At 36.1% G+C, this 124112-nt stretch overlaps 21 protein-coding genes across 29 annotated transcripts; 12 read left to right on the top strand and 9 right to left on the bottom strand.

Moving 5' to 3' along the window:
- The first annotated feature begins 3884 nt into the window (after positions 1-3884).
- LOC18587998 (protein SAWADEE HOMEODOMAIN HOMOLOG 1-like) lies at positions 3885-7489 on the top strand. Of its 2 annotated transcripts, XM_018127594.2 has the most exons (10): positions 3885-4272; positions 4365-4393; positions 5065-5150; positions 5281-5326; positions 5473-5611; positions 6235-6316; positions 6494-6545; positions 6790-6933; positions 7026-7145; positions 7250-7489. In XM_018127594.2, the coding sequence occupies exons 3-10, from the start codon at positions 5074-5076 to the stop codon at positions 7301-7303; spliced, it is 714 nt and encodes a 237-aa protein (XP_017983083.2). In that variant the 5' UTR covers positions 3885-4272; positions 4365-4393; positions 5065-5073; the 3' UTR covers positions 7304-7489. The 2 variants fall into 2 exon arrangements, with proteins under 2 accessions (XP_017983083.2, XP_007012166.3); XM_007012104.3 differs by lacking the exon at positions 4365-4393.
- A 2113-nt stretch (positions 7490-9602) lies between these two features.
- Positions 9603-14651, bottom strand: LOC18587997 (Protein kinase family protein). The gene is made up of 16 exons (XM_018127593.2): positions 13944-14651; positions 13481-13594; positions 13321-13394; positions 13135-13204; positions 12985-13040; positions 12826-12897; positions 12484-12578; positions 12328-12394; positions 12036-12165; positions 11716-11934; positions 11467-11609; positions 11211-11385; positions 10933-11023; positions 10634-10791; positions 10349-10537; positions 9603-10264 (listed from the first exon to the last, which is right to left on the bottom strand). The coding sequence occupies exons 1-16, from the start codon at positions 14367-14369 to the stop codon at positions 10205-10207; spliced, it is 2139 nt and encodes a 712-aa protein (XP_017983082.2). The 5' UTR covers positions 14370-14651; the 3' UTR covers positions 9603-10204.
- Positions 14652-21140: 6489 nt separating this feature from the next.
- On the top strand, positions 21141-21815 carry LOC18587996 (uncharacterized). Its single transcript, XM_007012101.3, has one exon. It carries the CDS (start codon positions 21178-21180, stop codon positions 21670-21672), a length of 495 nt encoding a protein of 164 aa, XP_007012163.3. The 5' UTR covers positions 21141-21177; the 3' UTR covers positions 21673-21815.
- Positions 21816-25226: 3411 nt separating this feature from the next.
- Positions 25227-26189, bottom strand: LOC18587995 (Avr9/Cf-9 rapidly elicited protein). Its single transcript, XM_007012100.3, has one exon. It carries the CDS (start codon positions 26134-26136, stop codon positions 25567-25569), a length of 570 nt encoding a protein of 189 aa, XP_007012162.3. The 5' UTR covers positions 26137-26189; the 3' UTR covers positions 25227-25566.
- A 2591-nt stretch (positions 26190-28780) lies between these two features.
- On the top strand, positions 28781-29554 carry LOC18587993 (Polyketide cyclase/dehydrase and lipid transport superfamily protein). The gene has a single exon (XM_018127083.2). It carries the CDS (start codon positions 28811-28813, stop codon positions 29324-29326), a length of 516 nt encoding a protein of 171 aa, XP_017982572.2. The 5' UTR covers positions 28781-28810; the 3' UTR covers positions 29327-29554.
- Positions 29555-30322: 768 nt separating this feature from the next.
- On the top strand, positions 30323-30997 carry LOC18587994 (Polyketide cyclase/dehydrase and lipid transport superfamily protein). Its single transcript, XM_007012099.3, has one exon. The coding sequence runs from the start codon at positions 30384-30386 to the stop codon at positions 30852-30854; it is 471 nt and encodes a 156-aa protein (XP_007012161.3). The 5' UTR covers positions 30323-30383; the 3' UTR covers positions 30855-30997.
- Positions 30998-31946: 949 nt separating this feature from the next.
- LOC18587992 (alpha/beta-Hydrolases superfamily protein) lies at positions 31947-35299 on the bottom strand. Its single transcript, XM_018128447.2, has 7 exons — positions 34544-35299; positions 34026-34064; positions 33848-33918; positions 33682-33746; positions 33337-33426; positions 33163-33255; positions 31947-32552 (listed from the first exon to the last, which is right to left on the bottom strand). Exons 1-7 carry the CDS (start codon positions 34945-34947, stop codon positions 32118-32120), a joined length of 1197 nt encoding a protein of 398 aa, XP_017983936.2. The 5' UTR covers positions 34948-35299; the 3' UTR covers positions 31947-32117.
- Positions 35300-42080: 6781 nt separating this feature from the next.
- On the top strand, positions 42081-43122 carry LOC18587990 (uncharacterized). The gene has a single exon (XM_007012095.3). The coding sequence runs from the start codon at positions 42195-42197 to the stop codon at positions 42747-42749; it is 555 nt and encodes a 184-aa protein (XP_007012157.3). The 5' UTR covers positions 42081-42194; the 3' UTR covers positions 42750-43122.
- An 8843-nt stretch (positions 43123-51965) lies between these two features.
- Positions 51966-56304, top strand: LOC18587988 (Leucine-rich receptor-like protein kinase family protein). The gene is made up of 4 exons (XM_018128454.2): positions 51966-52164; positions 52388-52431; positions 52524-55160; positions 55708-56304. Exons 3-4 carry the CDS (start codon positions 52610-52612, stop codon positions 56067-56069), a joined length of 2913 nt encoding a protein of 970 aa, XP_017983943.2. The 5' UTR covers positions 51966-52164; positions 52388-52431; positions 52524-52609; the 3' UTR covers positions 56070-56304.
- Positions 56305-62053: 5749 nt separating this feature from the next.
- Positions 62054-69054, bottom strand: HB-8 (homeobox-leucine zipper protein ATHB-8). The gene is made up of 19 exons (XM_018128333.2): positions 68407-69054; positions 68069-68291; positions 67739-67898; positions 67328-67428; positions 67106-67196; positions 66387-66482; positions 66184-66297; positions 65996-66079; positions 65749-65904; positions 65585-65659; positions 65295-65401; positions 65010-65202; positions 64512-64697; positions 64336-64416; positions 64061-64195; positions 63628-63953; positions 63400-63499; positions 62883-63032; positions 62054-62370 (listed from the first exon to the last, which is right to left on the bottom strand). Exons 2-19 carry the CDS (start codon positions 68284-68286, stop codon positions 62224-62226), a joined length of 2520 nt encoding a protein of 839 aa, XP_017983822.2. The 5' UTR covers positions 68287-68291; positions 68407-69054; the 3' UTR covers positions 62054-62223.
- Positions 69055-73651: 4597 nt separating this feature from the next.
- LOC18587986 (Thioredoxin superfamily protein) lies at positions 73652-76227 on the bottom strand. Its single transcript, XM_007012088.3, has 10 exons — positions 75883-76227; positions 75750-75794; positions 75598-75654; positions 75445-75514; positions 75260-75301; positions 75079-75152; positions 74626-74696; positions 74455-74540; positions 74237-74343; positions 73652-74027 (listed from the first exon to the last, which is right to left on the bottom strand). The coding sequence occupies exons 1-10, from the start codon at positions 76039-76041 to the stop codon at positions 73965-73967; spliced, it is 774 nt and encodes a 257-aa protein (XP_007012150.2). The 5' UTR covers positions 76042-76227; the 3' UTR covers positions 73652-73964.
- A 4297-nt stretch (positions 76228-80524) lies between these two features.
- On the top strand, positions 80525-82457 carry GATA9 (GATA transcription factor 9). Its single transcript, XM_007012087.3, has 2 exons — positions 80525-81065; positions 81466-82457. Exons 1-2 carry the CDS (start codon positions 80763-80765, stop codon positions 82252-82254), a joined length of 1092 nt encoding a protein of 363 aa, XP_007012149.2. The 5' UTR covers positions 80525-80762; the 3' UTR covers positions 82255-82457.
- Positions 82458-86114: 3657 nt separating this feature from the next.
- On the bottom strand, positions 86115-88825 carry LOC18587984 (protein NONRESPONDING TO OXYLIPINS 2, mitochondrial). Of its 6 annotated transcripts, none has more exons than XR_001929583.2 (4): positions 88533-88823; positions 88209-88372; positions 87586-87643; positions 86115-86451 (listed from the first exon to the last, which is right to left on the bottom strand). XR_001929583.2 is itself a non-coding variant. In XM_088810226.1 (4 exons), the coding sequence occupies exons 1-3, from the start codon at positions 88661-88663 to the stop codon at positions 87615-87617; spliced, it is 279 nt and encodes a 92-aa protein (XP_088666352.1). In that variant the 5' UTR covers positions 88664-88825; the 3' UTR covers positions 86115-86451; positions 87586-87614. The 6 variants fall into 6 exon arrangements, 4 of the variants coding, with proteins under 4 accessions (XP_088666352.1, XP_017983697.1, XP_007012147.2 ...); XR_001929582.2 differs by having other exon boundaries at positions 88191-88372; positions 88533-88822; XM_088810226.1 differs by having other exon boundaries at positions 88254-88372; positions 88533-88825.
- Positions 88826-89113: 288 nt separating this feature from the next.
- On the bottom strand, positions 89114-91806 carry LOC18587983 (Peptidyl-tRNA hydrolase II (PTH2) family protein). Of its 3 annotated transcripts, none has more exons than XM_007012081.3 (8): positions 91646-91806; positions 91350-91556; positions 90909-90969; positions 90662-90698; positions 90432-90509; positions 90245-90317; positions 89796-89835; positions 89114-89531 (listed from the first exon to the last, which is right to left on the bottom strand). In XM_007012081.3, exons 1-8 carry the CDS (start codon positions 91682-91684, stop codon positions 89482-89484), a joined length of 585 nt encoding a protein of 194 aa, XP_007012143.3. In that variant the 5' UTR covers positions 91685-91806; the 3' UTR covers positions 89114-89481. The 3 variants fall into 3 exon arrangements, 2 of the variants coding, with proteins under 2 accessions (XP_007012143.3, XP_007012144.3); XM_007012082.3 differs by having other exon boundaries at positions 91350-91553; positions 91646-91804; XR_016028565.1 differs by having other exon boundaries at positions 89406-89531; positions 90424-90509.
- A 610-nt stretch (positions 91807-92416) lies between these two features.
- On the top strand, positions 92417-93748 carry LOC18587982 (SWIM zinc finger family protein / mitogen-activated protein kinase kinase kinase (MAPKKK)-like protein). Its single transcript, XM_007012080.3, has one exon. It carries the CDS (start codon positions 92860-92862, stop codon positions 93592-93594), a length of 735 nt encoding a protein of 244 aa, XP_007012142.3. The 5' UTR covers positions 92417-92859; the 3' UTR covers positions 93595-93748.
- A 1479-nt stretch (positions 93749-95227) lies between these two features.
- On the top strand, positions 95228-97756 carry LOC18587981 (Regulator of chromosome condensation (RCC1) family protein). The gene is made up of 5 exons (XM_007012077.3): positions 95228-95386; positions 95517-95675; positions 95833-95868; positions 95988-96112; positions 96194-97756. Exons 1-5 carry the CDS (start codon positions 95290-95292, stop codon positions 97490-97492), a joined length of 1716 nt encoding a protein of 571 aa, XP_007012139.3. The 5' UTR covers positions 95228-95289; the 3' UTR covers positions 97493-97756.
- Positions 97757-98309: 553 nt separating this feature from the next.
- On the top strand, positions 98310-103451 carry LOC18587980 (nuclear pore complex Nup85-like protein). The gene is made up of 18 exons (XM_007012074.3): positions 98310-98821; positions 98916-99018; positions 99112-99222; positions 99330-99413; positions 99572-99643; positions 99758-99814; positions 100154-100270; positions 100365-100565; positions 100657-100767; positions 100867-100904; positions 101096-101252; positions 101514-101615; positions 101732-101788; positions 101966-102112; positions 102267-102337; positions 102439-102526; positions 102793-102849; positions 102962-103451. The coding sequence occupies exons 1-18, from the start codon at positions 98445-98447 to the stop codon at positions 103154-103156; spliced, it is 2145 nt and encodes a 714-aa protein (XP_007012136.3). The 5' UTR covers positions 98310-98444; the 3' UTR covers positions 103157-103451.
- On the bottom strand, positions 103392-108791 carry LOC18587979 (elongation factor Ts (DUF810)). Its single transcript, XM_018127599.2, has 5 exons — positions 108083-108791; positions 106700-107566; positions 106013-106468; positions 104962-105151; positions 103392-104869 (listed from the first exon to the last, which is right to left on the bottom strand). Exons 1-5 carry the CDS (start codon positions 108626-108628, stop codon positions 103935-103937), a joined length of 2994 nt encoding a protein of 997 aa, XP_017983088.1. The 5' UTR covers positions 108629-108791; the 3' UTR covers positions 103392-103934.
- Positions 108792-112623: 3832 nt separating this feature from the next.
- LOC18587978 (F-box/LRR-repeat protein 4-like) lies at positions 112624-113875 on the top strand. Its single transcript, XM_088810109.1, is given in 3 exon segments — positions 112624-113169; positions 113171-113452; positions 113455-113875. Coding segments are annotated over 3 exon segments (987 nt in total). The 5' UTR covers positions 112624-112635; the 3' UTR covers positions 113626-113875.
- A 1045-nt stretch (positions 113876-114920) lies between these two features.
- LOC18587977 (YebC-like protein) lies at positions 114921-117782 on the top strand. Its single transcript, XM_007012069.3, has 6 exons — positions 114921-115244; positions 115516-115577; positions 115800-115956; positions 116099-116376; positions 117050-117170; positions 117346-117782. The coding sequence occupies exons 1-6, from the start codon at positions 114984-114986 to the stop codon at positions 117436-117438; spliced, it is 972 nt and encodes a 323-aa protein (XP_007012131.3). The 5' UTR covers positions 114921-114983; the 3' UTR covers positions 117439-117782.
- A 42-nt stretch (positions 117783-117824) lies between these two features.
- Positions 117825-121503, bottom strand: CCD8 (carotenoid cleavage dioxygenase 8). Its single transcript, XM_007012068.3, has 6 exons — positions 121152-121503; positions 119649-120392; positions 119367-119560; positions 118707-118896; positions 118482-118584; positions 117825-118345 (listed from the first exon to the last, which is right to left on the bottom strand). The coding sequence occupies exons 1-6, from the start codon at positions 121452-121454 to the stop codon at positions 118200-118202; spliced, it is 1680 nt and encodes a 559-aa protein (XP_007012130.3). The 5' UTR covers positions 121455-121503; the 3' UTR covers positions 117825-118199.
- Positions 121504-124112: the final 2609 nt, after the last annotated feature.

The following is a 124112-nucleotide window of genomic DNA, read 5'->3' as shown; positions in this document are numbered from 1 at the left end:
ATTAAACTGTTGCTTAATTTTTTTGTCCCTTTTCCTTCCACGTGAAATTATTAGCACAAACAATTGTCTGGTTATTGCGTGCCTTTTCATCTAAATTTTATTCATTAGATATTATTTCTGCGTCCAGTGTTTTTCTGTCATCAATTTATAGAAAGAACAACTGCTTTCAATTATTTCGCCGCCATTAATTACATAAGACTAGATTTGATCTATATATATATATATATATTACTACATTAATTAGTTCGCTCAAAAGGAAAAATAAATAAATGAAGAAGATCTGTTTTCCTGCTAGACAAGTTTTGTAATGTTAAACGCAGTGACAATACCTACTACGAGCTTACATGTCGATCTCATCAGGAACCCAGTTTTTTTATTGCTAATGTCAAATTAATTTTCTTTCCTATCTTCCTGTTTCTTCATATTCTTTACATGGTTGAAATTTAGGGTATCTGAATTGTCATGATCTGGTGGTGTTGGTCAATGTAAAGCAGCTTCTGATGAGGCAGGTGGTGACTGGTGAAGCTGGAACTGTTTGAACAGTTATTTCCGACCTACCCTTCCTCATTTGTTGCTTTATGGTGCAACGAAGACCTGGTCTCTTTCGAGTGCAAAGACACATGAAGACTTTTGACCTGACCGAGTATTGCAAACTGTCCTCCACAAGCCCTATATTCCTCCTGCATTCACACATTTTCAAAGCTAATTTTCTTCCTGTCTCCCTCATTTTCTACTGTATTATCTTTTTTTTCTTCTTTCAGGAAAATGAATAATACTAGTAAACATCAGATATCTCTGTATCATAGAAAGGTAAATGTCACTTCGACTACGATTTTTATTACACAGAGAAATTCGAGCTTTGTAGGCGGCTGATTTGCAGTAGTAGTAGGTTGTAGTCTAGATTCAAGGCTTCAAGTTTGGATTTAAATAACCTAAAATTGGATTAAGATTTTAAATGCTTTTTAAACAGAATAATAATTTTGTAAATAGGTATAGTAACAACAACAACAAAAGAAGTGATCATCTAGTCCATCCATGGTTACTGTTCAATTTCCCTCTGTTGACGAATGACAGACCCCTAAATTGTTTGTTTTTCATATGGACAAGAAGACTTTTGAAAAACATATTTTTCCCAAAATTAAAAAAGAAAAGTCAGTAATTAAAACATTGAATTTGTGCTATCTATGTCCTTGTTCAATCCTGGAGGGATGCAAAAGGGAAGTCAAGTAAAGTACTTCCTTTGATCAAGTAAACAACTCCCATGCAAATTATATACTAGTATTTGATTCCTTTTTCCTTAATTTCAATTAACAAACCCTTTTGTATTCCCACTTTCTTTGAAGTTTTCTTCCTTTTCTTAAGTATTACTGAACAGTGGTTAATTGGCTGACTAATTAATTGTCCATGTCTTTCAAGAATTTTCAGCTATTAATTAAAATCTTTCAACATGCAAAATTCCAGCGTTCAAAAGTTTGTAGCTACGTGTGAAAGAAATCTTGATGAGCTGATGAGTCAATACGATAATATTAGTTAATAAATAACAAAAGAAACCCTTTGAAATCGTCCTTTCCTGGCAACCTCACCGCACCAGAGATTGTCTACTATTCGGAAAATGCGTGCATTTTCACCTAACAATGTCCTTTCAATGTAAGTCTAGGCGGCGTATCTTCATTATACATTGAATTGAATTTTCTTTTTATATGATCTGAAGTCAGTCTTCAAGGCAAACTTAAGGATCCTGATAATTTAAATTAATCTATTTAAATATGTATTAACAATAAAATTATTTAATTAATCATGATTTCCTGTTCATTTGATATATTTTTGGAAGGGTGGGGAGGGCTGGGGGGGAGGAAGCAGACCTGCAGTAAGTTTCATGCCTGCAATAATTATATGTTATGTATTTCATGTCTAACTATCTATGACTAAGATAATTTAATGAGACAAATTAAACTGAATCCCTAGGTATAATGTTATTAAATTTTTAATTTAATTACTTGATTATGGAAATGATGAAGCATGGGTGCCTAATTAATTAACCAAAGAAACAGCATTCCATGCACGTTTTGCTTGCATTGGCCAGGCTCGGCATCTTCCAGCTGTGCCAAAACTCAAGCCATAAAACCCAAATGTCCCGTCACCTTGATCCAAACATCTGTGTTTGCTCCCTTTTTTTATATATTTCTTCCTATACTAAATTAAAAATTCATGCATTGTATCGAATGTAAGCAAGCAAGCAATTTGTTCCTTTAGAAGATTTATTTGCAAAAAGGACAGACAGCTAGTTATAGGAAGCAAGAAAAGGAACAAATTAAAAATTGATATAGCAATTTTTACAAAAATAAAAACTAAAATTGAAATTGAAATGTGAAGCTTATGCAACACATATTGTAGTATTTTATTAGGCCAATTGGGAGTAGTTTAATTAGGTCTATTTTCAACAATAATAGACACTTGTCAAGCAATTACACCCCAATCATAATCCCCATAAAACCCGACTTTAAAAGTAAGTAAAGTGATTTATCATACAAATAAATATATAAACTCATTACATCATCATATAAAAATAAAATGATAATAAAAATATTATTAATTTTAATTGTTACGTTATAATCAATTAACATCAATTATATATTTTTATTTTTTATCGTCACGAAATCTAATACATAATATTGAAGTAAGCACTACATATGATTTTATCAGTGGTATATATTCAAATATTTTAAATATATTATCTAATCATATATTTATTTTATTTTATTTATTTAAGTGCATATTTTAATGTCATATTTTTTATTTTTTAATTTAATAATGTGAATATTTTTTAAAGTTATTCATATATTTTGATGTCAGCCAATAATATTAAACTTGGTTTTTGGGCTTATGCCACTTTCCATGTACGAAAACAAGGTGAATTTACAGTGGTAGATGCCAACCATTCCATGCATCTGTTAGGTATGGACGTGTGATCTTCCCCCGACTTGTTAGGCTACGGTAATTATGCATTTAGTACTACTTCTTTGTGGTGCTTTTTCCCCTACAACGGACATCGAAATGTGAAATAAATGAGATAAAAACTGTGCCTTAAGCTTGTAATAATGCAATGAAAGTTACCATCACCAACCAAAAAGGAACCTTTCCTACCTAAAAATATAATGCCACACCTTCTCGCCCATGGTAATTTTCCAAAGCCATTGGGCAAACTCCAATGTCCAATCCTCTAAGCTAAGTATTCATCCCCCATCATCATCATCTAGTGATAGAAAATAAAATCAATTACTCTCCCATTTATTAGATTTATGAACAAGGTGCTTTAATTGTTGTTTTTTTTTTCTATGTCACGGGTCTGTATTTTTAATTCAAAAAATATCTATTAAGTAGAAAAAGATCCTTATTTATAAACTCAAAACTCGATATAAAATTCATAATATTCTACACTATTTAATTGTGTAATGACCTTGTTGTATTGATTCTTTCATCTATAAAAAAAGAAAAATCTATTTTGATTCGAATTTATCTCAACTCTGATACCTCTCTCAATGAAAAATTAAGTAAACTTTGATACTATTTGTCGTAAGTTCGTATTTTTAATTTAAAATATATATTTATTAAATAAAAATTTTATTTATAAACTGAAAATTTATTTTATATTTTATTAACATAATATCTGTGACACATGATAAGGATGCATAAAAGGTAAGAGCATTTTCATTTACAACAGGTAAAGTTCATATAAAATCTATAAAACTAACTCCTAATTTGTTATACAGCGGTCCAATAAAGTTAAGTAAATAGCGGCCCAAGGCCCAAAATACGGAGAAGGGCGTAATGCATGTATACTCAAAATTTCTTGTACGGGGAGTATGAATCATTTCCGAGTTGTATATTTCGATTTGATTTTACGCTGCAAAGGAAAGCTTCTCTTCTACTGTTACACTCCAAAGGCTCCAGCCTTTTCTATAACCCAAAAGCTAGTAGTAAAAAATTGAATCAAAGACTCCCAACACTGCAAAGGCGCTTAAACTGGCATTCTCTGTACAACAGAGTCTCTGAAACTTTAAAGGCTTTAGGGTTTTCCGAATTATATTAAATGTAGAGATTCCCTAATCCCCAATCGTTTCCCAATACCCCCCACTAATTTATAGAGGGAAAACTTTCAAAGTTTCTATTTGGGGAAAAAAAAGAAAAATTCTGTTTTTGGAGTGTTTGATGGACCGTCTCCGCCCAAGACAGAGACAGAGACCTGTCTTCTCTGGATTTACAAAAGCTGAGGTAAAAAAACTCTTTCTTTCTCTTTTAAGTGGCATTTGTTTATCTGGGCATTCACCAGTTTGTCCAATTGCTGATAACTGTTTCGGTTTTAGCTGTCTTCTCTGGATTTACAAAAGCTGAGGTAAAAAAAACTCTTTCTTTTCTCTTTTAAGTCGCATTTGTTTATCTGGGTATTCTCCAGTTTGTCCAATTGCTGATAACTGTTTCGGTTTTAGCTGCTACTGTGTGTTTATTTTCATGTGTTTTATTTTAAAAAAGAATTTTGTCAGGTTGTTGTATTAATGGTTTTGCTGATAATAGTAGTTTGGTTTACGAATGAATAGTTGAGAAATTTTGCTCCAAATTGAGGGATCTTGAGCAAATGGTGTTGTAGAATTTTGACATTATTCATATATTTCAATCCCAAAAAGCTTCTTATATTTCTTAATGCATTGTCCTTTTATTCTGCTTCTGATTAGCCCAAAGACATGTTGATGTTATCTGTTATTTTTCATGAACATGTGAAGTTCGAGTTCTTGTCTTGATTCTGGTTTGTATTACGTGGTTGTTTTGTGATGTTTTGCACATGTGTATTGGAGTTAAGATCTTTCTTGGTTTGGCATTGTACTAATGTCCACTATGTTTTAATGGTGTTGATTCTATCCTTTTGCTATAAGCGAACCAATGTGATTGTTATGCTAAATTTCTGTCTTAACTGTTGAGATGCCTCATGTTTTTGGCCTCTGCAAAGCTATTATGCTGAGGGACTACAAATCATATATTCGACCCATGTTGTTACCTCCTTATGTATAGATTGAGAAGATGGAGAAATTTTTAATGGAATCAAGAGAGCTGTTGCAGAGCAAGGAGTTTTGTCAAAAAATTGCAAGAAGTTTTAAGTTAGTAGCATTTCATGTATATATCTTTTTAGTTCTCTCCCCCTCCCCATGCCCCTCCCCCTTTCTTTTCCCCCCTTTTAAACTAACCACATGAGTTATCTTGGACTTAAGATGCATGTTGTCTTTGCAGTTCATCGTCAGGTCGTGCTGGCAAACCTATTGTTAAATGGACTGAGGTCTTTTTTAACTCTACACTTTCTTTCATTTTCTGCATTACTTTTCTTATTATTTCTCCTATTTTTCTTCAATTTTGATTATGTTGTTTATATTTAACAGTTCAGGAACTCTCCTATGATCTCTAATTTCATAATTTTTTCTCCAGGTACAAAACTGGTTCATAGCTAGGCAGCAAGAAAGCACATCCAAAGTTGCTTCCTTGACAGATACATCCAAACACAAGTCCAAAATCCCTGAAACTTGCCCTCTAAACGATGGACATCAAAGTACACAGATTCTTAAAGGTGTGTCTTTTGGGAATTTGAAAAAATTGTTCAAAATTGGGAAAGTTCCTCTGATATCTGGTTGTTATAGTACTTTTTTAATCTAATTTGCTAATGACTCTCATGCAATGGCCTGTTTTGGAAATATGAAGCTCTATAAGCATCAAGGACATGGCTACATAATTTGCGTTATCCATGATGTTATATAAATTAATTGTTCACACAACCTTAAATTTTATTTTTAATTGTTCTTGCCGATGTAAACAATCATAATCACAAAATCACATCTTTATTTCTCTTTAAGCAACAATGCAGAGGAATTTCCGAAGTGGAGTGGCCTTCCATACCCTAGTCTTTTTTTTGCTTTACTTGTAAAGTAAAGCTTTTACCTGTATAGAGTAAGAGTCTCTAACTTAACATATGAGTTTTCAAGTGTTTATATTTACTCTCTCTTTCTATTCTACTGGTGCACACATCTTACATAGGTTTCTTGGTCATGTCTGCCTTTGCTTTTTGATCTAAAAACCATGAAATAAAAGTGAAATTGGAACCTTTGTTACTGAATTGAACCAGCCCTTTCTCGTGTTTGGAGAAAAGCATTTTGTTTCCCCAATGCTAATTTTTTTTCCCCTCTCTCTCTCTAGGAGTGGTTTCAAAAGTGGGAGGAAAGGTCCCAGATCTATCAGAACTAGAATTCGAGGCAAAGTCATCAAAAGATGGTGCATGGTAAGCCCATGAATCTGCACTAATTCGATAGCGATCGTGTAGGCTTCCTATTATTATGATTTTTCTCAACATATAGAAAACAACAATGTAAATTAACATGCATTTATTCTTTCATGTCATATGAAATCTAGTAATTTAAACCTGCTCATGCTGGAGTAACTTTATTTTGATGTGCAGGTATGATGTTGATAACTTTCTCACTCACCGATTTCTTGGTTCTGGTGAAGCGGTGAGTATCTAAATAATACTATTGCATTCACTTTCTAGACTGACGCTCATCGTGAGCTAATTTTAAAATGGTCATAGTTGTTGTCAAACATCTTGTGGCATGACAGAGTCCAATTGATATGTAGGAGTAAGCAATAATAGGGTGATTTTTAGGTTGAAACAGTGGAAACTTCTTAAAAACAGTTTGTTGTATTATAAGTATTTATTTTAATAAGTCATTTGATAAAATATATTGTTTGTTAAAGGAAGTTCGTGTTAGATTTGTTGGATTTGGGGCTGAGGAGGATGAATGGGTTAATGTAAAGAAGGCAGTACGTGAGCGATCCATTCCGTTTGAACATACGGAATGTGACAAGGTGAAAGTTGGAGATCTTGTATTATGCTTGCAGGTGACCTTAGATGCACTCATTGTATTTGAAATTTCTCCGGTAATATTCCAACTCTTTGCTACTTAAATTAGTTTTCCCGGCTTTCATTTTAGGAGAGAAGAGACCAAGCAATCTACTATGATGCTCACATCATAGAGATTGAAAGGAAAATGCATGACATAAGAGGTTGCAGGTGTCTCTTTTTTATTCGATATGAACATGATGGCTCTGAGGTAAACATTGTACCTTTCTGTTTCCACCGTGAGTACAAGAAAATTGTTTCCTTTGAAGCTGCCAGTACTGATGTTTCAAGTGTTTTTCTTTTTCCTTCTGCTAGGAGAGAGTTCGCTTGAGGAGACTGTGTTATATTCCGGGCCAACAAATCAGATAGTTTGTACAAGGATTCTGACTTATCTTCTATCTGTCAATCACAATTTTGCATTTTTTATCTGGGTGGGGTAGATTTATTACTGATGGTTTATTGAACAAGAAAATTACAAATATGTAAATCTGTCAGTCTGACAGCATCCTACAAACATTGAAAAATATTACATAAATCGAGCCGATTTCAAAGGAATCAACGCCCCCAAGTGCCTAACCGGCTAATGCAAGTACACTATTCTTGTAAGAGTTTTTCAAAAGGATGATTTGAACTTTCACTCGTACACTAATTAATGATACAGTAAAATGACAACATTAATCTCAAACGTGTAAGCAGCAAGAAATACCACTGTTAACATGGCATATAACATGTTCAGATAGGCACTGAACAATGTCAAATTTCATTGCTGGCATTTGGTGGAGCTACTAGTGATAACATGAATACATGCCCTGCCCAGGTAAACCCTGCAGCTCTTCCATAAACTTACAGGATAGAAACAGGTGTAGCAACTTACAACCTCAAAATGACGCTATACAAAACCACCTGTTACATTATGGTCAACGACAACCTACACACGTAATAGATATAATGTCAAACAAGATAACATGTCACAAAAGTAACGTTGCTTTGGCACCAAAAGCAAGTACAGATACAACTTTTTTCTGGACAAACTGCCAAAACATTTATGCTCATTGATCTTTAGATGAGAAAATTTCCCTTCTCAATGAACTCATGTTGAAGATCTTAATATTCTGGTCTTGAAACAGCAGAGGCGTATCACACGAATGGTTCAACAATTCTCAAGTGAACTTCAGCATCTAGGTTTGCTTTGCAAGAAGAAAAGTTTCCAACTCCCGGCCTCCTAACAATTAACCTGGGAAAGGGGAAGATAGAAGAGAGGTACGATAAGGAAAAGTGATTACGCACTTAAATACTTAATTCACCATTTACCACTATAATGCGTAAATAAATCAGTTTATAAACATATGCAGTTAAACAAGTTAATTTTAAAATTTTTGGCTGTAGGTTTCTTTTCCAGCACGACAGGCATCCATATAGCATAGCATGCCGCTGAAACAGTTACCACAGAACGTTGTGACAAACACCCCATTATATTAGACGATTCACAAATGCATGGACATGCAAGTGAACAGAAACAAACTTGCACACCACATTGCCTTATTGTATGATAAGTCACTGAGCTAGAAAACAAAACTCTCCATTCCCTTAACCCTCACCCTATAAGGAGAAATTCAAATCAATATTATAGATTCTTTAACCACAATATCAATAACTTTCATCATGTTAGAAAAAGTTACTTAGTATTTTGATGCCAAATATAATAGAATGCACAGAGGTAATGAAAGTAGTGCCCCAAGCATTACCAGGAGCTGGTAAGTGCTTGTATTTCTGTATCATCAGTTCCAATCACAGAAGGCAAAATCAGACATGGACAAGAATTAATTAGGTACTCCCCAGCAAAGATGAACATATGAATTGCTTAAAAAGCCGTATGCTTACCACTTTAAAAGCAGGAGAAGTATACAGTTGGAATTTTCAAAGATCAGCCTGAAGCTATACCTGAAAAATGTGCAAAAAACATAGTAAATAAAAAGAATGGCCCATGTACACAAAAACTGCTCGGAAAGTGTACAATTAGTCACATGACCTAAAAATATGCATCAAGTTCACTTGTGAAAGTTCCTTACCAAATCAATACTGGTTGGTCTCCTGGCTGTTCCTTAGCAAAAACTTTTAGGCACATATAAAAGGCCTCTGCTGCATTTTTGCTTCTGAGATTTTGACATCTGTTAATGATACAAAAGCATCTTGTACGCTCACAATTGGAGCCTACGACAAAAAATTCACTACATAACACCACTCTAAACTCCAAAGTACAGCATTGAGATAGGGTTAAGAAACAAATTGTGAGCTAAAAATATGGCATTATTAGACTACATCAGCAAACTATTACAAATTACCACTATGGCATTCAAAAGGTAAAAGAGTATTAAAAGGTTGGTACATTGAAAGATCACAACTTCAATTATTCAGATGCTTATCCACAATGGACAGTAAAACTTGATGGGAAACAGATATATCACCTCTAGCATGCACCTAATGAAAACAACAGCATGAACTCACTCATATAAGAAAAGAAGAAATAATGGGATAAAAACATCTACCCCAAATAATTTGAAACAATGGGGAGTTTGGCAAAAGGATGAGGTATTTGTAGTTGTGATTGTGTTATTCTAACTGTCCATAAAATATTCAGATGGATCATGTGCTGCATGCACTGGATAGCTTTGAGGGAAATGAGAATACTAGCATCAACTATAGCGCAAAAGTTAATAATGATATCCCATTACATACTGTTGCTTCAAAATATACAAAATAAGTAACATTCTCTCTTCTTTAGGGTCAAATCAGACATCCCAGAAGTGAAAGGGTGAAAGACCATTATGATCTTCTAGTCCAGAAAACAAGGCTAGACATAGTACAGACCGAGTAACTCAAGGCATGTAGACTCCAGCATAAAATCATCATTGTAGATTCCTTAAACACCATCAACAATGAAAACATAACCTGTGCACTTGCCTTCAACCAAGAAATTATAATTTCAAAACTATACAAGTAAGGTAAGAACACCCACATCTAATGGGACAAAAGATCTGAAATTAGCTCATAAAGATTTGACTTGATTGAATGACAGTGCACAGGTGGTTGAATAGATGCTACATGATGGTGACGATAAAGTAGAATTTTGCATACATCAACTCCCAAATGCTGCCATCAATCAATCTGGCTAAAGAGCTTAGTTCCCTAAAAATGAAGCAGCAGAGCCGTCTTGTCATACATATGCACGATCAAATAAAATGTGTGGCATCTGAACAAAATTGTGGCAGTTCACGAAACAGTTCGACCATAGCAAACTGATGCAATATATAGATTCTTCGCCCATTTCTCCTGAGGAAAAAAGCACTATGTAAACATTTACACTTTTAGGAAGAAAGGATGAAATAAGCTAGCGAACAGAGTTGAATGCAATACCTTCACATGAGTGCTAGGAAACGCAGAAGTTCGGAGGGTCTCCTGAGTTTCATCTGCAGGTTTTCTTCTTGGAATACTAAGAACAAAAGCAGCTTGATCCCAAGTTGCAGCAGTTGATGTGATGCGGTAGCCACTATCCCACCTCCGATGAATACCTTCACTAGGATAGAGAAAATCTAATTCTACAACCTGCAAGTGGACCCAAAAAGGATATCATCAGGCCATATGCATTTTGTTTACTACAATGGAGTGCATCAACAGATATTCTTGAAATCCACTAAAAACCTGGTCAGAAAATGGAGCACCACGCGACATAACAATCGCCCATCTGCTTCCGGCAGTGGCCATGGCAGTCACATAAAAACCCTCCCTCCATTTTTTGTGGATCCACTTAAAGGGAAACGAATCGCTAACTTTGTAAGATTGCTGCAAATACTGCGTCCCTACATTCAATAAAGCAAAAAAAATAAGATATAGACCAAATAAATAAAAAAATGGTAATTTCTTGTGGAAACCTCCTATTTGCCAACGGAAATGTCAGTGTGGGAAATGCAATATCACAATTGGAGAGTGTGCAAACTAACCCTTAGACATTACAACTAATGAGCTCCCATTATTAGCTCCTGCAATTGCACTGATGTAGTGATTCTTTTCCCATTGCTCCATAATCCATTCCTTCAGAAAGTAACAAAATTGATAATTAATATTTGTGCCAAACCACAAACCAAGAGCTATTTACAATAGTGTTTGACATACATAACTAAGTGCAAATATCACATTAGCATGCAACTTAAAATGAAATATATAATGTAGCAGACTTGCAATAGATAAAGGTCTTAGAATCAAAAGGAACACAAGCAACCTTATGAAGAAAGGATGGTGAGAGCTCATAAACTTGAGCAGTGAAGCCAGTGCCAGCATCCATAATAAGAGCCCATAGGTTCGAACAAGAAGCCACACTGCTGATAAATAACCCATCTTCATTTCCTTTCTCTATGTGTTGGGGAAGCCTCACATCTGCCACATTATAATGATATCTACAACAGGAGATAGAAATTATCAGCATCTATTCTTATTCATGAACTTGTAAAGCTTGATAGTGATCTTATGATAGATACCTTTGCTTCATAGGCCTACGAGCATTGTACACACTAATCCATTGTGTTGCAGGCATTCCCATTCGAACCTTCTTCTTTGGCTGTTCATCCTCTTCCTCCTCCATCGTCAACCGTCCTCGCTTGTGACCTACTTGAAATATAAGCTTCAAGACAAAAATATATGAGTTAAATGAGTTCCAACATATGAGATACACATCTTTCTCAAAGACAAGTCGAGCAAATAATGCAGAGACAAGAAGCCAAAATTACCTTCTGAGCACCATCAGTATTTATTGGCCTAATATCTGGATTTGGACCAACAATTCCATCAAATAGAGAGACATATTTTGCATAATTCGGTTCCTCATCAAACTTCAAATTCACCACATATTCAACAAACTGTCTGAAAGGTGCAGGGCAAAAGCAACACAAAGTTTCTGGGGAAGTTGCCATCTTCTTCTTACAAACAAGAAAGCCTTTATTTTCACCCTAAAATAGCCACTTGCATCAGAAATGTAACAGATAATATATATATATATATATATACACAAATATGAACATACTGACATCTTTATTTAAGGAATCCAAACCTGATATCCCTGCCAAGGTAACCGACCACGGAGGAGAAAAATGAGTGTGTAAGCCAGAGATTCTAGATCATCTCTCCTGCTCCCAGTTCTACCAAGATGAGCATGAACACTAGCATACCGTACAGTTCCCCTGCAGTACAGGACTTATCAATAACTGATAATCATAACCTTAAAAAAGAAAAAAAGGAAAAGAACCCCCAAGCTTATAGATAGATGAACAAATCTAACTTATGCACCACCCCAGAAAGGAAAAAGAAAATCATGCAAAGGTAATATATAACTTTAATTTTACCTGAAAACATCAGGACGTTGATCATATTCAACATGTTGACCACTTGAACTATCTCGCCACCTGGTCGCTGTTAAGTCAGAATAGAAACAGAACTGTCAGGAATGATTGGGATCTGCATATAAAATATATCTTAAAAGAACAAAATTTACAGCTTACCTAATCCTAGGTCAACAAGAAAAAGTTTTTTCTCATCTGGGGTTCCCGGAGTACCAAGCAAGAAGTTCTCAGGTTTCACATCCCCATGCACGTATCTACAAATTATAGAAGCAACAGCATTATAGCTCCAATAGTTTTCTACTGACAAAGAAAAAAGAACTGATGTAACTGGAAGAATCATAATGCATTCCACCCAAAACCAATGATGGGGACCTCAATCCAGTGGACAGATTATCAACATTTATCAATTTCATCACATCAACTCTCTTAACAACAAATCCTCTTGCAGCATGCTATAAAAACAAACAAATCATAGGCAAAAAAAGAAAATAAATGTATCACCCTCTGGAGTGCATCTTCTCTAAGATCGAGATGGCCTCGATGGCAATACATGCAACCATTTCGATGGACATCCTGATATTGAAAGATAAAGCTACCATTAGTTAGCCAATTCATTAATAAATTAAGTAAAATCCACCATGCAACTTCCAATGAACCTACGTGTGCGAGTTATTATTCCAAACATCCCATAAGCTAGGTCCAAGCATATCCATAACCTGTTAAAAATATCATAACATCTCAAAGTCAAACTCTAAAACTTGATACATATATATTACAAAACTAGGAGATTGCATTAAAGAAAACACATACCATAACATAGTAGTCACCTTGCCGGCCCTTGTAATGAACTCGAGGCACACCATGGCTACCACCAAGTGCACTGCACAAAAAGAATTCGAAGCTATAGTTAAAATCTCAAATGACATACAACCCTTATAAGTGAGGCTACGGTACAAATATAACAATCATTAAACAATAAGATGATAGGAATCTCACTTGTAAACTTGCCACTCATATGGTGGCCCATAATTACATCCTTTGCTGCTTCTATGCTCAAATTTTAAAGCTACCTAAAATTCAAACATAACAGGTTTAGCACATTGCCAATGGAACTATTTGAGTACGTACTAAAACCGCCTGTAAGACAACTCCGTACCTCAAGTGCTCCTGGACCAGTAGCGCCAATTCGTCGACCAACATACACTTGTCCAAAGCCTCCTTTCCCCAGTTTCCTTTCTATTCTATACATTGGGGAACCACCTACCTGAACCTGTTGCGACAAAAACAACGAATGTTATCTGGTTTTTGTTCAGAATGTAACTTGTGGTCAATGAAGCCTAAGACAACAGTTAAACCTTATTTTTAAATACTAATGTCAAGGTAGATTGAAGTGGCAACCAATACAACAGTTAAAAGTAACCCAAAACCAAAAATGTACGGAAATAATAAGGCTACAACTTGAAGAGAAAAAGAATAAATATACATCTTCTTTCCCTCCTTCCCTTCTCCGGATTCCTTAACGATAAAATTTAAAAGGGCAAAAAAAAATTAAAATCGGAAATCCAAAAACAGAAATCTTACCAAATAAATAAAATAGAAAAATCCAGAGAACAAGATACCTTCTCGGGAAGCGGAGCTGTACTTCCTTCATCTTCAGCGCCGGGCCCTTTATCGCCGCTACGGCCACCACTATCGTATTCGTCCATCTTCTTCTCGGCAACCTCTTCTCTCAAAACCCTAAGTTCTTTAATATCCTTGTCCTGTTTCCTTCCAAACGGCGTCGTTTCTAAACCAGCACCGCTCACGATGTTATTGTGTTTGTTATCGTTGTCGTTAAGCTTGTTCTCATAAACGGCAGCGACGATCGCGTCCTTCTGTTTCCTGTTCTGTGCGGTTCTCCCCTGGCGAGTGCGTACAGTAAACTTGCTCTTCTTCTTGTTGTCGTTGGTATCGGGTTGGGGGAGAATATTATTAATCGGGTTTGGATTCTGGTTAGGGTTGATAGAGGCCCGATTTCTGCGAGCGTTGCTACGCAGCTCAGGCATCGTCGGGATTACGTTCGTCCATGAAGGAAGGTAGCTTGGCGAAGATTCATGAAGCTTCTGGAATCATCGGCGGATATCTTTCGATCACTGGCTTTGAGAGAGAAAAGGATAAAACCAAAAATAAAAAATAGACAGAGATTTTGGGGTCTTTTTATTTAATTTTTACGAAGAGGGAAGAAATTAGGGTTGGATGAGTGGGAATTTTGGAGATCTGTGGAGGGAATTGAAAAGAAGGGGATTCTCTTCCGCTATTGTACCACAAAGACAAAGAAAGAGATGTGATGTGAGAGAAGCAATGCTCTATTGATTTTTTTTCCCCTAATTGTTAATTTCGAATTTTAATTTTAACTCCTCCCGGTTAAATACTTAAATTCCTTACTACGAGTTAAAATAAAAAAATTTCTATTTGTTTTTTACTCCAAAAATAAGTCTTATTTCTATTTTATAACTGTTTTAATTCTTGTAAAATACTACTTGTTTCTTATTTTAATTGCATTATACAGTATTACATTTCCCGAATCAAATCTTGCCCGACTTACAATTTATCAGCTTCTTTTTAAATCTCCCTTGAGTTAACTTACTAACTTCATTGACTTCAATTTAAAAAATAATAATAACAATAATAATTAAATGTAATATTATAGCTCAAGAAAAATAAATTAAATACTACTCAGTAATTAATTTTGTCCAACTCTTTAATTTATTTTTTCTAAATTATAATTATTAACCTCAGTAGATAAAAAGTTTATGTCAATGAAAAATACTATTATAAAACGATTAATGTGGTTTGCAGCCAACAGTTCACAATGTTTCAATTCCCCCCCCCCCCCCCCCCCCCCCCCCTTATAGTTAGAATATGTATATCAAATCATCTTGATTGGTTAGGTAACCGTTTGAAAGATTACACTTAAACTACTTTGGTAGTTTTTTCAAAAAAAAAAAAAAAGGGTTAATAAATACTAGTACAAGGAGTTTAATGCGAAATGAAAAATTATCTTTAATTAAGGTCAAAGTTGTACTATAATCTACTCATATTAATTTAATGAATATAATAATTAAAAAATAAAAAAGAGAAAATGAATTAAAATTTATCAAATGATTTTGACAAGAAATATATAATTTTTTAAGAGAGTTTAGAATTTTATAAAGTGAAATATGTTATTATTAGATGATGATTGCAATCAACAAACACAAGCTTAGTGACTATGATTATCTGAATAATGGCTGAGGTTTTGGAGTTAAATAATGATACTACTAATAAAAGTTATGTGCATTTATATAAAAAATAGTATTAATTGAAAAAAAAACCCCAAATAATGATTGTATAACTCGATGCCACCTTAATTAACAAAGAATATATTACTTCACATTATTATATAATATCAATCTTTATTATTTATCCAAATATTTTAGCTAATATTGTATTATTAAACCAAATTTATATCCTAACATCTATGAATACAAGATTAAGAATCCAAATTCATGAAGTTGAGCAAGACGTGGCTCAACAGATTACCAGTAAATAAATATAGTAAAACTCAGCATGAAAAGTTGAGACTAGAAGAAAGCTACTCTAAGGCTAACCACGCGGCATTTGTGAACTCGAGCCTCAGGTCTCACGAGTCACGACTGAAAAAGTTTAATTACTGATATGACTCAGCAACAGGGGATCGACGGTGCCAACATTTGATAAAACCACGCAAAATAAAATCATGCTTTGCCAGGCAGATTATGATAATTACCGGAATAAGACTTTTATCTAACGTTCCACGAAACGAAATTGTGCATGTCTTTCTCAACACGTGCTTTCAAAATTACCTGTTTGTTACGATATTCTGTTTATAAAAGAAAAGAAATTCAAAAAAGTTTTTCGTTGTTGTTTGCATGGCCTTGTAATGGGCCGACATGTCACACGACGTTGAGAGATGTTCTTGTGATGAGGAGCTCGACAGATTTTCATTCCCGATTCAATTACTTTGTAATTATAAATGGGAGAATGTAGGAGAACAGTGAAGTGCTCGTTGGATGTAATGGTACTTAAAGATTTGGCGACAGATCGCAGTCAAGTAGAAATGGTGTATGAGAGCAGATGTTTGGCAGAGAAAGCCCATGAACCTGGAAGGATTTCTCAAATTCTGGCTTGATGTAAACCTTCCCAAGTTGGCTGCAAAACTGATGTTACTTTCAAAGGTACACAAAAGGCAGGTAACAGCCCAGAAATTACTATCATTTTTCCCCTCATAAATCTATCCATTTTGTGATAAGCTGTCCTGGATTGATGAAACTAAAGGAAGAAGTCTTGACCAAGAGCTGAATATTCCAGTGGGGAAGAGAGAGGGCTTTAGATTATTCTGAATCAACTCTTAATCGAATTTCAGCAACGGCTAAACTTAAACATCAAAGAGCATACTGCATCTCCACACTATGCTTATACCCGACTTCTTCAACCTTTATTCCAGGCTAGCAAAAGCCCCTTCCCTTAAGTCTCCCACAGGTCATAATTACAGCCAAAACATTGGGGTCATGCCATGCATTTTCTGTTGTGGAAATTGATTACTTCAATTAACTCCCTTATAGCAGAGTCCGGCCCATTGGGAATTTTGCTATGAGCCCCGAATTATACGAGGTTGTCAAAAGAATTCCTCGCCCACTTAAAAACACCAGACTCTGGAAACCCACTGAATGACAACATTGGGTCTTAATGAAGACTATCCCAATGTACCCCGTTTTGAAGACCATCCCATTCCTAATGTATTTTGGATAAATAATGCTAGAAAAATACTATATTTCATAAAATTTTATGATAAAAAATTTGTATTGAATTTTAATTTCACTCGAATGTAATGCATCAAGATTAATACTTTTTGAGTTATGAATCAGATCTAAAAAAAATGAAACATAAATCACAAAATAAAAGATAACGTTTAAATTAGTGAAAGAAGTGGTTAGTCCTTGAGTTCATGGAAACACAAAGAAGAATGCATGGGTGAAAAGGCAACATAAACTCAATCAGGTTGAATTTTCTAAACTCAATTTAATTTATTTGATTTGAGCCCATGTTTGATTTGACATGTCATAATAGTGCAATGAATTTTGCCTTTCAAAAAAAAATAGTGCAATGAATTTTGCATGTAGAAAATAAATTTTGAACTCCATAGCATGTTGACAAGTTTAAATTAAAGATAAATTTCAGTGAAAATTTTAACATTGGATCATATTGTATGTTTGTCGTCTTATAATCTTCTATCGATCTTACTGAATTATAAGTTGTAATGTTAAATTTTTATAATGTGACCGTATTGATTCTAATTTTAGTGACAATAAGACCTGAGAATATGGTAAAGCCTTGAATTTAAGATAAAGATTACCATTATCTTTGTCATCTTGCATATGAGATTTTTAATTTTCTTTGCTCGTTTTCTTGTTGAAACTAATGCCATTACCTAGCTCCAGCTTGCGTAGGTGAAGCATTCACTAGTTAGATATTTGAATATTCAACTTCTTCAATGATTGAGGAAAAAAAATTAACTTTTTCTTGGGTTAAAGAATGACAACCATTTTAATATTTTAAAATATTAACTTTTTCCTTTTTATCACAAGAAAAAATATAATCTGTTTAATTTAGGGCCATTATACATGTCCAGAGTAATTTTTGTGTAATACTATTAATGTAAATCTTCTAAATTATATAAGTGTGGGCTATGTGACTTTGAGGTTATGATCATTTTGGTTTCTCAAAATGAAAAAGAATTGGTGTGAAATAAGTGTAGTTTCTTGGGAAAGTGAACTAGTTTATTTTGAAGAATGAATATTTAGTTTGCTAACACATGATGGAATGATTTATTCGCACATAAAAAAAATGCAACAAGACATGGTGTATTACACAGTGAGCATTGACAGATCTTATGCCAAACTTTCAATAATAGTAATTATTTTATAATTCTTTTACATTTAGTTTCTTGTATAAGGTAAAGGAATATGATGGAGAAATGATTGTGTGTTTCTTCATTCAAGGGGATTTATTTGGGGTACCAATAATTAGATACTTGTAAATAGTTATTTTTTTAACTCAATATTTCTCTTCTGGTTGTCAACATGAAATTTTGATTTTAATTTGCATGCTTTAGTAAGTGCATGAAATGTGATTTTCAGAAATGTGCAATTGCCGAGTGGTGTTTGTTGGTCCATATGTGAATATTTGTGCTCTTTATGTGTGGATTGTGCATAGATTAAAAATATGTTTCAAATGTTATGTCCTATTATATTTATATACTTAAATACCATACTAGTATGTAATTGTATGAGAAAAAATGTCAATTTTTTTTTAAATGAGCCTTATTTGGTGAGTCATTATGATTGAAATGTACTGTTAAATATGTTGATGTTTAGCTGGAAATATGATTGTAAACATGTTTGAAATTGATAATTTGGTTATGTTTGATAATGGTGATAGGTATCTAGCAAAGTATGGCATGTAAATGGAATTGGTTGAAATTTGTGTATGATTAATTAGACAAATATGTCTATGTAAACATGGATTGTTAATTGATTTTAAGATTGTGAGTATGTGTGAAGTCAAAGGAAAATAAGATGTGACCATGTCACCTAGCTAGATAAGAATAATATGTGAATCTTGGATGGTGGAATTATAGTGCTAGTCATGTAATCCAGAAATTGAATATATGTTTATATATACCTCTAGATATGATGTGATATATGATGGATTATAGTTGTGTATGATACTGTTTTATGTTTAGTTTTTATATGAAAAATTTTGAAGAAGCCAATGATATTTTGGGTGTTAAAATCATAAGACGTGATAGTGGTCTAATATTAACATAAGAGCATTATGTTGAGAGGTAATTTAAAAAGTTTGAACATTTTAATATTACACTTGTGAATACTTTTTATAGTGTTAATAACCAATTAAAGAAAATTAGAGGTGATAATATGGCTTAGTCTAAATATGCTTAGATTAATGAGAGTCTGATGCATTTGATGAAAGTGCAGATTTCTTTCCTGTGCTCAAATATACATATTGATTAAGCCCAAGTGATATTTTGTATCTTGGTAGCTTTATTTCTTAACTTACCGTGACTCTGTCTTTTTATCATGGTAAAGAAAGAATTAGTTTTTGATTGAATCTAACTCAATCTTTTTACCAGGTCTTTTAGTATATTTTGTAACGTTCATTTTACTTGAAATTTTTCTCATGCTAAAAAAAATTAATTTTTGATTGAATTAGACTCAATCTTTTTACCAACTCTTTCAAAATATTCTGTAACGTTACTTTTACTTGAAATTTTTATCCTGGTAAAAAAAGAACTAATTTTTTATTGAATTAGACTTAATATTTTTATCAAGTCTTTCAAAATATTTTGTAACGTTCCTTTTACCCCGATCTTACAGATTATTTTATAACGTAATCTTGATTTTTTCTTGATTCAATCAATCGCTTTTCTCTATAAATACCATCCTTTTCTTTGTTTCCTTCGCTTTCTTATTTTACTACATTCTTTTTTATTATTAATTTTTTAGTTGTTCCTATTATGTCTGATAGTTTATATAAACTGATCAGGAAAGGTCTATTGAATCTTAGAAGATAAATATTTAGTTTTTTTGCACCAAGTTTCGTATGGCAAAAATTATCTTTTAAAGATAATGAAATCACGCTTTAATTTTTTTTTTTTTACTTATTTTATTATTATTTTTATTTATTTTTCAGATTTTGCAACGGATAACGAGTTACCTTTTGATTTCCGTTATGCTAACCAAATCGATCTGCCTTTCAAGTGACTCCAATTTCTACTACTAAAAGGGAACCGTTTGTTGAATTAGTAGTAATAGTAATCGGTTGGCTAGAAAATCGTAACTCAAAACTCCAACAAAATTACTTGCCGGAATCAAATTGCCCAGAGAGGCTGCTAGTTACCCTTACTTAAGTTCTGGATTCTTCATGCGCCGTATGCAGGCAGTAAAGGTATTGCTAGTCTATGAGTGACAAGACAAACCAGAGAAACTTCTACTTTTGCTGGAAAATACAAGAAGAAATTATGGATTTTTTTACCCCGAAAACCTTTACTATGGCAAGCCTTACTTTTCGTTATGAAACCTTCATGTTCCGTATACAACCTGTAAAGGTCTTCGTTAGTCAATAAGTGACAAGACAAACCAGAAAAACTTCTATTTTTGCTGTAAAATAGAACAATAAATGGTTGATTACCTTTAACATGACAAGCCTTAATCATCGTTCGTTCTTCATGTTTGGTATAGAAGCAGTGAAGGCTTGTTTGTCTATGAGTGACAAGACAACCTGAGAAACTTCTATTTTTGCTGTAAAATACAACAAGAAATGATTGATTTTTTACCCGAAACCATTAATATGACAAGCAAGAAAAGGTTCAGGGGTTCCTCTGGGTCAGGCATGAAGTGTACTTGCTCTACCAACAAAAAAACAACGTACACTTACTCTGTAAATTATGAAGCATACTAATATAAGATATCATCCCAGGCTACCTTAAGAAAAACGAGTTATTAATGTATTAAGTAAAAATATTTTTTAAAATAATAATTTAATGAATTTTAAAAAGTATTTATAACCATCAGTAAATAAGACCCAATTTTAATAATTAAAATCGAAATGACGAGGCTGATTTTGGTAATCTGGCAGACCATGCAGCTTACTGTATGAAAACTACATACCCTGATTATCTATATATACGACTGCGCTCTATGCAATCACTTCACATTCTCTCCTTTTCTCTCCATCTCTCTATTCTATCTCTCTCCCTTGGCTTTTCTCTCACAAATGGCCGAAGAAACACAACCAAAATGGGAAGGGAGGGCCACGGCGGAGCTAAAAGGCTCAACAGCAGAGCAGATATGGCCGTTCCTGGAGGATTTCTGCAACATAGACAAGTTCTATCCCAACTTGGATAAATGTTACCGAGTAGAAGGAACTCCAGGGCAGCCTGGCCTGGTCCGTCATTGCGCAACCAAGATTGGATGGGCCAACGAGAAGCTTTTGACCATTGATCGGACCAACCGCTGCCTAAATTACGAGGTCCTGGAAAATACTGCTGGGTTTAAGAACTACGTGGCCACTCTCAAAGTCTTGCCGACGGAGGGTGACGGTGAACCTGCAGGGTGCAAGATCGAGTGGTCTTTTATAGCTGGTCCGTTTGAAGGGTGGAGACTGGAAGATTTGGTTTCTCATCGTGATTATTGTCTCCAATTCATGGCAAAGAAAATGGAGGATGCTATCAAGGCTCAAATCTACATGGTTACGTGTGTTTCTCCGTAAAGAATAATTTCTAGTGATTTATTGCAATCAAGCTTGGAATAATATTTTCCAAGTCTATGTGTGGAAAAATTGTTGGATTTAATGCTCTTCGACAAACCCAACGTCAATACGATTGAAATAAAACCTGTTGAATCCTTACAACTGATCAGGTATTGTATATTGTAATATTACAGATTCTGTTAAATGTTTCAGTGGATGATTTATATTAATATCTGTTATAGTACTAGTGTATAATAATATATACTGGCAACAAGTCATCTATGATTGTCATCATATAAATTGAAATAGTTACGTGGATTGTCAGAGTTTGAGTACTGTCCTCCTGGTTGGCACTCTTTCATTGTTATCTAAGCAAGTCGTTCACTGGTTCGAGTTCCTACATTACACTAATGTGTCCCATGGAGTTCTCATAATAAGAGTAAGAATTAAACTTGACTCGAGAGACGTGTGTCCGAAGCTTATGCCTTGCTAGCTTAAATCTTTCATGTCATCTGATCTCCGGTAGATATGAAAAAAAAGAGAAGGTGTTGTCTTAAGAGTTGACAAATCATTTGGGTACTGTAAAATTCTAAATTTGATCCACAAACTAACAATTTTTTTATGGACAAAGAAGCTTCTTGCTATTTATGTATAAGTACGAAAGCAGTGAGAACCCAAGAGGTGTATTAAGAATATTATCCCATTGATCTTTCCATCTTTCTCAAGAGTCAAGACAATATTCTGAGAGAGTCTAATGAGAGATATTTGGTCATATGTACAAATACAATGTAATTTGGATGCGTCACTTTCTGTCAATTATGAAAAGTATAAGAGAGCTGGGCGGCGCACATGAAAATTGCAATTGATTCAGTCAGATGTTGAACATCAGAGTCAAGTAAGTGAAGATATTTTCAAAGCAAACCAGGGCGCCGGAGCCCCAAGGGTACATGTGGATGAGTAGTGAACTTTCTGAAGACAACTACGTTCTTTGCCTAACTTTGGGTTAAAGAAAACCCTTAATCTATCCTGCAAAGATCATTTACCAGAGACACTCAATCATTCCAGCTCCGGCACCTAATCTCTTCTCCATGCTGTCAATGATATCCTGTCCTATCTCTTCACTCTCAGGCTCAAAGAGAAGGTCGTGCAAGAAGCCCTCCCACTGTTTTTGGCTAAGACTTCATCTATCGTTCACGAAACAATTTGTGTATATCTTTCTTAACACATGCTTTCTAAATATGGACATTGATGTAATTATGACTAGTCTTGACTGCAAAATGAAAATAGAAAAAGCAAAAAAGTTTCAGATGAAAGAAGAAAGAGCTAGTTCGTACTAGAATAAAACTTGATTCGTGTAATCCGAATCTTCGCTTGCGTGGTCATGTAATGGGCCGACACGTCAAGCGACGTTGAGAGATTTTCTTGTGATAAGGTGCGCCACAGATGTTTATTCTCGATTCAAATACTTGGTAACTTTAAATGGGAGGGCGATAGGGAATATTTTCCTGGTAGATGGAAAATGTGGAATGTATTGTTGAACAATGATCTTATTTAAAAGCTAAAAGAAGATCATTAAATTTGATTATTAATTTGTAAAAATATGTCGGAAAGCAGTGAACTTTTTGTTGGATGTATATGGTACTTCAAGTATTGTGACAAACCACAGTGAAGTAGCAATGGTGCATGAGACCAGATGTTTGCCAGAGAAAATCCATGAACCTGGAAGGATTTCTCAAATTCTGGCCGATCGATAAAAACCCTCCCGAATTGTCTGCAAATTTGATGTTGCTTTCAAAGGTACAAAAGGCAGGCTACAGCCCAGATATTACTATCTTTTTCTCCCTTCATAAATCTATCCATTTGATATAACTGATAAGCTGTCCTTGGTTTATGAAACTAAAGGAAGAAGTCTTGATCAATAGCTGTATATTCCACTGGGGAGGGAAAGGGGCTTTAGATATTCTGAATCAACTCAGAATCGAATCTCAGCAACGTTTAAACTTAAACATCAAAGAGCATATTGCACCTCCACGGTATGTTTATCCCCTACTTCTTCAACCTTTATTCCAAGCTAGCAAAGCCCCTTCCCCAAGTTCCCCACAGGCCATGTATCAGCCGAAACAGTGGCGGTCATGCCTTTTTTCTTTTGGGTTCTTGAAAATGATTACTTCACGTCTTCACCAAACTCTTATACCGGAGTATGGCCCATTAGGTTTTTTTCTTGAAGCCCAGTCCCTGACCCACTTAAAACACCAGACACTGGAAACCCACCGAAGGACAGCTTTGGGTCCCATGATCTCAACTCTGGTTTTTTGAATCAAGACTTAAGCTAGACCTGGGATGCTATCCCAGCACTCCGGGAGACCACTTGTAAAATAGGTCTAAGGTCCAACCTTTACTTTTTGCAAACTTGTTTTACCTTAATTGAAGTCATAAGAAATAAAAGAGTATAAGGTAGATCATAAGATTTTTTAGATCATGTTTGTACGAAGTTTTCATCAAAAATGATTAGATGAAAATTCAAGTTTAATATTTGATTGATATTGATTCGTCATGGCCCCTAATAGGTTGGATCGGATGTGAAGCTGTGTGGGATCCATCATCACCCCTAATAGCAGATATTGATTCAAAACACTTCCTTAGTGGCTTAGGCTTAGTCAACCTACCTTCGTTGAGGAGCTACAGACTTTAAGAAACTGCCATAGATTGCAGTTTACTCTTTGATCGAACCGTCTGCTGTAAGAAGAAGGCCTTTGCTGTTGCATTAACTTCTGGGCTGGCAAGATTTAGCATAGGTTAATGCATCAGCTGCCCTTTAAGTAAGTGGCGAGAAAGAACTGCCCCCTGGCCCCTGGCTCGTCTATGATTCTGCGCCGGGCTCGTGAGGAAGACTTCCTCAAGGCCAAGTCCGAAGGGATCCAGTGCCCAACTACCGAGTACTCCTTGCGTTATCGGTGCCAAGCCAGGAATGGCCGTTTGCACGTAAGCGATCGAAGGCTCTCTCTCTCTCGCTCTGTGGTCTTGTGTAAAGCCTTTCGCACATTATTATTATTGATCTTCATTCTAAGTTAGCGAGTGCCCTTAGAGTATAAGGAAAACTCAATAAAGAAAGAAAAGGAGGCTGATCCGTAACATAAACTGCAGAGGAATGAGTTTCGAGTTGATGAACAAGAGAAAGCCGAAATACGTCTGCAACAACATTCTCCCCGGGTCCTGATTAATTAGGTTAAGCAAAAAACGAGGCGACCTCATTGCTGCTACCGCTAGAGTTAGGAAGGCAAGGAGTTAGTCTACAGCGTCGAAGTCTGAAAGCGGAAGGCTACGCTCTCTTTTTTGCTAAGCAAGTACAGTGCCTTCACCACCCTCTCCAATTGCAGTAGTCATAAAGTATAGACTTCTATAAAAAAAATAGCAGCTTCAGTTAGAAGTTCCGCTCGAGAGGAACGGTTTCCAGATCAGTGCTCTATTTCATATCGTCCCTCTGCTGGTGAATTACAAATTCCCTTCCGGAAGAAAGCAAGAGGAAGACTGAAGTACCATATATATATAAACAATTCATTTCCACTACCAAAATATTAAATCGAAAGTATGTTCATTGCTTAATAGTTTTCTATACACAATACACAGAAAAGCAGGTCTTTGTCTTGACCCCTAAGAGCCAAGAATCAAATCCGGGGACGAAAAAGAAAGAAGAAAAAAAAAAAAAAAGCCAGGCATGGAAGAGAAGAGCTCGAAAGCAGGATAACAAGTTTCTCGTAAGAGTCTCCTCTCTTTTCGAACTTGTAACAGTCCCACTGGCTCTACGACAAGATCAAGTGACCACAACACGAAGTGATGGAAGCTACAGAAATGTTAACCATCTGTTGCTTTTCCCTTAAATATCAAAGTCATCAGAAAAAAACTAGGAATGAAGGTTTAGCCATACTGATCAGCTGCTTCCAGGACAGCCAACCATTTCTGCAACCTCAGCTGCTTGTAAAAGCTCTGAATAAACTCCTCAGCCGCTTCATCCACGCGGTGGTCTTCATCGTCATCCTTTAACACGAATGGCGTCTCCCTAATCTCCACTCTCCGCCCTTTTGGTACCACTAGCGGCGACTCATAATCTCCCGCATCTCTACAGCCCATTGCTCCAAAAACCATACCGTCTCGCGTGCGAGAGCGCGTGTAAGGGTAACGGGATTTGCGCTTTCTGGCATGGAAGGGGACGTAAGGTTGATACGAGGGGCTGGTGCTGCAGCTGAACTCGTACTCCATAGGGGATACGAAGGACAGGTGCACGTCACGTGACCTGCAACTCAGCGAAGCATGATTGGCGACCACGACTTCGTTCAAGGCTTTTCCCATGATCTTCCCACGTTTCATTAAGAAGTGGAGATCGTCAAGCACGAGCTTACTCTTTGAGAAACCCTTTCGTATCATGAAGAAACTTAGACGAGCCAAGTTGCAAAGCTTCTTAGCAATGAAGGGTGGGCTTGGTTCCATGTCTTAGAGTGGGAGATTTTTTGTGTTTTTGCTTTGCTCTTGGGAAAGAGTTTAGGATATCTGGTTTATTTAAAGGAATGGAAAGTCCAAAGTTGATCACTGTTTTGTTTTGTTTTGTGCTTGTCTGTTTGGATTACTTTAGTTTGCTTGTGCTCTTTCTCTCTTCCGTTAATCATGTATCTTTGTCTTCGACCTTAAGAGCTTAGCATTACCTATTGAAAAGTGGGTTTAATCTAATTCCTCCACTTGTAAAAGGGTATTGATTTAATTTAATTGAACTGACCAGTTGGGTATAGTAGCTTTACTATCACATCATTGTCATAATTGCCAATGAGAAGGAAATGATGAAAATCTTGATTGTAAGTGTAACCAAATTATTTTACATTGATTTTTCCATTGTTGTAGTAACTAATCTTAAAGTTTTGATACAAAAGGTGAAAACAAATCAGTAAATACCAAATCACTGTCGTTATCATATACATCAAGTGTTCATTTTCACACAACTATTGCAGATTCTGTATTTATATTACATTGAGGGCTGCTGTCTGCACTTGTAGTTAGCTGTCTCTATTTTGTTCACATTTTTGTACAACAGGTTGTAGATAACTGATGCTTGCACTTGCTGGAACTAATAGGCTTCAAGGCCGACACTCACTGTAGTTTCAGTAATATTAATAAAATTTTAACATTGATTGATAAAAAAGAGAAAAAAACAACTGTTCATTTTACAAGTTGGTTGAGATTTTGGTGTGCATTTAGGATAAGTTCAAAGGAAAGAAAGATTAAAGCTAAATGCATAGACTAACTAATGTATATAGTGGAAAGTGTAAAAGGGAAAAGATATGGCGATCCGTTATGTATTATGTTAAGTTAGGTATAAGCCTTACTTTATCCCTACATTATACAATAATTTCCAATTAAAAATTGATATATTTCAAAGAAATTCTTTAGCTTTATTTAGTTTATTAAGTATTGGGTTTCCTAATGATTACAGAAGCCAGAATCTTATGTTAATTTAAGCGATTTTAGTGTCGGAAGTGGAAGAACCAGCTGTTGGGTTGGAAAAAGTAGGCAAAAATGAAAATGAAATTTCATAGTGATATGCATGCGGTTAATTTTCAATTGAACTTTTCCTTTCATTCCCATTAACTTTAAATTAAAACGTATATACCAGCTTACCAGTGTTCTTTGTTTATCTCTAGGTGTTGATGTCTAAACTGGAAGACTGGAGATTGGGCTGCATCGAGGACCTTTCCCTGGTCGAGCAAAAACCTGAAAGAAGGAAGGAGGCGCCATAAGGTTTTGGTAGGGAAATCATAACCTTTATGCAACCAATTAATAATAAGTTACTAACTCAAACTCCGACAGAAATACTTGCTGGATTCAAATTACCTTGAGAGGCTGCTTGTATACGATCAAGTTCTATAAAAATGTATATATACCAGAAGAGAGTGGTATTAGTAGTTATAATGAACCATAGGAAAGATTGTCTGAGTATTTCTCGATATAGCGCCTGCTTGTTACTTTCAAGAATTCTTCATGTTCTATATACAAGCAGTTTAGGAAGCTATACTGGCGCCTTGTGTGATAGTGCTTACAAAACTTAGAACAGTGAGAGGGACTGGCTAATGGGGTTTAGCCATCGTGTACTCATTCGGGAACATAGTGTTTTGGAGCCTGTATTAGAGATGCTTGCAGGCCGTAATCTGCTGGAACAAGTCTTTTGCCAAAAGTCTAAGCTGGAGACTTGCACCAGCACATTATAGCTCTGCTGAAATGAATAAACTACATCCTTGCTTATCAGGAAAAACACAAGCAATAAAAGTCTTGTTACTCTATGAGTGACAAGACAACCCGAAAAAACTCCCTGTAAATTCAACAAGAAATGATTTGATTTTTTGTTCGAAGCCGTTAATATGACAAGCAAGAAGAAGTTCAGAGGCTCCTGTTGGTCAGACATGAAGTGAAAGAATTGAATTGATAACAAATCTCCATGAACTAAAAAACAATGTACTTACTACGTAAATCATAAAGCATACTAAGAAAAGATGTGATCCCAGATCACTTCTCTTGAACAAAGAAAACAAGTTATCTTCCGTTATGCAATCTAAACCAATGATATTTTTCATTAGTATGGATTCTTATGCATTGAGATTTATCCATGGGAAAAAAAGTTCTCGGACTGGATGCATGTTAAGGGTATTAATAGTAACGTTTTTGGTTTGTGCTGGGTTGAGTGGGGGTTCGGTGCAGGGGTGTTTGTTGATTTGTATAGAGGCCCTGATGCTGAGTGTCTGCTGATGTTCTTGGTTTGGCTTTTGTTTGTCCTAGGAATTTTAGGCTTGTATGCCCTTCACTGGCCGGGTATAGAAGTCTAAAATCTCTTTGGTTCCTTGAGGTGAAGTAATTCATTCACTAATGAAGTCCGCTTTTCAAAAGAAAATAATAATAACGTTTTTTGGGCCTCATAATACATTTGGACAAATAAAGATAATGTTCATTTAACATTCACATAGTTGACCTTTCTCATAAAATAGTCACAATCCATGAGATTCACGCCAGGAATATGTCCAAGTATGTAAGTTGATGCCACGTTAGAAATGATGCCCCTATGCTCTATAAAAAGTTTCTTTCCTATAGAGCTTTTTTAACAATCTTTCTCACTCTAATTACAATGGAGGAGCAAAAGAATTCCCAGCCTAAATGGGAGGCCAAGGTTTCTGCAAGGGTAACGAGTGCTTCTGCAGACCAAATCTGGCCTCTTTACACAGACTTCTTCAACCTTCACAAATGGTATCCCGGTTTAACCACATGTCATGGCATCCACGGCACCAACGGTGAGCCTGGTTGCATCAGGTTCTGCTCAGGTTTCTCAGTCTCTTCCGAGGGCAGTGGCGTCGACAAAGGCTCTGAAAATTGGGCCAAGGAGAGACTAATAGCCGTTGATCATAGCGGGCGTAGCTTAAGCTATGAGATAGTGGACAGCAACATTGGGTTCAATTCGTATGTTGCAACCGTCAAGATTGTTCCTGGGGCTGATGGTGATGATCATCAAAATGGGTGCGTGATCGAGTGGTCCTTCACCGTTGATCCTGTGGAAGGATGGGAATTGGAGGACATGAAGCAAAAATTTCAGGTGGGCCTCCAGGGCCAGGCTAAGAGAATGGAGGATGCAATCTGTCAAGCTTAGAGATTTAACTAGTTAAATTAAGCGGCTCATAGTTTCATGAGTCTTTGATAATATGAACTGCGTTCACTCTGTTTCTTCTTTCTTTCTAAATTAATGTTGACCAACAAGATCTTGTCTGGTTTCCATGTGCCCCAATTACCTTGTATACCGGTTGTTCCAATGTTGTTTAAACCTTGGAATATTAGTTTAAAGAATGATAATAATAATAATAATAATAATATAAACCAACCTCACATGTCTGCCCAGGAGCTTTAAATTGAGCAATCTGTGACATCATAATCAAATGTTTTACCCTCTTGTCTTTTCTAAATTGGAAAAAAGGGATTTATCTCATTATTAATCTATTAAAAAAACAATTTATTCCATTATTACGGAATTAAAAATTTATAACTAAATTAATCAAAAAATAATTATTAACATATATATATATATATATATATGATTTGACACCCTTGATTCTAGCCCACAATTTACACCTTTTTATCCTTTCTATATCACCCCATATGGTTTTGTTGAAGTCTTGAAAAACACTGGCTCCGTAACTTTTCTTCCTTCTCAGTCGGTGGCCTTCTAGCTTTTAATTGCTAGTGGGAATGGTACTGATGCTCGTTACTCGAACTTGTCAATATTCTCTTTAATTAATTAATATTCATTCACACAAAGTCAACTAATCCTTAATTACTACTTATAGGCTTTTCCCCCATACAATGGACATTTAATGCAGTAATTATTTTATTGCATGAAAATAAATTCTTAACCAAAATTATCCAAATACATATTTTAATAAGAAATGTTAAGCGGTAGCTATTATCAATGATTAAGATTATACTTAGAAAAAGAATCTAGAATTTAATATTATCAGTTTCCCTTAATTTGATAAAATTAATTAATGCATTGAATGGAAAACATTTTTTAACTTGTTTAGGGTAATCTGGTAATCTGGCATACCATGCTATATGAAAGCTACTCACCCTGAATATATACGACTTCCCCCACTCAATCATTCAACATTCTCTCCATTACTCTCCATTTTCTTCCATCTCTCTCACAATCACAAATGGCCGAAGAAACACAAACAAAATGGGAAGGAAAGGCCACGGCGGAGCTCAAAAGCTCAACAGCAGAGCAGATATGGCCTTTCCTGGAGGAATTCTGCAACTTAGACAAGTTCTTTCCTGACGTGGATACATGTTACCGAGTAGAGGGAACTCCAGGTCAGCCTGGCCTGGTCCGTTATTGTGCAGGCAAACTTGGATGGGCCAAAGAGAAGCTTTTAACCATTGATCCGACCAACCGCTGCCTAAGCTACGAGGTCCTTGAAGGTAGTTTTGGGTTCAAGAACTACGTGGCCACTGTCAAAGTCTTGCCGATGGAGGGTGATGGTAAACCTGCAGGGTGCAAGATCGAGTGGTCGTTTATAGCTGATCCGTTTGAAGGGTGGAGATTGGAAGATTTCGGTTCTTATCTTGATAATTGTCTGCAATTCGTGGCAAACAAATTGGAGGATGCTATAAAGGCTCAAATCTAGAGGGTAAGATTTCCCGTTGAATAGTATTAAAATGTTACCTAGCTGCATGTATGTTACTCGATGGAAGTTCGGGATCTTTAAATAATCTCTGGTGCCTTATTGCAGTCAAGCTTGGAATGATATTTTTGATAATTTCCATTTTATGTGTGGAAAAAATGATGGATTTAATGCTCTTCGACTAACCCAAAGTCAATGCGATTCTGACAACTGACCAGAAACGTTTGCATTGGAGATGCTGTGTCAAATGTTTGTGTAGATGGTTTATATTAAAATATGTTACAGCATCTATGATTGTCAGCAAATAAGATGGGATAGTTAACTGGAATTGTCAGGGTTCGAGGTCCCTCATGGTTCGCACTCTTTCATTGTTATCTAAGCAACTCCTTCCTTGGTTCGACTTCTTACATTACACTAATATGTTTGGTGGTGTTATAGTAAGTTTAAGCTTAAATCTTTCATGTCTTCTGATCTTCGGTTTATATGGGAAAAAAAGAAAAAGAAAAGAAAGTCGTTTGTTTTAAGCGTGAAAGTCACTTGGGTGCTCTAAAAATTTCAATTTTGATCTACAAACTAACAATTTTTTTTATGGAGAAAGCAGATTCCTGCTATATACGAGTAATTACAAAAGCAGTGAGAGTGATATAGAAGAAATCCGTATTACCTGAAAGGTGTATTAAGATGTTATCCCATTGATCTTCCATCTTTCCCAAGAGTCGATATTGTGAGAGAAACTAGAGATATTTGGTCATATGTACAAATACGATGCAATTTGGATGCATCACTTTCTGACAATTATGAGAAAAAAAAAAAGAAAAGATAATAGAGCTGGCTCACATGAAAGGGATAATTAGTTCTGTCAGATGTAGAACGTAAGAGTAAGGTAAAGCTCACATCGTTACTTCGTCCTTACTGTTTACCAGTTACCAACGAAGTGATCCACTCTTTGGACCACACCCAATGGCAAGCCTGTAAGAGTGGAAGGGGTTGCTTACCTCATTCGTAGGGCAAGAAACAAAATAATGCATGAAACTCGAAAAATTTCCCCCACTTATACCCACGGAATGATATATAGCTACTATTACTATGAAGATATTTTCCAAACAAACCACTATAAATAACAATTGTATAATTACAATATGATTATAAACCGGGTACCAGAGCCCCAAACGCACATGTGGATGAACTGAACTTTCTAAAAACATCTACATTCTTTTGTCTAACTTTCTGTAACAGAAAACACTTAAATCTATCCTGCAGGATCATTTACCAGAGACAACCAATCTTTTCAGCTCCGGCACCTAATCTCTTCTCCATCCAGTCAATTATATCCTGCCCTATCTCTTCACGCTCAGGCTCAAAGAGAAGGTCGTGCAAGAAGCCCTCATAGAGCTTTATGTTCTTGAACCTAGAAGCTGCCTCATTATACAAATCCTGGGAGGCGAGTGGATCAGTCACTTTGTCTGCAGTTCCATGGAGAACAAAGAATGGGATTGTCACAGTCTTAAAGTTTTGCATCAAGTAAGATGAAATGCGCAATATCTCATGCCCTGTTCGGACCCTTATGGGACCAGTATAGACCAAGGGATCAGAGTACTTGGCCAACAGTGCTGCGGGGTCCCTTGAAACTGGGATGCCCCTCTTGTTAGCACCTTTAAACTGGAACTTGGGAGCAACCAGAGAAAAAAGAGGTGCAATAGCCTGCACAAAGACAACATATACAATATTTAACGTGGGTGAAAACAGTACAATTTGTCATATCCTGTTTTAATCAAATATTAAAAGGCCAACTTAAGGGATGCAGAAAGACTATGCTGGAACCACATCGAATATTATTATTTACAATATGTTACAATATTATAACTAGATACTCGCATTACTCAATAGCAAAAGAGTTGACACAAAACCAAAGCAATTCACACATCTCTATTGGAGGAAATCTATTCCTTTAACAATCTCAACCATAATAGTCAGATGTCATTATAGAGGACATAATCATGAAAGCAATATTCATACTAAAACAAAAGCAGCTACTTTCAAATGGGATTAACACCTCAAATTTATTTGCAGGCATCATTTGCTTAACAGAATTTTTTACAGACCTTTGACATTTTAAAAAAGCAGAGCCTGGTTTTTGCATAGAGGAAAGTGGCTATTACAGATGTTGTATCAGGTTATTATTAAACCATTGGCGTGGGTGATTGGTTGGTTTTAACACACTTTTAACTTTAAACATTTACTTAAAGGAATAAAACTCAGATTCAACTACAGCATGATTTACTACGATACAAACCAGGAAGCAGCAACTCACCCCAACAATTGGATGTGCTGGCTTAACACGCAAAGCTGGAGATGTCAGCACAATCCCCTCCAGCATTTCTTCAATATGAGGATATGAAGCTGCCTGCAAAGTTGCACCTTCTTAATTGAAAAGTTCTAGTGGCTTAACTCTACTGAAAACTTTAACTAATGTTAGATGCTATACCTTTAAAACCACAGCTCCACCAGTCGAGTGACCAAAAAGGAAGCAAGGTACACCAGGGTTCTCTGATTTTATCTTTTCCAAGAAAGCCCCCTGAAGAAAGAGAAGATACAAAGCTTAGTAACACCTCGTGGGCATATTTTGAATAAAGCCAAAGACTGCCAAGTTAAAGTTTTAGTTTTTTTCACAAACTGGTAGACATAATAGTCAGTAAGCTTTAAATTATTTATGATTTCAATGTTTTATTATTACAGGAAACATCATTTAAATATTAAAAGACAAAGTAATCAGTATGAATTAATCTCAAGTTGACATTAAGAAGACACAGAGAACTCAAGTAGAACTTACAGTGTCTGCAACAACATGATCAAGTGAGGGAACATATCCATGCAATCCATCACTGCCACCATGACCTATAGCAATAAAGTAAATCTCGTTACTATAACTTAAAGTCATAACTTTGAATACACCTTTGCCAAAGGAAATGCAGAAATACTAGTATCAAATTATGTACCAATCCAGTCCATCGCATATACACCAAAGTTGCAAGAGGTTAATTGCTTGGCAAATTGAGCATATCTTCCACTGTAAATGAACACCAGCGAAAACAGAGTACGAAAAATGAGATTCTTTTCCACTGGGGTGAAAAAACTAAGATACAGTTCGATGTTCAATTAACAAACTAATGTTACCTGTGCTCGTTCAGGCCATGTATAATGATCAAAATGCCCCTAAAATCACAGACAAAAAGCACTTATGAGATGACAGAGTAAAGCAAAAGAGCAACAGAATAAAGGCAACTATAAGACAAGAAAAGAACAAAAAGTACATGCTACAGATTTGTATGATACTATAGACACAAGATAACAGTTAAGCACTATTTCCACATCAACCCAGAAGGATTCAATTGCTGAAGAAAGCAAAGCATCATTCCCTCCAGTTATACAAAAATACAAAAAGTTAGATCATCTCAGTTTCTAGTTCTCAAAATAGGAAACTGAAAATTAAGTTCATCTGAGCAACGGTTATAGTTCCTCTCGAGTCATAAGCATTTCAAAAATTACAAACTTTAATTCATCTTTGAACAGAGAAAATCTAAACGACAAATAAGCACTTTATCTTAAATTTGATAGTACCCATTTTCATTTCATTTCTTTCCCTCAATTCTCTAAGAAAAATATAGTCAATAAAGCAAAAAAAAAAGTCTTACTTCAATTCACCAGTAGCCGGAAACCAGGACCGGCAAAACAAGGCATTTCTTCGAACCCCAAAGAACAGAGACGTGCTCCAGCGGCACCGAATCTCTCCGTCCCCGGTTTCAAACCCCATGTCCAAACCCTCCGCCAAGGCTCTCCTTCTCAAAGTGTCCTCCTCTTCTCGCCTCCATACCAACCTCCGCCTCGCGGTTTTAGCCGGCGATTGAGGCGCAGCAGCAGCAGCCTCAACCCCCAAGACCGCTGTCTGAGAGCGGCGGCGCCGAGGGAAGAGGAGGAGGAGGAGGTACAAGATTACTGATTGAATGAATATGATGGGAATTCTTAGGGTTCTTAGGATCGGGATTATCCGATTGCTCGCTCCCGACGTCAACTGCTCCATCTCCCCCACCGTTGACATGGCAGAGATGGCAAAAAAATAAAACTAAAATTTAGAAAAAATGAAAGTGAAAAAAAAAAATCTATAGGTATAAGATGGAGCTAAAGGAAGGAAAATAACGATTACAGACAAAAAGCGAGAGAATTCCGGGCAGTCCAATTGGGGTATTTATAGCGCGCGAGGGAGATTTCATACACGGAAACTAGAAAAATGGAAACGAAATTAACTGCGGTCGCTGACGTGGATTTGTTTGATTGAGTCCAGGATATGATTTCGGTTTCGTAAGCAAGATAAACGACGATGATTCAGTGAAAACGTAACGCAAGTTGTTGATTACGGGTGTAGGAGAACGGGTTTCCTCGATACAAATCTCGTTTAATTAATTAAAAAATGAAGGAGGGAAGCGATGGGAGAAAGTACAGTGAGGCTCACGCAACAGTTCGTGAAAGATACTCTTGGCTTGCCAGCCTGACAGCTCGGCTCCGGGCCGACCGAGTTTCCGAGTTTGGACGGTTTGTCGTTTACGCGAAAAATTAGAAGGGAAACTGGTTAGCCACCTCCGCTTAATAACTTTCGTTTTTTTTTTTCTTTGCAGGTGGATTACACAGTGAAAAATACTAACCTTATAATAGAATATAAAATTAAAAAAATTATACTATGATCTCTTTTAATTTGTAATTGGATAAGACTTTAAAAAATAAAAATATATTATAATATTTTATATGTATATATCAATATCTTGTTTATCTTTTCTCATTAGATTTATAAATCTTATTAATTTATGACATATGTGTTTGTATGAAAGAACAAACATTAAATAGTGAAAATTTTTAAGGAAATAACTCATAGAAACACATATTAAAAATATTAAAAATATTGATAAAATCATAGAAACATTAATTTATGTATATACAACGTATATTGATTATTGATGTTTTTTATATGGGTTTTGAATCAAATATATGGTTATACGATTTAGGTTGACATAATGTTCAAATAAGTTTCTAAATTATTTAAAAGAATTCAAATACATTCTTAATCTTTTATTAGTATAATCAAATTCTTATATTTTTATTTTGAGTCAAATAAAATTTTATAATTAATAATTGACTAAACTTAATGTAAATATTGAAAAATATCATATAATTATGTTATCATACCAAATGAACATGTCACATCATTTTTAATTATTATATATCATTATATCACATCATCATTAATTATGATATATTAGAATGTCATGAGGCAAAGAACAATAAATGACATTTTAACTCTTAAAAACTTATTTGATTCAAAATAAAAATATAACGATTTGATTAAATATAATAAAAGTATAAATTAAATTTTTTAATTAGTTTAAATTTTGTTATATAATATTATTTATGTTTTATTACGTTTTGATACGATAAACTATCTTTATAAAATCAAGTATAATATAAATTGTTATATATTTAAATTAAATAAATTAAATAAAATATAGTATTGATAATAGAACATATATTAATGGTCATTAAAGACTAAACACATAGCTAATTAGTTGGCATCACTTTAATACTATTTTTTAAATACTATTGAGATTTGCGAGTAATGTGGATCAATTCTAAATATAAGTGGTATATAAGTTATTAAAAATTCACTCTCATGAATTGCATTGTATTAGTTAATTGCAAAATGTTAGTGTTTCTAAATTAATAATATTTTATTTTTTAAATAAATTATAGACTGGAAAGCAAGGTATCCTTTTTATTTTTAATTCCTAATTTTCAGTCGTAACAATCGGCGGGTCGATCCACCGAAAATTTAACCACCCTTTAAATTAAAATTTATAGTTTGAAATTTGAACAGCGGAAAAGGAGGAGCCAGCCGGTTGACTTCAGCCGCTCTGTGGCTGAGGCTTCGTTCGAAACTGAGTATCAAGGAAGCTTCGATGAAATCGTACCACAAAACGACGGCTATTTCTAGCCTCTAAAATTCTCTCGATTATCGACACTGGGATTCGTCCACGTGTCATCCCTGAACCCCGAAGTTCTGTTCAAAATATAATATTACAGTTCCCTCCTCTCTCTCTCTCTCTCTCTCTTTTCTATGGCTAATTAACCAGCCAAGCAAGCGGACTAAGCCATGGACATGAAAATTGACAACTTATTAGCGGATCGTCACGTCCTTTTCTGTCACCACAACGCACGTAAACATCACTGCGACCTATGGTCTCTTGCCCTAAATCTTTTTATTTTTTAAATTTTCATTTAAGAAGTGCTTTTTTTTAGTATAATATTGACATTATTTAAGAGTTTTAAGTAGTTTAGATAAGGGAAAGTTTTTGATTTGAACGAAGGTGATTTTTGTCTTTTTAAAACATATATACCAGATAATTAAGAATAAGGATATAGGGTTTAGGGTCTTAAATGGCCTATAAGTATAGGGATATATAGGTTATGCTTTTTCAACGTATTACAGAATAAACAAATCTTGCATGCAATGTAGACAAAATTAAGATTGATGATTAAGTGCATTAAATGAAAATGAAAGGGTAATCAAAGGATTTAATTTACTAAGAAAGTGGTGGAAGAACTGATGCATGCAAGTATGGGAAATCATCTTTGCCTATATTTCCTTTGCTTCTTACCTACGTTATATTACAGCATCAATGTATCAGTTTACATAACTTATGAATATTATAATCATACCTTTGATTTAGGTAATAACTAACATGGATCAACATATATGATAGCATAACGAGATGGGATATTTAAGCTAGGGAAATATTTGACAGCTCTTCGCATCTTTTACTCAAGACAAGGAAGATGCGTTAAAGGGGGGGTGCATGATTGAGAAAGTTGGTGAAGTCCTGCACTCCAACTTAATGCTTTTGCAGTTTATTGGCTGTCTTTTGCCAAAGGGGATAAGCAGCTAGTAACATTGGAAACCGACTATCAGATGGGTTTTCAATGAGTGTCAGCTGACTGATGGATGGTCCTTGAATTTTCCATCAGTGTGGGCAGCTAGCTAGCTTGTCGGATGAATGCTCTTCGTATTTGTTCCGAGTCGAGTGGATTTCTCTTTGATTTGTTCGTATTTGCTGAGGCGGAGGAGGGGAGGGGGCCTACTGGGGCTCCCAACAATTTTAAAAATTTTATAATTTCTCTTTAATTTATAAAGATTTTAAGAAATTTTAATATATTTTATTTTTGAAAATGTTATAAATTTATCTCTATAATAATTTTTTATTTTGTAAGATGCTTTACAATAATCAATCAATAATTATTTTTAATAAATATAAAATAAAATCTATTATAATAGAATTATTCTCAAACTCTATTTTTTAAAAATTTAATAATCACCATCTCTTGTTTTCTTTTTTTTTTACCAAATATCATAGAAACAAAAATAAATTTTTTACGCATTTTTGCTTGCCAGTTTTTTTTATTTCATGTCATGATAATTAGTAAGTTTGGCTTATTTACTTATTTTATTTTTAATAATTTTAATTTTAATTTTTTATTTAATAATTTTTACTTTGTATTTTAATTTAGGATTTATCATCTTAGTCATTTTTTGTTGAAAGCAACAAAACAATGATTTAATTAAACATCTAAAATTAGTTATTACTTATTTATTTAAGGATTGCTTGATTACTTTCCTATAATTTTTTTGTGTTTTTTTACTTATATTCTTGTGAACAATTAAGTTTTTTTATTCAAGATTATTTCTTCATTAAATTATTTATTGATATTGTATTTAATTTTTGTAATTAATTTTAGGGAATTGCTTTCTCATTGAATTGTTTATTAATAGTCTTTAATATTTTTTAGAGAATTGCTTCCTATTGAGATTTTAATTATTATACTTGTTAATTTTTTATTTGTTGTTAAATTTATTTAAAAATTAAAATTATTGTCATTATTAAATTATTCATGATTATACTAGTTAATTTTTTAAGTAAATTATTAAGATTGATTTCATTGAATATTTTTTAGATTTATTTATATAGTTTTTATATGAACTTTTTTCACTTAATTTTTTTAAAATTTTTATTAAATATTTAATTTTTAATATAATTATTTTATAGACATCATTTTCGACTCTTCACACCTAAACATGAAATCTTAGTTCTGCCATTGTTTGTTTAAGAGTCTAGTTGCAATCTATGGGCTAAAAGGACTGTAGGTTTGATAGATCATCATTATTCCAGGGAGCAGAAGGAAGAAAAAATGGGGAAAGTTGGAACAATTTTGAATGCATCATATATCACCAATAAGCATCATATTTTTAACCTTCAGACATAATTATTAAAGTTAATTCCACTTCTCTCTTTTGGAAAAGGCAATAGTACAAATTTAAATGGATGGTCCAAAATGAAAAGTTGGCGTCCAATAATGGTGACAAGAACATCCTTTTCCCCTGTGGCCAAACTTTATAGCGACATCCTTGGGAGTGTAAAAAGCAGGCAAGATAATTGTCTTCAGTTTGTTTATCTTTACGGCTTGTATTCTAATGGACCAGATCCATATATATCCATGCGCCTATTGAAAATCGAATTAAATTTCAAAGGTTGGGAACGATCCTTTGACAAAATAAAGAAAAGAAGTGGAAGGCAGGTTGGGTTCTTCGCATGCATGTGCACATCATGGAGAAATATGAACTCTTGTCGCTTATCGAGAAAGCGATGGTGCATGTAATTTTCCAGATGGGGACATTTTTTTTAATCACAATGGAGGAGGAGAAAGCAAGAAAAAGAACAGCAAGAATGATTTCATGGTGACTCTGAGATAAGATTGGTAGCGTATTCAGTGGATAAAAAGCAAGAAATGTGTATTCAAACGATTAAAGGGAGAGAAGGATATCTAAACTGGAGCTATACTGAACTTTATTATAAATTATTATTAGAGGACAAACTCCAGTAGAAAAAGCTAATAATCTCCATGAAATAAGGCAAGTGATTGATGATTTAATGAATATGATAGATGTGTTTGAATGGGAGTTTGTTCTTTCTCTAACAAAATCAAGCAATCAACACATCTTTTTCTGTGGTATTGCCTGATAGTAGATGGAAATTGAAAAAGCTGGTAAATGGACCACAGGCTGTGGTTCTTGTGTACTTAAAGTTGGGATTAGGTACCAAAAAACAGACTTTGCTATTATAGGAAACATCGTAGGACTGCAAGTTTTAACTACTGATCATGGGATTCAAAAAGTTTGAATCAAGACAGACGAAAATTATAGCCTCCAACCTCTGTATGTGTATGTCAGCTTGATAACTTGCATTGGCATTTTATATAACCTGTGGTCCTAAACAAAGAAAATGATATGGTGAAGGCTGTGCCTACTAAATGGAAATGAAATACTTGGTAGGAAAAAGGAGAAGCCAAACGAAAGAGAGAAAAAAGATATATTTTCACTTTTTTTTTATTCATATTGGGCAGTCTAGCCTAACTCAGGTGGACCAAACCCTTTTGCCCCAAATGGGCTCAGTATTTTACCCAAGGACTAACTTGGGTCAGAAAGACACATACCAATAGTATAGGCCAGGCCACTTAAACAATAAAGTCTGCCATGTTCATGTCACAAATTCGGAGGGACTTGAAAGTTAAAAGATGCATTTGGCTTGGACGGATGCCCAAATGCGCAGTCCATATTAAACTGGCGCAGATGATCTACCGTGGCGTCTCAGAAATTTACGGCATACCATTCATTTTTCTTAAATTCTGCCCGATGTCGGTCAAAGGTGATTCTTCTTGCAAGGCCTAGAAGTCTGCATTGCCTGCTCCAGGAGCTCTAAAGCAAAATGAAGAATTCTTTGTCTATGAACAAATGTTGTTAATCTCATTGGTTACCCTCAACTTTTCGAGCTCAGCCCTGCAGATGAACGACTAATGACAGAAACACTAGCAAAGTTAACGTTACAATTGAAGCAAGATTTGAATGAACTGATAATCTTGTCAACTTCCAGTCATTCAAAGAGAAGCGAGTTTCTAACTCTAGCAAGGTCACCTATCACCTGTAATCATAATCAGATTGGCAAGAAATCTTGTAATTCAGTATTACTTTCTCGTCAATATAGTGGATCATCAAATTCTGCTGCCTAAACCGAGAAAAACCGCTGTATGCTTTAATGGCTGCTCTGCTCTCTTTAACAATGCAATAAATAGCCAGCCAGCAAGAAGTTGTCTTTCCACCTAGGATTTCTCAGAGTTGTGTGGGCTTAAACCAGAGCAATTAAAGCAAAACAGGCAATTGGCTAAATGGGCTTCATGCAATTCATCACAAGAGAAAAACGGAAATGGAAAAGGATTGTTGCCCAGCACAGTATCCTTCTATATACCTGAAAGGGCCAACAGAATTCATTTAACTTAAAACCATCAGTCACCTTTACCGTATAAAGTTCAAAATCCTTCTTGCTTTATCCCGTATAAATAACTGATCAGGAAAACAAAAACCACACAATCAAAGCCTTTATATTTAACTTTTTCAAGCGAAGAGGAAGCCAAAAACTACTTTTCGTCCTTTTTCTGCAGGACCCCTGTGAATGCAAACCCCCCCTCCGTATGACAACGCCATCTCTCCTCTTTCACTTTCCCTGATCACATGCTTTGATGTGTTTTCTCGTGATATTGGAGTTCTTTAGATTAATTGGCTCTGTTGTTCATAGTTTACACCATCTTTAAAACAATAATAAAAGAAAATCATATTCCATTAATTTCGATTACTTTTTCCTGATATCAGGTACGCTTGGAACTCGTATGGTTGGAGTAGACCATCTCGTGAATAACCATAATGTTTAATTTTTCCTCATGGGAAAGAAAAAGCGTCTCAGCAGCAAATTCCTCAATGCATCAGGGTTTCTTGTCTTCCTCTAACTAGCTAGCTAGTTGTTCACTTGAGCTGACCCCTCAACAAAACCACTCTTGCTAGTTCCTCAGTATAGTTATAGACAGAGTTAGGAGCCGCCCAACACCAGCCACACGATTCTTTAGTGTTTAAATCTAAAATAGTACTATACGTAATTCCAATATAATCGTGAAAAATCTAGCTTTTTCAGGTCCTCTCTGTCTCTCTCTCATTGATTGCAGGCATAAATAATTTCTGCTGTCCACATACATTTTACCTAGGGATCCTAGAGAAATTACAACATCTATATAAATCAAATCATGGGGGTCCTCCCATTTGTTCCATATACGAAACTTGTTGGTCTCAGCTAAGAAACCAAACATACACCGAAAAGCTAGAAACTCGTTTTTCCCATTTCTGTTTTTCATACACCCACTGCCATGGCACCGAATAGGGAAAAAAATATCGTTAGTTCTTACTCTCAGAGCCACGGTGTCAACAAGCCTCGGCTTTCAATGGAGAGTCTCCAAAGAACAATATCTGATATATCGTTTGAACTAGGCAAAGAAGCCATTGACGCAACGCTTCCGCCCATATCCGAAGTCGAGGATGCCAAGTGCGAGTGCTGTGGCATGTCCGAGGAGTGCACTGCTGAGTACATTAGTAAAGTTCGTGACAAGTTTGCGGGGAAATTGGTTTGCGGACTTTGTGCCGAAGCTATCAATGAAGAGATGGAGAAGAACGGAGGGAAAAGAGAAGAAGCCTTGAATGAGCACATGAGTGCTTGTGTCAGGTTCAACAGGTTGGGTCGGACTCACCCTGTGCTGTACCAAGCTGAGGCAATGAGAGAAATCCTGAAGAAGAGTTCAAGGGTCAGGGCTAAGTCTCTGAGTCCTAGGGACAAGGGTGGTCCGCAGAAGGGTCGTATCTCAAGGAGCTCGAGTTGTATGCCGGTAATCGCCAAGGAGATTGGTGACCGGACCAAGGTGAATTGACACACCCGATTAATGGCATTCAAGGCAGAATACCTTCTAACTAAGGGAACTTCAAACTAGATGGCTATAGCTCAAATACTCAAATTTTTGCTTTTGTTTTTTACACTTGAAAACCTACTAAGTCTTGAGTTATGTACATAATTAGGAAATTGAGTTTTTCCATCTTCTAAATCCCACCAGGATTTAAACTCGATACCTTTTAATGAACAAGTCCTCTTGGACATCAATTCTAGGGTTCTCTTGTGGCTATGTAGTAGTAAGTTCTTCCTTTTCCCTAGCTATTGTACTTATCAGTTGCCCTTCAAAGAACTGATTTTATCTTGTAGCAGAATATTTCGAGTAATTAGCAATCATATTTTAGAATTTTTGTGAATATTTTTTATGTACTTAACGTCATATATTATATTTTAGAGTTGTTATTTTTAAAATTTAAGTTTTTTGTGTGATTGAACTATTTGAGGAGATAAATGTTTTATATTATATATAAGACGCTCATATGTAAAATACTTATATTCCCAAGAAATATTTATTGATTACAATTTTTTTTTAAACTTAATTATTGATTACAATTTAAAACATTTAATTTAACTATCTTATATTTAAAATATGAGGTAAAATTTTTTATGCCCCTTGAACAGAACTAAGGCAAAATTGCTTCGTTTATACAAATTACTACCCAGATTTCTATGACCTTTAATTTTGCAATCTATAACTGTACATAAGAAAGAAGGGAAAGCATTAAAATGAGTATCAGCTCAACTGCAAGCTTGAGGATGAAACTTTTTTATTTAGGTTGTCTTGAGACCAACGATAATTGTTTTTCATCTTTTTTTTTTTTTTTTATATATAATTAGAAGAGGAAGGATTTAAACCTTACTCTTGAGGTAGGGAGATTTTGCACCAACCAATAAGTCAAATGCTAGAGTGTTTTTTTTTTCATCTTTCTTGTTAAGGTGGAAATCAATTTATGTTAGTAATTAATTTAGCCAAAATTGTGCAAGTGCATGTAAGGAAATCAAAACATAATTGAATTCCAATATATTCCTGGATTTCCACAGGGAAGGAGATTCATTCTCATTCTCATAGCATTGGATCACGTCTTCTCCTCTTCTCGTAAAAATTCAATTAAAATTGGTCAGTTTAATGGATACAAGCACAACTCTAACCCTTGCTATATTACTTGGGAATTCCATCACCCCCATCAATGCCGAGTTATATGCAAAGTCTTCTACTGAAATGGTATCAACGAGGTCTTGATGTATTGGTAATCAAGGCACTCTGAGAGTTTGTGATTCGATGGATGAGTTCAACAATTTACTTGCACTAGGATGATCTCATTGTTTCAACTAGAAATTTGTCATGAAAACTTTCTATTGGAAAAAATTAAATGCCAAAAAATTTGTAAAAGGAACAATGGACCAATTCTATCGGCAGTTGATCTAAATTTTATGCTGTCTTCTGATTTCTTGGGCTTGTAACAATGGGCTAGTTTGAAGGCAGGCCTAGTTCAGTAGAAGACTAGAATCTGGTTCCGATGAGGGAGATGGAGTAGGATTGCTCCCTGCTTGGCCCAAATGTGATTGAATAATCTTAATCTTGGCCCAATAAGAAAAAGGGAACAAGGAAAAAAAAAAGAGAGGAATCAACAAAAAAATCGGCTTAAAAACTTATTAATTACTGGAAAAACACTTAAAATTGAGATTTCTAAATGAAATTATTGAGTAAAAAATATAAATAAAAATGGGTATTTAAAGTATTAATACTCAGGCTAAACTTCATCAATCAGCTTTATACCTTGAAACATAAGAAAAAGAAATATCAGTAAAAGAACCTATAACTATGATTAAACTTGTCAATTCTGAATATAGGCATGAAATGCATAGACGATATAATTAGAAACTTATTGACATAGCTTCAAATATCTTGATGACATGGCTGGAGCCATGCATAGAAACATTGTGAGGCATGCATGTCGGCGGCCATTAATATATATACAAACTGATAATAAAACCATGTATCACTGAGGACATCATCAGCACGAGAAAGAAGATGGGTTTCTTTTTAAATGTCCTTGTTCTTCTTCTGCTTTGCGATTTTACGGTCCTAGATATAGCTATAGGATGGTGGACCATAATATACTATTAATAGGTTTTCTCTTCTCATGATTTGCATGCAAATCTCTTTTTCACACACTCTCGGATGGCCACTTTTTTCTATTTTTGCACTAGTATTTAATTTCTTTCTGATCTCCATAATCTATCCCTTATCCATGCAGTTGGGATATGAACAAATCTGCCAGCTGCAACTATATCAACTACATGACAACATGTTAGGTATAATTAATGGAGTAAATATTAATAATCTAAACAAGGGAATTCAAATCCAAATCTTCCTTGTTTGATATTCCTGGATTTTGACTATAGTTTCCAATACAGCTATATATATATATATATATGCATTGAATTATACCCCTAATAATGACTTTGATTTATAATTCTAGGATGACTATAAAATTGATAGATAGAGATGCTTCCACGCCTATATATATATAAATTTTGCAAACATTGAATCCGAATGCCAACATATAAATTACAGTGAAACGGGGGCTCGTGAATCTTCACGAGTGTGCATGCATGGTCATGCACGAGAATTCGAAATTCCATACCTTCGGCAAAAACACATGGATAAAGGGCATCTTTAGATTTTAATAATCCCCCTGCCTGCATGTAGTCTTTCCCCGTAACATCTCGCATCGCTATCTGCTCCTCCAAATAGCAGCACAACATGTCCCTGCAAGTGGTACCATTTGGTAGTGTTTTATGGCATGAAAAGTGATTCATCACATCAATAGATAAAGAGAACACTGATATTTCTGCCTGTAAAGTGTAAAAGATTAACGGTATTGAACAGCTAGACCTTCTCATGATCAGACGTATGTACCTCCCTCAATCTAGTACGGTTGATTGATTTCTTCTCTCTCTTTATATATATATATCTTAATTTGAAACCCTAATACGCATAAATAAATTTGCTTCCTTCAAGCCAAGATTTGTAACCAATTAAAGAATCATCCCAAACTCTTTTCAGTCATGGTATTCATTTTTTTAGCGTTTGTTACAATATTATTGCTTCTTTTTCTTCTTAACTATTCGTTTTTTACGTTGGTTCGAATTCATAATTCTCTGTCTTCCTACAGAGTGAGCAAAGGCTTCTTCGGAAGGCGGTGTCTGATGTTTCTTCGGAAATCGAAAAGTATACAGCGTTAGAATCTTCTACAGTTGATGATCAACTGCTGAAGCAAGCAGAATGCGAATGCTGTGGACTCAAAGAGGATTGCACCACGGATTACATCACAAGAGTCAGGGGTTGCCATTGTGGCATATGGGTCTGCGGCCTTTGCTCTGAGGTTGTAAAAGAAAGGTTACGTCGAGCTCCGGAGACAGCCATGCAAGATGCAGTGAGGTTTCATAGGGAATTTTGTCAGAAATACAATAGTACTACGAGACTCAACCCCAAGCTCTCATTGACTTGTGCAATGAGGGATATAGCAAAAAGAAGCAACGAGAATCGAAGTTTCAAGAACTGGTCAGCTCCCAAGATTGCTAGGAGCAGTAGCTGTGTCCCAAAGATCGATTTCAAACACTAATTGGTTTAATCCATTTGATGCTTTTCCTCCATAGGATGACGAATTGATTCGTACAAGTTGGCAATTTCTCTTGTTGTTGTAAACGTATATTGGGAACTTCAATGTAATAGGATATAGTTGTAACTAAGGTGAACAACTCTACAATATCCATTACTTTTCTTTCCTCTATATCACATTAAACAGCTAGCTTCATTTTTGTCTGCGGGGTGAAATCAATCGCTCCTGTCCCTATTTCTTCCTTGAAAGCCTGAGGTCATCATGAATGGATGCCAAAAAATATAGGTGGCATGACTGTCATATACATTTGGAAACTTCAGCTACACTTGAAAGTTGCCATCATCAAGAAACTTCAAGCTCAACAGCTAAAACGATTTGCACCATAGAATTTGAATCAGTGATAGTTGCATTATCCTCGTTCTTTCCTGTTAAAAGAGTAAGCCGGAATCCATTTCTCCTTGGGCTATAGACTGAACAGAAATGGGCTTAACCTTGTGGCCAACTCAGGCTTTGAACTGAATGGTAATGGGCTTAAATTGAGCTTGACAGATTCGAAAGCTGTGCCCCATCCAAACGATACTTATACCAGTAGGACCTCAGTCTAAAATAAGAGGTTCATTCGTATTCATAATTCGAGTGTCATTATTGCTTGACGGCCCCAATTCTCGAATCCCCAAATTATTGTGCAAAATTAAGCAAAGAAAGCCCTAGTTGGTGCAAAATCTCATATAGAACGTGAATAGCCCACACGTGTGATAGACTCAAACTTTAGGGTTTAAAAGCGTGAATGATGGACCGACCTTTCTAAAAACAGTTGAATATTTTAGTCATTTGATTGGACTACTCTTCTAAATATTCAAATAAGAGTGTCCACCATGAAAATGACACTGAGCTAATTAGACTCAAGAAGGCAACTAGGCTTACTAATTCTCTTTTTCCATAAATTAAACCTAAAATTAAGTTTTTAACTATACTCTACATCATGGTTTCTCGCAGTATAATAAATTAAATATTATTGAACTACCATGAAACAAAAAATTTCAAAATCCATCTCTTTTGTACACTATAAACTCTTCAACCCAAAGATAGATTAAAGTTTATTTATGTATGTATATAGGTTTTTTGTCTTTTAAATCAAATTTGAACTTTGTTGTATCAAGAAAAGATAAAAATTAACATAGAAAACTATTAGAAAGGAAAGCTAGATAATTTAGCCGGCAACTAAAAAGGATGGTCGGTTAAACTTTTCTTAATGTCAAATTGGGGAACGTGACATGATTAGCTAGTAGAATATGTAGAAGGATCGCAAAAAGACTTTGAACCCCAGATTCCTGTCCAGCAAAGTAATATACTTTGTATATAAATTCATATAGTGGTCCGAAAGAGATTCCTTTCAGTTCAACCACAAAAAGACAGTTAATCCAATTAAAGTTTTTTCAAACTCGGAACTGTTCATTCCCCCGAGTGCTACGTAAAGAAATAGAACTAGAGCTGATAAAGCAAAGACCCCAAACCAATTTCAATCGTGCAGGCATGCACGCAGTCCCCTGATGAAAAGCTAGCTAGGTAGCTAGTTTCTGTTGTCATTCCCACTTTCAACTTAAATCATCAAATGGGAAAGGTTCCTTGATGGGTTTCATGTGCACAGCGAAAGAGATTGAGAGGTTGTCTACAATTATCAGTATCTTTCTTGTTTATTTGGATGAAGAACATCAATTTTGAGGGTGTGTGACACTGGTTTCAGGCTGCCATGTGACCTTTCAATTTGACTCACTAACCTAATAATCCACGTTATAATCTGAGTGGACCCTTACGCCCGACATTTGTTGATCACAATGCATAGAAAATTTATTCTTTGCGGAAAGAAAGTGGATATCCAAGTTCCTGCTAATAGTCATTTTAGCCAAAGTAATGTTAAAGTTTCAAACCTTATCGATCACTTTGGACCACTAACTAAGAACACGAAACCCTACAACCATTTCAAAAGAGGGTCGAGACCCTTATTCAAGGGATATGGGTCGGTTCCACGTCATGCATGCCTCATTAGATCGTTTGGATGAAAAGAAAAAAAAAAGATTTTAAGTAAAAATAAAATATGTAGGATCAAAAGAAAAGTATAAGATCAAAAGTGAGTGAGACATTAATTAGTACAAGGACAAATGAAAGCACTAAAACCTATTCTTGGATTTATAGTTCTTAATGCCCTTTACAGCATATTGGTGTAAATCAACTTTATAATATTGTCTTACAAAGAGAATATTGAACTGAATCAGGCATTTGAGATCAGCCCACCTTCTTATATTAAAAATATACCATAAGACATGAAAATAATCTATTTTAGTACAATATGTAAGACAATTGGTTTGCACATACCGTATATGATCATCAGTCGATGACAGGAGTTCCACTAAGATTAAGAATAATTGATGAATTCGACTTCTCTCGTAGTTTAAAAGAGTATTATTAGGATTCATTAATTGATTAAGATATGCATGACATTTTCATCTTTTGAATAAAAAATCTCTAACTTTTATCTACTTTTTTTAAATTAATTTTGATAGCACATTTAGAATGAATTGTAATTTCGCATAGAGTCTACAGCCATAGTAATAGACTTAGTCAACATTTGTGTAATTCTTTCCAAATTTTCATACATGAAATTTGCTTTTAAAGAAAAAACTTTGACTGCATGTATCTACCATAATTAAAAGGAACATAACGCCGAGAAGTATCTTACTAAATCTAAGGCTTCTAAAGCTGTCTTTCAGATGATTGCTGGAGATACTAGAGCTAGATTTAATTCTGTTTTTAGCTCCTTTAGAACTGTGTGTGAGAACTGGTGCATTAAAGCTTAGCTATTACAGCAGATGTCCTCCTTTTCCTTCTTACCAAGCACAATTCCCGCCCCAAGTTTATGCCCAAAACAAGCCGGTAATTGCCCCTCAATTCAGACAACCAAAACTAGAGTCATGGACTCCTCGTGCCCCTCAATTCCATTCACGTAGTGGGATTATATTCATCGCACTTACGTATAAAATTAACAAACCAAATGAATATGCTCTCTTTGATTATGTACTACATGTAATATCATATAGTATATAAATCTCAAAAAGTGGGGTTTCTTGGGAATTTAATTCAAAATTAAGGAAGAGCTGTACAATATTCTTCTACCCCATTTTAAGGGGGAAGTCATGAAGTGGGATAGCAATAAATCACACGTAAAGACACAAATACAGATATCCATAATCCTTTACTTGTACAACATACATATATATTTTGTTAACATGCATCAATTATTTGATAGGAAAAGGGAACTTAATCAGGGGTTTTAATTTAATTGCCCAAGAGGGGGAGGGAATAGGCCAAAGGGGCAAGGCTAACAAAGGCTAATAAGGAGAGAAAGGTTGTTGTAAAACCCTAGAAAATGGAGAACGAAGAAAGCATGCCGGGTGTGACAAAGACCACACACTGTATATTCCTTCGAGAAAGAGATGGTGGGGTCCTTTAAAGCCCCAGAGAAAGAGCGAGAGAGAGAGCGCACGAGCATTTAGTGTAACGTAAAGACACCTAACTTTTCTTTTCATTCCTCTGCTTTTCCTTCGCTTTACCATATGCCCTCTTCTCTATCTATTGGCCTACGTGACTAATTCCTCTCTTTCTTTGCTTTTATTCAACTTTTTACATTCAACCCCACTACGTTCTTATTCCTGTTTGCCTTGCTCGCTCTCACTTAATCGTAACTCCTTCTGTTTGCTTGTACTCTCTGTCTAAAAGGGTGATGGCTTTCTCTTTCTTTTCCCCCCTTTTTTTCTTTGCTGAGAGGGGGGAGAATCCAAGATAATTATATAAAGAGTCCAAACAAAAGGGGTTGAAGAGTTCTGCTTTTACGTACCCCAGTGAAGGCTCATTTGATTCATTCCCTTTTCTCTCCTGCCAAGTAGACCCTCAGTTCTGCAGTAGAATTACAATCCAAAACCCATTTGTTTCTTTCCTTTTTTTTCTTTTACCATGATCAGTTAAAGATATATTGATGACAAAAGCAAGTGAAGGAGAGAATAATATCTGAATTAATAATTTGTCATAATTTCTTCTGACAAAGTCTTATAAATAACCAATGACAACACATCAGCAGAATGCTTTAATGATTAGAGAATTCCCAACCAAGACTTGTCGTAAATGATGATAGGGAAACGTTAATGCCCCCCTTTTGTTTACCCAAAGACAGTCTATATATTTCTCATTCCATGTTACCCCTTGTCGACCCTAAAACTTACCAAATATATGTAACCACTTCTCATTTTCCAGAAATGATTTCATTTAGGTTGTTCATGTCTAGTTAATCAGTATTAGCTTTTAATTTCAATTAATACATCTCCCTCCTTGTTTAATTCCCTCTTAAAATCCACTACATAAACCTAAATATCAATTATAAGAGTTATATTTGATATACTATTAATATATAATATCTATACACTATCATTTAATCTTATAAAAATATACTTTCAAATGGATTTTGGCTATGCTATATTTTTTCTTGTAAGACAGTGTTTCAGAGCCTGGATTAGGGATGCTTGCGGTCTGTAATTAATTTACTGTAACAAGTCTTTTGCCATTTTGCTAGTCTAGAGACTTGCATGAGCACCTGTAGCTCCGGTATAATGAATATATTAACTTTTACTTTTTTAAAAAAATTAATAAAAAATATTAGTAAAAAATAAATAAAATGATAACATTTAGTTTATTAATAGTGTATAGAATTTATATGCCGGAAGTGTATCAACTATAAACCCATATAAAACAATCCTTTTACGTATATTATCTTAAACCCTAATTTTTTATTTAACCGAGATTCTAATTAAAATTTAATTTTAAATACATCCATACAATTATTTATGTAAAAAATAATATTATTAGTACTAATTAGGTTAATGGACACTTCATTCCAAATATCAATCCCACTACTAATAATATTCATTGCCCGCGTTAACATCCAGAACCAGCACATGGCATGAATAGCTGCTAACACTGGCTATAACATTACTACATTAATCTCACTCCTTTGTCCCTTGTACTAGTACAAGTATTATCATTCCTCTTGGTCTGTGACCAGCATCCTGCTGCCCCAAGAATTTCGTCTAAAAGTTAATTTTGACCAGGAAAAAAACCATTGATCATTGCCAATAATTACCCACTTAACATGACTCAAAAGAATGTGGTTTTACATTCAGTAAACATCATTTTTACTCCAACTGCTATGATATAATACTAAATAAATGAAGTTTCTATCTGTACAAAAAGGCAAGCAAAGCATGTGTCAGTCACATTCTAGTAAATAAGTACAACATCAAAGGCCACAAATGAATCAAAACGAAAGCTCTGATCAAGCTTTTCAACGGTTACAGAAATCCTTGTCACTATCCCAATTCAGTCAAAAGAGCATTTTGGTAATATCCGACAAAATCAGAGGCTTTTCCAACATGTGTCCCTGTTTTCCCTTTCAAACCGTTCGTGTTTCAGGACATCATTCAAAGGCAAGTCAAGTTGCAATGTCGTAAATATCTCTTAATTCAATGCCCACTTCCCATGCCCTTCCGACCACCAATCTATTTATACACTCTATAATTCTCTAAGTCTCTCTCACCCTACCATCCGAGAAAAAAAAAAAAGAAAAAAACAAACTATATTCTCCTTTCTCATCTACCTAATTTCTTCTCTGTGACAAAAATCCCATTAATCCCTGGAAATTTACTGTAATCTAATGATTACATTTAGGTACGTTACTGGACGTTTCACCAATATTTTTATGGCCGTTTTGGGATTTAAATTCTGCTTAGCATAAAGATTTCATGTGATGCATGTTCCTTAATTAATCAGTCTCTCCTTGGATTGACAATCATGTCATTAATTCCAGTTGTAAATATGTCTTTCTTCTTTATATTAATGGCTTCTGTCACTTCACTCCACTTGACGTTGTGCTTGGTGTAATTTGGTGCAGGATCTAGAGACTGCTTTATTTGAGTACAGGTTCATGCACATATTGTAAGTTAATTACTTGAATAATTAATATGCTGAAGTAGAAGGTTTTGTTAATGTATTGTATTCTTTTTTCTTTTCTTGCCTTTTCAAAACAGCTCGGGATCCGTGGAATTGCATCCAAGATCATCTCTGGTGGAGGCAGAGTCGAGACTCTGAAATAGTTTCGTAGATGTTATAGGAGATGGCAAAGAAAGGAGCTAAAGCATGTCCGCCAGTGCTTTTGTTCGTGCTCATGTTCTTGTTCTTCAATTTTCGGGCGTCCCATGGTCAAGAACTTGAGCTTCTTTTGTCTTTCAAGTCTTCAATCCATGATCCTTCTGGCTTCCTGTCCAAATGGGATTCCTCTGCCACCTTTTGCCAGTGGCTCGGTATCACTTGCAATAATTTGTCGCATGTCGACACGGTTGATCTTTCAGCTAAAAACTTATCCGGGAAATTAGTTTCCCCATCAATTTTCCAGTTGCCTTATATTCAAACTTTGAATCTCTCCAGCAATCAGCTCGACGGTGAAATTCCTCTGGATATTTTTTCCTCCTCTTCACTTCGATTTCTCAACCTTAGTAACAATAATTTCACCGGTCAAATACCAAGTGGTTCCATTTCCCGCCTTGAGATGTTGGATCTTTCAAACAATATGCTTTCAGGGAGAATCCCACAAGAAATCGGATCGTTCTATAGTCTAAAGTTTCTTGATCTTGGTGGGAATGTTTTAGTGGGGAAGATTCCAATCTCGATATCAAACATCACCACTTTGCAGTTCTTAACTTTGGCTTCAAACCAATTAGTTGGCCCAATTCCCCGTGAAGTAGGGAAAATGAAGAGCTTGAAGTGGATATACTTGGGCTATAACAATCTTTCCGGTGAAATTCCAAAAGAAATCGGTATGTTAACTTCCTTGAATCATCTTGATCTTGTCTACAACAACCTCACAGGTGAAATCCCATCCTCCCTGGGAAACCTCGGTGATCTTCAGTATCTCTTCCTTTACCAAAATAAGCTCACCGGTTCGATTCCAAAGTCCATTTTTGGTCTCAAAAAGCTGGTTTCTCTTGATCTTAGTGATAATTCATTATCTGGTGAGGTCCCAGAACTCATTATTCAGTTGCAAAACCTGGAGATTCTTCATCTTTTCTCCAACCGCTTTACGGGTAAAATTCCAAATGCTTTAACTTCTTTGCCTCGTCTTCAAGTCCTTCAACTTTGGTCCAACAGTTTGTCAGGTGAGATTCCAACAAGTCTTGGAAGACATAATAATCTCACGGTTCTCGACCTTTCCGGCAATAATCTCACGGGACGAATACCAGATGGACTTTGCAGCTCGGGTCGTCTTTTTAAGCTCATTCTTTTCTCAAATTCGCTTGAAGGTGTCATTCCGAAGAATTTGAGCACTTGCACAAGTTTGCAGCGAGTAAGGCTTCAAAGCAATCGTCTGTCTGGCGAATTATCCTCAGAGTTCACAAAGCTGCCTCTCGTATACTACTTGGATATCTCCAACAACAATCTCTCTGGCAACATCGGAGAGCGAAAATGGGACATGCCGTCACTTGAAATGCTGAATTTGGCAAGAAACAGATTTTCCGGGAAATTGCCTCACTCATTTGGTAGACAAAAGATTGAGAACCTGGACTTGTCCGGAAACGAGCTTTCAGGTTCTATTCCACGTAGTTTTGGGAGCTTAACAGAACTAATGCAATTAAGCCTATGTGGAAACAAGCTGACTGGTGAAATCCCCGAGGAATTATCTTCATGCAAGAAGCTTGTGAGTCTAGACTTCAGCCATAACCAACTGAGTGGCCATATTCCATCTGGTTTCTCGGAAATGCCAGTTCTTGGTCAGCTTGATTTATCGGAGAATCAGTTATCTGGTGAAGTACCACCAAAGTTGGGGAAATTGGAATCGCTGGTCCAAGTAAATATTTCTTACAACCATTTACATGGTAGTTTACCATCTACAGGGGCCTTTCTTGCTATAAACGCGAGTGCAGTTGCCGGTAATGATCTTTGTGGAGGAGATGACACGAGCGGTTTATCACCATGCAAAAAGGTTAAGAATCCAACTTGGCGGTTTTTTGTTGCTTGCTCTCTTGCCGCTTTAGTGTTGCTTTCTCTTGCTGCTTTTGGCCTAGTATTCATTCGAGGAAGAAACAATTTGGAGCTGAAAAGAGTGGAAAATGAAGATGGAATATGGGAATTGCAATTCTTTGATTCCAAGGTTTCGAAGTCAGTTACAATTGATGACATTATACTATCTGCCAAGGAAGTAAACGTTATCTCTAGAGGCCAGAAATTAGGCACGCCATTCAAAGGGAAGTCGGTTGTAAATGATTTGCAATTTGTCGTGAAAGAAATGACCGATGTGAGCTCAATTCCACCAAGTTTTTGGTCTGAAATCGCACAAATTGGCAAGCTTCACCATCCGAATATTGTTAAATTAATCGGGATATGTCGGTCGAACAAGGGTGCATATTTGGTTTACAAGTACATAGAAGGGAAAATTTTAGGTGAAATCCTTCACAACTTAAGCTGGGAGAGGCGGCGGACAATTGCTATCGGCATCGCGAAAGCTCTACGGTTTTTGCACTCTTATTGTTCGCCGGGTATACTCGTCGGAAACATGTCACCGGAGCGAGTTATCATCGATGGAAAAGATGAGCCTAGGCTAACGTTGGGCCTGCCTGGGCTGGGTTGCGTAGAAAACAAGCGCTTCATTGCCTCGGCGTACGTTGCCCCAGGTACATGAATAATACTACTTCCTTTTTTAGGGTGGTTGTTTGAAAATTTCCCGTGGGAAGTAATAATGCACCAGCTTAATTATGCAATTCTGTCGCATATGAAAATTTTTCTAGGCAAAATATTCATCAGTCAAACCTTGTATTATGAGATATTATTATGTCTGGCTCTTAGATACTTCAAACAATAACTTTTAAGCCCTTCTGAGTAGTTTCATCAAGCTCCTGTTTATTCTATTTGGTGCATGCCATGTTACCATAAAATCACATTGAAAATATTTATGATGTCCAAATTCAAGAACCCATAATTCTTCGGCATCAGAAATGAAATAATTAGTAGAAAATTTTAGAAATATACATCATTGGGGATTGGGAAAATCTTTTGGTTGCGAACTTTACTCAAAGGAACTTTTCTTTGAGCAAGCAAAGATATTGCGGTAAAGCTTGGGCTGCAATGATAGTAATAATATTACTATATATATTATTCTACAAATCCATGCACGTGCACGTTTTGCTAATGTTTGGTTTTCCATATTTTCCTGTGTTGCAGAAGCCAGGGAAAGCAAAGATATCACTGAAAAGAGTGATATCTATGGATTCGGCCTCATTCTGATTGAACTTTTGACGGGGAAAAGTCCTGCGGATGCTGAATTCGGAGTGCAGCGTAGCATGGTGGAGTGGGCCCGCTACTGCTACTCGGATTGTCATCTTGACGTGTGGGTTGATCCCATTATCAGGGCTCACGCATCCAACAACCAGAACCAGATCGTTGTCACCATGAATCTAGCTCTCCATTGCACGGCCGGTGACCCCACTGCTCGGCCATGCGCAAGCGACGTATCGAAAACCCTAGAGTCCGCTTTCAGAATAAGTTCTTGTGTCCCCGGCCTAAAATTTTCATCACCTGTTTAGGCTTTCATAATAATAGTAGCATGATTTTTGCTCAGAATTTTTACTTTTTGGGTTAATTTTCCTTCTTTTTTGCCCCCCCTTGGTTTCTAGTATAAGGTTTATAAATTAAGGTCTTAAATGATTGTCACTCAAATGTTTTGTTTGAAGGTATGTTGAATACATACTACTGAGTGTAACAAATGTAGATAAACTAAATGCCATTATATGAATTACAGTTTACTTTTCTTCTTTCTTATCTTTCAAGATCTCTTCTTTCTTACCTAGCTCATCATGGCAATACTTTATGGCGCATGATTATGACTCGTGGTCTAAGTATAGCTCGTAAACACACAGTGAGCCACCCTTGTAAATCAAAGGGCGACAGGTGGGGTGGGTTACCCCTTTTTCTCTTTTCCCTACTTTTGGTAGAGGAGACTGCAAGGGTATTCAAATTACAAGGAGAGAACGATGTGTAGATATATAAACCTAATCTTAAAATTCGATTGTTGGTGCTAAGCATGAACTAATATCTAAAAGACTAATGCGTTGGTGGGAATCCTGGTTAAGTGGATATCCCACTGGAGGACTGACTCTTTTCTGTCATGCGGAGAAATCCTTTTGTTTTTTGGGTGAAGGAGAAGATTATACGTCTGTCTTGCTTTCCCACCTATGAATGGCTAATGCACAGCGCATTGTTTTCTTTTATCATCTTTTACAGCTTGGTTTTAAACATGGAAATGGCACATGGGAGTAGAGTTCACATGGATTTGGACTCAACATCATGGCCTACCTTTCGATCCTCTCCACTTTTCTTTTTGTCTTCCGTTATTCTTGTAGGAATTTTGTCCCTTTTCTTTACACTTTTGTCTGTAATGTTAGGCTCAAACCAATTCCTCTCCTCTGCCAACTAACTCTCTCTTCTTCTTCCTTTTTTTTTCTTTTCACCTATATTCTGTTTGTTTCCATCATGATGGGCTCAAAAATTTTCCACCTTACAATCTTGTTGGCATGGGAAGGCAGCAATGGTTACAACAAACTACTGAGTTAAACATATTCACTTTCACATTTGTAATTATCATATTGTTGACTAGTTAAATCCTTAAGTGGACATTGATTTCCTAGCAAAAGGACATTCTCTGCTATTATCCAAAGGGCCATATCCAAAGGGTCACGCCTTGTTTGTTGTTTCTTCCCATAAAATTGTTCAACACTAGCTCATGCTTACACCAAAAGTCAAAAGTTATTTTCACAATTCACAAAGCGAATTTGGGTGGGCATGGGCAAGTTAGATGTAGATACAGTTTTGAAATTTGTGGTATGGAAAAATCCTGTGAGGTACAGAAAGTGCTGAGAAAATGCTGTATAGTTGAGATATAGTATAAGAGTATATATATATGTTTGACCCCTTTTAAGAGTTTGGTTGCATCAGATTATAATGTCTTTGGCTTGCATGTGAAAGTTTGCTTTCAACAGCAGTGGAAGGCTTGGTTCACGCCCAGCGGCCATCTGTTTTCCCTACTACACCACTCAATTTGAGAAGAGACCATAGCAGGTGAAAGGTCCTGATCAGCTGGTTAGGTCAAAGAGCTAGAAAACAGGAACATTACTCATGCTAAAAGGGGACCACTGTACTGTAATCCTGATGGTTTGATGATATTGTTTGTCCCATTGTCGGAACACTCGCTTTTGGAATGGGAGAAATGGCCAACTGGTACTAGTTTACAATCAATTTGACATTGCTGCATGTAAAAAGCTAGCTGAGGCATTGAAGCAGGCAGCTGCTGAAAACGTTGCCTTTAATCCTTTTAACCTCGCATTCCAAGAGTCCTGCAGCCTTTTTCCTTCACAGAAAATGGTCAAAGGATTTTTAATATTTCATTGCATAATATAATCAAGATTTCATATCTGCCTTTATGATGGAATAAATTAACTTAATTAGCTACAACTTTATAATCATATCACATGCAGTGAATCATAAGCAACAGGAGCTAATCCTAGGTTCCTTTTGATAAGAAATGCCCCGTAATTTCAAAAATAAATTTCAAGTGTTTGAAACTTGAACTAGCTAGAGCCCTGAAGAACTGTTCAGAACAGTTTCATAATTAGGAGTGTTCAAAGGGATCATTTGAATTCTTTCTTATAAAAGTTTGAACCCTTCATGTCTTCAAATTAAGAAATCAAAGTGTCCTTTTTGGTATACTAAATCATTTTCAATGATTGTTGATCTTTACATATCAGTATATGCATTCAAAACTGAATTATAAGCTGTTTCTTAATCCTTTTAACTTCAATGAAATCAGACAAAATAAAAAAGGTATATATATATCAAGCAAAAATCATAAAAAAGTAAAAAAAAAATTAAAAAGAATAAAGCTAATACTATTTGCTAATAATAGAACTATACATAACTAAATATATACATACACTCCACTAGGGTCAAAAGAAGAAGGCAATTTAGATGGGGCTCTTTTCTTTCCAACCAGGGCGTGTCCACAAACCTTTCTTGTGACCAACTTTTGCCTTCAATGTGGCAATGATGATGTTTAGGGTTTTCCTTTTGTTCTTTTTCACTTCCATTTCTCTCCAAGCAATGATGGTATTGACAAGAACCCTTTTTTTCTCTTTTGTTGATCAATCAGAACTCATGGGGAGAGAGCTGCTCACATTGTTAGAAGATTCCACCACTAAAGATCAGTCTAAGCATAAAAATATAAAACTAGCTGACATTACAAGGAGCAAACCAGCTCAGTTTTGCTGGCAGAGATATGATTTTTGAAATGTTGTTATCTTAAAAGCCTCAAGATATCAATTATGGTTTCTTGGAGACCATGCAAAAGGCCCTTAGGCTGCTTTCTTCTATTCAAAAAGCTCCCCTTTTTTTTCTTCCCTACAAATATTTCTTTTGATTCAATGGCGCAAAGGTGCTGATGATCTCTTTGAACCTTCCCCTCCCTCTTTTCTCCTTCAAAAGTCATCTTTTGCACATCACAAAAACAGAACATTTTTCATACTTGTTTCTTTGTTCTAAGACAGCTGTTTCTTTGTTCTCGAGCTTTAATGCAGAACAATAATTGGATACACGTGCGTCCCATTGGATATCGCAGCAACAACCCACTTAACACAATCTATGGAGTTTGATGAGGAGAAATCAAAAGTGGGGTGATTGTGCTATTTCAGTTTGACCAATCTGTTCCCATTATTAATTTGTTATCTTATGCTTAACCAGGCCAGCATCCATGAATTTGAGCATTATTGATAAGGGAATGGAAGCTTCACTCATAGCCAATGAGGGCTAAACTACCCAAAGAGTCGGTAATGAAACCGGAAAATCATTGTTTCATACCATTTTACCATTGAAATAAGTCTTCAGTCGTGTGAAACTTGTCGACCATAATGTCAAAATTATTCATCAAAAAAGTAAATAATGCGTTTTTAGCCTGTCTCAAACTTTACTCCACAAGCCTTTGTTCCCCATAGATTGATTACAGGGCAAGGGTCAACGAATATCAAATCAGCCAACACCCCTAGCTCCCCGAGACACCTTAAAACAACTTTTCCATCGATTGACGTTCCCATTTATAGACTATAAGCCAGTTGATAAGGATTTGGTCCTTTAGGGTTACCTTTTAATTCACTTGCTATTAAACTACATGTCTTTAACATTTTTCCCTCTTCCTTTTAAACTAGATGTCAACTTACATCCGGCCACTTACTCTATAATCCAACCTTTTATCATATCAAGTCAATACATTGATATCTTCACTTTTAGTTTCATCTATATTCATAACAATGAAAAACAACACTTGTCAAGTGAGATTTATCGAGACCAAGATCCGTTTTTCCATTCATTTTAAGTTTATGTTACTATCTTATCTGATACTAGTCAAAAAAATTGTTGGCAACTTGCAGGTTGCAGGTGTGCAACAAGCTCTGCTGTGTTTCGATTTCTGAGGTTTGGTACATGGGTTGGTTGCACCTTGTTTTTGGTGTACACCAGATGGCTGTGTATGAACCTAGTACTGTGTATTACTGCCAACCATGTGTTTAGAGTGTAGGAGGGGGGGCAAACTGCAAAGGTGGTTAGCCTGCAATGCTCCTCTCTGAGTTTCAAGTTTCATGCTAATACTAGTCGAAGTTTGCAGGCTGCAACTTGCTGGAATTAGTTAGGGACCATAGAGTATAAATTAACAATTAATTTGATGTTTCTTTTTCTTCATAAGTGAAATGTTAAGCATTTGGGTTGTCTACTAACTTTGGGTTCATAATGGATTTGCAATTTCTGCACCAAGACAGAAGGTACGTCAGGGGCCATGTGTGGGGGAAACAGTCAAATGCTGGGCCACATAACTCCATAATTTAGAATGGCCGGGTTGGTCACCAACTTTTCCCATAGCTCTAAAGGACAATTCCAGCATTGAGTATCCATGTCATTGTTAACCAATTATTGAAGCTATAACATAAAACAAGTGAACATAGTGTAATATCAATGCAAGAAATGACGGGATTTTCCTGATATTAAGAAAATTGGCTTTGATTGGTTTTGAAAGATGGGTATTTAATGGAGTAGGTAAGAGAGGTACTTCATAGATGTAAGGTTTAAATTTTGTTCAAAGAACGGAATAATCCTGAAATCATTAGTGGATGAAGATGAGAGTGATAACTGACAACTTCCCAATTCATTAATTCACTAACAGTTTACAAGGATTGACATTGACTGAAGATGTGAAGGAAATTTAGACCAATGATTCAAACATAAAGGGGAAGAATATACAGATGATAAGACTGCATCATTCTTCAGTCTTTAAATAGGCTAATTCTTTGTGGAAAGGATCAAAAGAAAGTGAATTGGTCAATAAGCATGGATAAAATATCTCTAATGATCAAGTGTACTTGGACCACTTGCTAGGTTCGTTTTTGGAAACAAGTCTAAGGAATGGAAGGATATGGAACATTTGATAATCATATTATTTTAGTGGAAGTCTTTAGCAAAGCACATTATGAGTTGGGACTTGGGAGATGACATGTTCTTGTCTTCCAATCCTATAACATGGTGCTGCTCCACATTGGGGAAGAGAAAGGAAAAAGGGATAAAGGGTCATGCCCAGTATTGAATCTGAAGCGAAAGGATCAAAAGAAGTTGGACAGCTTCATCATGGTGGGGTTGATGATTCCTTATCTGGTTACACATTTCAAGAAGCTTTGTTTATCAGCTATATCAGATTTGACAGACGTATTTGCCATTTAAGGTATAAAAAAATGGGTTGAGTAATATCATGGGATCCATGCCTAGATACCCATGTTAGATGCTCAACTTCTTGCTCTTTTGTAAAGCTTTTTCACAGGAGAATGACATATATGTGTCAACACTTGCATTGTCTTCATATCAGGTGAGATTCTTAATGGGGATGTGCTTAGTAGAACCTAAGAATAAACCTTAATACACTAAATCCATCACTGGCACCCGTTGGGTCTTTTCCTTATTCTTACTATCCTTTTTAACCCTTTTTCTTTCCATTAAATCAAGTTAATGAAATGTCTGAGTAAGCAAGATAGATTAATAACAGGCATTGGATTTGAGGGGAGAAAATCAAAAGGTTGAGTTAGGTCTTTTTGCATTACAAGAGTGGTAGTGTCATAGGCTCTTGACTTTTTCTGCAACAGTTCAAGAGATGTAGCAGAAGGAAGAAAAAGACCAGAAGCATTATTGAAGAGGGGTCACAGTCCATTTCTAGGGATCCGCGTTCAACCATGATTGGATGGAGAAAGCAAACCATCCAATAAAACAAAGGGCAAAATGAGACAGGAAATTCTACAATGTGAAGCTTATTAAAGGTCCCTAATCATGTATAGGCATATAGACATACAAACAGTGATGTGACATCTTAATATTAAAACGAGCAAAGAGGAGGCCATGATCAACTTTTCAGAACAAAGAAGGAAACATGGAAAAGGGAGCATAAAGAGGGGGGCAACGATACTGATCAATCAATTAAGCATGAAGCAAATACAAAAAATGGGGTAACCAAAATCGAGGCCCCAGATACCATTTGGTGCAACATCCTTGTAACAGTATCATATCACTTAAAGGTTTCTCCATACTAAAAAGACTAAAAAAGAAAAAGGAGCTTCTTCTAATCTACTTTTGATCTATATATCCTATCTTCTGTTCAAATTTTCATACAAAAGACCAGTTGATGAACATGAAGCAGATACAGTGAGCATTTTCTTCATCATTTACCACTTTCCAAGCAACTGCTCTCTCATAGGAGACTGGCCTCCCCATGCTTGACAAGCAGATACCACCTTGAAGGCACATAAAACCCTGCTCCACCAGAAACCAGAACAGAGGGGAAACAATAATCAACTATATATCTCAAATGAACAGCTATCGATTTAAAGATAAAACTTTTGAGTCGGTGACAATTCTTTTCATCCATATAATCAAATCTAGCGCAAGCAAAGTGCAAGCTGACAATTAAAATAGTTCTTTTGCAGGTAACCAATCATGCAGAATGTCTCTTGCTTATAATTCAATTTCCCATTTAACATCCCATTCCAGTGCACCTTAGCTCTAGCTGGTAATTGTGGTTGAGACTGATATAAGCTAATGGACTCACATTAGCATAATTTCCAAATACAATAGGACCTTAATGTAAGAAGTGAATCACCACTTGTGTTATATCACATATGCATTGTAGTTGTAAGACTGAATAATAAGTTAATAACCAGATGTTTCCTCATGGTGATGAAGATTTCAGATTTTCTTCATCTTTTCTATTTATCTACATATTTTTTTTTGTGCCAATATGTCATTCATTTCAAAGAATATTATACCTGCTGCATTACTTGTGGGAACTCTGCAAACAGGGCCTTTCGTCCATTCTCATCAAAAATCTTTTCCAAACTTATGTCCTGAAGTGCTACCAAGGTTGTTTCAAGCATGTCAAGTCCTGCTTGATTGGCAAATGTAAAAACTGGCAGTGCCTGCATATATTACCAAGTAGGTTATACTTTATAATGCTAGGTGTTAGCAGTAAGATGAGGAGACAATAAAGAAACAGTAAAAGAGAAGGGTAAAGAAAGCTTTTACAGGAAAGCAAACTGGCATCAACAGTCTAATTAACAATTCTTTCCAGTCATTACTAAGTATTCTTTCTGCAATTATAGCTAAGTAAAAGCACATAAGCAGCTAGGAAGAGGATGAAAACTATAATGTGTTACCAAGAAGAACAATTTCCAGAATATCTTGGGACTCGTCCCGGGATGTGGCTTATAAAGCTAACATATAACTTGATTCCAAAGGACCATGATTCGCTTAGGAGAAAAAACAATCAAACTTTTATATAAATACCTTCAAAGAGCAGCACAGAACTGCATCTGTATGATGCCAAAGCATTTTTAGAATGGATTCACTTCCTTCATTTTTTAGCAGCTCTACCCCCAGATAGCACCTGTAAAAAGATCAACAATCAAGAAATATTGGTAAACATAAATACAAAATGGCATACTCATATTAACAACTAAAAATTAGGTCCAGAGTTCTGGGGAATGGGATAAAAATGAATAAAAAAGGACACACCTATAACTGTCACAAATCCAACGACCTAGTGTCTGTGCTTCAGGAGTACCAGGAGGTGTCCGAAAATCAGCAAGAGAGCCAAAGCGGGAGGGAGATAGTGCCAATGCTACCCTTTGAACAGAGGCAATAATACTACGGACATACTGTCGAGCCATGGTTGCCACATTTTCTTGAAGGTGGATCTCATACACAAATTGGAATGCTATTGTCATCACAGATTTTGTGCTCCCACAACGACCAGAATGATCACCAGTTGCTCTGTTTCCGGCAGCTCCAACTTCAAGAGTAGAGGCAAGGTCAAGTGTACGATTTGGACTAGAGGCATCCTACATTAGATTTAAATTCAATTAGCTTCAATAAAAATTAAAACAAAGCAAAAAAAGGCCAACGAAAGATATAATCTTATATAATATCATACATGATAAACACATACCATTCCAGAATCAAGGGGGATGATGCGGAAACCAGAAGGAATTATAGGTGCATCGTCAGAGAATGAGGCATCAATGGGAGCAAAGATGAGTTCAGCACAGGTGCCAACCGCATTCTCATCAACACCACTACAAAGCTGAGAGATTCATACAACAAGAAAAAGCATAAATCAACAATAAAAAACAATTGAAGAGTTTAATGAGCAAACTAAAGATTACATCAGTTTTTTTTTTTTTTTTTGGATTTTTAGGGGATGATTGGTGAAAGCTTAAGTACCTGCAATAGGAAGATATCACCAGGCATGATCATGTCGTCACGATAGTGGCCCATATTTTCAAGCTTGATGACCTCCATGAACTATAACAAAAGAGTGATAGCAATTTTTAGGATACTTTTTAATTGAAGCTTAGGACTATAATGTAAGTGCCAAAATTCACTATCATGTTACTTACCTCTTCATGCTCAATCGTGTGAGCCAGTGGAAGAATGACCTGACCCCCAAAACTTCCGCCTCGAGACACTGGCAAGCTACAGGGACCAGCTTTGACAGCAGCAGCAGAGTAAGCATCAATACCACTGTCTGCCCACTCTGATCGATGTTCTCGCAAGAATCTAAGAAGTATTGCTGGAGGCACATTCTACAAATAGAATGAAGCAGAGGTTTAAACAATATGAAACATGTTTGACAGGATTCATAGATGAAAAGCTGAATAATCTATAAGGTCAGTTCCGAGCACTGCAAGAGTTCTATGCTCAGTGCAGCTCACCCAACAAAGATCCAAGAGCCCAAGACTACATGATTATTTTTCATCTTTCTCAAACCACTATTTTTTTGGTAAACTTCAACTATGTCTGGTTATATTCAACTTTAAAAACCCAGTTTTGCTTTGTTTCATATCCCTACATCTTCTGCTGTGATTGACATACTTGCAACACAATTAGAAACTCACCTGCAATAACATGGATGCTTTGGCACATAGAACCGCATTGCCCATTGAAGGAAATCCATTACTATAGGAAAGGTTTATGCCCATCATCTTGCCAGGAGATGAGTTCACAAGGAGGGTAACATCATCAACACCATCACTTTCCAACATTGACCATCCTTCATCAGTAAATCCATTAACAGCCTCATTAAAGCCTCTGGAGAATAGAATGTGTCAGATTGCCACCTATCAAGAATCAATCTACTATTGCACAAACAATGTGAATTGAGAAGAGTTGGATGAACATACTTGCTCAATTTCTGACTAAGTGCACGAAGAGCTGCAGGTCTTCGCCCCCAACCAGTAACATTTGGCTGAGATATTTCTTGAGATATCTGCCTCAAATGACGCAAAGCCTGCACAATATACAAGTTAATGTCTTAGTTTAGTCACCTAAATCTTATTCAATTATTCTTGGCACAACATACTAGTTGTTTTCTTCAAATTTTTGCATTTTTCATGGCAAAGAAAAAAAATAAGGTTCTCTAAAAGCAGAAAGATATACTAACTCAAAGTTAAGATGAAAAGAATAGTTTTACCGCCATTGTTGTCTTCTGAGCAAGTAAAGTTGACGACTCATAAAGGGGGCGCAACACTTCAGGAACACTCCAAGGCTACATATAAGCAATTGGAACATTAAAACTGTTGCCCAATGCAGACAAAATGTCTATGTTTCACAATGGAAGCAAGGTGATTCACATACCTCCAAATCCATGTGATCAACTATGTGAATGATGGATCCACCCCCTTCACAAGGTCTAATCAGATAACCACTAGGAAGCATTTCTGCTCTCACAAAATTTGCTGCTGGCGGTATGCTTGGACCATTCTGAGTGTTGTTAAGTGATCTTTCACATACCTAAGAAGCATATCATGATAACAATCAGACAGCTGAAACTTTCTGACAACACTAAGGCAAACAAATTGCAAAAGCTGCGTAGTAAACATACCACAAGACTACCATCCTCCAAAACAGACGTGTAGCGCAGCAACCAGAAGTCACGAGCTGGTGCCAACGTTGTTGGCGCGTAAAGCTAGAAGAAGGCAACCAAATTTTGAAACTTTAACTATGAGAAATTGCACCATTAAAATTCCAGACTTTAGTGGCAAATTAAAAGGAAGAAAAATGGGAGCCTACCTGCATATAAAGCAGTTCAATGGTCCCACCATTTCCAGTGGACAACACGTTCATAACATCCACAGCTCGGCAATCACGGAACCATGAAGGCCGATCTTTAAGGATTTCAGCGACCTGCATGAGAAATAAAAAATCATCAGCTTATTCTTCACGAAATTTAAACCAAGTAATGCGCTCTCAGCAGAAAGCAAAAACGAACTTACTCTTGTAGGATCTAGTCCCACAAGGCCGCATGCACGTGCTGCCACTCCAGTGCAACCATGAGAAATAGCAACGATTCCAATGGAATCCGGACCAGGCTGCACAGATAAGAAAGTTATTAGTATGTAATTGTAAAAACGGAAGGTATTCAGGACTACTATTCATTAAAAAAAAAAGTCTCAAAGATGTTCTTTTGTTAATTAATTTAGCTTGTTGATATTGGATTATCATTTAATTAAAGTTCTGTTGTTCCATAAAAGGAAAAACAGGAAACTATTAAGAGTTTGATAATAAGACAAAGCCATGTCTGGATGACGTTTCATAAGGGAGTACTATATTGCAATTACCCCCCTTGGTTCTGCTTTTTCATCTTTACGGTTAACTGATTAATTATTAATAAGCAAGGGATTAAGTTTTCCAGGAGAGATCTTTTGAAACTAATGGGTTGTCATGAATTTATAGGAATTGATTAAAAATTAGAAAATAGTAATGAGAAAGAGGGAAATATTATCCAATAGAGAAGGTGGGATAGTGGGGTTGTCCAAGATATTGACATAACACATATATGGTATTTGATGTTGCCAGGAAGATTAGCAAGATTTTGTACTTTATATTAGATATTCTCGAAAATGACAAGGACTAATGGAGTATAGTTTAATAGGAGCAGCAAAGAATAAAAGAATAATGACAGTAGAGAGAGAGAGAGAGAGAGAGAAGTAACCTTCATCCCAGGCATTTGGACCCACTCCACAGCAGTTCCAGTGGCCTTTGAAAGAAACTCTGTTAAAGTTTCCTCTGCAATGGACAAAAGTCTAGAAAGAATACAAAAGCACAAGGCGCATAAGCATATACAGCAAAAACCAATGGTTTAATTTTATAGAGAAACGAGGAATGAGAAAGGGACACAACAATGGGAGTGAAACAGCGAAAAATTCCCACTAACCCTGCAGGGCTGGCATCCCTTGGAGGATGCTGAGGAGTCAAATGGTGTTGACCACTCGTCACCACTGATTCGCAGCTTGTATCTGTGGTGGCTAGGGTCGCCTGCAACAACAATCAAACATTAAAAACTCCAATTTCGATAATAACACTACTTATTCAAAGCAAATCAAATATTTGACGTTGTTTCCTTTTAGACTTGAGCTATTTCAAGTACAAGGAACGGGTTCAAATTATGTTAAGGGTTGTTGTCTTATGCATTGAGGACAAAGGCTGATCAGTTTAACTTAACACAAGCTTATTAATTAGAAACTACAAAAGAAGGAAATTTTAATGTCTAAAGAATTACGATGAGCTTAATAATTTAATTTGTAGATTAATCTCTTCTACATCAAAGGGAAGATCAAGGACTTACATTTTGAGTCTGTTGGCGGAAATAGCTGTTTTCATAAACTAGCTGTGAGACTTGTTTCTGTAACCTATCATTCTCCTCCATTAACAGTTTATTCATAGCTGTCAACTTCCTGTTCACAGCTTGGAGGCGTGACGCCTCTTTCCGTTGTTTTTCTCTACATCTGTGACGAAGAAACAAATTCAAAAAATCCCAAAGTTACTACACCGCTATATTTAATAAAACCAGTAAAACTTAGTAGACGTATGCAGATATCGCTGGCCGCACTATATGTTTGAAAGATGAAAATATCAAAAGTTTCGACACAATTTAGTATGAAGGTAGGTTACTTACCTACGATTTTGGAACCAAACTTTGATCTGTTTGGGCTCGATGTTGGCGAGAATGGGGCACTCACGAATGAGCTGTTGGCGACGCATGGAGCTGGGCTTAGGACATTCATGGTAGAGGCGTTCTAAAGCGTCGACTTGCTCGGGCGTGTACCTCACATACTTGCCATTATCCATTGCTATCTTGTTCCCCTCTTTGCAGGATGAGGTCACCGCCATCATCACTTCTATCCCATCGAAACAACAACAACTTTTTAGAAACAAACAAAACAAAAAACGAATGATTCATTTCAAAAGCACGTAAAAACATGGTAGTAAAAAGAAGTAATGAAGATTGCTTACCGTTCTCTTCGGGAACTTTGGGACACGAACGGATCACCGGCGAGACCTCAAAAATCCATTCCAAATTCTCCAAGAACAAAAAAAAAAAAAAAGTCGTCTCCTTCTCTAGCAAACTCTGAATTTGCTTTGGGTTTTTAGCTTTTGTGTTTTCGCTGGGGGCGCACACTCTAGAAATGAATGAAGAGCTTCATTTGGCGAAACCTTCGGAACATGTTCAAAAACAGCTGTTGTTGCTGTTGATGATGAACACTCAAACAAGGAAAGAAGGACGAAAGAGAAGGTTTCTATTTCTCTCTCTCTCTCTCTCTCTCTGGGTGTGGTGTTATATTATGAAAGATGGTTGTTTAAGGAAAAGAAAAAAAGACAGACAAGCAGGGAGAGAGAGAAAGGAAGATTGATTTGATATTGGGATTTGGTTGCGAAAGGGGTGATGATGGGGTGGCGTTAAAAGGAAGGAGAGACCCCTTAATACCAGACAGAATATCAGACTTTGTTTTGTTTTCACATCATAATCTTACTTCTCCCCCTCTCCCTCCTCTCTTTTTTACTTTTGTAGCTTTGGCTTTGGTTTTTCCTGTTCCTTCTGCTGCGATAAGCATAAGCTGCTTTCTTTTCTTGCACTCTCCTATGCTGTCTTTGGTTTTCCTTTCCCTCTTTCAAACTTAAAAAAGCCCTCTCTTTCTCTCTCTCTCTCTCTCTCTGCATTAGAGGATGGACTTTATAGAATCCACACTCTCAGTTTCAGCGCGTGCTCTTCCCAATCTTCTTCTAAGACGGAACTGCCCTCCATCTTACCCTAATGCCATTCTTTTTTTACATCAAGTTTTACTTCAATGAAGGAATTAATTCAAACCAAATGCAATAACCATACACACTCTCCCATGCTCATAAATTAAACAACTGGTCGGCCCAAAATTTTCTTAATTTTTGAGATTATAATATCATTTCTTATACATATAAAACGAGAATATTCAAATCTAAATTTTTAATATCCAATTCATTAAGATTATAAGTAATAAGTGAAGATTTTGAAAAAAAAAAAAACATAGAGGAAAAGAAAAAAGAAGGATTGCATGGGGTGTGAGTAAAGAGGACAAAAATTATGAAGGTGTTTGCATGCGGCCTCCATTTCTGATAACATATCACCACCTTTCCTCTCTCATCATCATCATTTTAACTCCCTTACTTTGTGACATAATCAAATATATGCCTCAATCTTTTTCCTTGGATGCTAGCCAAAAGATTGCCCCCAACCTTGTTTTCAACGCTATAATTTATAGCCATATTTCATTCATCATTAATTCCCCTAGCTACTACTGGTATGCAATTATATTAGGTACCCAAAAATAAACAAGGAAAAATATAACTACTAAAAGGGTAAAATGAATGTAGTAAAATGTTTAGGCTTGGAATTCTTTCTTTCCCAAGCTTCCAACCAAGTGGCTAGTACGAGGAAAGGGCTTGGTCAAACAATAGGACAAGGAGAAATTAAGAATTCAATATAGTTTCTGTATTTCTTATTGATATGAATATGTATGTTGCTGGTCAAAAACCCCCATCAGCACCTTAAGGAATGGAATTGTATCCCGATTTGACGTGATTAATGACTTTTTTTTATGTTTGAATGTAGAAAGAACAAGTCTATTTTATTGGCTTTCAATGGCGTACCGACTCCGACTACAAGGTAAATGTGAAGTATACTTTGTTTTTTTTTTTTCTTCTTTCTTTGTCATTTCCATAGTTTCAAAAGTTTTTGTTATGTTGTTCTTTATACATTACTTACATTAATATTTGAAATAAATTAAAATCCCATCATTCAAACTTTACATTTGATATGTTAAATAGTAAAATTTTAAATCAAAATTATTATTTTATATATCAAATAATGAATATACCTTAAATTAAGAAACGATAAATCTTGATCAGTAAAAGTGAAATTATACCTAAGCAACAAAAAAAAAAGGATAGAATCGTAGACCAAATGTTTCCAATCAAACAAAAAAAGTTGGTATACTTTGCCAAGTCTCATTATAACACATCTTGAGAGCTAATCACTTAAAGACTTGGCAAGGGAATACACCTTTTTCTGTGGAACTGTCTCTCTCAAAAGAGTAAACGAGTCAATGCCACTCAAGAAAAGAGGATTTTGCCTAAGTCAATGAAAGGTCATCTCAACAATCACCATTTCAAAACTCCCCCTTATCCTTCCGCGTCTCCCCTCAAACATGAGTTATACAGCAAACCAAAGAAAAATCTAAACCTTAATTTGCTGTCACTTAAGCAATTGGTTTAAAAACCAAGCAATGGCAGACCAACCTAAGTGGTGTTTGATTTTTCGACCACCCCGCATACTTACTTAGACTTTAATCCTCTATCAAAGATAGATTAAATTACGCGTCTTTATTTTTAAAATTTTTTTGATTAATTTAATTAATCCTAAATTTTTTTATAGGTTTGTTAGTATTAGTCCTAAAAGCCTTAATGCGCCCCATTAGTGTTGTACCAAGTCTTTTTAATCTAAGGTGGAATAGGACATGGATGGCTTAACACAAAAGGTTATTTCGTGTTGTTTAGTGGTGAGTTATTTAATTGTTTAACCCATTTTGTTACAATATGTCAACGGCTGTTAAAAAAAGCAAAAAGGGGGAAGGGGAGGGGGGGCTAGTAAAAGTTCTAACAGACCCCGCCACTCGCGCTTGTTCCATAGAAAACGGTGCCACTAAGAAGATTGCGCTCAAATTTTTAAATGCTTTTTTTTTATTTTGAAATTTTGGAGCAACGAATGGGAATTCGACAGGTGTGCCACGAGTGATTGTAACGTGAGGTTGACGCCAGCTGACTATATCCGGGGCTGTGGTCCACACTTGGGGGACCCATCGTGTGTGTGGCCCCCGCACGCGTGAAGGACTCTCCCCCTTCGCTTTACAACGTGCTCCTTACCAGCCACCCAGGTGTACCATATTTTTTTTTTCTTTGCCTTTTTTTCACAACTTATTTAACCCCTTTTTTTCACCTTAAAAATATCATATGGCTTTGCCTCACGCGCTGCGAAACGAGAGCAATCCACGCTCTTGCATTGACTTTGTTGATGTTTTCACCTCAGTTTATTATCTTTCTAAAAATAGAGTTCAACTTTTAAGTAAAGAATTACAGATCCAACTTTTTAACTTTTTAAACTCCAATTTAAATAGTGTTGTATAAAGATCAAACATTAATATACATGCCATATATAGTATATAAATTTAACAAACATAAAATCTCAATTGGAAATGTGACAAATTCAACATAATTATAAAAAAGTTAATGATTAAACAGATAAGTTTATGCAAATCGATATTCAATGTCTACAAAAACTTGATATTAATATTTAGGTAATAGACGTCATATAATTTTTGTTTTTATTTGAAATTTATCAACAAAATAACTTTAAATTTTGAAAAAAAAATCATAGTACATATTTTAGAAAATATTTTTAATATGTGTTTTTTTAAAAAATTATTGAATTCAAAATATTATAGATTTGTAGCGTAACTTGTAAGAATAAAGATCATTTATCTTATGCCAATTTGTATATTGAAGTTTAATCTATTTAAGTAGTACTAACATATATCAAACTTAAATAATCATATGTATATATCTAATCTAAAATCAATCATTTTCCTCGTTAATTAAGCCAAACATTTTGAACTACTAATCAAGCTTTTTGTGCCCCCCCCACCCCAAGGCGTTAAATCACTTGTTTGGGGTAATTTTTGTTTTTTCCCCACAAGTGTAAAAAAAAAAAAAGGGGACCACTAAGCTGTATGTGCACAAGGAGAGGAGCATGGCTGAGTGGGCGGAGGAACGGGGACCACTAAAAACAGTACGCGTGTCGCCATCTTTCGGCGTGTCAGAGTTGGGCGCCTAAAAAACGAGGCATTCTCTCTCTATCGCCGGTTAGGGAAGCGTGACTTTGTGTTTCGTCAACGTAACGGACTTTGTTCACACACTTCCCTTCCCTTCTTCTTCTTTACTGTGACACCACCTCCCCATGTCTCCCTGCCCCCTGCCCTCCACCGTCTTCAAAATCTGTAACAAAGATTACAAAGAGTTACCCCCCAAATAAAATAAAACGTGACCCAGCTTAACAATGGAATGAAATGTGTCTATCTCATAAAAATAGTAAGATTTGAATTTGATAACTTTATGATTTATAATTTATAAATGATATTGTAATTAATAATGAGTATTACGTATTAATATAGGTATGTTGATAAAATAAGTGAGAAGTGAAGAAGAGGAAGCGTGTAATTAAAGTATGAGTAGATTGATAGTCCGATGCATATTGTTAATAAGAATTGATAGAGCAATGTTTTGGGTGAATAAAAAAAATGGGATTTAGAGGATGTTGGAAATCATGTGAGTCACGCACCCAAGCAGGTGGCAGCAAAATTTAGATGATTTTTTAATTTGATCTTTTGCTATTTCCATATGGGAGTAGTGTACTTAGAAGCAGCTCAGGAGTAGTATAATAAGCTTAAAACTTTGAGAAGAAGCAAAGCCCGGGGCAGAAGGGAAGGGCACGCCACGCCAAGCACAGGTAAAAATGGGGGAGGTGGGGAGGGGAGTGAGAAAAAGTGAGAGCCGAGTGGGACGGCCTGAGCGTGGGCCGACAAGGAAATGGAGGGGCCCACACAGCGGCGCGGAAATAGAGGATTTGGCCCACTCCTGGCCCAGCTGGTTGATAATGATTTGGTACTGCCATTACCTCTCTTTCATGTTTTTTTTTTTTTTAATTTTTACTATTTTTTACTCTCTTTTCTTTTTTCCATTGAAAAAGGAGAATATTCGGCGGCGGCACTTTGCGAGATGCAAATCTCCTTATTTATTTATTTATTAACTGTACCCAAGCTAGTGGGCCCAATCTGTGATTAGTGAAGTGAATTAACGCGCTAATCCGATGATTAGTGTGTACTTATACTATCAGCCTCAAACCAAAAATGTAAGAGCAAGGGCAACTGCAAAAACGATTGAAATGAGGAATCTAATATGGGCCGTGATGCTCACTTTAGAACCCATGAATAGGCCTAGAAGCCCCAGAAGTTGACATGAGTTGCTTGAATTTCTTCAGGGCCAAAAAGTTAAACATGGATGAAGAATTATCGTCAGTCCATGTAGCGGCTAATGTTAGAATTGGGGCTTCAATTTCTTCAGGGCTTATCCATTTAAAAAGAAAATGAGAAAAGAATTGCTGGAACACAGAACATTCAGCATGAAGCACGTTTTCACAGGCTTATTCCAAAGACCGAAACATGTTTTCACATTCCACTCTTGACGTTTACACTTAAAGAATGCCAATAACAAAATCCACCAATCAATTACATGAGAGGAAAAGTGGAACAAACAGGAATGTTGACCTCCATTTGGTAGTTATACAGGAAGCTCGGTTGATTCTCTACTCCCTATGTGGCTGCAATAGTTCCTGGTGCTCTTTAGCTGTAAGACCATCTCTAATCATTCAAAAAGTAGGAATCACAAGTTCAAGTCTGCAAATGATACGTGTAGCCTACATGAATCAGCTATTTTCCGTTTACATATTCAAGAAGATGCCGATCAAGCTCAAAATGGCGAGAAAGAAGCCTCTGCAACACAAATAAATCCAAATATGAACGATGCAATCAAAATCAAGATACCTTGATAAGAAACATAAGTGCAGAATAAACTGGGCCAACTGTAGCCATATGTTGGAATTTTCATATTTCATTCATTTATTCACGCATCTACCACTTGCAATAGAAAATCCAGCCAATATCTTTGGACCTTGTAACTAAGTATAGATAAAGAAGATTACCTTAGTTATAGGAGGAGTAGGCCTTGCTTCAAAATTAAACTCAGGAAAGCGTGTGACCTCCGTAGCATTCTCAAATAATATATATGTAGGAAGCTGTCCCATGCTCCCTGCAAGTACAAGATTACCACATAAATCCCTTAACCAAAAAAAATATTCAAAAATTAGTGACAATGGATCTAGAACTTAATTGGGTACTCTTCATAACTAATATAACTCACCACCAGGAGATATTCCAAATTTTTCTGCAGCATTTGGAAAAAGTCCAAGATCAACTATTCCAAATGATAGATTTTTGTTTGAATATCTGCCCAAAAGAAGCATCAAATACTAATAAGAACTTAAAAACAGCAATAACCAAGTAGAATCAATGATTTTGAAAACTAACATACGTGATTGACAGCTCAGGAAAGCACCGACTTGCACGTCTGCAACCAGATGAAAATGAAGCACGGAATTCTACCTGCCCGAAGCATGCATGGTTGTCACCCACCAAAAAAATGAAGTTTCAAGTTCATTAAATAAAATAACATTGGAAAATTGAGATGAGTATCCATATTTGGACCCTCAAAGGAAGTTCAGTCTACAAACTGACTTCTCTAAGCAGAACTTCCTTGTGTAAACAACTTCTTTAAGCATAAAAGATCAATACCAGTGCAATCTCTGTCTTCATATATAATACCAACATTCCCTTTATATTGTGCAAGAATATTATTAAATGAGTAACATAGATGATATCACTTCGATTCAATTTAAATGCTGGCTTGCAGCCAGTAAAGAAATAATCACAACTACAATTTACATGCTCTTAAATATTAAGAATCTAAGAAAAATTGCAAACCAACCAGCCAAAATCTTGACGTGTTCCCTTCAGTTAGCAAGGCTTCCAATTGCAATGGCGTTAATTTACTAGCAGTACCTAGAAAATTCAATTAGGAACAAGAGAAAAAAGCATTCCTATTAAAAAAAACAATGCAAGTCACTCTTCTAATTATAAGGAAAGCCAAACCGAAATTCTTTAGATACCTAGTTCTTGGTAAGGAGGTTGCTGTGTTAAAACATATATCACTGTAAGAAAAGAAAAACAACACACGATCACCATAAAGCTGCATTTACATCAGAATCATAAAAAGTTCTAACATTTTCTGCATATATCAAAGTATTTAAAATTGCCATTGCAGGATAAGCAACAATAAAAGTAAAAATAATACCTGAAAACACCACTATGTACCACAAAGTCAAGTGGTAGTCCATTATTAGAGTAAGGGCAACAAGAAAAATCTGGAAAGAAAGGAAAAATATAGTTGCAAACCATATATAATTAAAATGACACGTAAATATGAAAATGAAATAGGTAAGCTAACCTTTCCAAAAAACAATGTATCAGCAACAAAAGCCTCCCATGTTTCTCCTCTTACCATCTGTTTGCAAAGCAGAGAAAAACGAACAGTACATTACTTTAATGCAAGTTTTTGGGTTTTTTATAAAGTAAAGTAAAGTGAGCTCCTCCGATTACCTTGTATGCAATCAGCATAAAAAATGCCAGAATAGCTTGAATTTCCTACACAAAAAATGTCAATTTGTGAAGGTTCAGAAAAACAAAAGGTTTTGCTTGCAGGAAGAAGAGTAAGGGGAGAAAGATTAATTACCCGATAAAAGAGAAGCTGAGTGATGTGAGCAGAAAGGGCGCGAGAAGCAGAGCTACGAACGATGAAATAAGAGAAGAAAGCGAGGAAATGGGTGAGATAATACGGCTCTCCTACCATTTGATTCAACCACTCCTTTGGGTTGCTTTGTTTCTTCTCCATTCTGTTTTTTTTTCTGCTCTCGCTTTTTCTTGGGGGTGGATCTGGTTTGGGTTTAAGGGTTTCACCGGTCAATTAAATCTGCTTCCACCATTTTTGTTTCGATTTACAGTTTGAATGAAAATTTGTTTCCTCCATCGCCGTGTGCCAATTTCACGTTAAGGATCTTCAGACCCGAATAACTAACCGGAAAAGAGTCGGACTCGGACCCTTTGATCTTCCATGGGCCCCATTTCAAAGATTGGTTTCAATCCTTGGGCTAAACATTTGTAAACACAGAGAAATGGGCTTTTTAAAGTCATAACAGGCTTGAGGCTCTTGGGTCTAAATTTTTTTCACGATGACTAATGAAATTGATTGCGATATTTACATCATGTGCTAGGGCTTGACATAAGTTGTTCCCAATTTAGATATAAATACTTATTTTATATTTATTTTTAACTAATAATTTTATATAAAATACATATAATTTTAAATTGTAAAATAATTATTCATAAATAATTAAATTTTTATTTAAGGTTACACAAATTTTAAATGTTAACAAAAATTAAGCTTTCATTAAACTCAATGCCAACAAACCTATTTTAATCACGCAACATGACTTGACACACTAATCTGGTTACAAAACGATTTTTATAATCATGAAATAGATGATGCGATCAAATAAGTAAAAGCTTTTGACAACGTCAACTCACCAAGTTATATACCGTGCGAACGATAATGGTCAACTAATATTAAACTTAATGACGATTAAATTTTTTTTAGAATTAAGAGTTTATTTAGACATAAATCAAAATTTAAGAAATGGTGATCGAATAAATGATCTTAATATAGAGATTATTTTAGGGGTATGTCTAATAAAATTGTATTTAACCAAAGAAGATAGGATAAACTATTATAATAAATACGGAGTTGTACTAACTCTTTGCATTTAAAATTAAAGAAAGTTTCTCCTGTTGTGTGGCATTTCGATATACATCGACCCCTCAGTCTTCTCATTATTGACCCAAATTGATAGACTATCTTGTGTCAATTGTATGGATTATTATAGAAGTTTGTAGAAAGTGTAGAAAACATAGGGGAACAATGTTAAAGAGTGCTGCATCGTATCTGTGTGCTGGCTCGGAGAAGGGGAAAAAAAAAAAAGAAACCCTTTTAGAATCGGAACAGCGCCAAGAATATGCCATTCCTTCCTACATCTGCAAGCACCAAACTTAATTACGAAGGACGAGGGTTGCTTGGTCGGCATAGCGGTAACATGCATCCCTTTTTTTTTTTTTATTGACTCTCTGGCCCGCCTTTGCCAAAAGTTAAATGAAAGCAAATGGGCTTGTGATTGAAGTCTGTCGTGCTGAACCAGGGCCTTTTGTTTGTACCATCCGATCGAATAGATGGCTCTTTGGGTCCACCACGGGTGCACCAAAGACCTCCCTTTCTTCACTCACCATGTGCTCCGGAGCCATCGGAAGCGTTTTGAATTTGATGCATTGGAAATCGGAAAAAGTAGATAAAAACTTGACGTTGTAAACAAGTTTTCCTCCTCGACAATTCAGTCCACCACTACTGAGTTATTGCCTCCGAGATAAATAGCTTAGACATCTTGGGTTTCCTTTTGCAATTACACTGAATGGCTGCAATTTGATTAGAGGTGAAGTAGACTTTTTTGTGATCACAATTAATGAGGTAACAAATGAGAGATAGAAAATCAGGCACGTAGGTTAATTTGCTTATAATATATATAATAATATAATATTATATATATATATATATATATATATATATATATATATTTGTCAAGACAAGTAGACAACCAATAATAACTTTCTCCAGGTAAAACAAGCTAGCAAGTTCATTGAACTAGGAGGAATTGATCAATTTGACGATATGAATAGCTTATTTGAATTTATTAGGGGACGTTTTGGTCATTCACATAGAATGGGCCTAAAGGCTAGCAAACCACGACCATTCCGAAAGGCAAAAGAAGGAACGTCCTCGTCCCACGTTAGTTGTCCCAAGGAGGATGTTACGCACGTGCGTTGTGAACAACTCACGTGACCGTCCCGGCACGTGCTCTCACGTTATCGTAAAAACTATAAAAAGACCCCCCTCCCCCACCCCCATGTCTTACTCTTATCGCTTGGTCGAAGCATCCCAGAAAAGGCAAGTAGACCATGGATCCGCGACACTTGGCATTGACCACCGTCAGTTCTGGCTTTTGGCACGAGCCAAGCACTCACATGGGTCGCTGACACCACCCCCCGGCTCTATCACGTGCAAATTGGACCCCACACATTGCAATACCCAAATTTTCCGATTAAAAAATACACTATTCAATACTAGTATTTTCAAAATAAAAAAATCAAAGTGAGTGAAAAACATAAAGTCTGGTAAATGAAGACCTCCACGCCAAGCAACGACCCCGGTACCTTCTCTTTTTCAGCCTTTCCTTTTAATTCAAGCAAAAAAGCATGAAAAAAAAACAAAAGGTGGTAGGAAAATAAAACTAAGAAAATATTTTTACAGCAATAAACAAAAACAGTAAAACCTTATGAGCTCTTCGAAGTAGACTCGCATTCGGATTGGTGTCATTCAGCAGGGCCCCACTTTACTCAGTCTCTCCACTTCTCGATACTTGCCACGTGGTAACGCTGTTAGTCGCTTCATGCAGCCGCATTTCTAAAAGGAGGAAAAAAAAAGAAATCCACAAAATTATTAGAATTCATTTTTACGGGTGGTCTAATTTGGTAATGTGACAACGAAATAAATGAGAAATGCTAAGTACTTCAAAAAAAAATTAAACGCCAAATACAAGATCATTAAATTTGTATTTTTTATCAAAAAACCTTTTTTTCAAATCAATAATAAGATATCAAATTTTTTAATTATTCCTAATAAATTTGTTGTTTATTATATTTATATTATTAAGTGATATCAATGTTTATTCAAATTTTCAAGACATTGGACAAAAATCCATGTCAACAAATGACAAGTGTTCTTTCTTCTCATGTTATTCCTTTCCCTCGTGTGATGCGATGGACATCGGGCGCTAACAAAAATGCAAATATAGGATAAACGTCGCAACTCAAGCTCATTTACGCAGTAGATAGACTCGTTCATAATCCTACGTGGCTAGACGAGGTGAAAAGTGCAAACCGACTAGGCAGGTCCTTCTGTATAGGTGGGGACAAGTTTGAAAAATCTGGACCGTTCAATTCATCCGGTTGAGCTGTAATAATCGTGCTTACAAGTTGGGTTTGAATATAATACACCAATTTAGCAGAGGTATAAAAATTATACTATTCGCAAAAAAAATAAAAAATAAATTAAGAGCGAATATCAGAATGGAAATTAAAAAAGGAAAAATAAAGAGAGATGTATTTAAAAATTCATAAGCGCGACTACCGAGGGAAATTAAAGCAGAGGAATCGGGCTGTAAACTTGGACGATAATGCCATAAGCCTCAGCGACAAACCTGCTAGATCGGTTCCAAAGGGGTTGAATTTGAATACATATTAATTTTATTTCCCTAATCATTGAGTAATTAATTTGCTAATTACCTCTTTACCCAATTATTCAGTAATTAATTGTTTTAATAATTCTGATAATAAACTTTTGCTTTAATAACCATTGATGCCGATGTAAGCAAATGAAAGTAACTGATTGTGTGCGGTGCCTGGTGTGATAATTGTTGTACACTTAAGTGATCATCACCATCATCATCACGTGCACGTGTGGTTAAATTTTTTTCATCGCAACGGTGGCTCTCCGGAATTTGAAATATCATGTGGGGGCCAAGCCTTATTAGGGTCTATGTCTTTTTTATCTAACATTGCATGCTCAAATACTAACAAAACTGATTTGATTTGAACCATTTCGAACTGTATTGGATCAATTCACATGGGGGTTCCTAAATGGATTATAGTATTAAATTTTTGCTTGCTAATTTATTTAATGCAATAATGTTAATTGAATATTTACCCATGTGACCTTTTTAACTCAGTTAACACTTACTTACAAGAGTAATCCCATGAATTGGAAAATTTTAAACCTAACTTTGGGCAAAGTGTTGTGACATTAAACCACATTATGTATAGTTAAATATGGAATGGAGGAAAAGAAGTGCCTCAACTTAACATGCACTTGGTTTAGACAAATGGGGGTGATTCCTTGTAGAATTTGACTTTTCTTCACCACCTTCCATGTTTTGACTTCTTACTCTTGCCATGCATTAACTAAACTTTAATGGTAAGTTACTTTACAATATAACGTAATGACATGAAATAAGATTGTTAAGAAAATAATATTATAATGTATAGTATATATAAAAAAATATTGATGAAAAAATAATATAAAAAATCATAAAAGAAAAGGGTAATGAAGTAACTTCCCATAAGATTTTCCTTTACCCAATTAAAGGTTCTTTATTTATTTTTTTAGAATTTCCTTATTTTAACTTTTTTTTTGTGCACGTCGTCAAAATCCTCCATTTTAGCTGTCCGCCTGTCCCCTTCAAACGCAAATAAAACCTCTTCTCTCTCTCTCCTCAAAACCACAACTTCTCACACTTCTTTCTCTCTTTCTTTCTCTCTACACTCACACATTTTCCTCACTATACTCTCCCTATCCCACCCCTTCCTTAATCTCCCTTTAACGCCAACTTTGAACCCAAAAAAGGAAAAGGAAAAAAAAAAAAAAACGAGAAACGGGAAAAACTACTAAAAATTATGGAAGCGCCAGAATTCTATCAAGGAAGCAGCTACTGTTCTCAATTCGCGCCCGAAAAACCCGCTGCCGGTGACCATTTCATTGTGGAGGACTTACTCGATTTTTCCAACGAGGATGCCGTTATAACGGATGGCACATTCGACTCCTCCGTTGCTGGCGGGCACTCGACGGATTCCTCCACCGTTACGGCCGTCGACAGCTGCAATTCGTCGTCGTTATCTGGTTGCGAACCGAATTTCGCGGGTGATATGGGTTGCCGAGGTTTTACTGACGGTCAGTTCGCGGGTGACCTTTGCGTGCCGGTAATTCTGCCCCCTACATGCAATAATGTGATAGGTTAAAAAAATTTTAACAGCAACAAAAAAGAAAGTTTTGAATTTCACCTTATTTTTACTGCATATGCCGGCTAATAAAATAAAGTTTTACTTACTACAATTCTTGGACTTTTAGCTTTGGTTCAAATTTCAAAAAAAAAAAGAGCTAGTAAAAATTTAGACTTTCAAATTTTTTACGTATTTTTTGATAAATTTCCGGGCAACCAAACAAAGGATAAGGATCCATGTGCATGGCAATTTGATGAAAGCTGCGTGAATAGTGACAATAGTTTCTTTCTTAAAGTAGTTCAAATTTGATAGAAGAAAAGTGAAGATGGAGAAATTGCTAATAATAATAATATTATTATTTTTGTTATTCTTCTAACAGTACGACGATTTAGCTGAGCTCGAATGGCTGTCGAATTTCGTGGAGGAATCATTTTCAAGCGAGGACCTGCAAAAGCTCCAGCTGATATCCGGAATGAAAACCCGACCCGACGAATCATCACAGAGCGGAGGTTTCCAACCCGTTCTCACGAACCAAATGCACCACGTCATTGAAAACGGCGACACGGAACACGGTAACAATAACAACAACCCAAGTTTCCATCCGGACATGTCGGTGCCCGCCAAGGCACGAAGCAAACGATCCCGGGCTGCCCCATTGAATTGGGCCTCCCGCCTCCTCGTTCTCAGCCCAACAACTTCATCTTCCGAGCCCGACATTGTGGTCCCCGTCCAACCCCCTCCCCCGAACCACCCCGGTAAAAAGCCCGTCAAGACGAAGAAAAAAGATGGTGGCGAAGGCGGTGGCCTCGCCAATTCTGATGGACGGAAGTGCCTGCATTGCGCTACGGATAAGACGCCACAGTGGCGGACTGGCCCCATGGGCCCAAAAACATTATGCAATGCTTGTGGAGTGAGGTATAAATCGGGCCGCCTTGTGCCCGAGTACCGACCCGCTGCAAGCCCGACGTTCGTTCTGACTAAGCATTCGAACTCTCACCGTAAGGTGCTCGAGCTTAGGCGTCAGAAGGAAATGCTCAGGGCCCAACATCAACATCAGCAACAATTCATGCAGCACCATCATCATCAGAACATGGTTTTTGATGTACCCAACGGTGATGATTACTTGATCCACCAACATGTGGGCCCTGATTTCAGGCAGCTGATCTAGTGGGTGCTAGTGTAGGGAACTTTTTACTAAGGTCGAGTTCTTCAAAATTTTTTTCCCAGAGTTAATTTAGTCCAGTTCTCCTTTTTTCCTTACACTCTTAGGGGTAATTTTTGCCTAACTTTTTTTTTTGAGAATTTTCGTAGACTATTGAATGTTCTTGAAACCCAATTTTCGTAATTCAGGTAAATTAGTATTTTTTTTTTTTCATTTTGATCCTTTCTTTGACTTCCTCCATTAAAATTTGACATTCCAACTCCTATATATATTTCACAAGATACCTCTATGTACCCTAATGTTGACCAATTGATATCTATTTGAAGTACTTAGGCCAACTTTATATTATAGTACAGAATGCATTATAATTTCAATTAATAGTCACACCCCATTTCAACAATATAGTTTATTGAGAAATATCTCACATCGGTGTAAAAGTGTCACTTCAGTCAAGCACAAGTAAAGACGAACACGATTTTATCAGAACTAAAATGTTAATTTCCAGCCATCCAAGTGGTTTTGCATTGCAAGTTTGTAACATGTAGCTTTTGATGAATCCACGTTTCCGTCTTTGTCACTTTACCAAATAGTTAATGACTTGAGGCCACTTGCCATCTCTTCCATCAATTGTTAACCAGAAATTGCATGAATGCCCACAATTCACATGGGACTTTTCCCTCAATTTCCTGAAAGCACAAGAAACATATTTCAAGGTCCATCCCCATCACCGACGGGAGGTAAATGCAGACCCTTTTTTCTTTTCCTAGTTGGGATAGGGTAAGGATGTACGTAGAGATAGGCATGGATAAGGTCAAAATCTGAAAAGGAAAATGAACCCCAAATTTGATGTTTTTAAGGTAATTAAATGCATATGTTATGGGTTTCACGTATTAAAAAATAAAATGTGATTACTTTTAAATTTATAAAATAAAAATTTTATTTTATTTAATATACATATTTTTTGAATTAAAAATATAATTTCGTGATAAGTGATATAAGAGTTTATTTAATTTTTCATTTATATAAATTTGTATGAGAGATATCCAAATCGATATATATTTAAATTAAAGTAAATTGCATGTTTCTTGAGTTAAAAATATAAATCGGTCCTACATAAGTTTAAACGACACGAACTTTTACATGTAAAGAGCTTGTGTGAAAGAGAAAATTGAGTGTGTTGGAAATGATTCTTCCAGTGCATAATTATCCTTAAGACTATGGAGCCATCAACATAAATTTCAGTGAACAAGAAATGCTGATGTAGCTTTTCACATTCAGAGAATGTTATAGTAGAACTTAAATGCCGAATTCCACAACCCAATTTTAGTACAGCCCATTTTTCTGCCTTGTACGTACTTGAATCCCCCCTGGGCATCTTAACCTTTTTCTTGCACAAGTTCCCCCACCTTGGAGGACTTCGAGAATGAAATCAAAACTAGAAAAACATATAATTATATATAGTGATTAAAGCAGCATGTGAGTAAGGATTGGGATCCAGAGATTGTACTGGTAAAAGATCAGTAATCAGAGAGAGACTTTGGGCTTATATATATATATATATTCTTTGATGGGTAGATTAAAACTAGTATAGTTTTTATTCGTTGACGATGCTCCTGTCTATGCACGATCCTAGGCAAAATGGTAATCCATGGGCCTCTATATTTTAATAGCTGCAAATCTTCTCAGCTCAATCATTGTTAATTAACTATTCTTTGGCCACTTCTTCTCCAACCCCATGGCTTTCCCTTCTTCTCTTTTTCTTTTCCTTTGTCTTAGTAGTTAAAACAAACGAAACCATACATAGTTCTGGTAATAGAGTTGGATTTACAGTACATAATATAATAAATTTAATTTAATTTAGTGTAAAAAAGAAGCATAGTTTGCGGTGGTCACATGCCTTTCTTCCATTCCGCATGCAAAGAGTTAGTACTCACCACCATTGCAAACACGAAAATAGTGATTAGGGTTCAATTCTTTCTTTTTCTTTTCTTCTTCACTTTTGGTAATGGAAAAAGGATTTGCAGTTAATAATAATTATATTGAACCACTGATGTAGGTATAAAAATCTTTTACCTCACTTGATGTCTCCTTTGATATATTTTTTCATAATTTTACATCATGTGTTCAGTCATATATTATAAAAAAAAAATTTAATTTTTAAACATTAAATCACAAATTTTAAACCCTAAACCTAGCTCTAAACCCTAATATGATAAGTTCACTTAACCCGTTGTGGAAAATTATAAAAGAAATCTCAAACGAGACATTAAATGCGAACAAAGGATTTCTATTTATGCTGTAGTATATATGCAAGTTAACAAAAGTTATAGTGTAATTTATCAGGTAATTGAGATAATTAATGTTTAATTGATATAATTAACAGTAAGAGTGTATGCTTTGGTGTTATTAAAGAGATAAAGTTAGTGATACTACTTCTTATGGTGTTTTCAAAGATCAGCAATGTCTTCAATGTGAAGTTGATATTTGGGAATAAAAATGCAAGGTCCAGTCTCAAATGCCTCTAACTAAGAAAAGGGTGCCCCAAATTCATTTAATTAATAAATGGAATAATTCAGATATGGGAATAAGTAATGGTGGTGTGATACCTTTCAGGTATTCCAGAAGGTTTTTGAATATATGGGCTTCCATGCATAGTGGTAAGTACTTTCTATGTTCATTTGTAAAGAGGCTGTCTCCTTTTCACAACCACTTCTGCTGTCAATGACTTGGCAATTGGCAGCTCCCCTTTTCTTTTAAGATAATTAATAAGCATTTTCTCTGTTGCCTTTACATGGAAACCCAATGTCTCTACCATTGAAGCGAGTTCATTTCCCTTTTCAGTTTATGGCAATAGTTTCGTTTCCTGGCCTTGACAGATGGAGTTTGTTTTGTTCTAATTATTATATATGGTAGAACCCCATATCTTAACTGAAACGATTCTTGTCTTAAAGAAGCTTATCTCCAAGGCATTGAACATGATTAGGAGCCATGGAGCAAGGTTCTCAGGAGCTATGACCAAAATGAATTCAGCTGGCCTCCATTTCTTGTCGATTATATGGACCCAAGCAGGAAAGGAAAAAGGGGATAATCAGACGGGACGGTTTGACCATGCCAATCGCAAAACATTATCCCATATGTCCTCCCTGAGGCTGAGGATGGTTATTGTACTGTGGTTGAGCATGCATGGACGCACATGGTTGTTTTTTAGGAATACGTCCGAATTCTGAAATAAAAAAGAAAAGTAGAATGCCAAGGCCTTTTGAGAGATCGAAAGGGAGAGCCCCACATGCATATGTTTTGTTAGGGTGGAGACATGGGCGCCATAGCCAAGGCAACTTTTAAAACCAGGGGCAGATATGGGGACACCATCTCATCGCTCTCTACTTTCTCACGTGCACCTCCCTTGTTGCTTTGGAAGATAAAATATTGTCGTAATCATATGAACATGGCTCCCTCGACAAGGTTTATCCTGACCCAAATTCATAGTCCCGCTATGGTCGTTAGTGTCATGGTCATGGAATGGCTTGTACAACTTAAGAGGATTTACACTCACCCAGAATTGGATGCCTTAACCTTCTGGTACGATCGAAGTGCCTCCTCCAACAAGGTAAAACATCAAAGATACAATGGGCATGGGCTCTTTCCACATGATGTAATGGATTTAAGATTGGATTTGAAGGCAACCACGAAGACTTTTGCTGGTAGAATAAAATGAGAATAGAAAATGAAATCCATGCATCCTTTCGTTGTTTTTATTTCTCATTACTACAATATTATGAATAGAATTTGTATAAATAAAAAGACATGGTTAAGTAATTGGAATTCCATGATTCATTATATCCACCATGACTCTAAGCTAAGAAAAGTTGACCAAATAGCAAAGCAATTTTATTATCTAAAGTAAGAATGTTGCAGTGTTGCAACACATATCTTCTGTAAAAGGATCCTTGGAAGAAGATTGAAATCTAAAGAGAAAATTTCCAAAATCGGGAGAATCGGGAATAGGATTCTTGCAGTGTATGTTATGCCCATCATCTGGGACTTTAGAAATTTTACTTCAACTTAATAATGAAAATCACATAATTATCAAATAAAATAAATCGCCAAGTGGACATAACAAGAAGGAAAGCATTGACTCTGACCCATCATGCAGTACTTCCTTCTACTCTTTCATATGTTATCGAGGCACACTGAGACCTAGTTCTGCACAAAAAAAAAAAAAAACTTCAAAAAATTAGCATTAGCATGTGCTATAAGAAAGAAACTAATTGAACAGGTTTCCTAAGTCAATGAATCTTGAATAAAGCTACTTCACATATAACAACCACTGGGGTTCAGAAAGAAACCAATATTTACTAAAATTATTTCAATGCATGGTGACTGTTGAGAGTTAAGCACCTTATCAAATAGCAGGATGAGCAATTACATTAGACTTTGCGAAACATGAAAGTAGACCTTGTTGGCTAGGGCACTTAAAAATTACTAGGGAAAAAGTTATTGGCACATCTACAATAGGTCAGAGATAACTTGCACGAACAACCAAACAATGAACTAATACCACTGGCAACAAGACTTGAATATTGGCCTTCAATTTGAATCCTAGAATTAAAATTTTGTTCCAAATTCCATAAGAAATTGGACATTTAGCATGCAGATTCAAAGCTAGATCGTATAAAATCTGAAAATTTGAATAAAAAACAAATAGCATAATCTTTGCATTTCATAAAAATGCAGAGACAAAATAGCAGAAATTAAAACAAGTTTGAACAATTATCATGGCCCTGCAATTCCCTATAGAAGAATATTTCACATGGATCTCCTGCAATTAACAGATCAAATTCTTCTCCTTAACCACACGGATCCCCAATCCATTTATATAGTCCAAGTACATGATCTGATAGACTGATAAGTACGAAACTATATCTCACAAATTATAAGGTACATTCAATTATTCATTTAAATAGAGAACCTACTAAGTTTTGCACACATAGCTCCATTAATATTATAACTGACAATGAGGACAGAAAAAGGGCCTGAAGTTGTAGAAGAATCACACAAGCTTAGAATCATGTCAAAAAAGAAAGCCAAATATACCAGAACAAAGACCAAAATAGAGAGCTAGGACTCATTATGCATATAATATCCATATTATATAGAGAACGCAGCAGTATGGTACATTACATGCTTATTGGAAAGTAAATATTCAACATAGCTAGAGCTGAGTTTCCAATCATATTAGAGTAGCAGTATTGGCAGAATCTTCTATTTTGACTAAGAAAGCAAGAACTAACAATAATTTTCAGTGTATTGCTTAGACAATCATAAATTATACACAACCTTCTCAAGCCATGTGCAAGCTCTCCAACTCAGGTTGTGTCTTGCTTTGTATGTACCCCTGTTCCAACACACCCAACTTAGCAAATCATGATACATGTACATTTAGTCTCACTCACTAGTTACTACAATTTAATCTCCACTAAGTAGTCTAGCTCTTTTTCTTTTGGCCAAGACCTTTTTGTGCTAATCTATATTAGAATAACTGCATTCCAAACTTTCTTCTCAAATAAAAAATTCGATTTGTCAATGACAAGCCTAATTGGCTGACATTGGATGCATATGTCCTAATTCAAGCAGATGCAAACATGCAAAATTTAATTTCTACTCTTCTACACACTTCTCATTATGTTCCCTTTCCTCTAGCTTAATTCTTATCTTCCTGAATTGAAAAAACCATTTCACTTTCTTCTAGTTTAGGTTATGAACCAAAAATTAAGAACAGAAGTAAACAAAAATACAACCAACAAAGATCAGGCAAATGATATCGAATTGATAGCTTTCAACCAGAATTAATCGGATATGAACATCATGCTCATGAGAAAACACAACCTAAACAAACAACATGGCTTTATCAATTAATAATAGAGTTAAAAAAAGTTGCTTACAGAAACAAAATTACAAACATTTTGGAGATTATCAAACTCCTGGATTTGCACTGCAAAGCATACCCTGAGACAACGACCTCGAGCTCCTTGAATCGATTCCCAGACACGACGTGAGCCGAGCCGAAGACACCGCTGAGTGGAGAGGCAGCAGAGATTGAAGACAACCCAATTGAGAAACAGACCTGTAAAATCAAAGCTTGCCAATTTAGAAGCAAAACATTTGGTAATTTGACGGGAACCCAAATTCAAAAACAGACTCAACTACAAAGGGTACGGGTCCAAATTATTAAATTTGAAGAAATTGAAAGGGGCACATTAAGATAAGGTTTTTAAAGTTCTTGCCTTGAAAATGTGGGGGAAGAACGAGCAGGAAGGAGAGAAGAGGCGGGTCTGGGTTTAAGGGATGGTTTGTTAAGGGTAGATTTGAGGATAGAGAATGTTGGTTTTGAGAGAGATCTAAAACGAGACGCCATTCTGGAGAAGGCAAAGCAAAAGAGAAATGTTAGGGTTAGGATTTTGAAGAAAAAGAAAGGACTTCAAGGGTTTTTGGTGGGGTTTTAGGTTTCGTTGGGGGGAAATTACCAAGAGGTGATACAGAGGATATTAATTAATCATATTGACAGTTGAGTCTCAACTCTCAAGTAACACACCAGCATTTTAGCAAATTGACAATTTGGGCTTGTCAATCTCTATGTTTTAAACTTTAATACAGGTACTTTATGATTCGAATTTATCTCATCTTCTTTGAGGAATGTATGCTGATATAAGAGGCCTTTCAAGGATTATAAATGCCTTGCTTCCCTCCTTTTATATTGTTAGAGGGTATATTACAAAGAACAAAGGATTGATAAAAAAGTCAGTTTTTTTTTTTTTTTTTCAGTCAGACGAACGATTTGCACGTCAGTATCAGATAAAAAAGCAAGTTTACAACCTTAAATTATAAGAAGATTTTTTATTTCTTCTGGATTATAGATAGCAGGATAAGGTAGCTTTGCTGGAAACACATTAGGGTACAGAATATTTGAAACACTGTAAGAACCAAAATATAACAAATTAACATTCTGATTCCTCAATCTGTTCCAGTAACCAGGCCAAATGGTATTTCCTACAATTGGATGGTTAGAAGTTGCAGAAATTCTCATGTAGCAACTCCTCTCATTTCTTGCAGCTGTCGTTAACCATGTTTATGAGCCAATCAAAATCCATCAAAGGATATTTTTCATTTCTTGTGAAGCGATTGAGATCATGATTATCGAGACCCAATAAGGCGAGGATTTTTCCTTCAACGACATTAGAGCAAGTTCAACTTCCCTGTCACTGAATCAACTGCCACTTTTGGTCCTGCACAATCACAAAATTAGATGTCCAATAAATAAAGCAATACAGTCTGTCTTCTTTTAGTCGTTTTTACTGGCTTTCACTTTTATCACTTGCTATTTTGGTGGCTGAAAGTGAACTGCAACATCCATAAGGAAGGCAGTTGTATGTGATCATATCATATATCTTCTTTATCTACTAAGCAATGGACAGATCATGGCATGTTAAAAAGAATCTATCACACAGAAGCAACTACAACAGTTTTAGCGGAATGGAAAAGAAGCAAACCAGGTCCAATGGCAAGAACTGTCTTTGACCCAGCTGAAACCTGTAAAATAAAGTGGTCTTGAGATCTTAGCCACACATTTTTCTTTCAAATAATAAACACTATGAATTTATAACTCAAACATCAAATTCGAGAAATTAAGCAATTAGCATAACTCAAGTTGAAAGCAAACATCATACTCTATAGAAACCACTTAGAATCCTTAGTGCACTAAAGAATCTCAAACAACTAAAAATACATCTGCATTAGCACACATAAGGAAACACTAAGTTAATCGATTCCGGTATACATATTAGATAAGAACTTCTGGCTCCAACTTCCCTTCATTTTGCAAGTTTCAGAAGCCAAATTTCTCTAGTCATTTTGAATTTAATACATCCTATGCGTATGAATTGTCATTACATCCTAGTTACCTCATGATGAGTTTACATGCAGTGAAGCATACAAATACCTGTGTTCTTCCAGCATCAGCAACAACAAAAGTGGGGAGGCCAATATTCTCAGCTGCTTCCCTTAACTTATTCCTGATAAGAAAACGAAAGTGTACTTACACTACTAAGGCATGTTTTAAACACGAGAGATGAATGTTGGCATATACAGTGAGAACCTAATTGTTCCCAATGAAATCACCTGCTTACATTTCTTGTTGATTCCTGCATGTAACGACTATTTTGGGTTGTCCACAATCCTCCCATTGTCTTAAAAGGGATCGATCGCTGCAATATTATTACGTGATTTAACTTTGATAAAATGATTATAGTTATAAAAATAAAAAATGTAGACAACAGGTTCCTACGGATCTCCAACTAAAGCAAGGTCACAAATGAAAGCTTGAATTCAGAACTTGACTCATAATCACGAAACATACCTTTTCATCAATTCTGCATACATGCCGGTGGCAGCATCTGTAAATTCAGCAGGAAGCAGGAAAGGTTTAGTCAAATGATCCGAAGGTTTACATACATCAAAATGTGAGAAGACTTTTTTTTTTTTTTGGTATTATTTAGTTTGGGGGTGGGAGGGGACTGAGGAGTTGGTGCTAGAAAAACAGTACAGTCTAAAATTTGAAATCCAAAACAAAATCTCAGATATTAAGAACAGTTCAGGAATCTTACGGGCACACTGAGAGGCAATCTTCCCTGATTTCATCTTAAGGTCTTGTCTAACCACTAAAACCTGTCATAAGCAGTCCAAAACCCAATATTTCATAGTTTTTAATATCATATGGGTGATGTCAACAAACACTATAAACAAAATCAAACTGCTTAAGTTACTAAACAGAGAAATACACGTCAATGAGTTCAGCAAAGCATATCGAAACCATAACCAGAAACAATATATACAATCAGCTTAAGCATTCTGAAAAAAGCTTCTAAGCTTTATTCCATCAAATAAGTAGAGCCACCAAGTCATTCCCTTTTCTACTAACTAAAATTCGGCCGTCAAAACATCCTAAAGACACTAAAAAGTCGTCACATTTTGTTATTTGTAACAATTATACTACGAAAGAAGCAAAATTTTTTTAAAATAATAACAATTAGGAAGCAAAAACAAACCATTTTAAGGTATTGATCAGCACTAGTGGAAACAAAGTCTTCTTCTTGAAGCTTTCCAGGTAGGAAATTCTTCTTCTTGGAAGGGGTTTTAGTGGGCTTTGACAAATCCAGCAACAACCCAAATATAAAACCAAGTACGAGGCCTGGAATGAAGTTTTCTGGTCTGAAACTCACCCCTAACCGTTCTCTTTCCTGCTTCTGCAGCTGCTGATATTGCACAAAAGAAATAGTACCATCAATTTGTACAAATAACAAAGAGAAAGAGCTAGAAGCCTAGAGGAAGCGAGAAGAACTACCTTCGTAGGTTGAGAAGAGTTTCGAGTGGAAGCCCACATAATCTTCAAGAAGCGAGATTGAATTGGGTGGTCACTGGTAGTAAATGCTGAAACTGGGAATGAACAGCCAGGAAAACTTGAAAATAAAAAGCACTAGAGTTGTAGAAGAAGAGATAAAATGGCTTTGTGAGGACTCCGGGTGTCATTTCCCAATTCAGGGTTAGAGCAAAACGAAGTCGTTTCTCTTATGCTGCTGCCAGTTTTTAGGAGGTAGCATCTCTTGCCATCAAACAACAAGAAGTATTTGTATTTTTGCATTTTTAGTAAAACTTTTGAGGTATGTAATTACTCAAATATTATTTTTTGGCCAAGAAATATAGCAATCAAATAGTTAATTAAACAAGTTTTGTATATTATATATTTACAAAATAAATTGTCATATATCATGTAACAAAATTAATACACTTTTTTTACAGAAATAAGCATGGATGCAAATTATCTATGATTAGGGTATTTGTCACTAACTTACATTTTGAATTCAAAATACATACTTATTAATTAAATTAAATTTTTTTATAAACTCAAAATCCATCTCATAACATTCTTTTCAACTTAATTTTATAACGTACTTGTTCTATTGATTTTGTCGACCTTGATATCTTTAACGAAAGAGGCTCACAATGAGCTCATACATTCAATTAAAAAAAATATTTATTAATTAAAAAAAACTCTAATTATTAATTTAAAATTTATTTCATCATTTATTGATATGAAATTCATCACACTAGCATTTTATGCAAACATCTTCAAACATATGACCAACAATTTAGCGTTAGAATTGCTCAAAGTCGCCCACAAATGACCTCCATTTGTATTTTAATCTTGGAATCACACATTGGATTCCTATCTCTAGTGGCATTGATGAGACAGAAAGGCAAGTCTCGTTTGCTTACAACATGCCATAACTTGCCTTACCAACTACTTTTAACCATATCATGCCTTAATCAACCTCGACAATGACATAGCTATTAGCCATATAGGGCTGACCATATAGCACCCCTATCGCCACCAAGTTGAGGTTTCCCAACTCCCCCACCATCCCCGCTATTCCTTTCGTGTCCTTCAATTTTACACAAAGAATCTTAGCCAAAAGAGTTCCGAACAAACATACGAATCTTTCTCTTAAATCGCACATTTCAAGCACTTTCATTCTCTCAACTTCACTTTTTCCAATAATGGACTCCGTTTCCAGTCCATCCTCAACACCGCCAAACATTAACGACCACCACCACAACAGGCTGCACCACCGGTTCAAGCCGATCCAACCCGTTGCAGACCGGATAGTCAGAGCCCTCCGCCACCCGCTCTTCCTCCTCCACAGATCTGATTCCAACTTATTCTTTATATTAGGTGCCACCGGAAATGTTTACACCGTTGCATTATCTGCCACACCTTCATGCACGTGCCCCGACCGTACAACCCCATGCAAGCACATCTTATTTGTTCTTATCCGAGTATTGGGTGTCTCCATCGATGACACGTGTCTCCGGAGGAGGACTCTCCGGCCATGCCGGCTCAACCGCCTCCTCAGCACTCCTACGTCGCCTGAAGCACTAGCGGGGGCTGGAATACGGGAGAGGTTTCATCAGCTTTACTATCAGGCCAAAAAGCAAGGTGAGTCGTCCGGAGGAGTTAAGGAGATCGAAGAAGGGACAACGTGCCCTGTTTGCTTAGAAGAAATGGAAAAAGGGGAGAAAGTACTGGCTTGTTCGACATGCCGTAACCTGATTCACGAAGAATGCTTGATGAGCTGGAAGAGAAGCAGAGGGAGGAGGTCGGCTAGTTGTGTGATTTGTCGTGCAAGGTGGAGTGCTGATCAAGAGAAGTATCTGAATTTGGCGGCTTTCCTTAGCCAGGACGGGGGAGGTGAGGGTGGTGGTGGCGGCGGCGGCGGGCTCTGCGCTGGATAAATTGTGTTCCATTCTTACTTTGGGTTGGATTTATTTGGAAAGTTAATGTTATGAACAGATTTATTTGTTGTATAGATATACAATAATAGCAACTGCAAATGTTTATTTCACTTGTATAATAATAAGAGTAGAGCTTATTCTTGGGATGATTAAACATCATCAATGCAATTTATAAAAGCATAGGAGAATCAATAATGTTTTTTAAAAATAGGAGAATCATTAATAAATCTATAACAATAAATTTTTTATTTAAAAAATTAATCATATCACAATAAAAAATATTTACTGATGTAAGATCTTTACGAGAGATACAAGAATTAAGATAAACCTAAATTAAATGTCTATCAGTAAAAGATAAGATGGATCTTTGTATATAAACATTAGTTTTACCTCAACTATCAGACATGTCATTTGAGTTGAAAATATAGGTCTGTGATTTATAGATTTACTTAAATTTTATTTTCAGAACTTGATTAAGACTGCATGAGATTATGCTTAAGTTTTAACTTGTGACAATTAAGGGGAATCATACAAATTTTACAAACAAAACCATCTTTTTTATTACCTTTTTAATTAAAATACATAAAATTTGTTATACTTAACTAGATAAACATGTGATGAAATCATAATTGTTAAATTAAAACATGTAAACAAATGCGATAAAAAATTTAAAATTAATTACAAATAATATGCATAATATAATTTAACAAAAATAAAAATATCATATTCATTAATAACATTGAAGATTATGTGGTATAAATTTTAAAAAATTGATTACTTTATAGTTCAAACTCTCAAGAATAATACTTTTTTATAATATATATTTTCAAATTTATTTACTAAAAGTTAAAAAGAAGTTTTTAAATATTTTTTGTCAGAATTCTAAATCTTGAAAGTTGAAAACTCATAAAAAAAACTAGTTTTTCATATTTCAGCTTAAAAAGAAAATAAATAAAATAGGATTTATAGTAATTGGATAAGATAAATTCAATATAAACATGGTTGATGTGTATCATATAATACATCTTATTTTATACTCATACGATATAACATGTGAATTCATTTTTTATTAATATTTATCATATTATATATTACACGTATAATATTAAATATCTATAAAATTAGGTGCACTTCCGGATGCTTTTTATTTGTGACTGAGAGAGAAGATGGATTTGGTGAGTCAAATCGTTTTCCCAGGTCTGGACAAACCAAAGAAATTTGAATATGTTTGGTAACATGTTGAACCGAGTCTTATCCATTCCTTATAGCCAATCACATTTTAACAGCAAAATAATAGATAAACGTTGTTCCTTACATAGTATTGCTTTATGTCACTGTCAAGTGTCAAGAAAGGCAGACCAGAAAATACACTAATATTAAGATTGCTACTATAGTCCTAGACGAAATCTTTGATTTCATAAGCTTGATTTTATAATAATTGAATTTGGACCGACGGATAACAGATATATAAGAATCGAACACGTAATTCAGAAAAAAAAAATTAAGTGCACGAAAGTCATATGACATTCCGAAATTCTCCCCAATATTTGAAGATAATTACCACTCAACCATTGCCAGGCGTCTGTCATGCTCTCATTTCCATGCTTACTAACTATTTAATCAGCTTCCGGTATTGGTAACCACCTCAAGTAAAAAAAAAAAAAAAAAGGCTAAAGCTCTATCTCGCCGGAGACAATGGAAAACCCCGCCGGAACATTCCCCGGTTCCAGCAACTTATTTCGCAAAGTCGTAGCAGTTGCCGCCGGTGAAGCTCATACTCTCGCTCTCTCCGGTAACAAAAAATGAAAAACGAAGCTTTAATCTATTAGTTCCATATTGCTCCTCCTCGATTCTATTATAGTGATTAAAATTTTGAATTGGAGGATTATGATCATGTGTTTCGTAATGGATGGATATTGCAGGGGATGGGTGCGTGTATTCATGGGGCAGAGGAATGTTCGGGAGACTGGGGACCGGTTCAGAATCCGACGGGCATTTCCCGGTTCGTGTCAAGTTCCAAAACTCAGAGCTTAAGTTTGTAGCTGTCGCTGCTGGCGCTTATCACAGTCTTGCTCTTGCAGGTTTAGTCTTTGGTTTTATGCAATTTTTTTTTATACTTCCTTTTCGCTAATTCAATCTTTTTTATGTTTGTACATATGTTGCACTGAATTTCGTGATTGTAATAGTAATTTTGAAAAATGTTTAGTCCATTGACACCTATGGTTATGTAAATGGCAGATGATGGATCAGTTTGGTCTTGGGGTTATAACATCTGTATCCTTTATAGTAAAATTTGCTGCAAGATTTTTTTTTGGAGGCTCATCATTATTAGTATCTATTTTCTTTGCTTTCTGTATTTATGTATTTTGGTATATCCCTTGACTGTCATATGGATGGCCAACTTGGTGTACATGGGGAGAATTCTTTGGCACCTCAGTTGTTGGAGCGGTTCCTTGAGTTGGGTTCCCCTGATCAATCAAAAGATGAGTTAGAGATAAATACTAAAACACCATTGAAGGTATGACATGAGTTATGTTGCTGTAAATTAAAACTTGAAAGGCCTTCTTCCACATTCTTCTCATCACTTGTTCTACCGCAGATTTGTGCAGTCAAAGCTGGAGGAATGACTTCTCTGGCAATTGATAATCTTGGGGCCCTGTGGATGTGGGGCCTTTGTCCTCAGGAAAACAGCAGCAGTGATGGAGGCTTGACGTTTGTGAGTAGTTTTTCTCCAATTCCTGTTTGGGATTTCCATGGCCATACTGTTGTTAAGGTCGCATGTGGAAACGAGCATGTTGTAGCCCTAGTCAGTGCTGGAGAAACGTATAAAGGTGATGATCTTGTATGCTACTCTTGGGGTGGTAATGGCCATGGCCAGTTAGGCCTAGGAGACAGAGAGAGCAGGGTCCATCCTGAAATTGTTGAAACACTTAACCAGGACATCCCATGGACGGTTTATGAGGTAGCATGTGGTGCCTTCCACACAGCTTTGCTTACTCACAGAAAAAGACCTAGTGAAACACTTGAGAGTATGTGTTGGACATTTGGCCTTGGGGACAAGGGGCAACTTGGGCATGGAACCACTCAAAGTACATTAGTTCCTGAACCTGTGAAAGAGTTACCACAGCCTGTATATCTTGTTTCTGTTGACTGTGGCTTGTTTCACACCAGTGTTGTTTCATCGGCCGGAGATGTGTGGTCATGGGGAATGGAAAAGGGTCTAGGGCTATGTCCAGATGCTAGTTTTACCGGAACAGATGCAGGAGATGCCCTTTCTCCCCTGCAGATATCGGGTGATGGATTGCACGAGCCAAAATTTCGTGATCCAGTTCAAATTTCTTGTGGGGCTGCCCATACTGTTGTTGTGGCACATGATGGATATAAGCTATGGTCCTGGGGCAGGGGAAGGAGTGGAGTTCTCGGAAATGGTAAAACAATTGACTGTTTCACACCCTCAATGGTGTTATGGCCTCCACTGAATGAGGATTTCCAGCAAGAAGAGCTGAACAGTACTGTTGGTGAGGGAGATAAGATTGTAGATCATAAGAATTCTAACGCAGGGTCGGAAATGGATAAGAAGTTATCATTGGCGATGGAAGAGATGAAGCTGCTCCAGTCAAAACTTTCCATCATGGAAAGATATGCAAGCGTACTTCATGGTTCGATCTTTGGCAAACCTTTTGAAGAGCAAGATATCCCAATCTCATTGCAGAACTCTGGTACTTTTGACGTTGCTAGGGAATGGGAGAACATGTTGGAGTCATCAGACCGTAGCAAGCTTGTCAGGTTGGAATTGTTCTATCGAAACATGCTCGCAGGTGTTAAGGATAAGATGATGAAGAAAAGGATCCAGGAGATAATAAAGGAGTATCTTCCTTCTTCAACGCAAGAGAAATAGTGTTGATTGTTACATAGCTGCAGGAAACACCATGCTTTTTGGTTCAAATAGAGAACTTTTACAGTCCGCAAGTTGGATAAATTAGCTTGATACTATACCATACAAAGGATTATATTTGCTGTTGTCATCAATTACTGTGTAGTTTCTGTCCATAAAAAATCATGTACTGTTTTTAGGCATGATAATGTATGCATTTCTTTCAATAAAATCATGTATTGTAAATGACATGGCAGTTATTGCAAAATCCAAATCCTCTTGTCTCCATTTCCTGTTCCGTTTCATGCCTCAACTCTTATAAATAGTCACGTGTTTATTTTCTTATTATCGATTAATACGTGTTTAGTTTTACCTTTTTTTCCCTCTTTCTCTCTTGGCAAAAGGTTGGTAATCTTGAAATGAGGCAGAAAATTTGGATTGATAGTCGAATGGGGCGGCAAAGGCCAGATGCAACCCTCGGCAGCCAGCCGGAGGGAAGGAAACAAATAAAAAGTGAGAAAAAAGGAAAAGAAAGAAAATAAAAATGGTAAAATAGAGAGAGAAAATATATTTATAATAAAAATTATTTTTAAAAAAATCAATTTAACCGTTAACCATAAAATTATTATAAATTTAAATCTAAATTGTATACGTTTTTGGCCAAAGAACTTGAATTATAAGTACAACAAAAAAAAATTATAATTTTAAATTATATTTATTTTAATTTTAACTAATAAAAAATATTTTTTTTTACTTTTGATATTGCGTGTAACAAACATGGTATTGCTTTAAAACAGTATTTTTTTAAGAGGAACATTTTAATTCTTTGGGGAAGGCTTTTTTCGCCTCGTAACCAAACACACCTCAAATTAATCCCTCCTTTCTTTAACGACTCCAAAACGTTTCGCAAACTCCTCAAAAGCCCTAACGCAGTGAGACTCGCACTCGCTAAGCTCACTGATTCATCGGGAAAAAGATGCCCGGCGTTACGTCAGATTCCGGTGGTGGCGCGTTGGTATCACTCTCATCGGAGTCCCAGGGCGCGGCGGTGTATCCTCTACACCATGGCCTGAAGTCTCCAATCTCTCGGCTCTCCATTTCATGGTCACGCGGTGACTCCCTCCGCGTCTCGGTCTTCGCCGCACCGTCCTCCGATGATTCCGACAAAGAAGACGCCGGAGGAAGAGTAGTGGAAGTGAAGCTCGGCGGCGGAGACGGTGAGATCACTGACGCTAATTGGCGGAAGATCGCGTATGGTTCGGTCTCTCCTTTTGCTCTTCTACAGAGCAGGAAAAACGCCGCCTCCAGCTTGTCCAAAATGTCCATGAAGTCTTCACGTTACGATGTTGACTGGTGATTACTTTTCAAAATTGTATTTTCGTAGCCATATATTCGACATTTATTTGGATTTTTGTTTTGAAAATAAATTTGAATTTGTTGTGATTAGGTGGGAGTACATAATGGAGTACAGCAAGGACATAAGTGCTCTTCTTGGTAATCGGAAATCCGCTTCCGGTCCGGTTATCGACGATCCAAAGTCAGTTATAACGGTAATTTCTTCTTTCTTCTTTATCATTTGCTTTATCATGTTTGACATTCTATAATTCCACTCTCACTTTCATTTCAATTCGCATTTTTCTTAGAAAGGAGAGGAACCGACTAGTTTGAAGGCTGCGTGGGAGCTATTGGAAATGTTTTATGCAGAAAAGCCATCTCAATCTTGGTTACCTGAACGTCTTGTCGATTGGTTAGCTGTAAATCACTTTCCTTTTCTGTTATATCCATCAAATCTTCCATTACTTTGGTTTTAAAGTTGTTTGTTACTTCTGCCGTACTAATAATCAATTTGTTATCTTGGCAGGATTACGATAGCCTTTTCTCAGGAACACACTCCACAGTCCACTCAAAGCTTGTTGATTTTCAAAAAGAACTTGTTAACTTGCAGGTTTTACATAACTAGCCTTCTACATAGCTTACTGGAGTTGACTTCTGGAGATGGTTTTTATGCAATTTTAGAGTTTAGACTTGTCAGTTGTTTGAGTTATTTGTACTTGATTCTAGATTCTCTAAGATGGTGGTAGTTAATCAGTTTATTCAATGCAGGTTGTGGAAGATGATCCAAAATACTGGGAAGTTATGTCATCAGCACTAGCAGTTGGTTGGCTCGATATTGTGGTAAGTGCTTTGGTAATCTGGTCTGGTTTCGTAAGTGACACTGATCAAAGCATGTATATGTATTTCTTTTTGGAATTTTAATGATTGGCTACAGTTTGATGTTTTCACTTGCAGGTGAAAATGTTGCGCTTGCATGGATCTTATCAATTAGATCAACTCAGCAATCGTGAGGTTGGTAAGAAATTGATTATTACGCATTTCATATGAAAGATGTAGATCTATGTTTCTGTAATAATTGTATGTTTTTAGTACCATTTAAGCATAAACTTGTAATTCCCTCTGTAAGACCTTGTAATACAATATGTTGGTCAGAGGTTGGTGCCTATTGTGCTACGTCTGTCTTTGCTCCTTTCAGCCAAGTAGTACTGTCTCTTTTCATTTTCATGTGTCAAGGATTTCATTCACCTTTTTCTTAAGTTGGTCTGTCCATCTCAAGTAATGCCGGTTTGTTGTTGCTGTAAAAAATTGAAATCTATGTATTTTATGTCTCTTTTGCATGTACATCGACAGACAGAGAATGGTCTTGTAGAGGCAGTTGCTGTTCTTATTTCGAAAATGCCACGCATGCGTTTGGAGCATGCTGGAAATTTGGGTGAATGCTTTAAGTCCAAACCTGATTTTGTGAAGGTATCTTTAATTTTTTTAGTCATGTTCTTCTCTCATCTTGATTCATGATCCACTACCTCTAAAGATAAGTAACTCAAGTCTTTCTTTGGCATAGGCATGGGAGAAGTGGCGGGCACAAATAAATAAGCTGGATTTAAGTGCATTCTGGTTTCAGTGTGATCACCAGCAGACTCGGGAGGGCTTGAGAAGTATGTTACAAATAATGCTGGGTAATGCTAATAGTCTTGGCACTGCAACATGTCATTGGATAGAGCTGTATATTTCACACTTGCTATACATCAGGCCATTCACTGTGGTATATACTTTTCCTGTACTAAATTGCTCTTAGCCTTTGTACATGTTAGCTGGACTTTGAAATATTCATTTTATTTCTTTTCTTGTATCAGGGGTTAGAAAGCATGTATAGTTTGGCACAGAAATGCATTCAATTGAAACCAATGGCCTCTGCACACAGGTTGATGGAACTTATGATTGGAATTCTTGGGGAAAATACTGAGGTGACACATGGGGATAAAACATTAATTGACATTCTCCATTAAAATTCTCCTTTTTGATATCTTAACCATAATCTAAATTCTGCCTTTTCAACTTCTCAGGTCGTATTAGCAGAATGCTCGAAAGGGTTTGGTCCTTGGTGAGCTGCCATATTTCCTTATTGCTTTTTGTTAGCATTTCATTGTTCAAGCCTTATTTGGGTTGTTACTTTTTCAGTTTTTTTTGGTCTGACAACTATGAGAAGTTATCATGAAATTGAATCTTGGACATGCCTCTGTGATTGTTCCTGATGGTCATTAAAATCTAACTCCGTATGTTGCTTATCATCAGGATGGTTGCCCATGCCATAGAGTTGTTGACTGCTGGGAGCAATCATGCAGAAATGCTTTTACATGAAGAGCGTCAGAACATGGGGGGAATAAGCATAGAGGAGCTTCATCGACTAGTTTATGCTCAAGTCCTATCCTCACATCCATTAACTTGGCAAGTAAGTGCAAATAACCATGTGAATTACTGTCATTGGTTTATCAAGGCAAAATTAAGCATGGTTTTTACATTGTATGACTTAGGATAGCCTTTTTAAGTTGACAAATGAAATTTGGAGTGCAACCTAACCAACATCATTGGATATGATTTGTAGTAATTAGTACATTTGTTCTATTTCTCATTAATATCATACTCGATAAAGAATAATATTTGAATGGAATGCTAAGTATTTCTCACATATTTTTTGTTGTAACATCTACAGATTGCTCCAATTTATCTTACGTCATGCATGAAGCAGGGGATGGTTCTGTTGCAGATATTATTGTCCAAACAGCCTGTTATATATAATCAGTTGTTGCTTAAGGTCATCGGCTCATTTTTTTTTTTTATGCCTCTCATCTTTATTATTGTGCATGTCTTTTCCTCTAATCTTGGATTATCAAGTGGTTGATAGATAATGTAATTTTATGTTGCATGCAGAATATAGAGATTTGCCGCCTTTATGAGCTTGACAACATAACTTCAAATATTATGAAGGTATAAGTATCTGTACTTTGGAAGGTTCTTTTTTTTTTTTGGTGATGGACAATGCATCAATCTTGCTATTCATTTTGGATATTATGTGTTTCCCAACCTGTTGAATGATTTAGTTGTAGGACACGATAATTGAATGTGTGAGCATGTCAATTAAAGATTCTCACTGTCCTTGTTCAGATTGCTGGAGTATACCACTGGAAGCATGGTAGGAAAGGTTCTGGAGTATTTTGGCTGCAGCAAGCCCGGGATGACTATCGTCTTAATAGGATAGCTCAGCAATTGTTTGATTCTGTTGGCAAAACAATCTCTGATGAGAGTTTCAAGGTAATTTGTTTAAGCAATCTCCTAAGCTCAAAGCTGTTTTCTTTCCTCCCTTCCCCAATTTGTTACTTATTATTTTCGGAAATAAAGAATTTTTTATCTTCAGTATTTATTTTAGTTTAAGAGATACTTAGTCTGTCCTCCTCTATCTTCACAGCAATGGGAAGGGTTAATTCAGTTATTGGGTTCTGAATGTAAGACTGCTGGTGGACTAGAGTTTCTGCACAAGTAAGAATTATGCCATTGCTTACTGTTGGATTATCATGTATATTGAAAAGGACCGCTATAAATTTTCTAAGCCTGAACCCTAACCTTTGACGCAATCACAGGTACAGAGATTTAAAGAAATCACTCCAGCAGGTTCAAGATGGAAAAACTACAGATGCTACTCGGCAGGCTGTGGAATCTCTTATATCGGTATATATTCGTATTATCATTCTCTCGATTGTTAGAATAATCGAATTTGCCCTGCTAGTCTGCTACTGGTTTCATAATGAGGAGATATTTTCTCAGATATCAGGTCACATTAAATTCGATAGAGTAATGGCTGCACCCATATGTATGGGACCTTTATATATGTCTGTTAATTCTCCTGAGTATAATTGACTATTGATTTTATCATCGTCATCAAGATCATAACAAGGGCCAGTTTCTTCTGTGATATTCTTCTTTTCAAACTACAGCTCATGAAAAACCCCTCCACACCTCAACGCTTTTGGTTGCCGCTTCTGTATGATTCGGTAAGCTCCTTTAACTACGATTGTGTACCTAAATTTCTTACTGAACTGCAAACTTTGGATCTACTCATGCCTCGCTAAACTGACTTGTGGCACTGGTTTGTTTTTTCCGCAGTTGAAACTGCTTAATTGGCAGGATCGTCCTTTGTTCAATGTCTCTCAGACAAATCTTCTGTTAAATAAACTAGAGGAATTGTCCATGGCAAGGCTTCGCCCAGACTTCATTGAAGCTGAGTTACCACCCCAGGCCTTACACTCTGTTAGACTAGCTCTTGCCAAGAATCTTGGTCGCGCTATTCTAGAGGAATGAGCCCTCTCGAGAATGCAAACCAGTGCCTGAACTTCACTGCGTCCACAAGCTAAATTGTTTGTTCCAAGGTCTTGAGATTGTCACGCAGCAGCTGGCCATGTCTAGAGACATTCGATTTGATTTAAGGTTTGTAGGCGGAGTTTATATGTTCAGCCACAGAGATATGAAAGCACATGGGCCATGGATGAGCTGCAAAGTTGCAAATTAAGCTTTACATACACAAACAGGGCCTACAAAAGAGAATAGGAAATCTGTATTTCTTCTTTGCAATCAATGAAAGCCTGATTTTATGATACATACTGATAATTCATATCAATAAATATAAAAAGCAAAATGAACAAGCAAATGATGGATAAAAACAAATAAATGAACAAAAGAACCTCGTAAGCCAAAGCAAATTGTGCTAAATCCTATAGGGAATAGACAAAATTAGATCCCAAGGAATCTCATAATCTTGAAATAAATGAAAATCCACCCACCTTTTCTCACAAGCAAGCCCTTGAAAGTCCTCTCTGCCTCCATAGTTTCCTCTCTCTCCCGACTCTGCATCTTTTGGTGAGTAGCAACTGGACTTCATTTACCAGAACATCCTGAATAGATACTATGCAAGATTACTGCCACATCTTTAGGTACTTGCATCCATCCAGGCACGGCATGCTAAGGATCTTTTCTGGGTCATCTCACAAAAAGTATATAGGATTACAGTAACATTCCAAGCACACAATGCTACACAGGGAAGCAGCCTTCCTTGTTTTGCTGTACACCATAGCCCAGGTTATTAGAGTTTCTTAGGTAGATTATAAGTCTTCTTAAGGAACTTTGAAGCTGTGTCGTCATTCCGGTAACACAACACGCGCAGGAGCGTGTTTGGCTCGGTAGGATTCCACTGCCCTGATGTTGGAGGTAGTGGAAGCCTAGACCTTGCTGATGAGCTGTATGTCTCCAAGGTCACACGTCTGAACCGCTCAATTAAGCTCTCTGTGTCAGTTCTGAAGAGAGGAAGGACACCTCCCACAGTAGCTGAAAACTTATCTATGAGGTCAGCAGGCAAACCATCCCCATTGGCCCAAAACAAGTCTTTAAGGGCTTTGAAATCATCCTCGATAATTTGAGAATCCTGACGAGAGAAAGAACGAGAGGGGCCTCCAGCAAGTAAAACCAGCAAGAATCCATCACAGGAAGCTTTCATGATATCAGTTATAATCCTTGTACGAACTCTTTCATGCACAGTTTCTGAGATGGTCAACAAGTTTCGCTCTAGTTCCTGTAATAGAGGGTCAATCCTAGAAGATGATGGCTCCCCTATATACAAACCATCCCATAAAACATGACTTAGGTCACGGAATACAATTTTGTAAGCTACTGCCTCAGACAGTTGCTGCACCCCTTCCACACAAGCAGCAGGTGTTAGTTCAAATTTCTTGCTCAAACCATTTGAAAAATCTTCCACATGAGCAGACTCACAGTTTCTCAAGTGGGTTACTATCCTCTTCTCTAAAACTTCCATCTCAGTTCGGATACGGTGCAGAGTATTGATACGAACACAGAGCTGTGGCATCCCAAATGAATTATCTCCATTCATTGTTGCAACCTGAGAATTTCTCTTCTGAGAATTCTGTGACTTTTCTTTTTTCTTCCACACGCCTTGGAACTTGGATCCTGTCTCACACCTGGTCAATGCTGGCATTGTAGGGATGTATGTATTGCGTGATCCTACATGTCAGATTAGAAGGACAGTATATGTTAGAAACTCTAAAACCTTAGACAACATATTGAGATCATTTATGAGATCTGCAAGCATTTACCACAGCCAGATTTTGCCTTGATTACATAATACTGAAGACATTTGTCAAGGCCAGCCATCAAATCAGGTAGCAATGCAGGATGTGTTGGTATTGGCAGCTGGAAAAATGCATCTAAAGTCTCATCAATGATTCGCAATATTTCAACAGCAGAGGGAGCAAATCCTTCTTGATTTGCTTGCGGATTCCAAACCTACCATAATGCCATATATTACTTAGCAAAAAGAAAAAAATACTAATAATAACAAAGTCTGATTATAACAAAACTGCACCCAGAAATTCAGTAGATGTCCAAGTCTGTTGCATGACAAACAAGCAAATGTTTGCATGAATTGAAGCTTTAAGCTATTACTATTTGCTGTAAGCATACTATCCATTTATAATAATTAGCTTGATGCATCACATATTGGCTCATATGAGCACTTAGCAAGCTAACGCAGTTTACAACCCAAAAATTTAGCACATGCTACAAAAAATTACTGCAGTTCTTTAATGTTTTAGTGCAGAAATACTTGTCACTATAATACCTGTTAATGGAACATAAAGTACCTCTAAATAGATACTGCTTTGCAGGATTTCAAAATAGATAGGAGTAAATGAATTCCTGCACCTATAGAAAAATCATCTCCTACTAACATATGCATCCAGACTCCAGACCTACTTTCGTATAAACACCGCAGCAGCTTTTAGGAATGCAAAGCAGACTGCTTATTTTTTTAATAAATGCTAAGAGGCAACTATTTAAATTTATGGAAACCAACAGCTAATAAAACATCTCGGAGCTTATCAATATATGCTTAATTCTTCATTCCTTCACAATACCTATTTTTTAACTTCTTGTCTGTAGGCAAGTCATGCAACAGACCAGAGCCTAACTGATTTATCCATAAAGACAGAAATCTTTTAGCAAAATATGATTATTGCCGGTAACCAGAAGAGAGCAATAATTTCACCATGAACATATATGAAACTGAGAAGTTGTAGAACTTGATTTTGATAGATATAAAATTCAGATAAAATTTTAATCTAAATGACAAGAATAGCAAGCGCACACCTCTTGCTGCAAATTCCTGTCAACCCATTCTTTAAGTCTGTCTAATCTTGTCTTGATCCACCCTTTAACCAGATTGGCAATTGCAGCTTCAGCCTCGTAGGGAGGCATCTCACGGATTATTGCCTTCCCACCATCATCACTGTCTACTGCATCCTCAACTGCAATCTGCACGAGATCTTTCTCCAGTTTATCTGCAGCTCTCAGTACTTGAACAGCATCAGGGGTTAACTCCGTAATGCCTGATATAAACTGTTTTATCTCATTTGCATAACAAGCATGAAGGGTGGCCACGGCCACACCTGCAGCCAAAGGATGCCAACCCTTCAATATTGGACTGAACACCTGCTTCTCGTGAATTGCTAGATCACCAACATCCTTAGCAAGGATTGCAAGAACAGGAAGAGGATTCGGCTGGTTTTTGGATGCTCTCCTGCTTGAGTCTGCTTTCTCCATTCTCTATATAACCAAAAAAAAAAAAAAGCATATTCATAATTATTAAACCAGCTAAAAGGGAAGAACTGGGAGGAGAGAGAAAGAGTATGCAACACATCACACATTTGATGCATTTCAAGTCTCATACAGATGAGCAAATGCAATGAAGATTCAGATACCATATGTGCGCTATAGGCACTCATTTATTTTTCATTCTCAGTAAAGGGGAGCCAATAGCAGATAGTAAAGACTTGCCTGGGCAAAAGCAGTGCGCAATGATGACCTGATGTAAGTGTCAATTCTGCTTCGAGCTACATCAACTTCCCCTCTCCTCTTTCTGCGATACTCAGAGGACACATCCTCAACCAAAATCTTAGCCGCTGATACACCTAAAGAAACAATGCCCTGCATGGTATACATATTTACACTATCGAAAGTGTCATGATATGCAAGGAGTCTTTTCTCTGCCCAGCCCAGTATTGAACTCAATGTAGAACTTAAAATCTTGGAGTATTCCGGATCCTTGGTTGTCTTGGCATCTTTTGCTACTTCTGCTAGCTGACTATCAGCAGCATATAGTAAGTCCATTTCAACTTGGCCAGTGGCAACAAAACGGTGAAACAGGACCCATGTAAAGCAGAGGTTATGAAGCATCTGGTTAATCCCAAGGATCACCCATGTCTTCTTTATGTGCTCCATAAGCTCATCAACTTCCTCAATAATAGATGTTTCATCATTAATATCAAAGCACGTATCCAAAAGCATTTCATAGAGTCTAAGATTCAATGGAATGCCATCTGCCCAATGGCATGAATCAGAGAACGACCCGTCAGATCTGGAAGCAAGAGACATAACAGCACTGCGAAGAACTTGCATTGACTCATTGTTCTTTCCAGTTTCTATTGGCCTATCTAGGGCAGCATGAATGGCTTGTCGTAGCCTTTGCGATGCATTATGTGACTTATCAAGTGGAACACGAGGATGCAATAGTAACCCAGCCTCAAGAACCTTGAGGTTTCTTTTCTGCCATGCATCATATTCTTGTTGATCAGTAAAATCCGACTGCTTAAGCTGCTGTAACAACTCCAATGGAAGAACCACAGATTCAATCCGCCTTCCAACCTGTGATAAGTACATTTATAGTAGACCATTATCAATGCTAATGAACTACACACCAACCTGGTTAATCATAATGCATCATTCCACCCCACCCCCACCCGTCACCCCCAAGAGATAAAAAAAGAAACACAGCAGACAGTAATCACTATTAAATAAATAAAACAGGAATAGAATTACAACAAATAAGAATTATAAACTTCATCAAAATCCTATTAAATTCTTTTCTTAAATTTGATAATCATGATGGATTGCCCAAATATTCGAGAATTCACATTATCATTCCAACATTCAGGAAATAATTCTAGAATAAAATTTGTTTGTAACTTGAATCAAAATCCATTTTCCAACATCGTTATTATCGAATCCTACCGCACCAATTTTAATATTAAAAAATTTAATTAAAATTAATTTAACAAGCAGCATTACTTGGATCAAATAAATTCCAAATTTAAAAAAAAAAGTCAGCAAAATTCCAGATCAACCAAAATTTCATATAAAACAAACTTAAATTGAGCTGACCAGGCCACCGCCGATTCTCAAGAGCGCTCTTCTAACACGCGAATCAACGGTCTCAGGTACTCGCATTTGAATCCTCATAAGCTCCCCCACAGTCGGAGGCCGCTTAGACTTGCCTTGGCCCGAGCCTGGCCCGGAACCCGGACTCTTCTTCGAGCCCGATGAAGAGCCCGGCGACTTCAATCCTAAAGCCTTCTTCATCTTACTAGCAGCTGCTGACGTAAGCGAGCGCTGCAACGCAGGCGAGTTAGGCGAGTGGTTGTGGTTATGGTTTTGGCCAGGCGAGTTGTAACTCGGCGAGTCGGAATTGAAGGAGGCGGAAGTGGAGAGAGGTTTGGAGGAGGAGGTACGGCATACGGCAAGAAAGACGTCGTAGGCTGTGAGTCGGAGGTCCGAATCGCTGAGTTGAGAGGCGAGTTGGCCGAGTGGAGATTGGAGATCGGTTGAGGTGAGCTTAGTCGGCATTGGTTGAGGTTGAGTAGGCGGTGGCGGTGGCGTTGACTCCCTCTTTGAATGGCCGAGTGAGAGGTCTCTGAAGAGATGCGCCATTGTTAACAGAGAGAGAGAGAGAGAGAGAGAGAGAGAGAGAGAGAGAGAAACAAGCGAACCGAGTCAGAACATTGGACTATTTGAGAGAGTAAAAACTGGAGAGAAACAGATAGGAGCTGTTTGGCATTTTGTTTTTTTTTTCAAATTCTATTTTATTTCGGATTTAGACATGTGGAAGAGAGGGGGGAAAAATTACAAAAAAAAAATCGGAGGTTTTATCAAAACATTTATAATTTTTTAAATTTTAAAAAAACGGCAAATATTAAGTAAAAATTACTAATTTGAAAATTAAGTAGTATTATCACTTTATCAGCGACGGTGGGTGTCAGGGCACGCAACTTAAACGACAGAGTGAAGCGCGTAAGCCTCGACAACGGTTTTCATGCAATTGGGAAATGACAAAGAAAAAGGTCAGAAGAGTATGAAGGAAAGTTGGAAGGAAGATGAATGGGGAAAAAAGGCTGGATATTTATTAAAGAACAAACGGTGGGATCCTTGATTAGTGGGGGCGGATAGGGACCACGCGCAACCTGTTAACACAGTGACACACACCAACCAACGGCCGATAATTTTGTTTATTTCTATTTTAATAAATGATGGACACTGTGACTGACAGTGCCAGAAAATCTTGGTGCCGTTTTAATTATTAACTGGTAAGATTATAGTGACAGCCCAATTATTTTGATTTATTTACTCTCTACCTTCTACCGGGCGAGGCAGCTACAAATCAAAATTTTATTTGATTTATTTGCTCTCTACCTTACTCAAGTCAACTACATTATTATAAAAATAAAATAAACAACCATGCCAACAATTTACATGTTTCCCAATTCTGTTTAGATTCCTTTCGAATTAAGTCATAAATTTAAAAAGATAAACTCCATTTTACCCTCCATTTCACTCTAAATCCTATAAATATTTAATTAATTTTTTTAATTTTTACTCAAATTCGCATTTGAATATCTTAAACACTATCCGTTAAATATTCGTATACATTAAATACACGATTAAAATAAATTTAAGATCACTTTTATTTATATTATTACGCAAATTAAATTAATGAATTAAAATTAATTTATTAAAAAATAAATTAAATTTTAAAATCATAATTGTAATAAATAATGAATTTTAGAAAATATTAAATTTATTATAAACAAATTATAAATAAAAATAATATATATAACTAAAATTTAATATTAAGAATAATTACTTACAATTAGGTTTCGGTAATTGATACCGTAAGATCACTATGAATAATAATTTTACTATCTGAACTTGATTGTAAAATATTTTAATTTTATTTAATCGAGTCGAGCAATTTAAGATACTTGATTGCAAAGTAGACATTCCTATTACATATATTGGGATAAAAATTATCTATAAGCTACTAATTAATAAAAAAATTATCCTTACTAGAATTGTATTTGTGATAATAATAATGTGTAAATTTTTTATGTAATAAAATTACAAGAAATGATCTTGGATTCAATATATATATATATATATATATATATATATGTATATAGATAGATTGATAGATAGATAGATAAGGTGGGATTTCGATTGTAACGTGACCCGTTTCCTTGCGTTGGAAACAGAAGAACCAAAGAACATGCAAACTGAGCTAGGGGCTAGGTTGGCTTTTGATTAACTCACACCAATTAGCCTTTGACACGTTGGTGGCCGGTTTTGGGGGAAAGGTTGGCATGGTTGGATTTTATCGCACTACACTATCAGATCAAGTAAAGGCAAGCGAGGAATAAGCTAAAGCCAAAAGTTGCAGGAAATGGTGATTGGAGGAAAGTAAAGTTTAAGTTTCCACGTCTTGAATGTCGGCAATGACTAGCAAGTATTAACCACCAATGATTAGGTGATTTGTTCATTTTGGAGAATGCTTTTGGATTTCCACGTCGGCATCTTAGGTTGGTAAAATACCGTATCTTTTTCTTCCCTTTGGTTAGAACTCCCACTCCAAATAGACTCTCTGTCTCATAAATCCAAATGCCATGTTCATATTCAACATTTCCATACTCATTGTCTATATATGGATATGCGTTTAGACAAGCCAGAAAGAAAAAGACATGGATATGCATATTAATTTCTTGCTTTATTTGTTTACTTTTTCCAAATTGTGTTGGATAGACCTAATAATTTGTATTTGTGTGTTTAAATTGTGTCCTGTAAATATGGATGTTAACAATTGTACATATGTGTACGAATTCAACATGATTAATTAAATTTGTTTGGATATTAAACACGAATACGATTACATTTTATTATAATTGTAATATGATTTGCTTAATACGCTTATTAAACACATTGTGTTAAGTTTTATATACATGACACTCCACGATTTATAATTTGTTTAAACATTTAACACAATTAAAATTTAAAATATTATTAATATGATTAAATTAAAATACGTATAAGTACAAAAGGAAAATAAATTCATTATTCAAATTTTAAACTAATAATTATTAAAACAATTATATTCATTAAACATAATAAAAAAAATTCACCGTCGTTGTCATCAAATTTATATAAGAATTTAAACAAATCATAAACATGTAAAATAAAAACATTTAAACATTTAATTTTATATCACATTCATATCATATTATTGCATCATATATAAAATTATCAAATCTATAATTAAATTTAATTCCTCCCCCCTTCCCCTTCCAAGTTCCAACACTTAAAAACAGGCTCTTTATTGAAAGAAAGAAGAAAAATCATTATATCAGTTGGTCGTTCTTCTTTGGCATTAATATGAAGCTTTTTCTCCCAATTCTCTTATAATATGGTAATGCATCGTTTTCTATACTCACGAAAACCAAGATATTTCATTTTTTTTCCAGATAAAAATAAAAGATTTATCGAAATAGAATTTCCTTATGACATCATTATTTATAATTTTTTTTTTTAATTTTTCAAAAGCGTAATTATTTTGTTTTGGATCTTAGTTTAATTAACTTAGCTGGAGCAAGGCACGAAGCATTATGGCCATCATTTATTTAAAAAAGAAGGGGTTACATTAATTTACAGCAGGGCAGTTCGGCAATAATTTATGCAGCTGAGTCAGTGCTCCAATATCGCAAGCTCTGCAACTACCATACGACAACAAGCCACATGCATTTGCTCATGCTTCTTGGTATTTGCCAACCATGCATTATTATTATTATCCAAGAATGATTCTCAAGTCCAACCATAACGTTTTAACATGCTCTCTTCCATTATAATAATCTCTGCCACGTTTGGTAGCTTAGACTTTTCTCATGGGAATGACATAAAAGTTAAAATAGAAAAAAAAATTAATTATTAGATATTGGTAAGTGGTTTGACTGTCATTCAATATTCTGTTGAGCAATTATAACAATCGCACACTTAATTAACGTTGGAAAATAATAAGTGCAGTTGCCCCATTAATGTTTTGTTAATCTTGTTTGGAAACCCAACCTATTAGTGCTAAATTGAACTTAATTTACTCACTCAAAATTTCACATTCTTTAAATTTAGATCAATCTAATGATCTAATGTGAACTTTATATAAAGCAAGTTGTTAACATAATACAGTCATTGTTGATCAATGTTAGGACAGTATAATCATTGTATCGTTTTTAAATATCATGTAATTAGATTTAATATCAAGTTATTACATATACATCGTGTTATTACAAATATCTAATGAAATAATCAAATAATTTTAACACTATCACGGATTGAATTAATTTTAACAATTTTGAAAAATATAAAATTTAATTTTTACAAATAATTATATAAAAATTAAATTTATCATTTTGATAAAATATATGAATTAATTACAAAATTTTACTAATAATTTTTTTATATTTGATTTGCACAAAAAACTTAAATAATTTATAAAAATTCAGAAATGAATTGTCCCATTATAAGAATCAATTTTGAAATGATCGAATACCGAACCTTAAACCCTAAACACTAAACCCCAATTCAATTCACAAATAAACACAATTTTGGATTATATCTTCATGTCTACACTGGGCGACGACGAGTTAAGCTTAGTTCTCAATTGGGTTCATGACCAAGGCCACAGGAAAGCCTTCTCTCAAGTCTGCAAGCAATGGCGGCGAGTGGAAGGCTTAACCCGGTTATCCATTCGCGTTCTTGAACCCGATCTCATTCCCACTTTCATGCCCAGATTCCCAAATTTGCTTTTGTTCGAAACACCGATGTTTGTCTCCCATTCCCACCTTGAATTCGTGGCTAAAACGTGTCCAAAACTCGAAGTTCTTAACCTTAATCTTAGGAAAACACGTGAAGAATTCGATGAAATTGATGGTAATTCTGGTTTTGAAGATGTTGGGAATGATGGGCTTCGCGCTTTGGCTAATGGGTGTCCAAATTTATCAAAAGTCTTCTTGAGAAAGAGAAAGAATATAGGCAATGTTGCCGTTATTTCCCTCGTTAAATTCTTGCAGAATTTGACAACTCTGGATTTAGGAAGGTGTAATCTGCTGGATGACCAAGCTGTTGAAGCAATTGGGTCTTCGAATTCGATACGGGGCTTTGAATTTAGAAGCTAGTTCATTGGTTACTGACCATGGATTGGCTGCTTTAGCAACTGGTTATATCTCAATATCATTGAAAAAATTGGTTCTTGCAGAGTGTGATCGAATTACTGATTCTGGGGTGTCAATGCTGAAGCATATTTGTTGCTTGGAGGAGTTAAATTTAGCTGAATGTGGGCCAAAGATAACAGATTCTGGTGGGGTGGCAGTTTCTTCAATTACAAGTCTTAGGAAATTGAATTTGGCTTGGTTGATTAACTTATCGGATGTCACAGTTATATTGCAATTGCCGAGAATTGTGTCAATTTGGTGGCTATTGATTTAACAGGTTGTGAGTTGGTTACTGGAGCAGGTGTCAGAGCATTTGGGAATCATGAGCGTTTGGAGTATCTCGTATTGGCCTCTTGCTATAATATTGGTATGGATGATTTGGATATGGTGCTCAGATAAATGGTCGTAGTAAAAATTTCTTTTCTCTGTGAGCGCAAGGCAAGGCAAGGCATTCGTGTTCTTGTAGAAGGAAGCTGAAAATTTTAGTTTGATGGAAAGCAGAACTAAATGGTTGTGTTGTGAAGCTTTTTGCTCACTTTTCTTTGCTAGGTTCATGACACATTCATCAATCCAAAGCATCCTTCTTCTTTTTCCCTGTTCATTTAATCAAATACAAAACACAAGTCAATGGTTGACAATAGTATGTCACTTTCACCTCCATGCTAAATGATTTCTCCATTATAAAGCCTCTGGGAGCTGCTTAAATGGGCAGTTGTTCCTTTAGGTCATGACCTACTCCACCTGCTCTGTTGGAAGAATAAACTTAATTGCTCCACTCTCAGCTAACAGTTTTGTAGTTGAATTCCTTATTGAAAAGTTTATGTTCACAAAGACGAAGGCTTTGGGTCATTTTGGCCTTTATGTCACCGGTTTCGTTAAAGTCATGCAATTCTGTTAACATCTTAACATGAACTATGAGGGCAGGTGGCTATGGACCATTGAAGAAGGCTGGTTTCGAGCTTTTCCTGGCTTCTCTACCATCCTGTAATTAGCTGAGAATGAGCTTTAGATGTTGATTTTGATTGGGAGAATCTGCAGGGGATAACATGTTAAGAACTTAACTCACAAAAGGCTTAAATAATTGAGGATAAAAGTGAAAAACTTTAGTACTACATTCTTTATGCAATTGATTAATAAATTTTTTAAAAAATTGCTTGAATTGAATAAATTTAAAATTAAAAAAGTTTATTAAACCAAGCAATTTGATATCGTTTTAGTTCCTTTTGTTAATTTTTCATACCAAAAAGGAAAAGAGAGACGGGATTAATATTATTGAAAAAAACATAATACTTGAACAAACTTTTGAATTATTTAGAAAAATTCAATAAATTTTTATTTTATTTCAATCAAGTTTTGATATTTTTATTTTAAATTAAATAAATTTTTATAATTAAGAGTCGATTAATGTTAATATAACATTAACGTAAATGATAAAAATACCACATGATTATGTCATCAATATCACATTAACATGTCACGTCATCATTTATTATGACATATCAACATAACATAAAAATAATAAGTAATATTTTGATAAACAATATTTATTTAAATTTTTTAAAATAATTTATCTCAAAAGAAAACAATAAACTAATTTGATTTCTTTCACATGAGCTGGGCCTGGGATTAAATTTCCAATTCTTGGCCCTTTTATGTGCAAAATGCAAAGGCTTAAGGCCCCATATTTCTGATGAGGGTCCGTTCGTCGTCCGAGGCAAAACAAAACCCCCACTAAAAGGAAAAAGAAAAAGCAAAAAATGGGATCATCTTCAACAGTGAGAGCAGCTGGTGCAATTCTCCACAGATTCACTAATGGGGTTCCTTCCAATTCCTTTATTGTTTCTAGAAATGGCCTATTAAAAAGCAGCAGGAAATTGTTGTCGTCAGCATCCTCAGTATCGTCGTCCACTCCATTGTATCAAGCTAGCATTAACAGCCATGAGCATCAACTCCGAAGTATATCCACTTTCCCTCCACTTTGCATGGGCAGGCGCTCTTCTAAGATTGCCGGAAGAAAGGTTTCTTATGTCCTATCTCTCAAATTCTCATAAATTTTTATGATTTCAAAATGCTTCTGTCAAAGAAAAAAAATGGTTCTTTGAGTGAATGGTATCTGATTTATGGTTTAGATGCCACCCATTTGATGAAATTCTTGAAAGAAGATAAATTCAAAGGTGATTTGGTTTATGATGTGGAATTAGTTTAATCCTAGGATTAATTCTTTTTTATATATGAGGGTTAAAACTCAAGATCAATGAAATAATTTTCTACTGTTTTATTTAATTGCAGGGAGCTCAAGATGCAAAGAAGGCTAAACTCTACTCAAGGATTGGAAAGGAAGTTGTATCTGCGTAAGTTGGTCATTGATATCCGATTATCCCCTGCTTGATTTGCTACATTGATCCGAAAAAGAGTTTTCCAAATAGCTTTTATTAGTTAACTGGAAGGAAGTTCTTCGGTTGACAAATTTCATGTTTTGCAGTTTATTTCTACTGGTTTGTCCTACATTCGTTCTCTGCTGATTGTAATAGAGACTGAAATGCTCATAGTTTTGAAGTCATTATGTGATGCAGTGTAAAGAAAGGTGGTCCTAATCCAGTATCAAATATGGTTCTCGCCGCTGTACTTGAGAAAGCCAGGGAACTTGATGTACCCAAGGAAATTTTGGAGCGTAACATCAAGAGAGCTTCGGAGAAAGGGCAAGAGGCTTACATTGAGAAAGTTTACGAGGTTGGTTTGTGAATACTGTCTACTTTATTTGTATATTTGCTGCTATAGTGATTGGTCATTGAGGTATCTTCCTGTATTTAGGTGCTCTAATTGTATACAAGACTGGGTTTTGTTGTCTCTTCAAGTATACTGCTTCTTTCAGGTTTATGGTTATGGTGGAGTTAGTATGGTAGTCGAGGTCTTAACAGATAAAATAACCCGGTCTTGGGCAAATGTTAGGGAGGTAGTCAAGGACTATGGAGGAAAGATAGCAGATCCTGGGTCCGTTATGTTCAAGTTCAGGCGTGTTCGAGTTGTGAATATAAAAGTCACTGATGCTGACAAAGATCAGCTCCTTGCTATTGCATTAGATGCTGGTGCAGAGGATGTTATTGAGCCTCCAGCATATGAAGATGATACTGATGAGGATAGGTCAGAGAGGTAATGGCCCCGCTGTTTAACACTAAAATCTTTCTACTTACTCTCTCCTTTTCATACTTACTGCATCTTCCGGACTTCTTTTCATTGTGAATTTCTTTAATACTTGCCAGCAATGAACTCCTAATCTTTGTGACATAAATTTAGAGGAATTAATATAGCCATCTTCTCCATATATTTTCCTTTGTAGAACCTAAAAGCTCATTTAAAGAGGTTAAGGGCTATCATTGGCTTTGCCTTAAAACATGTGAAGTGAAATTTGAAAGTGTGGGGAATCAAACCTTTACCTGGTGCACATGAAGTTGCATTGCAAAATTACTGTTTGTATAAAATGTAAAAGGACTTTTGTTTTCTTTTTAGAATGGATATTTCTGAACTTTTCTGGACAAGAAAATATTTGGACATACAATTGCATGCACGTTTCCCATTCCTCTAGAGAAACAGGAAGTACGAGGAAACAAAAATACATCTCTGTTTTTAAATCTACTTCTTATTATGTTTCTGTAAATATTTTACACATGATGTTCTTTGTTATCTGTTCATTTGACTATACAATGCTTCTATAAGTCTTCCTATTTGATTTCCAATGATATTTCCCTTTCTTTTTTTTTTTCAAATATGGTAAGTTGTTTTGCAACTGGAGCTGGGGGAACTCTAACTCTGATTTTCCTTGTAGCTATTATAAGATTGTAAGTTCAGCAGAAAACTATGCGACAATACTTTCAAAGCTACGTGATGAAGGAATAAATTTTGAGACTGATAATGGTTCCGAGCTACTTCCAATAACCACCATTGAGGTATTTTTGTTCTCTGTAATGTTGATAATTTATGTCATCTACCTTTGATTTCTGGTAAATCAGGATCTTCTACACTTCGATATGGCTGGTGCTGACTGTACAAATTGCTCAATGCTTAGAACATATTAAACTGCCTACTTTAGTGGTACATCATTGATCTTTGGGTTGGTTTCAGGTCGATGATGAGGCTATGGACTTGAACAAAGAACTTTTGTCTAAATTACTTGAACTTGATGATGTCGATGCTGTTTATACTGACCAGAAGTGATATATATCTGGACCATTTCAGTTATGGAAATGAAGTTTTGATGCTGTGAGTCAGTTAAGTTGTAGTTAGTGCACTAGCCACAATCTTAACTGCATTGGTGCTCATTTTAGCTGGGGCTTTCATAAAGGACCTTTATATTCTTCATCTGATTCTCAAGTTTCAATTATCTTTGAAAATGGAAGGAGGAAGAAGAGGTGGGGGATTTCAACTCATAACACAGTTTAAAGGATCTTCTCTTTTATTCTTATTACAAATTCTAAAGAGCTGCCATGGCTGAAACCACTCCTTTTATTATTATTATTTTTATTTTCTTTCTTGAAAATAAATACATCCTATTCCTTTTTGATCATGAATTCAGATGATTTAATGCCAATTATTTCCTCTGCTTTAACTCAATTGCATTTCATTTTATAGCTGAGCCAAGATTTCCATTTTACATTTTACATTTTTGACACTAATTAACTGAATATTTTATTATTTTGGCTTACATATGGTTAAGAATGCACCAAGGGGTAAAACAATCTCTCTTCACCCCGCTACTTTATATCTTTCACTCCTGCACACTGTATATTCCTTTTCCTTTCTTATTGATTTTTCTGGGAATTACTCCATATCTATATGTGCACCTCACAGTGATGACATCAAATTGCATAGATTTTATCACATGACAAGGCTATCTCCAGTATTTGGTCCTGTCCGTGATGTATGGACCATAATGTATTGGGTAGCTTCTGGTTTGTGAAGAAGGTTCTCTACTGATTTTATTTCTTGGGGACCCAACATCCATGTAGCCCATATGGTAGACCATAAGGGAGCTTTGCTCTTGCAAGTTCTTCGAATGTTGATCCGTCCAACAATAAAGCATAGCCACTTCCATTTTTCTCACTAACAATGGAGATTACAACACCTGCAACATTATAGTATGTTAAGAAATTGGTCAGGATATTTAATCACATGTATCGTTTTGCTAGAATCCATGTTCAAGATTACACGATCAGATGAAGAAAACCAAACTTTGATCGGAAAGAATGTAATTTGCTCACCATCATCTTCCTCGGTCACCCCTGGCCTAGCCACAAAGAATGGTTCGGATGGCACAGCCCCCTCATCGTGCCAATTCTTTGCCTTTTTCTTTACAAAATCAAGCTGCAATACACGTGGCATAAATAAAGTTGAGCAAATGTTTTTAAAGGGTTTGTGTCGTGTGCATAGGCACATAGCGGTAGCCAGCTAGGTAGATTGATGTAGTCATCATAAGGTTTAATTACCTTGGTGAGGGTATTGGGGAAGTGACATGGGCGGTGGGCTCCACAAGCATAAGCGTATCTGTATTTTTTACCCAAATTGGCAGGGTTGATGCTGCACATGTCCATGCCTCTCCCATGTTCATCTGGGTCCAACGCTGACTCCAGCTTCCCGAATGGACTCCCATCCAATGGAATCGTGAATCTTCCGACCCTGTTAATTATTAATTGATGAATTTCCACCATCGGATCAATCTCTATATTTGCCTCCAGTCATAATTAGGAAGTCTTTTACTCTATATTCAGCTCACGAAAACCCTAGGCTATAAACAGACTAAAGGCTAGTAGTCTACTGCTATGCCTAAGGATGGGGTGTTTTGATCCTGGCCTACGTCTTTTTTGACCTCGTGGTATATATATGACCCATATTCTTGAAAAGCATGCATGCAGGATTCGGAGTTTTAACGTGCAATGGTGATTTTTGGATTTGAGTATCTCACCAAAATGAAGCAATAAAGAACAAGCAAAGTCTATTAAAATGCCATCAAATTCCCCACACAAACCATCTAAAAATAATAGTAATAATAAAAACCTCCTATGGGGTTTGGTAGGTAACAGGTTGTGACGGTTATTGTATTATATAGTAGATAGTAGTCATAACATATATATATATATATCCTATACCTTGCATCTGGTAGCATGTCCTGGCCGTTGAAAGAGCGGAGATTTTGAAGCCTAAGCTGATCTAGAATGGCAGTGTTGGCATTATGTTCGCAACAATCAGCGATAATAGCAGTCACCCTACCATCTTCATCTTCCTCTTCGTACGCATTGATGAAATGAAATGTCACGAATAATGGCACTTCCACACTCGTCACCTTCAAAATTTTCCACAAACCCTTAATTAGCAATTTAAAATGAATAAGAGACATACATAGAAAAGAAATCAAAGAATGGGGGACGTACGATTTTTCCACTAGCTTTACACATAACATGGAGAAAGGCTTTAGATTCAGGATGCCACTTGAATTTGTACATTGGAGTCGGTTCAGCTTTGAGTAGATTTTGCGCACTGTACCTCAATGGCATTTCAGGCACGATAACATAATGCTCAGTCACTGGAAACGAATGGACCCAACCTGGTGCTGGACCGCCCCTGCAGTTGACCCTTCCGATCACCTTCCTTTCGTTCGTCGCTGGCTCCATTCTCACCACCAAGTATCCAGGGTTCAGCAAATCAGGTAACAGGGTCAAGAACTCTGAGTCTGTCACTATCGGATGAGCTGAGTGTATCAAACCCCCCAGGCTGTCACTATATTCAAACCTCCCAAGTGTTTCCAAGCTGTTCGGGTCAATAACTAATGACCCTTTTTGGGTTTCTGTCAAGCAAACTACACGTCCATCTCCAAGCTTGACAACGCCCGTGTTGGCGTTATCCGTTAAAGAAGCGCCGGAGAAGAGCTTTGCGAGGTCCCCAACATAAGCCATGAAGTTTTCGTGTTTAGGAACTTCCGAGAATTCTCGGAAGCAAATCTTTTTGTTTTTCCTTGCAGCCTTATAGGCTTCGGATTCGATTTGTCTGTGGCCGGCGATTAACCTGCCGTTCTCGAAGTGGAGCTTGACTAGCGTGGCGTAGCCGTCAAAGAGGTGACGGAAGTTGTAGTCTTCTATGTGCCATATCCCTGGGCCATTTCTGAGGTACGTACCTTTCTGCATGTCATTTGGGTAGCTTGAATTAAATTAACTAATTCACCATAGAAAAGAAGTATTCTTGTTTAATATTGGATCAACCAACAACTTTTGTTATACTATATTCATATCGTCAAGAATTTATGATTACGTGTGAGTTGTTAAAGAATTTCAAAATTTTATTTTTCTAAATGAATGAAGTATAAATAGTATGAGTAATGTTATAAATTAATCATACATATATATGCAAGGAATATTTATGAATTAATTAGTGAAAGAATATACTTCAGAATCACCTTCTGACCAGCAGAATAATGTGTGTATTGGCTTCGGACCGTTGTTTCCCTTGGTTTCTTTGGGTGGACGGTGCACCATTAGTGTTGGTTAGAAAAAGGCCTTTCTAAAGGTTGGAAAAAGAAAAAGAGAGAGAAGAAAAACAAAAAACAAAGGAAAAAGTAGCAGTGCTTTTAAGTTGCAGTCAAAAGAGCGCGATCGAACCCTTTCCTCATGATGAAAATACAAAAGCAGTTGATGTATAGATCAAGCATTTAAAGCAATACTGAAGTTCATTTCATGAATTAGATCTTCTCTTTGGCCTTTGAATGATTTGAAGACTTGAAAAAGGGGGGAAAGAAGGACTGTGAAAGTAATTAAACAGGAAGTGATGAGCATTTTTTTTATCGGAACAGTGATTTTCTTTGTAGGGTCATGATGAAAAGTTTCATGTTTGCATGTTCGAAAGAATTAACTAGATACTAGTATTATAGTCTTCTCACGTACCAGCCATAACGGTATTTCTCCTTGTACAACCAGCTCCCCTTCCCATCGTTCTTGTCTGACACTAGTCCATGCAACGTGATTCTGGTCAGGCACGGTTTCTTTCTCCAGGGATGGAACAATCGCCTGCTTCAATGGACTCGCGACACGGGTTATTGCTAAGCCTTGTCTGTCCTGTTTCCTATCAAAACTAGCCTTGTTCCCCAAGGAAAACCCATCTTTTCTATTATTGGATTGATCGAATTCCAACCTAGTTGAGGGTGATACACGGTACCTGCAGATACCTGAAAATGATAGGGAATCCATGCTAGAGAGCTAAAGAGACCAGCTATATATGTAGCTGGGAGAAATTAATAAGGACAAGGTTGAGATATAGTTAAGGGCGAAAACAACATATGGTATTTATAGGACGGCCTCGGGCGAGGAAAGTTAGAAGCTGCAAAAACCTATCGGAATCTTGATTGGTGGAATTCCTTTGTACCACACGACACAGGTTTTTTTGTTTGCTTGTTCAAGTATAAAAATTTAATGTTTAGAGAACTGCACGTATACAATTTGTACGATAACGATATAAGGAGTATAGGTTTTATGGGGTGCAGCAGCAGTGTTCAAGTGACTGAAGCCACATGGGGTTCATTTTCCGTCTACGAAAAGGTTCTCATCACTTAGAATTTGTCTTTTTCTTTGTCCTGGTGACCCGGCAAGAATGGTTTGGTGATGCTAATGTTGCCAAAGCTTGATGCTTTTTAGTACTGGATTCCCCTCATCAGAAATCTCAGATTTTGAAAACTTTCGGTGTGCCAGTTGCTGTAGTTTTTGTTTTATAATTTACCCAAGAATCTTATACCAACTCTGATCACCAGAACACATGGAAATGGGGAGGGGTAGCTTTGGTTCAAGGTCCTTAATTTAATACCCCAGATTTAAATAATCGAATTCCTTTTATCAATTTACATATACTCTATACAATCAATATTTGTTTCATTCTTGCATATGAATAATCTAATAGGTCATTCTCGATCAAATTAAAAAAAGGTTCATATTAATTTTCTACTTCATGAGTCAACGATAATCTTCTCCGTCATAAAATGGAGAGCTCAGTTTGAGAAGCTATTGCGATAATGAAAAGCATTCTGTCAATGTCGTCCTTCATGGTGCTTCCGTGCAGCCATTATATACAACCCAATGATGTTATACTCTTCCAAGCCTAAGTAGCTAGCTAGTACCTACGCAAGGGCAAAGCTAGCCTAGGAATCTTTCTGATTGCTCAAAAATTTTTATCTTTGAGGCTTGGTCTCGTTACTTACAGAAAAAACAACAAGAACCATGATTAAAGACAATGGGGGAACTGGGATTAATTCATTTTTATACTGCAGACAAAGGTAAAATAACTCCAAAAACTAAAACTTTCGACGTGAAAATCTACAAAACTAATCAGAACTCCTATATACCTCTCTGAAGTCCCGCAGTTTAGGCCAAATCAGATATAAATTTGAATGTCTCAAAAATTAGGGTCAAATGCGTAGAATTGGAAAAAGAAGCTCAAGGGGGAATTAAAAGAAAGGCACAATGAAGAAATGGTTGAATATCTGACCGTCCAAAGTTGAATACTGAACAAAAGCTTCCCTTTGAAATCCAAAGAAACAATGATTTTCTGCACTGAAAATAAAGAAAAAATATATATATATATACACATACACCAAAGTTTCCATGATTCTGTGCTTCATTTTCATTATTTTTCATAGTCCATACCCCTTTCGGAAGGTGGGATCCTCCAAGTTGCTGCTACATTACAATAATTAGAGTACGTGTAAGGTTGGTGACTTGTGATCCGGGGTCCAGGTGTTTGCCACCTAGTCTCATGAAAACGAAAATTAGACTTGAAAATTTTAGAATCTGCCTCTAAATGGCAAGCAAAATTCCTTTGTTTTCTACATTTTGCCACCTGAACACGTCATTTTAATCATAGTTGTGGCTGCTGTGGAAAGAAAAAAAGTGTTGCGCTTGGGTCCATGCATGCTTATACAAAAAATTCTCAATACATATTGCAGACCTTTAATTACTTTGATAAATGCCCAACAGGAGTGAAATCCGCCTACTGATCATATTACTATGCACGTTTTCCATGTAATTTACAAAGTTTTATTCAAACATAAAAGAGTTATCCATTGAGAGATGGGCACTCTGTAACAAAGAAATGAAAAGAAAGCACTGATTTCAATATATAATAGCAGAAAACCAAACGCAGATTCATTTGTGTACAGGCCCAGGTATCATCAGGATGATATGAAATATTGTAATAGAAAGATTCAAGTTTCACAAACCCCTTAATTAGTCTGTATAAGTTTGAGCTTGGAAAAATGGGAATGCATATATATATCTGACAAGATGAATTCAAGCAGCTCAGTGTTGGCCGTACTTTCGAAATCTATATCTTCTGCAGTGAAAGCAAAAAACACATTAGCCGAAAGGATAACAGCAAGGGTACAAATGCGATACGATGGAAAAGGAAAAACCCAACTTTAATGGGGGAAATTGATTTCTTAAAATCTGTCAATGACCCACTTGCCCTATGTTTGTCTCGACTCTCTTGTTTCATCCATGTTTAATGTGTCTGGTTTTTGTTATTGGAGGATTACTGTTTCAACTGCACTAAGAAATCAAGACCCTTGTAATTGCTAAGGTCTCTTCATGCCTCTCTCGAATCCTACAATTATCAGTTGAAGAGTGGCGATAATTATTTCATTTCGTGGCAGACAAAATTAGGGTTTCCCCACGACAAGAAACACCTCCCCTTATTAATTTAATCAGGGGTTAATAAATTACGTAATTAGTGGGGGGTCCGATTCCCATGATTGCAATGAGGACCGGTTGTGAAAATGCTGATTCACGTTTTAAGTGTCACAATAACTTTGCTGTTGCTTTATATTCTTTCGAGTTAATTAAGATGCAGTCGAGATAATC

Source organism: Theobroma cacao, chromosome 9 (assembly GCF_053813885.1).
Source record: "Theobroma cacao isolate CCN51 chromosome 9, ASM5381388v1, whole genome shotgun sequence".
Lineage (NCBI taxonomy): Eukaryota > Viridiplantae > Streptophyta > Magnoliopsida > Malvales > Malvaceae > Theobroma > Theobroma cacao.
The sequence above is the reverse complement of the archived record's forward strand: the minus strand, read 5'-3'. Positions and strand labels throughout refer to the sequence as shown.

Coding starts and splice junctions, on each gene's coding strand:
- LOC18587981 (XM_007012077.3), top strand. CDS start 95,290: ATGGAAAACCCCGCCGGAACATTCCCCGGTTCCAGCAACTTATTTCGC. Junction 95,676..95,832: donor TCACAGTCTTGCTCTTGCAG/GTTTAGTCTTTG, acceptor TGTAAATGGCAG/ATGATGGATCAGTTTGGTCT. Junction 95,869..95,987: donor GTCTTGGGGTTATAACATCT/GTATCCTTTATA, acceptor ACTGTCATATGG/ATGGCCAACTTGGTGTACAT.
- LOC18587992 (XM_018128447.2), bottom strand. CDS start 34,947: ATGTCAACGGTGGGGGAGATGGAGCAGTTGACGTCGGGAGCGAGCAAT. Junction 34,065..34,543: donor CCGGCTACTGGTGAATTGAA/GTAAGACTTTTT, acceptor CTGTGATTTTAG/GGGCATTTTGATCATTATAC. Junction 33,919..34,025: donor CATGGCCTGAACGAGCACAG/GTAACATTAGTT, acceptor GTTCATTTACAG/TGGAAGATATGCTCAATTTG.
- LOC18587995 (XM_007012100.3), bottom strand. CDS start 26,136: ATGGAACCAAGCCCACCCTTCATTGCTAAGAAGCTTTGCAACTTGGCT.
- LOC18587982 (XM_007012080.3), top strand. CDS start 92,860: ATGGACTCCGTTTCCAGTCCATCCTCAACACCGCCAAACATTAACGAC.
- LOC18587997 (XM_018127593.2), bottom strand. CDS start 14,369: ATGCCTGAGCTGCGTAGCAACGCTCGCAGAAATCGGGCCTCTATCAAC. Junction 11,386..11,466: donor CGTAGGCCTATGAAGCAAAG/GTATCTATCATA, acceptor CTCCTGTTGTAG/ATATCATTATAATGTGGCAG. Junction 11,024..11,210: donor CACCATCCTTTCTTCATAAG/GTTGCTTGTGTT, acceptor TACTTTCTGAAG/GAATGGATTATGGAGCAATG.
- LOC18587983 (XM_007012081.3), bottom strand. CDS start 91,684: ATGTGGGCTTCCACTCGAAACTCTTCTCAACCTACGAAG. Junction 90,318..90,431: donor TGCAGGAATCAACAAGAAAT/GTAAGCAGGTGA, acceptor TTTTCTTATCAG/GAATAAGTTAAGGGAAGCAG. Junction 89,532..89,795: donor AGTTCTTGCCATTGGACCTG/GTTTGCTTCTTT, acceptor GTGATTGTGCAG/GACCAAAAGTGGCAGTTGAT.
- LOC18587977 (XM_007012069.3), top strand. CDS start 114,984: ATGGGATCATCTTCAACAGTGAGAGCAGCTGGTGCAATTCTCCACAGA. Junction 115,957..116,098: donor ACATTGAGAAAGTTTACGAG/GTTGGTTTGTGA, acceptor TGCTTCTTTCAG/GTTTATGGTTATGGTGGAGT. Junction 117,171..117,345: donor TTCCAATAACCACCATTGAG/GTATTTTTGTTC, acceptor GGTTGGTTTCAG/GTCGATGATGAGGCTATGGA.
- LOC18587998 (XM_007012104.3), top strand. CDS start 4,210: ATGGACCGTCTCCGCCCAAGACAGAGACAGAGACCTGTCTTCTCTGGA. Junction 5,151..5,280: donor AAAATTGCAAGAAGTTTTAA/GTTAGTAGCATT, acceptor TTGTCTTTGCAG/TTCATCGTCAGGTCGTGCTG. Junction 5,612..6,234: donor AAGTACACAGATTCTTAAAG/GTGTGTCTTTTG, acceptor CTCTCTCTCTAG/GAGTGGTTTCAAAAGTGGGA.
- LOC18587994 (XM_007012099.3), top strand. CDS start 30,384: ATGGCCGAAGAAACACAAACAAAATGGGAAGGAAAGGCCACGGCGGAG.
- LOC18587980 (XM_007012074.3), top strand. CDS start 98,445: ATGCCCGGCGTTACGTCAGATTCCGGTGGTGGCGCGTTGGTATCACTC. Junction 99,414..99,571: donor AAGAACTTGTTAACTTGCAG/GTTTTACATAAC, acceptor TATTCAATGCAG/GTTGTGGAAGATGATCCAAA. Junction 101,253..101,513: donor CACATCCATTAACTTGGCAA/GTAAGTGCAAAT, acceptor TAACATCTACAG/ATTGCTCCAATTTATCTTAC.
- LOC18587990 (XM_007012095.3), top strand. CDS start 42,195: ATGGCACCGAATAGGGAAAAAAATATCGTTAGTTCTTACTCTCAGAGC.
- LOC18587986 (XM_007012088.3), bottom strand. CDS start 76,041: ATGGAGAAGAAACAAAGCAACCCAAAGGAGTGGTTGAATCAAATGGTA. Junction 75,795..75,882: donor CTCAGCTTCTCTTTTATCGG/GTAATTAATCTT, acceptor TTTTTTGTGTAG/GAAATTCAAGCTATTCTGGC. Junction 74,344..74,454: donor ATTTGGAATATCTCCTGGTG/GTGAGTTATATT, acceptor TTGTACTTGCAG/GGAGCATGGGACAGCTTCCT.
- LOC18587984 (XM_007012085.3), bottom strand. CDS start 88,663: ATGGCGTCTCGTTTTAGATCTCTCTCAAAACCAACATTCTCTATCCTC. Junction 88,373..88,532: donor TCTTCCCCCACATTTTCAAG/GCAAGAACTTTA, acceptor TTGATTTTACAG/GTCTGTTTCTCAATTGGGTT.
- HB-8 (XM_018128333.2), bottom strand. CDS start 68,286: ATGATGGCGGTGACCTCATCCTGCAAAGAGGGGAACAAGATAGCAATG. Junction 67,429..67,738: donor TCCGCCAACAGACTCAAAAT/GTAAGTCCTTGA, acceptor TTGTTGTTGCAG/GCGACCCTAGCCACCACAGA. Junction 62,371..62,882: donor TCCCACAAGTAATGCAGCAG/GTATAATATTCT, acceptor CTGGTGGAGCAG/GGTTTTATGTGCCTTCAAGG.
- LOC18587979 (XM_018127599.2), bottom strand. CDS start 108,628: ATGGCGCATCTCTTCAGAGACCTCTCACTCGGCCATTCAAAGAGGGAG. Junction 106,469..106,699: donor TGCGCACTGCTTTTGCCCAG/GCAAGTCTTTAC, acceptor TTGGTTATATAG/AGAATGGAGAAAGCAGACTC. Junction 104,870..104,961: donor CAAGGCAAAATCTGGCTGTG/GTAAATGCTTGC, acceptor TCTGACATGTAG/GATCACGCAATACATACATC.
- LOC18587988 (XM_018128454.2), top strand. CDS start 52,610: ATGGCAAAGAAAGGAGCTAAAGCATGTCCGCCAGTGCTTTTGTTCGTG. Junction 55,161..55,707: donor CTCGGCGTACGTTGCCCCAG/GTACATGAATAA, acceptor CCTGTGTTGCAG/AAGCCAGGGAAAGCAAAGAT.
- LOC18587993 (XM_018127083.2), top strand. CDS start 28,811: ATGGAGGAGCAAAAGAATTCCCAGCCTAAATGGGAGGCCAAGGTTTCT.
- LOC18587996 (XM_007012101.3), top strand. CDS start 21,178: ATGGCCGAAGAAACACAACCAAAATGGGAAGGGAGGGCCACGGCGGAG.
- GATA9 (XM_007012087.3), top strand. CDS start 80,763: ATGGAAGCGCCAGAATTCTATCAAGGAAGCAGCTACTGTTCTCAATTC. Junction 81,066..81,465: donor CGGGTGACCTTTGCGTGCCG/GTAATTCTGCCC, acceptor TTCTTCTAACAG/TACGACGATTTAGCTGAGCT.
- CCD8 (XM_007012068.3), bottom strand. CDS start 121,454: ATGGATTCCCTATCATTTTCAGGTATCTGCAGGTACCGTGTATCACCC. Junction 119,561..119,648: donor GTAAAGCTAGTGGAAAAATC/GTACGTCCCCCA, acceptor AAAATTTTGAAG/GTGACGAGTGTGGAAGTGCC. Junction 118,897..119,366: donor GACATGCTACCAGATGCAAG/GTATAGGATATA, acceptor AATAATTAACAG/GGTCGGAAGATTCACGATTC.